The 112,149-nt window shown below is 40.2% G+C and overlaps 2 protein-coding genes across 2 annotated transcripts; one reads left to right on the forward strand and one right to left on the reverse strand.

The window, feature by feature from the left end:
- Positions 1–20,277: 20,277 nt before the first annotated feature.
- On the forward strand, positions 20,278–35,688 carry LOC128686934 (V-type proton ATPase 16 kDa proteolipid subunit c). The gene is made up of 4 exons (XM_053774223.2): positions 20,278–20,460; positions 27,784–27,973; positions 33,245–33,398; positions 34,185–35,688. Exons 1-4 carry the CDS (start codon positions 20,385–20,387, stop codon positions 34,242–34,244), a joined length of 480 nt encoding a protein of 159 aa, XP_053630198.1. The 5' UTR covers positions 20,278–20,384; the 3' UTR covers positions 34,245–35,688.
- An 8,118-nt stretch (positions 35,689–43,806) lies between these two features.
- On the reverse strand, positions 43,807–95,934 carry LOC128687059 (signal-induced proliferation-associated 1-like protein 1). The gene is made up of 23 exons (XM_070082115.1): positions 95,785–95,934; positions 92,323–94,150; positions 86,420–86,688; positions 84,183–84,322; positions 82,647–82,850; positions 82,049–82,205; positions 76,831–77,092; positions 76,191–76,297; positions 74,227–74,361; positions 73,081–73,205; positions 72,189–72,310; positions 71,806–71,941; positions 70,276–70,407; positions 68,383–68,498; positions 66,916–67,032; positions 66,103–66,317; positions 64,399–64,502; positions 60,635–61,057; positions 58,891–59,001; positions 57,615–57,756; positions 50,586–51,369; positions 49,315–49,533; positions 43,807–47,966 (listed from the first exon to the last, which is right to left on the reverse strand). The coding sequence occupies exons 2-23, from the start codon at positions 93,504–93,506 to the stop codon at positions 47,741–47,743; spliced, it is 5,430 nt and encodes a 1,809-aa protein (XP_069938216.1). The 5' UTR covers positions 93,507–94,150; positions 95,785–95,934; the 3' UTR covers positions 43,807–47,740.
- Positions 95,935–112,149: the final 16,215 nt, after the last annotated feature.

Here is a 112,149-nt window from a genome sequence, read left to right on the forward strand (position 1 = left end):
CTACTGTTATCTCTCCCACCTCAGGCTATAATTTATTGTATTCTTCAGATCCTTTTCCTGATGGGACCTTTAATGAAAGTGCCATTCTTCTACGCACTGATATTCCGTACCATCAGCTATTTGTACTTCACTGCATTACACAGCAGCCTGTATCCACTTGCATAGGTGGTATACACTCTGTTCTTTATATCTCTCTTCTTCTCGGGCATTATCTATTCCGGATATTGCCTTTCTTGTTTCGTCATTACCACCACCGATTCTGTTACTTGGCGATTTTAATGCCCATCATTTCCTCTGGGGGGGAGGATCTCACTGTGATTCCCGTGGCATTCAGTTAGAGGCTTTTCTTGCCACCCACCCCCTCCATGTTTTAAATACAGGTACTCACACCCATTTTGATCCTCGGACTCACACTCTCTCTTGCATCGATCTCTCAGTCTGCTCTTCCTCTGCAGCATTAGACTTCACCTGGTCTGTTCTCCCGGATTTACATGACAGCGATCATTTCCCAATCATTCTTACTTCCCCTTCATATTCACCACCTCTTCGTATCCCACGCTGGCAATTTGATCAGGCAAATTGGAACCTTTACTCACAACTAACTGTTTTTAGTGAGGTTCTTTCTTCGTCCTCCATTGATGAGCTTTTACACCTCTTCTCATCTTCCGTTTTAACCGCAGCTTCTCATTCTATACCCCAAACTTCGGGCAGGCATTCTCAGAAATGCATGCCTTGGTGGTTTCCTGCTTGTGCTCGTGCAGTACGTTTGAAACGCGCTGCATGGGGCAGGTACCGGTACAATAGAACCACGGAGAGACTTCTTGATTTTAAGCAGAAGTGTGCGATCGCTCGCCGTGTCATCCGTGATGCTAAACGCACTTTCTGGCGAGATTATGTCTCCACCATCACCTCTGCTTCCTCTATGAGTGCAGTCTGGAAAAAAGTACGAAAACTGAGTGGTAAATATTCTCCTGACCCGGCTCCTGTTCTGCGGGTTGCAGGTGTTGATATAGCAAACCCACTAGATGTTGCCAATGATATTGGCAATCATCTGGTTCGTATTTCTCAGGGGCTCCATCTGTGCCCCTCGTTTCTTTCCTCAAAGTCTGCCAGAGAATTAGCACCCTTGGACTTTTCTTCTCTCAGAGAAGAACAGTATAATGTGCCTTTTACACTTCAAGAACTGGAGGCAACACTCTCAGCTTGCCGATCATCGGCAGCTGGGCCCGACGACATTCATATTCGTATGCTACAACATTTACATCAGTCAGCCCTTGCAGTCCTATTACGCCTTTTCAATCTTATTTAGTCACAAGGAGTTCTTCCACAGCTGTGGAAATCTGCCATTGTTCTCCCTTTCCGTAAACCAGGCACTACAGGACATGAAGCCTCCCACTATCGTCCCATTGCTCTTACCAGTGCAGTTTGCAAAGTGATGGAACGCCTGGTAAATAGGGGTTTAGTGTGGTATTTAGAGACACACAACAGTCTCTCCACTCGTCAATATGGCTTTCGTAAGGGACGTTCTACCATAGACCCCTTACTACGCTTGGATACGTATGTTCATAATGCCTTTGCGAATAACCACTCAGTTATTGCCATATTTTTTGACCTTGAGAAGGCATATGACACAACTTGGAGGTATAATATTTTAGCCCAAGCCCACTCCTTAGGCCTCCGAGGCAATCTACCATCCTTCCTTAAGAACTTTTTAACTGATAGACATTTCCGTGTTTGGGTTAATAATGTGCTCTCCCCGGACTTTATCCAAGCTGAAGGTGTCCCCCAGGGATGTGTTCTGAGCACAACACTTTTTCTCCTTGCTATTAATGATTTGGCCTCTAGCCTTCCATCAAATATTTGGTCATCACTCTATGTTGATGACTTCGCTATTGCCTGTGCAGGCGCTGACTGTCACCTCATTACAGTTTCTCTCCAGCATGCGGTCGACCGTGTTTCCAATTAGGCCACCACACATGGGTTTAAATTTTCCAGCACTAAAACCCACCAAATTACTTTCACTAGACGCTCTGTCATCTCCGGTCATCCTTTGTACCTCTATGGCTCCCGTATCCCTGAATGTGATACAGTCAAGTTTCTGGGCCTCCTCTTTGACCGTAGGTTATCCTGGAAACCTCACATTATCTCTCTGAAGGCAACTTGTCACAGCTGGCTGAACCTTCTTAAAACCCTTGCTCATCTTTCATGGGGAGCTGATCGTCGAACCCTCCTTCGCCTACATTCCACCCTCATTTTATCGAAACTTGATTATGGTGACCAGATCTATTCAGCGGCATCTCCTGCTACTCTCTCTAGCCTTAACCCCATTCATCACCAAGGATTATGTTTATGCCTTGGTGCTTTTTGCTCTTCCCCTGTTGAGAACCTCTATGCAGAAGTGAACGTTCCATCCTTATCCGATCGCCGTGATGCCCATTGCCTTCACTGCTATGTACGCTCTCATGATCTCCACAATCCTTCCATTTATAGAATGGTCACTGATATTAGTAGACATTCTTTATTTGTTCGCCGCCCCTGTTTACTCCATTCCTTCTCTCTTCGCCTTCACTCGCTCTTGTCTTCTCTTCAATTACCACCTTTCTATGTTCATGTAGCATCTCACTTTTCCCTGCCCCCCTGGGAAGTTCCAGCTGTTCGAGTCTGTTCTTTCTCTCTCCCTTGCTCGAAAGCCCAACTGTCTATGGTCGCTTCCCGCTCTCTTTTTCTTGACCACTTCCACTCTCATTCTCATGCCATTGCTGTGTACACAGATGGCTCTAAGTCTTCTGACGGCGTAGGATTCGCAGCAGTGTTTCCGGACAGCATCGTACGAGGGCATTTACTATCTTCGGCTAGTATTTTTACTGCTGAATTGTATGCCATCCTTGCAGCACTTATCCATATTGCATCTATGCCTGTGTCATCATTTGTGGTTGTCTCAGACTCCCTTAGCGCTTTACAGGCTGTGCAGAAATTTGATACACCTCACCCCTTAGTCCTCCATATCCAACTTTGGCTACGCCGCATCTTTACCAAGCATAAAGATATTGTTTTTTGTTGGGTCCATGGTCATGTTGACATACAGGGCAATGAACAGGCAGACACTGCTGCGCGGTCAGCAGTACATGACCTACCAGTTTCATATAGAGGTATTCCATTTATGGACTATTTTGCTGCAATATCTTCCCACCTTCACACCCGTTGGCAACAACGTTGGTCTACTATGCTCGGTAACAAACTTCAATCTATTAAACCGAGAATAGGTTACTGGCCGTCTTCTTATCACCAGTGTCGAGGTTGGGAGACTACTCTCTCCCATCTTCGCATTGGCCATACTCGTCTTACTCATGGATATCTCATGGAGAGGCGCCCTGCTCCTCTCTGTGAGAATTGCCAGGCTCCATTATCAGTCAGCCACATTCTATTGGACTGCGCACTTTATCAACGAGCAAGCAGAATTTACCTCCGTCGTCGTCTTCGCTCCACTGCTCTCTCTTTACCTTCCCTTCTCGCTGATGGACCCACCTTTCATCCAGACTCTCTCATTGACTTTTTGACAACAACTGACTTACTTCACAAATTCTGATACCTTCAGCCCTTTCTACCTCAATCTCTTGCTACCCTCTACCCCCGTACTATCCCCTGCCCCGCTGTTTTCTGTAACCTACTGATCATCCCTCCTCCCTTCTGCCGCCCAATCCCCTCGCTTCCTTCCCTACCCTGCAGCGCTGTATAGCCCTTGTGGTTTAGCGCTTCTTTTTGATTATAATAATAATAATTACTGCTACTACGGTCCACCCACAAGTCCACTCTCTCAGGTACCTACTTACTGCTGCTACGATCCACCCACAAGTCCACTCTCCCAGGTACCTACTTACTGCTACTAGGATCCACCAACAAGTCCACTCTCTCAGGTACCTACTTACTGCTACTAGGATCCACCCACAAGTCCACTCTCTCAGGTACCTACTTACTGCTACGAGGATCCACCCACAAGTCCACTCTCTCAGGCACCTACTTACTGCTACGAGGATCCACCCACAAGTCCACTCTCTCAGGTACCTACTTACTGCTACGAGGATCCACCTACAAGTCTACTCTCCCAGGTACCTACTTACTGCTACTAGGATCCACCAACAAGTCCACTCTCTCAGGTACCTACTTAATGCTACGAGGATCCACCCACAACAGTACACTCTCCCAGGTACCTACTTACTGCTTCTAGGATTCACCCACAAGTCCACTCTCCCAGGTACCTACTTACTGCTACTAGGATCCACCCACAAGTCCACTCTCCCAGGTACCTACTTACTGCTACTAGGATCCACCAAGTCCACTCTCTCAGGTACCTACTTAATGCTACCAGGATCCACTCACAAGTCCACTCTCCCAGGTACCTACTTACTGCTACTAGGATCCACCCACAAGTTCACTCTCCCAGGTACCTACTTACTGCTACTAGGATCCACTCACAACAGTCCACTCTCCCAGGTACCTACTTACTGCTACTACGATCCACCCACAAATCCACTCTCTCAGGTACCTACTTACTGCTACGAGGATCCACCTACAAGTCCACTCTCCCAGGTACCTACTTACTGCTACTAGGATCCACCAAGTCCACTCTCTCAGGTACCTACTTAATGCTACCAGGATCCACCCACAAGTCCACTCTCCCAGGTACCTACTTACTGCTACTAGGATCCACCCACAAGTCCACTCTCCCAGGTACCTACTTACTGCTACTAGGATCCACCCACAACAGTCCACTCTCCCAGGTACCTACTTACTCCTACTAGGATCTACCACAAGTCCACTCTCTCAGATGCCTACTTATGCTACCAGGATCCACCCACAAGTCCACTCTCCCAGGTACCTACTTACTGCTGCTACGATCCACCCACAACAGTCCACTCTCCCAGGTACCTACTTACTGCTACTAGGATCCACCCACAACAGTCCACTCTCCCAGATACCTACTTGCTGCTACTAGGATCCACCCACAACAGTCCACTCTCCCAGGTACCTACTTACTGCTACTAGGATCCACCCACAAGTCCACCCTCCCAAATACCTACTTACTGCTACTAGGATCCACCCACAACAGTCCACTCTCCCAGGTACCTACTTACTGCTACTAGGATCCACCCACAAGTCCACTCTCCCAGGTACCTACTTACTGCTACTAGGATCTACCCACAAGTCCACTCTCTCGGGTACCTACTTACTGCTACTACGATCCACCCACAACAGTCCACTCTCCCAGGTACCTACTTACTGCTACTAGGATCAACCCACAAGTTCACTCTCCCAGGTACCTACTTACTGCTACTAGGATCTACCCACAAGTCCACTCTCTCAGGTACCTACTTACTGCTACTACGATCCACCCACAAGTCCACTCTCCAAGGTACCTACTTACTGCTACTAGGATCTACCCACAAGTCCGCTCTCTCAGGCACCTACTTATTGCTACCAGGATCCACCCACAACAGTCCACTCTCCCAGGTATCTACTTACTGCTACTAGGATCCACCCACAAGTCCACTCTCCCAGGTACCTACTTACTGCTACTAGGATCTTCCCAAAAATTAGTATTATGTACAGGCAGGATTGGCGCTTATATAAATGGCACCATATAGGGGAGGTTTACCTGGAGTTTACCTGGAGAGAGTTTCGGGGGTCAACGCCCCCGCGGCCCGGTCTGTGACCAGGCCTCCTGGTGGATCAGCGCCTGATCAACCAGGCTGTTGCTGCTGGCTGCACGCAAACCAACGTACGAGCCACAGCCCGGCTGATCAGGAACTGACTTTAGGTGCTTGTCCAGTGCCAGCTTGAAGACTGCCAGGGGTCTGTTGGTAATCCCCCTTATGTGTGCTGGGAGGCAGTTGAACAGTCTCGGGCCCCTGACACTTATTGTATGGTCTCTTAACGTGCTAGTGACACCCCTGCTTTTCATTGGGGGGATGGTGCATCGTCTGCCAAGTCTTTTGCTTTCGTAGTGAGTGATTTTCGTGTGCAAGTTCGGTACTAGTCCCTCTAGGATTTTCCAGGTGTATGGTGCTGCACCTACCTATATTAGGTTTAGTCTGCCCGAAATGCCCTGCATGAGTGGCTTTCTTTGAACTTAGATTAATATCATTATTTTTGCACCCATACCCATAAGATAAGATAAGGTTTTCATCGGATTTTTAACCCCGGAGGGTTAGCCACCCAGGATAATACAAAAAAGTCAGTGTCATCGAGGACTGTCTGTCTGATTTCAATTGTGGTCCTCAGTCTTGTCCCCCAGGATGCGACCCACACCAGTCGACTAACACCCAGGTACCTATTTGCTACTAGGTGAACATGACAACAAGTGTAAGTAGTCATAGGACTACACAGGTATATAATAGGTCCAGGAACTGGGCACCAAAGTTTTGATAGCTGAACAAGGTACAAAGGTAATGAACTTAACATATCAAATCTGTAATTACACATTGTAATTATTATTATAATAAAAAAGAAGCGCTAAACCACAAGGGCTATACAGCGCTGCATACACATTGTAAACCATGCAAAGAAATAAAATCATTAATATGTCTAATTCTCCTTCAGTTCAACAGAGTCAACGGGAGATATTCTGCCTTGTGCCAAGGTTACACCTCTCTAAGCATTGACGTATTTTTTTTAATATGCTGTTAACGAGTCACTGTGCGAGCCATATAATTAAGACCCACGTCAGGTGATTTCCACCTGACAAATATATTAACCCACCAACTAATGTGTTTTTATCCATTTCATGTTTGACTGACATTAATGCCAAGAGAAGGAGACTCACAGAGTTTACAAGATTTGTAACTCAGAGTTTGTAAAAAAATGCCAGATTACTATAGAGATTTTTTTTCTAAATTCCATCTCGTGGAGTATACCTGGAGAGGGTTTTGGGGGTCAACGCCCCCGCGGCCCGGTCTGTGACCAGACTTCATGGTAGATCAGGGCCTGATCAACCAGGCTGTTTGAAACTACATAAATAAGGCGCGATGGAGATAAATGGTATAAAATACCGATTCGGTGGAAAAATAGTCACAAATGCAGATCTATTTGTAATTTGATAAACCCACTGTGTGGGCGAAACTGAGGTGTATTTAGGCACAGTTACGCAAAGTATAATTATCATACAAAGTGTGATGTTGGTGAGGGGCTCTTGATTTAGGGAATTGGATCTCTGCTCCGGTTCCCCGAATTAAGCCTGAATGCTTTCCACATCCCCCCTAGGCGCTGTATAAGCCTACGGGTTTAGCGCTCCCCCTTTGATTATAATAATACTAATAATCATACATAGTGTAAATTACCTAGGATTGCCTGATTAGCAAAGTTCTCACTTCACACACGGAGGGCCCGGGTTCGATTCCCGACGGGGTAGAAACATTTCGACGGGTTTCCTTACACCTGTTGTCCTGTTCACCTACCAGCAAGTAGGTACCTGGGTGTTAGTCGACTGGTGTGGGTCGCATCCTGGGGGACAAGACTGAAGGTCACAATGGAAATAAGACAGACAGTCCTCACTGACTTTCTTGGGTTATCTTGAGTGGCTAACCCCCCGGGGTTAAAAATCCGAACGAAATCTTATTTCCATAGTCAATAAAGAAGCGAAGATTATGGACTCTCCCAGAAGTGAGAAAACTGCTACGGATTCACTATTTTCCCTACATGAAGTCTTATAAATACTTCGTGATTGTTAAACAACAGCAACGTTATTGTTCTTAGGTACATACACACAAGTGCAACTAAATGTGCTATTTTATTGTGCCAACGTCTCGCTCTCCAAGAGCTTTGTCAAGTTCTAACTGCTTGACAAAGCTCATGGAGAGCGAAACGTTGCCATAATAAAATTTCTCATTAGTTACACTTATAATAATAATAATAATAATAATAATAATAATAATAATAATAATAATAATAATAATAATAATAATAATATCTTTATTTCTACAAGTAAAAGGACCATAGTTGGCATCAATGACACACTACTATGTAGTAGTTATACCTGGAGTTTACCTGGAGAGAGTTCCGGGGGTCAAAGCCCCCGCTGCCCGGTCTGTGACCAGGCCTCCTGGTGGATCAGAGCCTGATCAAGCAGGCTGTTACCGCTGGCTGCACGCAAACCAACGTACGAGCCACAGCCCGGCTGATCAGGAACCGACTTTAGGTGCTTGTCCAGTGCCAGCTTGAAGACTGCCAGGGGTCTGTTGGTAATCCCCCTTATGTATGCTGGGAGGCAGTTGAACAGTCTCAGGCCCCTGACACTTATTGTATGGTCTCTTAACGTGCTAGTGACACCACTGTTTTTCATTGGGGAGATGTTGCATCGTCTGCCAAGTCTTTTGCTTTCGTAGTGAGTGATTTTCGTGTGCAAGTTCGGTACTAGTCCCACTAGGATTTTCCAGGTGTATATAATCATGTATCTCTCCCGCCTGCGTTCCAGGGAATACAGGTTCAGGAACCTCAAGCGCTCCCAGTAATTGAGGTGTTTTATCTCCGTTATGCGTGCCGTGAAGGTTCTCTGTACATTTTCTAGGTCAGCAATTTCACCTGCATTGAAAGGTGATGTTAGTGTGCAGCAATATTCCAGCCTAGATAGAACAAGTGACCTGAAGAGTGTCATCATGGGCTTGGCATCCCTCGTTTTGAAGGTTCTCATTATCCATCCTGTCATTTTTCTAGCAGATGCGATCGATACAATGTTATGGTCCTTGAAGGTGAGATCCTCCGACATGATCACTCAGGTCTTTGACGTTGGTGTTTCGCTCTATTTTGTGGCCAGAATTTGTTTTGTACTCTGATGAAGATTTAATTTCCTCGTGTTTACCATATCTGAGTAATTGAAATTTCTCATCGATGAACTTCATATTGTTTTCTGCAGCCCACTGAAAGATTTGGTTGATGTCCGCCTGGAACCTTGCAGTGTCTGCAATGGAAGACACTGTCATGCAGATTCGGGTGTCATCTGCAAAGGAAGACACGGTGCTGTGGCTGACATCCTTGTCTATGTTGGATATGAGGATGAGGAACAAGATGGGAGCAAGTACTGTGCCTTGTGGAACAGAGCTTTTCACCGTGCCTGCCTCGGACTTTACTCTGTTGACTACTACTCTCTGTGTTCTGTTAGTGAGGAAATTATAGATCCATCGACCGACTTTTCCTGTTATTCCTTTAGCACGCATTTTGTGCGCTATTATGCCATGGTCACACTTGTCGAAGGCTTTTGCAAAGTCTGTATATATTACATCTGCATTCTTTTTGTCTTCTAGTGCATCTAGGACCTTGTCGTAGTGATCCAATAGTTGAGACAGACAGGAGCGACCTGTTCTAAACCCATGTTGTCCTGGGTTGTGTAACTGATGGGTTTCTAGATGGGTGGTGATCTTGCTTCTTAGGACTCTTTCAAAGATTTTTATGATATGGGATGTTAGTGCTATCGGTCTGTAGTTCTTTGCTGTTGCTTTACTGACCCCTTTGTGGAGTGGGGCTATGTCTGTTGTTTTTAGTAACTGTGGGACGACCCCCGTGTCCATGCTCCCTCTCCATAGGATGGTAAAGGCTCGTGATAGGGGCTTCTTGCAGTTCTTGATGAACACGGAGTTCCATGAGTCTGGCCCTGGGGCAGAGTGCATGGGCATGTCATTTATCGCCTGTTAGAAGTCATTTGGCATCAGGATAACATCAGATAGGCTTGTGTTAACCAAATTCTGTGGCTCTCTCATAAAAAATTAATTTTGATCTTCGACTCTCAGTCTGGTTAGTGGCTTGCTAAAAACTGAGTCATATTGGGACTTGAGTAGCTCACTCATTTCCTTGCTGTCATCTGTGTAGGACTCATCTTGTTTAAGTAAGGGCCCAATACTGGACGTTGTTCTCGACTTTGATTTGGCATAGGAGAAGAAATACTTTGGGTTTCTTTCGATTTCATTTATGGCTTTTAGTTCTTCCCGCGATTCCTGACTCCTATAAGATTCCTTTAGCTTAAGTTCGATGTTTGCTATTTCTCTGACCAGTGTCTCCCTACGCATTTCAGATAGATTGACCTCTTTTAGCCGCTCTGTTATTCTTTTCCGTCGCCTGTAAAGAGAGCGCCTGTCTCTTTCTATTTTACAACTACTCCTCCTTTTTCTTAGAGGAATAAGTCTTGTGCATACATCGAGTGCTACCAAGTTAATCTGTTCTAGGCATAAGTTGGGGTCTGTGTTGCTTAGTATATCTTCCCAGCTTATATCGGTTAGGACTTGGTTTACTTGGTCCCACTTTATGTTTTTGTTATTGAAGTTGAATTTGGTGAATGCTCCCTCGTGACTAATCTCATTTTGTCGGTCTGGGGCTCTGCGCATACATGTCTGAACCTCAATTATGTTGTGATCTGAGTATATTGTTTTTGATATGGTGACATTTCTTATCAGATCATCATTGTTAGTGAAGATGAGGTCTAGTGTATTCTCCATTCTAGTAGGCTCTATTATTTGCTGGTTTAAATTGAATTTTGTGCAGAGATTTAAAAGCTCATGTTAGTTAGTTTAATATGTTTATTATGCACCCCATACCCATCCTGTGGGCGGTAGTCAAAAGATTACAGAGGTACATAATGGGTCCAGGGACTGGGCCTCAAAGTTTTGATAGCTGAGCAAGTTACAGAGGCAATGAATTCACAATTTACAAAGGTAATGAACACACAATTTACAAAGGTAATGAACTCCAGGTAGGTCTAGTCACAATCATGACAAGTTACAAAGGTATTTACAGATTACAGAGATACACAATGGGTCCAGGGACCGGGCTCCAAAGTTTTGATGGCTGAACTAGGTACAAGGTAATGAACTCACAAGTTACAAAGGTAATGAATACTGTAAGAATGGTTACTTACGTTTATACATGGCTGCAATCATGAACAAATTTTAGAGTAATGAGCATTCACACTTCCACACCCGGTCACAACTGTAGTGAGTTATTGGTGCAAATGTTGATTGCTGAGTCTCTCTCTCTCACACACACACACACACACACATACAAATTCATACACACACACACATAAACACACACACACACACACACACACACACACACACACACACACACACACACACACACACACACACACACACACACACACACACACACACACACACACACACACACTTTCATCAGAGCTGCCTCCTGGTGTTATTACTGCAACAATATTATTTGCTATATTCCTCCATTTTAGGTGCCTTAAGTTGAAATCCCCCAGGAGCAAGATGTTGGGTGCAGGAGCTGGAAGATTTTCCAGACAGTGGTCAATTTTTAACAGCTGTTCCTGGAATTGCTGGGATGTTGCATCCGGAGGCTTGTAGACTACCACAATGACTAGGTTTTGGTTCTCGACCTTTACTGCTAAAACTTCCACTACATCATTTGAGGCATTGAGCAGTTCTGTGCAAACAAGTGACTCTGCAATGTACAGGCCAACCTCCCCCTTTTGCCTGTTCACTCTGTCACATCTGTATAGGTTGTAACCTGGGATCCATATTTCGTTGTCTAAGTGATTCTTTATGTGGGTCTCAGTGAAAGCCGCAAACATTGCCTTTGCCTCTGCAAGCAGTCCACGGATGAAAGGTATTTTGTTGTTTGTTGCTGGCTTTAGACCCTGTATATTTGCAAAGAAGAATGTCATCGGACTGGTGGTATTGTTGGTACTGGGGGGGGGGGATTTTTTTTCCGGCATTAGTATCTGTATCTGTTGGTTTGGAGTGGAGGCCATCGACTGTGGTTCCACTCCAGGAATGACTGGATTTGGTGTACAATTTCTGCCATTTCCTGCCAGTTTTTTTTCCTTCCTGGCACTAAAAAACCTCTCCCTCTTGAGTGGCTGTGGCTACCCAGGTTTTCCCATGGCCTGGATGTTTTGTATCTTTTTGTCCCCCTTAGATGGTGTGCCTGGCAATTTAAGTTATAGCACAGTCTTTCCTGTACTGAAGAGGTACACATTTCAGGGTGAAAAAGCTTACAGGAAGGGAGTTTGCATTTTCCTGTTGTCATATGGGCACGGCATTTTCTAGGGTGGTCATAGTTGCACGTCCCATCTGTTTTTCCAGATTTCCCATGTCTGCAGATACCAAGTGCATAGTATGTGCACAGGCTTGGTAGTGAGTGATTTTCGTGTGCAAGTTCGGTACTAGTCCCTCTAGGATTTTCCAGGTGTATATAATCATGTATCTCTCCCGCCTGTGTTCCAGGGAATACAGGTTCAGGAACCTCAAGCGCTCCCAGTAACTGAGGTGTTTTATCTCCGCTATCCGCGCCATGAAGGTTCTCTGTACATTTTCTAGGTCAGCAATTTCACCTGCCTTGAAAGGTGCTGTTAGTGTGCAGCAATATTCCAGCCTAGATAGAACAAGTGACCTGAAGAGTGTCATCATGGGCTTGGCATTCCTAGTTTTGAAGGTTCTCATTATCCATCCTGTCATTTTTCTAGCAGATGCGATTGATACAATGTTATGGTCCTTGAAGGTGAGATCCTCCGACATGATCACTCCCAGGTCTTTGACGTTGGTGTTTCGCTCTATTTTGTGGCCAGAATTTGTTTTGTACTCTGATGAAGATTTAATTTCCTCGTGTTTACCATATCTGAGTAATTGAAATTTCTCATCGATGAACTTCATATTGTTTTCTGCAGCCCACTGAAAGATTTGGTTGATGTCCGCCTGGAGCCTTGCAGTGTCTGCAATGGAAGACACTGTCATGCAGATTCGGGTGTCATCTGCAAAGGAAGACACGGTGCTGTGGCTGACATCCTTGTCTATGTTGGATATGAGGATGAGGAACAAGATGGGAGCAAGTACTGTGCCTTGTGGAACAGAGCTTTTCACCGTGCCTGCCTCGGACTTTACTCTGTTGACTACTACTCTCTGTGTTCTGTTAGTGAGGAAATTATAGATCCATCGACCGACTTTTCCTGTTATTCCTTTAGCACGCATTTTGTGCGCTATTACGCCATGGTCACACTTGTCGAAGGCTTTTGCAAAGTCTGTATATATTACATCTGCATTCTTTTTGTCTTCTAGTGCATCTAGGACCTTGTCGTAGTTATGCTGAGTATTTCCCGCAAATTAGGTCAGTTTTGTCCCAGGATGCGACCCACACCAGTCCACTAACACCCAGGTACCCATTTTACTGATGGGTGAACATAGACAACCGATGTAAAGAAACACGCCCAATGTTTCTACCCTGGCTGGGAATCGAACCCAGACCTCGCCACGGTGCACCTTATTGTCTGTAGTTCTACCAAACAAAAATTCAACACAGAAGTTAGAAAATTAGTGATTTTATTAAGGATTCCAATGGAAATAAGTCACTTTTGGCCTTTTTTGAGGGGTTATTCTAGGTTTTCTACATATATGCTGCTGTGTATGATAATCTATAATTGTATTTGTGTATACCTGAATACACTTACTTATTGTATTTTTGGATCAAATTTCCGTGGAAGAAACATCATGGGACACGTGAATAAGATAATGGTAAACATTACCAGGTTAATACGTGAGATATATGTGCAACAGTTATGTCTCTTTATTCCTAACTGTCGTTAGACTCTCTGATAAGATAAGATAAGATAAGATTTCGTTCGGATTTTTAACCCCGGAGGGTTAGCCACCCAGGATAACCCAAGAAAGTCAGTGCGTCATCGAGGACTGTCTAACTTATTTCCATTGGGGTCCTTAATCTTGTCCCCCAGGATGCGACCCACACAAGTCGACTAACACCCAGGTACCTATTTGCTGCTAGGTGAACAGGACAACAGGTGTAAGGAAACGTGTCGAATGTTTCCACCCGCCGGGAATTGAACCCGGGCCCTCCGTGTGTGAAGCGGGAGCTTTAGCCACCAGGCCACCGGGTTGTTAGATCATTTAGGCACAAGTACACAAAAGTACAACTATCATACACAATGTAAACTACACATGTGTCTTCCTTATCACGGGACCGGGACACACCCATCAGGGGGACATACTCATGCACGTCACATATCAACAGTGCATGTGTTGAGGTTAATTATCAAGAAGGGGGACAAATTGGTAAGACACATGTGCAACGGTTAGGTATCTTTGTGGTGCCCTGTAGCCTGGTGGCTAAGGCTCTCGCTTCACACGGCTAGCGTCTGGGTTCGATTCCCAGCGAGGGTAGAAATATTGGATGTGTTTCCTTACGCCTGTTATCTATGTTCACCCATCAGTAAAATGGGTCCCTGGGTGTTAGTTGACTGGTGTGGGTCGCATCCTGGGACAAAACTGACCTAGTTTGCTGCTTTCTATGTAGTAGTATGTCATTGATGTCAACTATGACCTGCACTTGTAGTAAATAAAGATATTATTATTATATTATTATTTATTCCGAAAGGTTTCGTCTACACAGTAGGATTCTTCAGTCTGCTCCATAGTCTAGAACAATGTGTTCCAGACTGTGAAGCAGAAGTCTTCTCCAGGCTGAGGGACTGACCACCTCAAAATTTCGATTTCGAGGGTGATGGACTATAAGCACAGAAATACGTATCTTAATCTTAAAATAATGATTCCTAACTAGTCATAAGTTTGCCTGTGATACTCCAATATAGAAACTATGTATTGTGCCAAAACAAAAGCATTCACATTGCTAAACTCACAAACTAGTATTTAGTCACTTAGTATTTAGTCAACATACTCCATAATTTGTAATAATTTAGGGTTAAGAATTAATCTAAGTTTGCCCGAAATGCCTAGCCATGCCAGGTGTTCTAGTGGCCCCCTCTGTAATTAGTATTTTATTACATGTAAGCCACACAATAACCAAAATCTGTAAACCCTGCATTGTAATCCTTATAGAGAATAAACTTGATTGATTTGATTTGATTACATCGTCTTCACTCCTCTACTGCTGTACAAGCTCATGTTATGGTGTGAAGTGTGGCAGTTGCAGTTCACTGTAGACAAATACAGTCCTGAAGCTCTGGGATGTAAATAACCATAGCACTTATAAACTAAATAGTATAGAACTTGCACATACAGAATGCGAAAAAGACTTAGGAATTATGGTAAGTAAGAACCTGAAGGCGACAGTAATTCCTAAGCGTACGTAATAGGGTAGAGAGATTGCAGAGGCCTGGTCACAGACCGGGCACGGGGGCGTTGACCCCCCGAAACCATCTCCAGATATACCCCAGGATTTATATCAAGAAGTATAAGTAACAGGAGTCCAGAGGTTATACTACAACTCTACACATCACTAATAAGGCCTCACTTATATTATGCAGCTCACTTCTGGTCTCCATATTACAGACAGGGTATAAATTACTTAAAAAATATTCGGATAAGAATGACAGAATTAATCCATTGCATAAGAAATCTTTCATGTGGAGAAAGATTAAAATCCCTTAACTTACATTTTCTTGAATGAGGAAAGACATTATTCAAGTGTACGAGTGGAAGATGGACAATAACAAAGACGTAAATAATTCCTGGGGAAATCCCTCCAAGAAAGAACTCGAAATAATGGATATAATTTGGATAAATGTAGATTTAAAAAGAATATAGAAAAGCCATGAGATGGTTCAGACTGATGGAGCTCTTTTATTTTTTTTTCCACGGGCCATAAGAAGGAATACTGCGTCAGGCCTACTGGCCTATAATATAATAATAATTCATAATATCTTTATTTCTAAAAGTACAAGGTATACAGACCATAGCTGACATCAATGACATACTACTATATAGAGAGCCGCTTGTTGTGCTGAGCATTTCTCGCAAATTAGGTCAATTTTGTCCCAGGATGCGACCCACACCAGTTCACTAACACCCAGGTACCTACTTGCTGGGTGAGCAGAACAACAGGTACAAGGAAACACGCCGTGTTCCCACCCTTGCCGGAAATCGAACCCGGACCCTCAGCGTGTGGAGCGAGAGTTTACCAGCCCGGCCACGGGGCCCCGTGGATTTAGACAATTTACAGTATTTAGACGATTTAGAGAAGCTAAGACGATTTAGTGCAGTTTAGACTATTTAGAGTAGCTCAGATTATTCAATGTTCTTTAGATATTATTGAGCAGTTTAGATGATCTAATTCAGATGATTCAAAGTCTTAATCACAGAACAGATTAGACGATTGAAAGAAATTTAGACAAGATAAATGAATTTAAACATGGAAACAGTCTAGAATATGTGGAGAAATGTGTTTACCTGTATTTTAATCACGCTTATCTATCTGATATGAGATAATAATCAGCCTACTGCAGGCCACTTGAAGCATGATTCTATCTATCATGAGAACAAATGAACACTCCTGAAATGTAGTGACCTATTTAATGGGGATTTTGAACCATGGGATCACTCCCATGGTTCTGTTATTTTGTATTGTTTTGTGTTTTATTTATGCCTGACAGGGCTCTTTCTTCATATATTAGGTAATGTTTGTCAGGACACAGGACAAGTGTTTCCTGACGCGGGTCTTAGTCATATGATGACCTACAGCTGGAGCTTTTGGTCATCTGACCGAGGCCTTCCACTGGCTTACCCCTCCACGACTTATTATAATTTCAACCATTAGATCCTTAGATGTTGCTTTCTTAATAGTATTTTTAAGAAGTTTTTGTAAATATAATATTTTTAAGTAAGACCTTTGTAAATCTAATGTACTTATTTTCACTGTTATTATTATTATTATTATTATTATTATTATTATTATTATTATTATTATTATTATTATTATTATTATTATTATTATTAATTATTATTATTATTATTATTATTATTATTATTATTATTATTATTATTATTATTATTATTATTATTATTATTATTATTATTATTGTTATTATTATTATTATTATTATTATTATTATTATTATTATTATTATTATTAATTATTATTATTATTATTATTGTTATTATTATTATTATTATTATTATTATTATTATTATTATTATTATTATTATTATTATTGTTGTTATTATTATTATTATTATTAATATTATTATTATTATTATTATTATTATTATTATTAATTATTATTATTATTATTATTATTATTATTATTATTATTATTATTGTTATTATTATTATTATTATTATTATTATTATTATTATTATTATTATTAATTATTATTAATTATTATTATTATTATTATTATTATTATTATTATTATTATTATTAATTATTATTATTATTATTATTATTATTATTATTAATTATTATTATTATTATTATTAATTATTATTATTATTATTATTATTATTAATTATTATTATTATTATTATTATTATTATTATTATTATTATTATTATTATCATTAATTATTTTTATTATTATTATTATTATTATCATTAATTATTATTATTATTATTATTATTATTATTATTATTATTATTAATTATTATTATTATTATTATTATTATTATTATTATTATTATTATTAATATTATTATTATTAATATTATTATTATTATTATTATTATTATTAATTATTATTATTATTATTATTATTATTATTATTATTATTATTATTATTATTAATTATTATTATTAATTATTATTATTATTAATATTATTATTATTATTATTATTATTATTAATTATTATTATTATTATTATTATTATTATTATTATTATTATTATTATTATTAATTATTATTATTATTATTATTATTATTATTATTATTATTATTAATTATTATTATTATTATTATTATTATTATTATTATTAATTATTATTATTATTATTATTATTATTATTATTATTATTATTATTATTATTAATTATTATTATTATTATTATTATTATTATTATTATTATTATTATTATTATTATTAATTATTATTATTATTATTATTATTATTATTATTATTATTATTATTATTATTATTATTATCATTATTATTAATATTATTATTAATATTATTATTATTATTATTATTATTATTATTATTATTATTATTATTATTATTATTATTATTATTATTATTATTATTATTATTATTAATTATTATTATTATTATTATTATTATTATTATTAATATTATTTATTATTATTGTTATCATTATTATTATTATTATTACTATTTTTAATTATTATTATTATTATTATTATTATTATTATTATTATTATTATTAATATTATTATTATTATTATTATTATTATTATTATTATTATTATTATTATTATTATTATTATTATTGATCTAGAGGTACTAGAAAAAAGTATTTATAATAGGAATTACGTGATCTATAGACAATAACAATATATACATATCTGTATGTGACTAGATAATGGTTTGAGTTATGCAAGATACATATGTAACAGTTAGGTGGTCAGTCCCTCAGTGAGGTGGTCAGTCCCTCAGTGAGGTGGTCAGTCTCTCAGTGAGGTGGTCAGTCCCTCAGTGAGGTGGTCAGTCCCTCAGTGAGGTGGTCAGTCCCTCAGTGAGGTGGTCAGTCTCTCAGTGAGGTGGTCAGTCCCTCAGTGAGGTGGTCAGTCCCTCAGTGAGGTGGTCAGTCCCTCAGTGAGGTGGTCAGTCCCTCAGTGAGGTGGTCAGTCCCTCAGTGAGGTGGTCAGTCTCTCAGTGAGGTGGTCAGTCTCTCAGTGAGGTGGTCAGTCCCTCAGTGAGGTGGTCAGTCTCTCAGTGAGGTGGTCAGTCCCTCAGTGAGGTGGTCAGTCCCTCAGTGAGGTGGTCAGTCACTCAGTGAGGTGGTCAGTCTCTCAGTCAGTGAGGTGGTCAGTCCCAGTCAGTGAGGTGGTCAGTCCCTCAGTGAGGTGGTCAGTCCCTCAGTGAGGTGGTCAGTCCCTCAGTGAGGTGGTCAGTCCCTCAGTGAGGTGGTCAGTCTCTCAGTGAGGTGGTCAGTCTCTCAGTGAGGTGGTCAGTCCCTCAGTGAGGTGGTCAGTCCCTCAGTGAGGTGGTCAGTCCCTCAGTGAGGTGGTCAGTCTCTCAGTGAGGTGGTCAGTCTCTCAGTGAGGTGGTCAGTCTCTCAGTGAGGTGGTCAGTCCCTCAGTGAGGTGGTCAGTCTCTCAGTGAGGTGGTCAGTCCCTCAGTGAGGTGGTCAGTCCCTCAGTGAGGTGGTCAGTCCCTCAGTGAGGTGGTCAGTCCCTCAGTGAGGTGGTCAGTCCCTCAGTGAGGTGGTCAGTCCCTCAGTGAGGTGGTCAGTCCCTCAGTGAGGTGGTCAGTCCCTCAGTGAGGTGGTCAGTCCCTCAGTGAGGTGGTCAGTCTCTCAGTGAGGTGGTCAGTCCCTCAGTGAGGTGGTCAGTCCCTCAGTGAGGTGGTCAGTCTCTCAGTGAGGTGGTCAGTCCCTCAGTGAGGTGGTCAGTCTCTCAGTGAGGTGGTCAGTCCCTCAGTGAGGTGGTCAGTCTCTCAGTGAGGTGGTCAGTCCCTCAGTGAGGTGGTCAGTCCCTCAGTGAGGTGGTCAGTCTCTCAGTGAGGTGGTCAGTCTCTCAGTGAGGTGGTCAGTCCCTCAGTGAGGTGGTCAGTCTCTCAGTGAGGTGGTCAGTCCCTCAGTGAGGTGGTCAGTCCCTCAGTGAGGTGGTCAGTCCCTCAGTGAGGTGGTCAGTCCCTCAGTGAGGTGGTCAGTCCCTCAGTGAGGTGGTCAGTCTCTCAGTGAGGTGGTCAGTCCCTCAGTGAGGTGGTCAGTCCCTCAGTGAGGTGGTCAGTCTCTCAGTGAGGTGGTCAGTCCCTCAGTGAGGTGGTCAGTCCCTCAGTGAGGTGGTCAGTCTCTCAGTGAGAGACTGACCACCTCTAGAAGCCACTGTATTGCAGAAGTGTACATAAGAGTGGAGGAACACTGCAGCAGACCTACTGACCCATACAACGCAATACTTTGATGTAAAAATACAATAACGATGAATATTAATACCAACTGGGAAAAATATCTTACTGGAACATTTAAATTTGGCGGGCATTAGCTTCTACACAAACATGGCTGAAGGTGATGTTATTGACTGTATTTTTCCTATTATACCTCGATGTATTTAGTTACTCAATACTTTATTGCATTTTTACGAATTATAGGGAGCTTATAATTATTGCTTTATTTCTATTTGTTTATGAATATATTGTGTACGACTTACAAAATCGATCATATGATTCTGAGGTGGGGTTTGTGTCCTGGTCTGTGGTTGGGTGAGACTAGCTAATGGCAGAGGAGGTTACAAATTGTCATTCATATGATGCTAAGCGTTACGTAAGAGCGGCTGCAATTGGTGAGCTGGGGAGAAATGTCAAGAAGTGTGCCAATCACGAGACTGAAGACAAGGTGACCATCACGGGACACAGCTGCTGCTGCACTTGCGCCAGAGACGTCGAGCAGAGAGGAAGTGTAACTCAGTATTCTAGCCTCCTTGTGCTATTATAACTCTACAAGATGTCTGACGGAGAGTCTCCCATGTATTCCCCATTCTTCGGCGTTATGGGCGCTACTTCTGCCATGGTGTTTAGCGGTGAGTTGATGAAAATGTGGTTTAGCAGAGAAATGGAGTCTGGCTATTGATTGTGGGCTAATGTGGTCCAGCATCTCTTTTAAAGTATCTTATTTCACAACTCTCAGAGATGCTCTAACAGTCGGTAGGTCTAAATTTCTCTAATAAAGCTACATTTCTCATCCATATCTGTAGGGACACGTGTTGATTTTAACCCTAAGTCCTAAGGTCCAGTCTGGTGGGTGTGTCGCTGTTAATAGGGACTGACCATTATTTTTATGATTTTCTTGGTAAAAGATGATTTTGGTAAATATTATTTACGTTGGTCGCTGTGAGACTGTTCTGTAGGGCTGTGGTGGCCTCTGAGGCTCTCGTCTTGTGGTCCAAAACCCTCCTTGACGCTGGTGAGGGGCTCTTGATCTAGGGAAGTGGATCTGTGCTACGGTTCTCTGAATTGAGCCTGAATACCTTCCATTTCCCCCCCGCACATGCGCTGTATAATCCTGCGTGTTTAGCGCTCTCCATGATTATTCTGTGGTCCAAATGATACCACCTCTAGCTCCTAAGGGTCTTAGGTTATAGGAATTAACTTCAAATGGCTTGTGTTTCCATTGGGGGTGCTTGTTTCCATTGAGGTTAAATCTCGGCACTGGTGGCAAAGTTTGGCATGCTTCTTCGCACATGTTACTTGTGTTCACCTAGCAGTAAATACCTGAGTGTTAATCATGTCCTGTGGAAAGAGGACCATGGGACTATAGTGGAAGTAAGATATGGTGGTTTTATTGGGTTATCCTGGGTTACTACTCTTGGAGTTATTAATCTCGATAATATACAACTTTTTGCATCTGTTTGTAATTTGTTTCTTTAAATATTAATTTTGCTGATAGGCAGGATAAAAATGGAGAGATCAGAATGTGTATTTTACTAATAGGCAGAATCAGAATGAGGTCTGGTCACAAGTGGCATTTCACAGGAGTCAGTTTTGCTTTTCATTTTGCTCATAATTGCTTTAATTACTTAGTTGTTAGGAAAAGAAAATACCTGCATGATTAAACTATGTAAAATTAGACCACAAGACAGTTCAACTGCTTCCCAGCATACGTAAGGGGGATTACCATAGGCCCCTGCCTGTCTTCAAGAAGGCACTGGATAGGCACTTTAAAGTTCGTACCTGACCACCCGGGCTGTGGCTCTTATGTTGGTATACATGCAGCCAGCAGTAACAGTCTGTTTGATGAGGCCTTGAGCCACCACAAGGCCTGGTCATGGACCAGGCCACGGGGGTGCTGACCACCTAAACTCTCTCCAGGTATACATTGGTTGTGAAAGAGGATTTTGTCCTGGTTACCATAAATCTGAAGCCAAGACTGAAGTACTAGACTACTATGATTAGTTTAGTTTAATATGTTTATTATGCACCCCATACCCATCCTATGATTAGTAAATTTTTATTTAGGTTTTATTACACATGATACGAAAATTTTTTTTTACAGTAGTCTTGAGGGGACAGGTGTTACGGGGGAAAGAAGCTATGTAGGTTTCACCCAAGACAAGATTTGTTTGGATTTTTAACCCAGAGGGTTAGCTACCCAGGATAACCCAAGAAAATCAGTGTGTAATTCAGGACTATTTTTTTTTTTTTTTTTTTTTTTTTTTTTTTTATGTATCTTGTCCCCCAGGATGCAACCTACACCAGTAAACTAACACCCAGGTACCTATTTACTGCTAGGTGAACAGGGACAGCAGGAGTAAGGTGGGAATAGATATGTGCAAGGAGAACTGCTTAGCATAGTCTAGTAATGCTTTACTAAGCTGTCATGATAAGTAGGATGTATGCAGCTGTAACACTAGTCAGTTATTTATTTATTTATTAATTTGAACATGATACAGTGAAGTACAAAAGAATACAGTTAAATGCAGCATGCCAAAGCCACTTGAATGCATAGCATTATGGGCAGGCTAAAAATTAACTTAAGATTAACTAAGCAATTAAGTATTCAGTGGTAAAACATTATTGTGAACAAATAACAAGCACAAATGAGTATTACAAAAACAATAATGATACAATAATGAGATACAATTTATGAGATACAATTATTCAGTATTTATTTAGTTGTGGGTGAGTAAGTGATTTTTGAGAAGACTTGAATTTATAAATAGACAGTTAAAGCATTACTCGAGATATATCCTCATTACTGTACTTGTTAGGTTAAATCTTGATGAATGCTAGTAATCTTGCCTGTGTTCCCAAACCACTAATTTATCAGAAGGCTCATACTATAACCTAGCCTAAAAGACATCAAAATTGTTGGGTAACTCGTGATTATATTTTAACACGTCATGTAACTTGCCACCTGATGTTGAGAGGCTTAAAAACTGATTTTGCTGGTTACCATCTTTACACACACCCATATGCACAGTAGCTGGTTCTACTGCCACAACTGTGGGTGATTAATGACACTTTTATTCATTTGTAGTATAAGAACCACATTTAACCCTTTGACTGTCGCAGGCCCTTTCTGAAACTCATTGTGTCGATAAATTTTGAAAAAAAAAAAAAATTTTTTCTTATGAAATGATAGAGAATCTTTTCCCAATGGTAATGACACCAAAAGTATGAAATTTGGTCAAACTCACGGAATTACGCTCCCGTGAAGTTAGCGGTCTCGGCGACATATACGTATCGGCGATTTCGCCGACTTTGAGCCCTGTTTATGGCCAATTCTGTTCCAGTCAACCAAACTCATAGCTATTTCTTTAGATCTTCATTTTATCTATCAGTTGAGTACAAGAAACTGCCCATTTACCGATTTGAACTACCCAATAAAGTGGTCAGAAATTGGCAATTTGGCCAATTTCACACAAATTAAAAAAAGATGCCAATTTCAAAATAGGGTCCAGAATAAACAATGTAGACGTTCTTGGCACTAAAATAACATATCCTCTGTTCATTAGTTATGTCTCTAGGCCTCTCTTATGTCACTATTGCTTTCTATTTTGATTTTTTATTCATACAAAAAAAAATAAAAAATTTACTGGTATGCAGACTACTGCATTATTGTAAAAATGGTATAAATAATATCAGTGCACTAGTGAAAGAATATTAGACTCCCCAGTTGACGTGTATTGGACTTGTGGTGTGATTTGTTTACTCCTGAACATTGGTAAAAATCTAAAATTTCCGCTACTGTGAGCTCAATTTCAAGGTCGTTTTCATCGTGAAAGTAATCAAAATCATCTCTATTTCTGTAATATGTTTTTCATTTTATCACTTGAGACCATGAAAACGAGAATACAACAATAAATACTATACGAAAATACACCTCAAAGTCGGCGTTTTAATCCAAAAAAAACGGTCATTTTTTTTTTCTCATTACACAGTGTGCTGCAGGATTTTTTTTTGTGGTGCACACTGACCACACAGACCCATTCTCTCACATGTGGGCCTACCAGCTTTCTCCCACTAGATTTGAAGCCGCTAGAATTTACGCATATTAATACGTCAGAAACAGTAGCGCGTAAGACGTATATATACGGCGTAAACAGTCAAAGGGTTAATATGGCATTGACTAGATACACATAGCAAAAGGCTTACCAGACCTTTAACTTTCTTGCTAGTCAGACTTTACCTTTTTTTTTTTCTCTCTCTCTCTCGTGTCCGGGTCACTTGTAGCTCAATGATAGCTTTCATATCACCTCAATGAGGAGTCCAAACTTTATTCCCTGATTGGGCGAGATGTATTTGCTGCCTTGAATGTTAGTAGATTTTTGAACATTATCCTAGAGAAGGATCCTAGTAGTAATTTTTTGGGGGGTTATCCTGGGTTTATATCCTAAAAACATGTCATTGGATATACAGTGGAACCTCGATTTTCGTGATTAATTCGTTTTACATACAGAAAACAATGAGAAATAAATATAAATGACTAATGAAATGAACATTTAACATCACTTTTACCTTTATTGAAGACTCTCGTTGGCGTATTGAAGACGGAGGGGAGAGGGAGGAATCCCCTTCCATAAGGACTTCAAGTATCATGACCCTATCTGGGGTTACTTCCCTTTGTCTTTTACTGGCACTAGGACCAGCTTGAGTCACTGTAACCCTGTTGCACAAAAAAAATGTCCAGAGAGGTCTGTTTCTGGCATCTTTTTAAGACTTGTCTAAAATGGGACAAGGCATTGTCATTGAGCATGTTGCAGACACAGCTTGCAACAGCTTTGTTAGGGTGATATTTCTCCACAATACTTTGCAACTCGCTCCACTTTGCACACATCCTTAATCACTGAAGAAGGCATATTCTCCCATCTCTTCCTCCTCCTCCTCTGAAGCAATTTCCTCAGCTGCAATCTGTTGCAGCGCTTCAGTGGTTAGTTCTTCCCTGTGGTCGTCCACCAACTCTTCCACATCCTGGCCTCTCTCATCCAACCCCATGGCCTTCCCCAAAGACACAATAGATTCCACAACAGGCATAGGGTTGTCAGGGTCAGTCTCAAACTCTTCAAAATCCTTCTCTTGTACACATTCTGGCCACAATTTTCTCCAAGCAGAGTGCATCGTCCTGGAACTCACTTCCTGCCAAGCCTCATCTATAAGGCTTATGCAATTGAGGATATTGAAGTGATTCCTCCAGAACTCGTCTTAGGGTTAATTCAGTGTCTGAGGTCACTTCAAAGCACCTTGGAACATTGCTTTGGTGTAGAGTTTCTTGAAGTTTGAAATGACCTGTTGGTCCTTGGGCTGGATGAGAGGGGTGGTATTAGGGGGCAAGAACTTCACTGTGATGCAACTAGACTCCTCCAACAATTGGTCCTCCAAGTCTGGAGGATGAGCAGGATCATTGTCCATTACCAGGAGGCACTTGAGTGGCAATTTATTTTCCAGGAGGTATTTATTCACACTTGGGCCAAACACTTCATTGACCCACTCGATGAAAATTTGCCTCGTGACCCATGCCTTATTTTTAGCCTTCCTCATCACACACAATTTACTCTTGATATTGTTTTTCTTGAACACTTGGATTTTCAGAGTGGTACACCAGCAAAGGCTTCACTTTGAAATCCCCACTAGCATTACCACACAACAAGAGTTAGCCTGTCCTTCATAGGCTTGTGTCCTGGTAATGCCTTTTCCTCCTGCATGATGTAGGCCCTCTGGCATTTTCTTCCAAAAGAGGCCTGTTTTGTCACAATTGAAGACTTGTTGGGGGAGGAATCCTTCAGCCTCTAAGTACTCCTTGAATTCATCAATGAATTCTTCGGCATCACGTTGGTCCGAAATTGCAGCCTCGCCATGCCTTTACACACTGTGTATGCCAGATCGCTTCTTGAATTTGTCAAACCAGCTTCTGCTGGCCCTAAATTCACTAACAGCAGAACTCATTCCAGGCATTTTCTTTACAAGATCCGTGTGCAACTGACTTGCCTTTTCGCAAATTATAGACTCCAAAACACTATCTCCCGCTAACTGTTTTTCATTGATCCACACCAACTACTGCTACTAAACATCTTCAATTGTTTGCAATCTGGTTCATTAGCACATTTACCCCTTTAGCAACATCAGCTTCCTTGTTTCTTTTTTCTTCGCCGGGATGGAACTAATCGTTGATGTGGATTTCCCATACATCCTTGTGAGATCGGCCACCTATACACCACTTTCGTACTTAGCTACGACTTCATTTTTTAATTCTATTGTGTTTCTCACCCTCTTTATCAAAGTGCTGGCACTTGGAACTTTCTTTGGCCCCATGGTGACTTATTTAGCAGTTGTACTCAATAAACAAGTACAAAAAACAATAGATTATTGTGAAATGTTTTGGCTGAACACGCGGGGTGATGCTCACTCCACGATAAACAAAGGCAGACTGAGTCACTCGGCACCTGAGTGGCCGAGTGACGCGGGCAGGCGGATGCGCTCGGTACGGGCCAGTGTCAACTCTATGAAAACCGAGGTGACATGAAAACTGGGACAAAATTTAGACTGAAAAAATCATCAAAAACCACATTCTACGAAAACTGGGGCATACGAAAACAGAGGTTCCACTGTATTCACACTTGCAAAAAAAAAAATTAGTCAAAAATATGTATGGTAATTCTTTAGTGTTGTAGGTAGTAGGTTGGTAGACAACAACCACTCTGGGTGGTACTACTGTCCTGCCAAGTGAGTGTAAAATGGAAACCTATAATTGTTTTACATGATGGTAGGATTGCTGGTGTCTTTTCTCTCATAAACATGCAAGATTTCAGGATGTCTTGCTACTTCTGCTTACACTTAGGTTATAATACACATGCATGTACAAGCATATATATACACACCCCTCTTGGTTTTCTTCTATTTTCTTACTATTTCTTGTTCTTGTTTATTCCCTCTCATCTCCACGGGGAAGTGGGACAGAATTCTTCCTCCGTAAGCCATGCATGTCCTAAGAGGCAACTAAAATACTGGGAGCAAGGGGCTAGTAACCCCTTCTCCTGTATACATTACTAATTTCAAAAAGAGAAACTTTTGTTTTTCTTCTTAGGTCACCCTGCCTCGGTGGGATATGGCCGGTTTGTTAAAAAAAAAAAATCTTTGGTGTCTGATAACGATGATCATGTGCTGGTGGACACGAGTGGTGAGGAAAGGAAGTTGGGAATTCAGTATGTAGATGACATCATTAATCAGTTATTTGTGGTTCTCATTTTGGCTGTCCTAATTTAACAAATTGCATTGGTCATTGTCATGCTGAAAGGCCTCTCTCAACATTCTTTCCTTTATTTCTGATTTATAAGTCTTAATGACCTTGCCTTTTGTATATTTTCATCACACTGATATTTTTAAGCAATCTGCTTCATAGTTTTCCTGCCACCAACATAGCTGTTTACTTCCTTCTTCAGTAGCATGGGTTGAAACTGGCCATTTCCATCTGACATACCATACTAGAATACAAAAGCGTTTGTCTTGCCAACACTAAGTATTCTTGTTATGTAGGAGCTGTAAGACACTCTGGGTTTGATGCTGTTCCATGGATAATGTCAGTTGTATTAGGGACCATAACCATCCCTTAAGTTGGTCATTTTCCAAAATTTATTCCTTATAGCCTTCACAGTCTTGGTCATTCAGTCCTTATGCACAGCCCTAACATTAAATTTGTTTCTGTACTGTGTCGTTGAATTATTTCATGATCTTTGTTGGTCCGGCAAAATCAATGTAGTACTACCAGGAAAGCCTAGGAACCAAGGGTGCCGGAAAATTGGTGGTGTACCTGTATGTATTTGTAACAAATATACTGTGCAAGTTGTTTTTTATACAGTAGTATTATATGGCATGCTTATATTAACTAATGATTTTACTGTATTCAACAGCCCTGGGTGCTGCATATGGCACCGCCAAGTCTGGAGTGGGCATATCAGCCATGTCGGTAATGCGACCAGAGCTGATCATGAAGTGCATCATTCCTGTGGTCATGGCTGGTATCATTGCTATCTATGGCCTTGTAGTGGCTGTACTAATTGCTGGTAAACTAAACTCAGCAGAAAGTTACTCCCTTTATCAGTGAGTTCTTGATACAGTATTTAGCTTGTGTATCTATGTATAACAACTGTGATAGATGAAATGTATGCTATAAATTTTATTAAATTTTGGAAAAAAAGCAGCTTAGGTAGGTTACTGTTGAACTAACGAATTAAAAATAGTTTTTCAACACATCAGCCGTATCCCACTGAGGCAGGGTGACCTAAAATGAAAAACCACAAGTTTTTTCTTTTTAAATATAGTAATTTATACAGGAAAGGGGGTTACTAGCCCCTTGTTCCCGACATTTTAGTCGCCTCTTTACAACACACCCATGGCTTACAGAGGAACATTTATTTTGCACTTCCCCATGCAGTATTTTATCATGAGTATTTAAAGTGTAAGCCTCTAAAGAGGTTTTTGAAGGATAAGTTAGGGAAGAACTGAATTTATTACTTTGAAGTGTTAAGTGGTATATCCACTTGTGTGAAATGTTAACTCTGTGTAGATAAGCAGGTTGTCAGGAGAGAGAGAGATGCATATGTAGTATTCAAGTAGCTGGGTACCTGCCAGTTATAAAATTGTCCTTAGGAAAGTGTGCATTAGAGAGAAATAGCTGATGCATTAGAAGAAAATGGTAATTCAGCTTGAAAATAAACAAGATAGTAATTGAGCAAGAAAAGAAAAGAGTAAATAGTGTATGAATAACTTACGTTAGTAGAGCATGAGTATTTTACTGTTATATTAATGGGAATGACTAAGATTTGGGACAGTAATAGGTAAAAGTTGCTAACTAGATAGGATTAATTGAAGTTCCCTTCTGGGGAGATGCCTAGGATCAAATCTCTTCCATTCTTCACTGCCCAGGCATCTATGACTATGCATTTAACACTTCTTAAATATAATCATAATTGAAATACTGTTGTATAATGTGACGTGTTTGTATCCTTTTTGCCAGTACACTAGATTTTATGGAATTTTCTCTTTACGTACCGTTATAAATGTATAAATGTTTTCTACATCTTTATATTAAGGAAGATTTACATCTTCCTTAACCCTTAAACGGTCCAAACAGATCGACGTACAAATTCGTAGTGCTCCAAAAGTAGATCTACTTTTTTTACATATTTTCAAATATAACAAACAAAAAATGTAGTTAAAAGTTTTTTTTACACGTTTTCAAATGTAAAACAAAAAAGATCTACATTTTTTTACATTCAGATGTTGAAAAAACGTATATATACGTTTGGACCATTTAAGGGTTAATATTGAGTTATACTGTTTTCTTAAAAAAAAAAAAAAAAAAAAAAAAAAATTCTGTGCAGCAGAAGTGTGTAGATATAGGAAGGTGGCTGCAGGAGAGAAGAGGAGAAACTGGTGGAATGATGAAGTAAAGAGTGGTAAGGGAGAAAAGGTTAGCATATGCAAGGCTTTTACAAAGCAGAAATGATATAAGGAGGGTGGAGCATAAGGAGAGCAAGAGAATGGTTAAGAATGTGTGGAAAGAGAAAATGAATGGGGGAGGTTTTGTTAACTATTTTTGCTGAAAATAAGAGTATTAGAATGAGATTAATAAATTGAGAAGCCTAGGGAACAAATAATTTAACATTTTAAAACCCATGAAGGGAGTTATTAGAGAGGTGGAAGAATTGTGAAGATGGAGGGAATATTTTGAGGAGCTCCTAAGTGTAGGGAGGCAGTGCTTTCATGTATTGGTCAAGGAGGCATAACATCTTTTAGGAGTAAGGAAGAGCCAGATGTGAGTGATGGGAAGGTGCCTTGAGGCAGTGGATACAATGAAAGAGGGTAAAGCAACTAGGTTTGATGGGATAAAGACAAATGTTAAAAGCAGGTGGGGATATAGTTTGGAGCAATTGGTGCATTTGGTCAGTATATACATGTATATGAAAAGGGAAGGTACCTAGGGATTGGCAGAGCATGTATGATTCATTTTTATAAAGAAAGAGTACAGGGGTACTCTGAGTTTCAAACTTAATCCATTCCAGGAGCTAGTTCTAAAGTTGAAACACGAAGCAATATTTCCCATAAGAAATAATGCAAATCCAATTAATCCATTCCAGACCCATAATTTTTTTTTTAACACATTGGCCAATTCCCACCAAGGCAGGGTGGCCTGAAAAAGAAAAACTTTCATCATTATTCACTCCATCACTGTCTTGTCAGAGGGGTGCTTTACACTATAGTTTATAAAACTGCAACATTAACACCCTTCCTTCAGAGTGCAGACACTGTACTAACCATCTCCAGGACTCGAGTCCGGCCTGCCGGTTTCCCTGAATCCCTTCATGAATGTTACTTTGCTTACTCTAACAGCACGTCAAGTATTAAAAACCATTTGTCTCCATTCACTACTATCAAATACTCACGCATGCTTGCTGAAAGTCCAAGCCCCTCGCACACAAAACCTCTTTTACCCCTTCCCTCCAACCTTTCTTAGGCTTATAAGGTTTTTCTTCTCTTTTTTTTTAGTAAATATTTGCAGGAGAAGGGGTTACTAGCCCATTGCTCCTGGCATTTTAGTCGCCTCATACGACATGCATGGCTTACAGAGGAAAGATTCTTTTCTACTTCCCCATGGACAAGAGAGGAAATAAAGTAGAGCTATTTAGAAAAAAAGAAGAAAATCTAGATGTGTGTATGTATATACGTATATGCATGTGCGTGCCTGTGTCGTGTGTCCTAAGTATAAAGTAGCAAGATACAGTGTATACCTGTTACCCAGCGTGTTTGAGACAACAAGACACCAGCAGTATTCACAAAAAATTAATTTTTTTAAGAATATAGTTTTACATACACGAAACATATAAATACACACACAGTGGAACCTCAAATTTCAAACTTAATCCATTCCAGGAGCTAGTTCTAAATTCGAAAAGTGAAGCAATATTTCCCATAAGAAATAATGGAAATAGTTATTCTGTTCCAGAAACCCAAAAATATTCGCCAAAAAAATACATTTTGAGATTAATTATAGTTTTACATACAACAAATAGTGTACAATTATGTATTAATAAATTTAAATAAACGTATAAAATAACATTTTTACTTACCTTTATTGAAGATTGGTGATGGCATCTGGAAGATAAGGAGGAGGAGAGAGGGAGTTGGGGTTAGTGTTTGGAAGGAGAATCCCCCTCCATAAGGACTTCAGGTATCAAAGCCCTCTCTAGGGTTACTTCTCTTACCTTTTAATGCCACTACGACCAGCTTGAGTCACTGGACCTGTCTTGCATAACTGTCCAGAGTCCTCTGTTTCTGGCATCTCTCTAAGATTTCCCTAAAATGGGACATGGTTCTGTCACTGAACTTGTTGCAAAGATGGCTTGTTTCAGCTTGCTCAGGGTGGTACTTCTCCACAAACATTTGGACATCATTCCACTTGGCACAAATCTCCTTAATCTTTGAAAAAGGCACCTCATCCACTCTCTCTTCCTCCTCCTCTGAAGCAAGTTCCTGAGCTGTGGTCTGATACTGTTCCAGATGAAGCTCTTCCACTCTCATACTTCCGTATTATTCTTCACATATGTGGTGTTTCTCACTTTTTTTTTACCACTGGGGTACCACTAGCAAGTTTCTTTGGGCCCATGGTAGCTTATTTCACAGTCCCACAAGCACTAAACACAATGAATTAATCGTAAAATGTTTGAATGAGGCCGCAGGTTAGTGTTCACTCCAGCATCAACAAAGCCAGACTGGCTTACGGCGCCTGCGTGGGGACACGGGCTGGCGGACAGGTCCAGTACCCAGCCGTTTGAAAATAGGGGCGAGTTCGATAATAGGGACAAAGTTGGTTAAAAAAAAAGCGGTCGATTTTCGAAGAGTTCGACAAGCGATACATTTGAAATTTGAGGTTCCACTGTAGTATTTAAATGAGTAACAAAATAGATAAAATTTAAAATCACATTTATGTACCTTTATTGAAGACTTGTTGGCATATGGAAGATAGGAGGAGAGGGGGAGGACTTATTATTGCCTCAACCAATGCGGCGCACTGCCTTGTGTTTTTGTATAATTTCTTTCTTCACTTCTATTGTTTCTCGTGTTCTTTACCAAAGGGGTGCCACTAGGAAGTTTCTTTGGGCCCATGGTGGCTTATTGTGCAGTCACAATCAATAAACAAGCACTAAACACAATGAATATATTGTGAAATGTTTGGATGAGCACGCAGGATAATGTTCACTCAAGGATAAACAAAGCTAGACTGGCTCACAATGCCTGCGCGGGCAGGCGGACGGGTCTGGTATGTGGTTCATAACACGGGGCACGTTCGATACTTGAGACAAAATTGGTGCGAAAAGGTGGTCGAAACTCGAAGCGTTTGATGCTTTCGAAACTCAGGGTTCCACTGTATAATAGTCTAAGAATTACAGGGGAATAAACTTGAGTATACCTGTTAAGTTGTGTGGTAGTTATTATTGAAAGAATTAAGGGTAAGAGTAGGATTGCAGGATCCTGAGGGAGGTTGGAGGAATGGGGTAAAGGTGGTTTTGAGTGCTAGGATGTCCAACAGGCTTGTGTGTACATGTTCGATAGGAGCATGTTGAGGCCAGGAGCTTTTATGATTTAGTGTGCTGTTGGAGTGTGAGCAAGTTAACATTTATGAAAGAATTAAGGGAAACTGGTCAGCTGGGCTCAAGTCCAGGAAGTGGGAAGTAGTGCCTGCATGCTGCAGGAGGGGTGGGGAAGTTGTGGTGGGAGATGGCCAGTGTTAAAAAAAAAAAAAAGCTATTTTTGTTCTCGGTAATAAAATTATCAAATCTGATGACCTTTGGCAAGTATTAGTAAGGAACAGCCAATAAACTGTCACATACATGTACCACTATGCACCTCATTGAATTCACTTGTACAGAGCAGGGTCAGTGTGACCTTATTATACACCCCTTTTTTTTCTCAGTGAACAAAAAAACTTATCAGTTTAAAAAATGCACATTACTGTATTTATTAAAAAAAAAAATCATACCATATATGCAGTTATCTGGTCAGTAATAGAAAAAATTAAATCTTTTGCTACCTCATTATGCTATCACCAGTTATCTGAAAGCAAAATATATGGAGCTTTTCAATACTCCCCTCCATTATGTCATTCATTTTTATTTCTCTAATTAGCAAATACATAGATTATTTGTCCTACCTCTTTTAACTCTTGCATCATTGCTAATTGAATTGCATTTCGAATAATAAGAAAGGCAACATGGAGTTCTTAAAGGGAACAAAGAAGTGTAGAATTCGAGACTGTTTAAAGTTTTGTAAAATGAACATTCATGTCCTTCAGTTGAATTTTTTTCCTTGCAGAGGCTTTGTGCACATGGGAGCTGGTTTATCTGTGGGCCTCTCTGGCTTAGCTGCAGGTTTTGCCATTGGAATTGTTGGAGATGCTGGTGTGAGGGGAACTGCACAACAACCTCGTCTATTTGTCGGCATGATCCTTATTCTTATTTTTGCTGAGGTAAGTTTTTTGGTTCCTCATTAGCCATTTTCTGTGTGTTCTAAAGGGAAACAGTCAATAATTGGCCACTAATAGCAAAAGCTTGAAATATAATTCACATATCTTTAAAGTCTTCTTTCTTTCATTGTACCAGCCATATCCCACTGAGGTGGGGTGGCCCAAAAGGAAAGACGAAAGTTTTGCCTTTTAAATTTAGTAATGTATACAGAAGGGGTTACTAGCCCCTTGCATTTTAGTTGCCTCTTACGACACGCATGGCTTATGGAGGAAGAATTCTGTTCCACTTCCCCATGGAGATAAGAGGAAATAAAGAAGAACTAGAAAGAAAATAGAAGAAAACCCAGAGGGGTATGTATATATATGCTTGTACATGTATGTGCAGTGTGACCTAAGTGTAAGTAGAAGTAGCAAGACGTACCTGAAATCTTGCATGTTTATGAAACAGAAAAAAAGGACACCAGCAATCCTACCATCATGTAAAACAATTACAGGCTTTCGTTTTACACTCACTTGGCAGGACGGTAGTACCTCCCTGGGCAGTTGCTGTCTACCAACCTACTACCTATGATCTTTAAAGTGTGTGAATAATATTTAGCTGGTTTAAACTTTTCGGCCAAGAAGTCTAGTAACAAATCGGATAGTGTGCAGTAAGCTTGACTCATGGGGCTTAGACTACTGGCATTTTTTTTTTCTCTCTCCAGAAAATAAGCTTTTCTGCTTGGACCAGAATGTGCTAAATAATAGGTTGGGAGTAATGTGATATTGTTAACAAGTACTCTTCTTCAGGTACTTGGTCTGTATGGTCTGATTGTTGCCATTTACCTGTACACCAAGACCTCTTCATAAGCAAGCAAGCAAGCAAGAGATTGTCAAATGTGGAGCCCTCACCAGCATCCCAGATATTAGTCCTCCAGTAATCCAACCTTCAGTGCAAGACTACACCATATATATCAAGGGCCCACTTTTAGTCTGTTGGATATTTTTATTGAGAAATCAAAGTATTTTAAGTTAATTACACATATCCTGTGATAAAATATTACTTTAGATTTCATATTGGATTTCAGTTTTGTGCATGATGGAAAATTAAAAGAACAATTGAGGCATTTTATTAAGAAAGGATGCTTTTAAAAGATATAAGGGTGTGTGTAAAAATTTGTGTATAGCAGTCCTGTGACAATTTTTGTATTAATGTAACTCGTGTGTCCTTGTCTTTACTCTTCCAGACAGCTTCATACCATTAGTGTTCTACATAAATCTCTTCCCATGAGTCATTAGTAGATCAGGTACATAAGAGTGGTATTTATTTTCTGGTTTTGGACAAAACTCCTTTAAAAGGCAACCTTTATTGCTAATGTATGGATCTGATGAAAGTTATCTTAGGTTGGTCTCAAGTGGTGTGGCGAGTGCTAGGGGAGGGAGTGGTGGCGGCCATTGCAGGGCGAGTTAAACGTTTGATATCTTTGGGTAGGCAAAGGTTGTACTCCAGTATTAAGACATACTGTTTTGAGATTGATTTATGGTTACTTCTAAAACTATTATAATAAATTACTGTACTTAAAGGAATAATTTAATATACCTGTAATGAAGTTACAAAAGGGTTATAAAGTGACTTGCTCACCCCTGGATAGCCACCCATTATTTAAGCTTAACATGGATGAGATGGTAGCACTGATGAGGGTATCATTCTTTCACCCTTTTTCATGTTTCCCAGTCATAGTCGCAAGGCACTGAGGCAAGATGGACGTACTCTGAGGGCACAATTTTTGTGGCTCAATTCTTTGCAGGTAATATTGTTAGTCTGCACTAGTGATTGGCTAGTGAGTGACTGGGAACAGTGCTGTCTGTGAGTAGTAGCCATCATCAACCTGTCGCCTGGCAGCCATTTGCAGTTGGAGCACAAGTGTTCCTCACTTCCCAGACTTGGGGATGAGGCTACTTAGTTTAGAATTTGTTGTACAGAGTATTTATAGTTTGTTAGTGTTGTGTTTGCTATGGGTTTTAAGTTATAGAAAACAGGGAAAGCTAAATAACACACTATTAATAGTCAACATAGCCTTTATTATTAGATGTAGAACAAAAATTTTTTATATTGGGAAATGAGATACCCTATGGCAAGACACTGACTGATGTATTGAAATCAACATTCCAAATAAGGATGAGTTGCTAGTATTTTGTGCTTTCCATCTTAAAATATTTCTGGATAGCTCTGGTTGTCATTGTTAAAAGGTGTATGCATTGTATAAATGGAATTAAATATGTAATGGTATATTGTTAATAAATAAAACTTAGTTTTAATGTTCTCATTGTCATTACTCATGTACAAAAAGGACAGGAGCTCTGAATGATCATTATGGATTTTATATTTTGTTGCAGGAGGTTCTCATGCATCATAGAACAGCTTGTCTAGACTATACCATGAGGGTCAGGTTGCAGATTTTCCATAGGTGACTTCTTCAAGGAGGGACTCCTTGATGTGGCAAAGAGGCTCTTGGTCTCAAGAATCAAATTCTTTGGTCTCCTTCCTTAGTCTAAATACCCCCAATCCTCCCTTCCCTATCCTATCCCATTATCCCCCTCCCCCCCTTCTTGGGGGTGGTGTGGTTTGCTGTAGAATCTGAAATATCTGAAAGTGCCCTGCTCCCTTCCCTGGATTCCAGGGAAGTGGGCAGGGTGCCCTTTGGGTAATGGGTGTATCTCCGGAAGCTGCCTGTCGGTTCTGGGTGGCAGCAGCCGAAGGGGGTATGCTTTGTGGTTGGTTTCCGACCGCCCCTTCTTTTGTCTGCCGAGGTAGCTCGGTAGATGTGAGGCTGCTATCCTGGAGCGCTGGTTTACTGGCGTTAGGGGTAGGGTATGGTACGGGTTCCACGCTGCATCTTTACCACCGGTGGGCTTGAGGCCCTCTCAGATGAGGGAGCAGCTTTCAGCTCCTCCATGCTTTCTAGCAACTGTTCCTCTTTTTTTTTCTTTCCTTTCTTTTTTCTTAAAATAACAAAAAAGGAGATATCACAGTAGAAGCACCGTTATTATGGAGTCTTCGCCCAGTGAAACCCTTCCTCCTCCCAGACCCCTTTCTGATCCCACGCCCTGTTCTGACCCGGCTTCGTTATTGGTTCATTCTCTGGACTTCTCATACCCCTGTACCTTCTGCCAGTGACACTTCGTCACCTGTTTCAGGTGCTGCAATGTCACCAGTTTATGTTCATGATACTACATGCACGCCTTTCACAATGCATCCAGCTTCCCGGAATATGATGCGATGGTTTTCGGATTGTCCACCTCCCTTGGGTCAGACCGCCCACGGTACTCCTAAACGTCCAAGAACCTAATGAAGACAGTTCATCGATGATCGCTCAAAAACTACCTACGTGACACTTGCTACCTTTGCATACTGGGTTAATGAGTATGCAATGGACAAAATTCTCTTCTTTACAAACAACATCTCAAACTGATTATCTTTCTGATCTTTCTGATTGTGGAATTGTCAAAACTCTCTTATAGCATGTTGGCCAAAATATATCCTTCTATGTTCTTCGAAGTGGTGTGCGTGTTGTAACAGTACAGAATTCAGAAAAAGCTCGTGCTCTCTCCTGCATCACTTCCATAGATAAAATGCCAGTCACTGTTCGTAAGCACGTTACTCTTAATTCTTGCAGTGGTACTGTGGCCTTACCACGTACCATAGTACAGTGATTTTTTTTTGTCTTGCGGCGATGATATTTTAGAGCAATTAACCCTGCAGAACCTCCTTATTCTTAAGGTAGGTACATCCTGCCCGCTTGTGGGTGGAGGCGCTTTCCTAATAACATTGCTCGTTTAATCTTTGACTGCCATGAACTTCCGTCCTCTGTCTATATTGCAGGCCATTGCTTAGAGGTCTGTCAAGTAGTTCCCACTCCTGAACAATCATAACTGCTGGCATTTTGGGCACCCCGCTAAATGCTGAAGATCTGCGACAGAATGCCCGGTCTGCGGTGCAGCAAATCATTCCAATACATCTTGCAGTCTCCCCTCTTGTCTCAACTGTAAAACACCTCATCCTTCCTTTTCACGCTGTTGCCAGGTCTATTTTAATGAATGAGAGATCCGTTATCTTAAGGAACGTGAGGGCCTTACACAATGGCTCTCTCTCGGCTCCGCCTTCAAGGAAAATTTCCTAGAGTCCTATATGCTCGGGTAGCCCAAAGACCTCCAACCTCGACAGTCCTCTGGCCTCCCAATCCCTCTGTCAGTGTCTTCCCAGGTCATCCCAGTTTCTAATTCTTTTGCAGTTTTATCCTCTGACACTCCTACCTCCGCACCACTTCCTACTTTTTCATCTCGCTCGCTTGCTTCTCACTCTGAGACCTCGCAGACCTACACTTCCTTTGTGTCCATCACCTGTACAGAATCAATCTATCTACTTCAGAGCCTAGTTCTCACCTCCTTTTCCAGCTCTCGCATGAAGGTGGAAGTTCACCCCCCCCTCCCCCCGTCTTCCTCCAGAGTTACCCTCCAACCTCCCTTCTTTCCTGTTAAACTGCTGGACTCTTCTACCTCAGCCACTGCATCTATCCAGGTTCATACTCCTTCTCCCACCCCCACCCCAGACCTCTTTGGTTGCCTCCATAGTTACTCTTACCTTTAACCCTTTGACTGACACAACCCCAAATCCTGAAGTGTCTCCTGGTGTCACAAAATATTTGAAATAAAAAAAAAAATCTTGTGAAATGATAGAGAATCTTTTCCCAATGATAATGACACCAAAAGTAAAACTCGTGAAGTTAGCGACCTCGGCGACATTTACGAATTGGCGATTTCGCCCACTTTCAGCCCTATTTTCGGCCAATTCCATTGTTCCAGTCCACCAAACTCATAGCTATTTCTTTAGAACTCCATTTGTTCTATCGATTGAGTACAAGACACTGCCCATTTAATGATTTCAACTACCCAATAAAGTGGTCAAACTGGCAATTTGGCCAGTTTCATGCAAATTAAAAAATGTCAGTTTCAAAATAGGGTCCACAATGAACAATGCCGACATTCCTGGCACTAAAATAACATTTTCTGTGTTCATCAGTCACATCTCCAGGCCCGTTATAACACTTGATTACTATTTTGAATTTTTATTCACACAAAAAATAGAAGATTTACTGTTATGCAGACTACTGCAATATTGTAATAATTGTATAAATAACGTCAACCCATTCTTGACTACATATTAGAATGGCTAGTTGGACATTTATTGGACAATGACATCATTTGTTTACTTTTGATCATCGGCAAAAATCGAACATATTTGCCACTTTGAGCTCCTTTTCATAGTAAAACCAATCAAAACCACTTCTATTTCTACAATATGTTTACCCTTCTATCAAGCGAGACCAAGAATACAACCATAAATACTATACGAAAATACACCTCAAAGTCGGTGTTTTAATCCAAAAAGTTTTCTCATTATGTACTGCTTGCTGCAGGATTTATTTTTATACTGCCGGAACTCTCTCCAGATAAACTCCAGATAAACAGACCCATTCTCTCACATGTGGCCCAACCAGCTTTCTCCTGCTTGATTTGAAGCTGCTAGAATTTTTGAGTATATGTACATCAAACACATTGGCTTGTAAGACGTATATGTACGACCAAAACAGCCAAAGGGTTAATTGCAATTCCTCTCCTGTCTCTGATATCATGGTATCATCAGCTTCCTTAACCGAGACATTATCTCCAGCTATATTGCGGAGACTACACCCCCCGATGGACACCAGTGCGCCGCCTCCTACCCCTTCTATTGCATGACCCTCACACCAATCTATTCCTCCGCAATATTCTAATTATTCCTTCTTACCAGCTTACCGTTGCCCCCACACGCTGATTTTATTGATCCTAAAAGCCCATGGGTTTTATCGTTTCTTTTTGTTACCTTTTTTTTTTCTGTACGTGTCTTTTTTACAGTGGAATATTCGTGGCCTTAGGGGCAATTGAGGCGAACTCCAAGTGTTGCTCTCCCAGTTGTCCCCAATACGTATGTGTTGGGTTGCAAGAGCCCAAAATTCGTTCTACTGTCATTTGCCCCATTTCAAGCTACATTCTTCCAATCATTTACCTTACGAATCATTTAATGAAAGCGTGCTTCTTGTGCATGTTGATATACCGTATCAACAAATTTTTGTTCGTTCCCTGCTGCATTATACTGCAGCTCGTATTTATTTACACAGAGGATTTACAGTTTGCTCTCTCTCTCCCTCCCGTGCATTCTGTATCTCAGATATCGTGCTTTTAATTTCTTCTCTACTGCCACCCAGCTGTATAGCCCTTGTGGCTTAGCGCTTCTTTTTGATTATAATAATAATAATAATAATACTGCCACCCATCTTGTTGGGTAATTTTAACGCTCACCATCACCTGTGGGGAGGGTTGCACTGCGACTCTCATGGTGATCAGTTGGAGAGACTTCTTGCTTCTCATCCTCTTCATGCTTTAAATACGGGTGCTCCTACCCATTTTGACTATTGCACTCTCTTGCATTGATCTTTCTATTTGTTCCTCGCCCATTGCACTTGATTTCGAGTGGTCTGTTCTTCCAGATTGACATGATAGTGATCACTTTCCTATCCTTCCTTCTACACATACCCAACCGTTTCGTAGCCATTGTTGGCAATTTGCTCGAGCTTGTACTCCCATCTTAACACCTGTAGCAAGGGTTCCCTTTCATCTTCTATTGATGAACTGGCACACCAATTATCGACCTTAGTTCTAACTGTGGTGACGCGTTCTATCCTTCAAACCTTAGGTAGGCATTCTCAGACATGTATACCTTGGTGGTCTCCTACATGCGCCCATGCAGTGCGTGGGGCCGTTATCGATATAATCATGCAGCGGAGCGTCTGTTGGATTTTATGCAGGCAAGGGCAGTTGCTCGCTGCGTCATCTGCGACGCTAAACGCACTTGTTGGCGAGAATACGTGTCTACCATTACCTCTTCTTCCCCTAAGTGCACGATTTGGAAAAGGGTGCGGAAATTGTGTGGTACATACACTCTGGACCCACCTCCCATTCTGCGGGTTGCTGGAGTTGATGTCGCAGAACCTCTAGAAGTTGCCACAGAAATCGGGAACTATCTTGTCTGTATCTCCCGAGGGCTTCACCTGTCTCATTTCTTGCGTCTAAACCTACCAAAGAGCAATTGCCCTTAGATTTCTCCTCCGATGGATTGGAGCCGTATAACGTTCCTTTTACTCTTCTAGAATTGGAGTCCACACTTTCCATTTGCTGGCCGTCAGCAACCGGACCTGATAATATCCACATCATCTCCATTCTACGGCCCTTCCTGTTCTTTTACATCTTTTCAGTCTAATTTGGGAGCGAGGGGTTCTCCCTCCATACGAAATCGGCTATTGTATTAGTTTCACAAACTGGGCACCTCAGGGCTTGACACCTCTTAGTATCATCCCATTGCTGTGACTAGCGTGACTTGGCTTTCGCCAAGGCCGCTCTACTTTAGACCCCTTGCTTCGCTTAGATACATATATTCGAAATGCCTTTGCTAACAACCACTCTGTCCTAGTGGTCTTTTTTGATCTAGAGAAGGCATTTGACACAACTTGGAGGTATAATATTCTAGCCCACTCCTTAGGCCTCCGCAGTTATCTACCAGACTTTATTGCTACTTTCTTGTCTGATAGACATTTTCGGGTCCGTATTGGCGCCTCGCTTTCCTCGGACTTTGTTCAAGCCGAGGGGGGTCCCACAAGGTTGTGTCCTCAGCACTACTATTTTTCTCTTAGCTGTAAATGACCTACCTTCTGTTCTTCTCTCGCATATATGGTCGTCACTTTGTAATAGTTTACTCGGGCGCTGACTGTCAACTAGTAGCAGCCTCTCTTCAGGTTGTGATAGACCAAGTCTCCCATTGGACCACTTCTTATGGCTTTAAATTATCCAGTACGAAAACCTGATTCGTTAGCTTCACTAGACGTCCGCTTATTCCAGATACTCCCTTGTACTTACATGGTTCACGTATTCTGACAAGTGATAACGGTCAAGTTTCTGGGCCTGCTCTTTGATTGCTGGCTGATGTGGTGACCTCACATTTCTTCTTTAAAGACAACTTGACATGGTCGGCTAATCTCCTTAAGGTTCTTGCACATTGTTCATGGGGAACAGATCATTGCACACTCCTCTGTTTGCATTCCACCCTAGTCTTGTCCAAGCTAGATTATGGTGACCAAATCTATTCTGCGGCCTCTCCTGAAACACTAAGTTAGATCTCATTTATCAAGGTCTCTGTCTGTGCCTTTTGTTCATCCTCTGTTGATAGCCTCTATGCAGAAGCGAATATTCCATCCTTGTCCAATCGCCGTGATGCTGATTGCCTTCGTGTTTGATCTCATGACCTCCACAATCCTTCTGTATATAGGATAGTCACTGATGTTAGTAGACATTCTTTATTTGTTCGTCACCCCTGTCTACTCCGTCCCTTTTCTCTCCGCCTATGTTCACTCGTCTTCTCTTCATTTACCCCCTTTCTATGTTCATGTAGCATCTCACTTTTCCCTGCCCCCTTGGGAAGTTTCAGCTGCTCATGTCTGTTCTTCCCCACTGCCATGCGCGAAAACCCAACTACCTATCGAGGCTTCCCGCTTTCTTTTTCCTGACCACTTCCGCTCTCATTCTCATGCCATCACAGTGTACACTGATGGTTCAAAGTCTTCTGACGGCGTTGGATTCGCAGCAGTGTTTCCGGACAGTGTCGTGCGAGGGCATTTATTATGCTCAGCTAGCATTTTCACAGCTGAATTGTGTGCCATTCTTCTAGCACTTATCTGTATTGCACATATGCCTGTGTCACCATTTGTGGTTGTTTCAGACTCGGTGCTTTACAGACTATGTGAAAATTTGATACACCTGACCCCCTAGTTCTTCGTATCCAACTTTGGTTACGCCATATTTCTAGCAAACGCATTGTTTTTTGTTGGGTCCCTGGTCATGTTGACGTACAGGCAGACAAAGCTGCGTGGTCAGCAGTACATGACCTCAGTTTCACATAGAGGTGTTCCATTCAGACTATTTTGCTGTGATTGATACCCACCTTCGCACCCGTTGGCATGATCTGCTCCATAACAAATTTCATTCTATTAAACCGAGTATAGGTTTCTAGCCGTCGTCTTGTCATCAGTGTCAATGTTGGGAGACTACTCTCTCCTGTCTTCGTATCGGCCACACTCGTCTTACTCATGGAGAGGTGCCCTGTTCCTCTCTGTGAGAACTGTCAAGTTCCATTATCTGTTAGCCACATTCTGTTGGACTGCCCACTCCATCAACGAACACGCAGAATTTACCTCCAATGTCGTTTCCGCTCTGCTGCCCTTTCTTTACCTTCCCTTCTTGCTGATGGACCCTCTAATCCAGACTCTCATTGAGTTTTTGACCGCAATTGATGTATTACAAACTCTGATGATGGTGTCTCTAGCACTCTCCCCTCAGTCCTTTCTACCTTCCCTCACACTCCATAGCCTAACAATTATCCCTCTCCCTCTTGCTACCCATTCCTGCAGTTTAGCGCTTCTTTCTGATTATAATATAATCCATAGGTGACATATGGGTCTGGTCTTATTCTTGGACTATCAAGTTTGCAGGTTACTTAAAGTGCTAAACCCAAAAGGGTCATATAACACTACATGTGCAAAGGTGATCAGGCAGAGTGCAAGAGGAAAATTAAAATCCCAGTTATTGCAATTAGTTTGCTAAAACATTCAAACTTACACATTAAAATAAATCTCTTCCCCCATCCCTAGTCACCTAATGTCTGGAAATTAGTTTATATTCAAAAACTTGTGAACCTGTGGGAGAGAGTTTATTAGTAAAGACAGGTGAATATACACCCATGTGGGAAGGTCTCTTGATCCAGGCAATTATAGAAACTATAAGAGGGGGGGGGGCAACAGTCATTTCCCCCATGCACTGAGTAATAAAATCCACCCAAGGGAGGTTATGTTAATGAGGATCCTTTGATATAAGAAATCTGGTCTAATCTTCCTTTGGATCAAACCTGATTGCCTCCCTTTTCTTCATGTGCTGTCTGACTGATACAGGTTTATCACTTACCATGAATTTGATCAAGCAGTTAAAATATGGTATTATTATTAATCGTAGCACTAAACCCACAAGGGTCATACAGCACTGACATGGTATAAAATACTAAAGTGAAATTCCTCATATTACCTTGATGTTAGGCTCTTGATCTGTATAGCCCTTGTGGCTTAGCGCTTCTTTTTGATTATAATAATAATAGGCTCTTGATCTAGAATATCTACCCTCCCTTGGATCAAACATGATTGCCTTCCACTCCATGACTACCTCTTTCTTCCCAACCCCATCCTTTCCATTATTAGGGTTTCAGAACAGAGGGGGATAAATAAAAAAAAAAAAGTTTAATACAGTAATCTTTCTATTTGTTACAATACAGAGAAAAATAAACTGATACAAAAGAAGTAATCAATTTTCAGATTCTACTGGTGACAAATGTTGCAGCAAATTCCGATATAAAATGCTATATGTATATGAAACAAAATTATGTACCTTACTTAGTTTCCTCACTTCATACATATATGTACAGTGGTTCAGCAATATGCACATTGCCATTCATACATTTACTTGCATGCACACAGACAGTTTTAAAGACCATATATTACTGTTTCAAGATATATCCTATACATACAAGTTGAACATTGTTACAGCTGCAACATTTCCCACATAACTGGTCCAGATTTACACTGGTTTATAATCATTTTTTTTTATACATTGTACATATGGTTAATAAATTTTCTCACACCCCCAAAGGGGCAAAAAAAAATTCTTTGGCTTTAAATTAACAAGTATAGATGAGGCACTTTGAGTTCCACTTCCAGAATAAAAATTCTTTCTGAACACTGTGGCAGTCCTAGCTCTTCCACAAACTTCCTTATAATTTTAAGGTACTGATACATTATCACAAACTGAACTCTACTCGAGGTTTAGTTGAGAAAGGGCAACAGGACACCACCATTTTGGTAACACAAGGCACAATCATTCAGCTTTAAGTAGACTTGCAAAGTCAAATAAACGGACGGCAAAAAGAAAAGTGCTTTATCATACCACTATGAAAGCTAAAGTTTTGTTGATAGTGCAGTTTAAGAGTACCAGCTCTACATAAACAATGCACAACATGCCTGCTGTAACAATCTCAAATAGGGTAACTTTATTCACTTAAATGTGCTAATGCTTCATGAAGGGCTAGTCATTTCATTTATTTACTAGGCTACTTTTATATGCAGCAAAAGGCAAATATTCCAACATTAATTAATGCCATTACAATGATGGCTAAATGAAAATTGCCCAAATCAGGACAGAATGGCCCCCACATCTCTCAAAATCTATTTAAAATCAAATCTCATTTAACCTACACTTAGGAAAGGAAATTCATGACAATGTTTTGATCAGTCCTAGACCATTGAGAAGACATATCGGGAGGAGGGAAGGAAATGGTAGTTAGTAGTACATAAAGGAGCACTAGTGAGTCGGTCAACAGTGCTCCTTTGTTGTATTACTACATTCACTAATTTGTCTACCACCACCTATTTCTGGACAGATCAAAACAGTCATGTTTCCTCTCCCAAATTTGGGTTATTTGTGAACTGTTCCAGCCACAGTATTGTGATTTTAAAAATTCAAGTGTATTATTGAAGCAAAAGTAAATCTATCTTTAATGTTCATACAGTTTGGTGATAAATAACATACACTTTCAAGAAGTGCTTTACTGCAAACTCAGTACTTTGAACAGCCCTCAAGGGAGATTTTTCGATACTGCGACAAAATTTTTGATCCAAGAACTTGGACCTGCCTTACTTTTCCTTAGATCAAACCTCATTGCCTCCCATTCCCCCAGGTACTGCATGACCCTTATGGGTTAATACCACTACTAATGTGAACAGGTACCAGCAAATCACTTATAAAATACAGAAACTTTATGGCATCAATTTAAGAGTGTCAGGTAGTAGGTTATATCACCTAACACCCTGTATTCACAAATTCATGCAGAAAGTTTATCAAGGGAGTCTGGATGGAAAAGTTATATTGATGCATGCAAAAATTTCTCTAAAGAATATATACATTTTTTATTGTATACTGACCAGATATTTCTAATCACCACCACCACTATGATCACACTAATCATCAGTCTTTTGAAATTAAACTTCAAACATAAAATTGAAATCCTGGCAAAATATTAAAAAAAAAAAAAAAAAAAAAAAACAGTATGAGACGACTGATACACATGATGTCATCCGCTAGGAAATGAGAGCTACCATAACTTTTTGTCAATGAAAGGCAATTCAAATTTGGAAGAAAATTAAAAACATGGTTATCTCAAGACAAGGTAGTATATATTATATATCAATAGGCCTTGAACATATAAATTTAATTAAAATTTTGATTATTTGACTCACTGGCATTCAGTGAAGGGCAATCCATTATATCAAAACCTGAAGTTAGTAGCTGTAATATGATTAGATTCATCATAGTTTATTAGGTCTATTGTATTTATTTAAAAGACTATGGCTTAACATTAGTTTGAACAACAGTGTGTTTGTTCAATGTGAATCTTTGCAAAATGTAAAGGCTAAATTTCATTTTTTTTTTTTTTGCTAGTCATCAATTATGAAAAAAAAAATATGTTGCACAATTAGCACTCTTCCAGTAACCCTGACTACATAATCTGTAATGAGACTGGTAGTTATATTATTGGGTATGCAGGTAGAGGAATAATGCCAAAGCATAGCAGTCAGACTGCTGTAGTTTTTATTTCTGTAACTGTAATCATTATTTAAAGCTTATTTAATTGAAAGGAACTCAAGAAACTTTAAAATCAAAGGGAATATAGAAACAGCAATTTATCTAATATTGCACAAATCAGATGAGACCGAAAATGTAGAGATGTAGAACACATCGAGTCTGACAATCAGTTGCCAAGTTTACATATGCAGCTGATATTCTTTTCAATTACCTTTACTGGCCAAGATCCTTTTGTGTTTAGCACTTAATCTGATATTATTCTACTGGCCAAGCATTACTGAGTGTACAACATTGCCTCTGCTGTGGCCTTATGACCCCTCAAAAGGAGGTTCCTTGATCCAAGAAAATGGATTGTCTCCCATTTCCCCAGGCTCCTCCCTCATATAAATGTAATAAAGTAATAATAATAATTTGGCCTTTATTCTCTATCTGAAGAGAAAAATGTGTAATACTGAAGTCTATAATGAATGCTTATGCTCTAAAACTTTTAAGAGTTGCCACATTCAATGCAACACAATGCTTGATCACCAAATTATTAAGCAGCAATAATTCACAGTTGTCAACAAGAGGCTCACTAAGGAATCTTTGTAATTTTGATCTGCCAATTTAAAACTTAAGATGCTTATGTAAGGGCAATTTTGTCATTATTACCACTGCAACTAATTTCCTTATAATTTTTCAGTATTATATTACCATTCTTCCAAATGATAAATACGGAGAATTCAACAATGAGCTGAGAATAGTATTGATACATATACATACTTATAAGCTATTTTTTTTAAATACTGAAAGTCACTGCTCAAGACTAAAATCCCTTTGCCATATCCTAGAACTGTAATGGTAAACATTTTTGAAGTTAATATATTGCATAAACAATGAACCCATCTCACCACAATGATCAACACATTATAAATTAAACTAAGAGCAATGTATAAATGACTGAAAAAATCTAATGCACAAACAATATATGACTGAAAGTTGAAATCAGCACACCTTTGAACATAGGTTAATGGTACAAAGTGAGATTTTCAATATCAACTTGCAGATGCAAAAGTTACAATATCATGCATTAGTCCGCCTTGCTTCTCTACTTGATCCAAATGTAGAGAAACTGGTTTGTCTGGAAATAAATATAAGTTACTGGCCCGTAATTGCTCTGGCTTGTAATATCTGGGTCATGTGGCATCATTAAATATGGGCTGGTGCAGAAACGGAAATAAAAATAAGTTAAGAAGCATAAACCATCACATTTCATGGTTTTTACCTTGCATTACCTTAGACTATGTCAGATTTGGTGCAACTAATGTATCTACCTTGTATTCTGTGGTTAATCAACTTTGGTCTCAGGGTCTATTACCCATACAAATGAGGCACTAACCTCACGTAGAATCTTAATTAAACTGGGCATTTTAAACCCTACTTGTTGAACTGTGTCCAATTCAAATTCATAGTGTACTAGGGTAAGTAATAATGATCAGCAACTATACTACATGATACTGGATATGACTACTAAAGAAAATACGTCTTTCAATGCCTCAAGTTTTGTCTATAGTATTAAAAAACCACTCTGTAAATTGATGCAGTTGTTGTGCTGCAGCTCGACTGTCCTCCTGTAGTTTTCGGTTCTCTGTGCGTAGCTGGGTAACTTCATCCTCCAGTTGTTCCGAACGCTCTTGTTCAGCTGCTAGCCGGCGTTCCAGCTGAGCCACACGGTCATGAAGGAGAGATGCATCTGTACTAGCACTTACATTTTCACCCATCCTGCAAGTCAAAAGAAACTTCCTATTCCTATAATCCAAAATCTTGTTTATATCTAAGTAAAATATTTTTTCCTCAATTATACATAGTACATTAAAAATATCCTTCAGCTGACCTCAGGAAAATAATAATAATAATGCACTAAGTATATGCCCAGTTATAAAACCAGAATATCTTGCCCCCACTATTTCTTGTTTTATTCCTTCAGGAAAAGGGAGACTATTTCAGTACTTTTAACCCTTTCAGTGTTTCCGACATACTAGTACAGCTTACGCTCCAGGGCTTTTGATGTACAAGTACGCGTAAATTCTAGCGCCCTCAAATCTAGCAAGAGAAAGCTGGTAGGCCTACATATGAAAGAATGGGTCTATGTGGTCAGTGTGCGCGGTATATAAAAAAAAAATCCTGCAGCACACAGTGCATAATGAGAAAAAAAACTTGGACCGTGTTTTTGGTTTAAAACAGCGACTTTGCACTGTATTTTCGTATGGTATTTATGGTTGTATTCTAGTTTTCCTGGTCTTATTTTATAGAATGGAAGACATATTACAGAAATTGAGATGATTTTGATTGGTTTCACAATGAAAAGTACTTTGAAATTGAGCTCAAAGTAGCAGAAATGTTTGATTTTTGCCAAAGTTCAAAAGTAAAAAAATCATGCCACGCGTCCAATACACGTCAACTGGTGAATCTAATATTCTTTCACAAGTGTGCTGATATTATTTATACCATTTCTACACTAATATAGTAGTCTGCATAACAGTAAATCTTCTATTTTTTGTGAGAATAAAAATTCAGAGTGGAAAGCAAAAGAAATGTAAGAGGGGCCTGGGGATGTGACTAATGAACAGAGAAAATGTGATTTTAGTGCCAGGAATGTCTTTCTTGTTTATTCTGGCATCTTTTGAAATTTGTGTGAAATTGGCAAAATTGCTAAATTCTGACCACTTTATTTGATAGTTTAAATTAGTAAATGGGTGGTTTCTTGTACTCATTCAATAGAAAAAATGGAGTTCTAGCGAAATAGTTATGATTTTGGTCAACTAGTACACTGGAATTGGCCGAAAATAGGGCTCAAAGTGGGCAAAATCGCAGATGCGTAAACACCGTCGAGACTGCTAACTTCGTGAGAGCATAATTCCATAAGTTTTCCTTCAAATTTCATACTTTTGTTGTCATTATGATTGGAAAAAGATTCTCTATCTTTTCATTAGAAAAAAAATATATATATATATTTTTTTTTTTGAAAATTTGGCAACCCTGAGAACAAGTCTGGGAGAGGGCCTGTCGACCCTGAGAGGGTTAATAAAAAAAAAAGTTGATTAGGATCAGAGAAAAATTACAAACATACCGAGTGGTTGTCTGATGGGAAGGCCAACTCTTGGTGGTTGGCTGAAGAGGGCGGCTCTGCAATCCCATCATTTCGCCACTCTTTTGGATAGCCTGTGTTGCTGTATTTACCAGACTTGTCCATTCTTGGTCCACATCTAGTCCTCCACTCTGTTCTCGAACCGAGCCCTCTGCTGTTGTCTTGTCTTCCCCAGCAGGATCCAACCACTGGTGGTTTTTGCTACATGTAATTGTAAAATATTTAGAAACCTTAAAACAGTGGTTTGAATATTTTTTTTATAATGAAAGATTTAAAACTTGTGATTTTTTCTCTAGACGAACAGGTTATACTACAGTAAAACCTGTCGTTACCAGATTCCTCATTAATGAATTTTGGCAACTTTGGACAAAAAAATTGGCTGGGCAAACATTGCGAGTATCAGACAAAATGGTCAAAAGTCTATAATTCTGGATTTTGTCTGTAGTGATAATGTTCGGTTGTCTTCTGACGTATTGGACCAAGCCTGATGACTCTGACATTTCTCTGGTATGAGCCAGAGCGGCCAAGTCCAGAACCTATCTGCTTTCGTTGTTGCACGAGCTGTAGGCCACCCACACAAGTTCATCGTTTGTGCTCACTCATGCACACAATTGTCATTCAGTCGCTAATTTTTCCCTGGATTTAGAACACTTTGTGTGACTTTATTAACATATTAAGTAAAGTGCAATTAACTACAGGTTCTAAAGCGAGTGGTGGTGCCAAGAGGAAACGTATGGTTCTCTGTTAGGCAAAAACCTGAATTAATAAAAAAAAAGTTGAATCTGGCATCTCAGTGGCACAGGTATGTGAAGAATATAGTGTTAAGAACCAAACTGTCTCTGTTATCTGTAGAAGCAAGGACAAGCGGACTATGTCTTAAGTTTAGTGGAGATACTAGTGAAGCTTTACAGCTCCTCTGATTCTGAGTCACCAATATTGATCAATGTAGTTTGCACCATGAAAAAATATGTAAAGTTACTGTAAAGTACATACAGTACTATAAAATTACCATACAGTACTGTACAGTAGCACTATGGGTTACAATAACCGTATTCTTTAGTGTCCGGTTGTCTTCTGTATCAGAGGACCAAGTTCGCTAGTTCCGAACACAACTGGATGATCACATTCATTTCATAATTCAGAGGTTTCAGACAACCAGCAATACTGTACACCCTGTCTCCCCTATTAGTCTGTTAATTAGAGAGCTCACTGTACTGCATAACCATTTCCTTCCAAACACATTTGGCACTCACCTCTCTCGGACAGAGGCACCTGTGGTTTGATCTGGAGGATGCGACTGTGCCTCAATATTTATATCCGGACATGGCACTGGTATTTGCTCAGCTCGTTGGTCACTAGTTGTGGCCGGACTGGATGTGGATGAATTTGAAATGACGGTTGCTGGTCGTGCAGTCAAAACCACAACTTCTGCCACTTCAGTTTGTGATGGGATATTCTGGTTACCATCTGGGGAATTCTGCCCATGAGCTGATACTGAGGTCCCAGATGAATGTTGGTGACTTGAAGCAACAGGAAAGGTGCGATAATTGATCCCTGACCCCTGAGATAAGGCTGTTCCTGGGGAATGAGTAGAAGATGGTTTGGCAGGATTACTCGATACAACCTGGGATGAGTTGACCCTTTCTCCGTTAGCACTGCCTCCACCAGGCTTGACCGTAGAACAGTCCAGAGAACTATTATTACTCCGGGTACCCTGAGATACAGGTACAATGCCTGCAGAAATCCCTAGACTATAAGCTCTAGGACGCTCAGTATTTTCCCGAGGCGCTATTGATTCTATATCAGAAATATAATCCGGATTGATGAGCCTGAATAACTCTTCTTGCAAACTAGATGAGCCGAGGTTAGCTGAGTTCCGCTGGCTGTTTTTCCTTGGTGTGGCAGCTTGCCGCAAGCGAGCTTCAGCTGCTACAGTTCGAGGTGACTGATTTCTGGAAGATGTTGATGAAGGTGTTGTATTTCCGCCTTTAACCTGTCGCTTGGTGTGAGGAGAGCCACTGCTGCCAGACAACTCATCTGAGAAAAAAAAAAAAAAAAAAAAACTGTAGAACACTTCAGTCACTCAAGACAGATTCTTCGAAAATTCAATATATTAGCTTGTTCTACAAAATAAAGTACAGGAAAGGTGTGGAGGTTACTTTAATATATGTACAGAATATGGAAATAGAAAAGTGAGGAAAAAAGAAACAAAATAAAGCAGTAAAAACAGAATTGGAAAAATCATGTTAACTGAGATTACATTGAGTAGTAGTATAAACTAAATGGTTTAGTCATGGAAATGTGTGCAGAAAATGCATAAAACAAATTTCCATATTTGGCTGGCTCACAATGGATTAAGATGCAGCCACAGCAAGAATCTACAACACTGCCATTTTCACATGATACCATACTTACCTCACCTACCACAGGGTCCATAACATTCACATTAAGATATTGTATGTATAAAATTACATGTTAGCTGCAAAAGCATCTAAGGTAATGAAAGATTCCCTTTACATCTGCACACACACATACAGGTCAGAGTTGTATTTTTGAGCCAGAATTTTGCATACAATGCAGCAATAGTATGCCAGCAAAGTACTAGGTTTTACAAAATTATACCATTACTACCCAGGCAATGACAAATACACGAGTGCACAGAATCTTTTAAATGGGAGCCCAGTGAAAATGTGAGATTGATAAGTAAGACATGAGCAAGGTGTAGTGTTACACACATGTCTCACTCATTAACTTGTCAGTATAGAACATCATTTATAATGCAATACAATGTGATTGTGAGGCCGCATCATCTTTTGATTAGATTGTCCAGTTCATCACAACACTTTCTTCTTACTTGGTCAGCCCTCTAATTTTTTTATTGAACTAAAACTGATTTATTAAGCTGACTGTGACACACTCCATTCAATTTGTTCTCACCTTTAACATTTCTACCAGGGGTTACCGAAGTGAAAATTCAGAGGGCTGAGGAGGGGCTGCTGAAGTAGTGTGTGGCATTTAGAGGATGGAACAGAATAGGATGACCATACGCGTATAAAAATCTGGGGTGGAAGGAAGGAGGGGAAGGGGTCATCCTAGGAAGGGTGTGGAGATTTTAAGTGGTAGGGGCATCTAGCAAGCATGTTAAAATGGAATGAGCAGTGAAAAGTAGTTTTAGGGATAAGCCATGCTGTCATTGAAGTAACAAAGGAATTCAGGAAAATTGGTCAGCCAGACTTGAGTCCTGGAGGTGGAAGTACAGTGCCTGTAATCTGAAGTACAGTTGTATATGTTGAAGTTTGAAGGGTCATTTAAATCTTAATGTCTGCACTTCTGACGAGATAGCTATTGAATGACTAGTGGCAAATATTTTTTTAAGGCAAATATTTTTTTAAATGGCCAATGTGGTGGTACAAAAATAGTGAAAATAATAAAGAGTAATAGCTACCGACCATCTCCCACCATTAAGGTAAAGTGACCAAAAATAGGAAACACATTCACCATCATTCATTCAGTAGCTGTCATTCCAGGAGCATACACATATCACAATTCAAATAAAAATAATAACAATAATAAAATTAGGAGGTGTGGAGTTAATAAAAATATTAGTTAGAGGGCTGAAGAGGGGTTGTTGAGGTGGTTTGGTCATTTAGAGAGAATGGATCAAAGTAGAATGACATGGAGAGCGTATAAATCTGTAGGGGAAGGAAGGCGGGGTAGGGGTCATCCTCGAAAAGGTTGGAAGGAAGGGGTAAAGAAAGTTTTGTGGGCGAGGGGCTTGGACTTCCAGCAGGCGTGCATGAGCATGTTCGATAGGAGTGAATGGAGATGAATAGTATTTGGGACCTGACGATCTGTTGGAGTGTAAGCAGGGTAATACTTAGTGAAGGGATTCAGGGAAACCGGTTATTTTTTATAGCCAGACGTAAGTCCTGGAAATGGGAAGTACAATGCCTGCACTCTAAAGGAGGGGTTCGGGATATTAGCAGTTTGGAAGGATATGTTGTGTATCTTTATACGTACAGTGGACCCCCGGTTAACGATTTTAATCCGTGCAAGAGGGCTCATCGTTATGCGAAATAATCGTTATGCGAATGAATTTTCCCCATAAGAAATAATGGAAATAAAATTAATCCGTGCAAGACGCCCAAAAGTATGAAAAAAAATTTTTTTTACCACATGAAATGTTAATTTTAATACACACAAACTGAAAAAGGCATGCACAATTACATGACACTTACTTTTATTGAAGATCTGGTGATGATTGATGGGATGGGAGGAGGGGAGAGCATTATCTTCTTACTGTTTAGAAGGGGAATCCCCTTCCATTACGACTTGAGGTAGCAAGTCCTTTTCCGGGGTTACTTCCCTTCTTCTTTTAATGCCACTAGGACCAGCTTGAGAGTCACTGGACCTCTGTCGCACAACAAATCTGTCCATAGAGCTCTGTACCTCCCGTTCCTTTACAATTTGTCTAAAATGGGCCACAACATTGTCATTGAAATAGTCACCAGCACGGCTTGCAACAGCTGTGTCAGGGTGATTTTCATCTATAAAAGTTTGCAGTTCAACCCACTGTGCACACATTTCCTTAATCTTTGAAGTAGGCACAATGGATTCCACAACTGGCATAGGCTTCTCAGGGTTAGCCCCAAACCCTTCAAAATCTTTCTTAATTTCCATACTAATTCTCACCCTTTTTACCACAGGGTTGGCACTAGAAGCTTTCTTGGGGCCCATGGTCACTTATTTTCCAGAAACAGCACCGAAAGCACTGTAATAATACGAAATATTCCGAGTGTATGCTTGGATGTTACCGCGGAGGCTGGCTGGTAAACAATGGGACGGCCGGCACATGTGAGGCTGGCTGAGGGCACATTGGACGCGTCTCGGACGAAAATCGGTAAGCGGGTTTTTAATCGGTATGCGCGGCAAAAATTTTGCGATAAAAGTAATCGGTATGCGGAAAAATCGCTATGTGATGCCATCGTTATGCGGGGGTCCACTGTATATGCTTCTAAACTATTGTGTTCTGAGCACCTCTGCAAAAACAGTGATTATTTATGTGTGAGTGAGGTGAAAGTGTTGAATGATGATGAAAGTATTTTCTTTTTGGGGATTTTCTTTCTTTTTTGGGTCACCCTGCCTCGGTGGGAGACGGCCGACTTTAAAAAAAAAAATAATAATAAATTCACCTATATTTTCTATCACATTTAATTCTTCATTACGGTTATATTTTAATACTGGTTATCTAGACTTGTGTTCTGGAGGTGGGAAATACAGTGTCTGCACTTTAAAGGAGGGATTTGGGATATATGTCGTTTAGAGTGACATGTTAACTGTCGTGCCGGCATGCCTCTGGCAAGACAGTGATAGTCCCAATTATGTGAAAGTATTTCTTTTTCAGGCCACCCTGCCTCAGGGAGAGAGAGCCAGCATGTTAAAAAGTCATGCTTGAATATTCCAAGCCCTATAATTTTGAAATTATAAGTAAAATTCCCTGTGCCATGACACAGGGAATTGTGCTGAACTTTAATCATTAGATGACCACTCCAGTTTATACAGGGTAAAAACTTACTATTCTAGACTGCATGGAAATGAATTTAAGAGAGATTAATGACATTTATTAAGCTCTGCCTTTGATAACACCTTCCACGTTAAGCATCATCATAAGAGATCATTGGCATCACACTAGCAAACAATGAACAGCATAATAAAACTTTCACATGTAGCAAGACATCAGGAAATCATTACCATCACACTAGCAAACAAAGAGCAACACAATACAACTTTCTTATACAATAAGACACCAGTAATTCAGAATGGTCTGGAGCATCACCACTAATATACAGCACATGTAAGAGCATTATAGAAAGGTACTGTAAAGTACAAAGAGCAGTACTCAAGCAATGCATGAATGATTGATAATTATAATGTACAGCATATGTAAAAGCATTCCCCCTTCTCCTGTATATGTTAAAAAATTTAAAAAAAGAAACTTTCGTTTTTATTTTTAGGTCACCCTGCCTCGGTGGGATACAGCTGGTTCGTTGGAAAAAGAAAATGTTAAGTGCATTATAGTAAAGTACTGAAAAAGTACACAAAACTGTATTCAAGTAACACATAGATGGTTGATTACAGGTACCGTAACCCTGCTTGTCACTACTTGAAAAATACTAAGGAATTACAAGTACCGTAACCCTGCTTGTCACTACTTGAAAGATACTAAGGAATTACAGGTACCGTAGCCCTGCTTGTCACCACTTGGAAGATACTAAGGAATTACAGGTACCGTAACCCTGCTTGTCACCACTTGGAAGATACTAAGGAATTACAGGTACCGTAACCCTGCTTGTCACCACTTGGAAGATACTAAGGAATTACAGGTGCCGTAACCCTGCTTGTCACTACTTGAAAGATACTAAGGAATTACAGGTACCGTAACCCTGCTTGTCACCACTTGGAAGATACTAAGGAATTACAGGTGCCGTAACCCTGCTTGTCACTACTTGAAAGATACTAAGGAATTACAGGTGCCGTAACCCTGCTTGTCACTACTGGAAAGATACCAAGGAATTACAGGTACCGTAACCCTGCTTGTCACCACTTGGAAGATACTAAGGAATTACAGGTGCCGTAACCCTGCTTGTCACTACTTGAAAGATACTAAGGAATTACAGGTACCATAACCCTGCTTGTCACCAATTGAAAGATAGTAAGGAATTACAGGTACCGTAACCCTGCTTGTCACCACTTGGAAGATACTAAGGAATTACAGGTACCATAACCCTGCTTGTCACTACTTGAAAGATACTAAGGAATTACAGGTACCGTAGCCCTGCTTGTCACCACTTGGAAGATACTAAGGAATTACAGGTACCGTAACCCTGCTTGTCACTACTTGGAAGATACTAAGGAATTACAGGTACTATAACCCTGCTTGTCACTACTTGAAAGATACTAAGGAATTACAGGTACCGTAACCCTGCTTGTCACTACTTGAAAGATACTAAGGAATTACAGGTACCATAACCCTGCTTGTCACTACTTGAAAGATACTAAGGAATTACAGGTACCGTAACCCTGCTTGTCACTACTTGAAAGATACTAAGGAATTACAGGTACCGTAACCCTGCTTGTCACCACTTGCAAGATACTAAGGAATTACAGGTACCGTAACCCTGCTTGTCACCACTTGGAAGATACTAAGGAATTACAGGTACCGTAACCCTGCTTGTCACCACTTGGAAGATACTAAGGAATTACAGGTGCCGTAACCCTGCTTGTCACTACTTGAAAGATACTAAGGAATTACAGGTACCGTAACCCTGCTTGTCACCACTTGGAAGATACTAAGGAATTACAGGTACCGTAACCCTGCTTGTCACTACTTGAAAGATACTAAGGAATTACAGGTGCCGTAACCCTGCTTGTCACTACTGGAAAGATACCAAGGAATTACAGGTACCGTAACCCTGCTTGTCACCACTTGGAAGATACTAAGGAATTACAGGTGCCGTAACCCTGCTTGTCACTACTTGAAAGATACTAAGGAATTACAGGTACCATAACCCTGCTTGTCACCAATTGAAAGATACTAAGGAATTACAGGTACCGTAACCCTGCTTGTCACCACTTGGAAGATACTAAGGAATTACAGGTACCATAACCCTGCTTGTCACTACTTGAAAGATACTAAGGAATTACAGGTACCGTAGCCCTGCTTGTCACCACTTGGAAGATACTAAGGAATTACAGGTACCGTAACCCTGCTTGTCACTACTTGGAAGATACTAAGGAATTACAGGTACTATAACCCTGCTTGTCACTACTTGAAAGATACTAAGGAATTACAGGTACCGTAACCCTGCTTGTCACTACTTGAAAGATACTAAGGAATTACAGGTACCATAACCCTGCTTGTCACTACTTGAAAGATACTAAGGAATTACAGGTACCGTAACCCTGCTTGTCACTACTTGAAAGATACTAAGGAATTACAGGTACCGTAACCCTGCTTGTCACCACTTGCAAGATACTAAGGAATTACAGGTACCGTAACCCTGCTTGTCACCACTTGGAAGATACTAAGGAATTACAGGTACCGTAACCCTGCTTGTCACCACTTGGAAGATACTAAGGAAAACAAGATTACAGATAAATGATAATACTATTTTTTTGTCAAGTAGTGTTTTAACAACTAATTTAGACGATGATCTATTGTATACCCCCTTATTTTGTATATAAACTGGAATGTAAGGAAATGTTAATGAGACAGGTCTTGCCTTCACTGCGGGTGGGATGCAAACGCTCTGTGGGAAATACACCATCCTCTTGACCAGGAAGACGGCTTGACTGACCAGGCAAGCTGCTGGACCGCACATTACCATTAAGCCGTTCTGTCCTCCAGGCAATATACTCGCTTATCTACAAAAATATCAAAAAGGAATATTAATTTTCAAGCATCCAAAAAAGTTAAGAAAAATTTAATTTACACAACTACATTATAATAGCTATGTCCGAAGATGTTCATATCTGGGTGAAGCCTATTCCTAAGTGATTTAGCCATAACTTGATAAAGCCAATCAACAGGCTTGCATGCACATGTTAGACAAGAGTGAGTGGAGGCAAATGGTGTTTTTGATTTGATGTGTTGGAGTTTGGGCAAGGTAACATTTATAATGGGATTCAGGGAAACCAGTTACCCAGACTCCAGTCCTGAAGGCGAGAAGTACAGTGCCTGCATTCTGAAGGAGAGGTGGGAATGTTATAGTTTGGAAGGCTATCTTAGGCGTGATGTTGGCGTGCTGCTGGTAAGACAGTAATTAAATCAACAATGGTGAGATTGTCGCCTCTATTGAAAGAGTTAGGAACAAGAGAGAAAATAGGATTGCAGATGAATGAGGAGGATATAGTAAGGGAAGATGATGTGTAGGCCAATTGTTTACCCTGAAGTATTAAAAAGAATAACACTTAGATAAGAGAAAGAAACTATTTGTTGTATTTATGGATTTAGAAAAGTCATGAGAAAATGAATAGGGAAGCAATGTGGCAAATATTATCAATGTATGTAATAGATAGTAAGTTACTAAAAGTGGAGACAGACAAGTTGGGGTATGCAGGATAGAGATTGGGGCTATTTTCTAGTAAAAGTAGTTGTTAGACAAGAATGTACGATGTCACCACAGTTATTTAACATATTTATTGATGGGGTTATAAGAGAAGTGAATGCTAAGGTGTTGGGCAGAGGTTTGAGATTAAAAATAATGAATCTGATACAAAGTATGAGCTGTCACAGTTGTTCTTTGCCAATGACAAGTCTTATGGAATATTTTCAAGAGAGGCTGTAAAGGATAGTGGACAAAATTGGGAAGGTGTACCTTTCAATGACCTTTGTGTTTGAAGGGTGTTTAGAGTTTTCTTACTCCCACAGCCCAGCCCTGGAAATTAATAACAGAGAAAAGAGCAAGGTGACAAGAGTAACATAAGAATCTAGCCAATGAAGAATGGATATCAGGTTGGAGAGTAAGAATTTTTTGTGTTATCACATATAAAACTCACCTGTGCCTGGGTGTTGGCATTGGTAGCAGGTGTCTGATCGACGCTTTGTCTCACACGCTGGCTCTCTGGTGGCTTCAAGGGTGCATTGTCATAGTCACCACATCCTGAAAGCTAAAGATTAAACACAATTAATATTTTTTTTTTTAACATGTCGGCCATTTCCCAGAGGCAGGGCGACCCAAAAAGAAAGAAAAACTAAAAAAAGAACATAAGAATAGAGGAACACTGCAGAAGGCCTACTGGCCCATACAAGGCAGGTCCTTATCAAAATGACCTCTACCCAAAGCTACCCAAGAATTTACTCCCATACCCAATGACAAGTCAAACCCAGCCCCTCCCACTCATATATTTGTCCAATCTATTTTTAAAACTGCCCAAAGTCCTAGCCTTAATCACCCTACTGTGAAGACTGTTCCACTTTCATCATCATCATTCAACACTTTCACCATCACTCATATAATAACTGTCTTTGCAGAGGCGCTCAGATATGACAGCTCAGATGTTCCTCCAAATTGCCAATATCTCAAACCCCTCCTTTAAAGTGCAGGCATTGTACTTCACACTTCTAGGACTCAAGTCCTTCACTATATTTCTTAAACTCAATACATCATCTTAACCTACAAGTGTAGTATGTCTTCACCTTACCTTGGCAGATGGTCATAGAGTTAAAAAAAAATCCACATTAGATATTGTGCTACTCTATTATTATTTTACCCCCTCCACACACACACACATACACACTGGGACACAACTAAAGGTTAAAGATGTACAAGTCACAGGGATGTTAGAAAGTATTTCTTCAGTTTCAGAGTAGTCAGGAAGTGGAATGATCTTGGTACGATGAGGTCCAAGAGGCTGCAAAGGAGTGACTCTAGAAAGTGGTACATTGAGGGGCAAGGCCAGGAGCTGAGAATTGCTCCCTGCAACAATGAGTGAGAATACAGTTATATTCCCGATGAAGTGCTAAACCCATAGGGGCCATATATCACTTTGAGAATGGAAGGTAATCATATTTGATTCAAGGAAGGGTAATAGTATTTTCATACATTTCTGTTGCATTCTCACAAAAGTTCCAATATTTTCTCATAGTATCTTCATTCTTTCCAAATATCTTGCTTCATACGGAAACAATGTTGAATGATACACAAACAACCTTACATGCCAGTTTATTTGTTCCAGTCATGATCTTGTACCTTTTTGTCCTTATGTTCAATGGTTCACACACATACACCAGTACGATCCTTCATACAATATTTCAAGGAGTACTGCAGCTCTTAAAACTTGCGTAAAAAGCCATGAAGAAATGGGCAAATATATATAAATTTAGCTCTAAGGCTCTCCCTTTTTACTGGACTTTAGAAGGTACATACTACAAGTAGAATTTTTAATATAAACAGCCTTTAAACATTATTTAACTTTTATAGCAAATTCACTTTAAACCTGTAATTTGGAGAGGAAACTTTAGGTGACATTTCAGTTTATCCTGAACCACTATCAGATAGTGAACTGATAATGTCCAGGACGGACCAAAACGTCTACATTATCCCCTCCAAAACTGTGGATTATTGGTGAATCTTTTCAGCCATGATATTACTTCTCCTTAAAAGCAAATTATTTCTCAGGAATTACTGCCTGAAAAAATACAATAAAATGTGTCAATAGCTATAAAGGTATAGTGACATTCATGCTTCAACAATTTTACTACTACAAAATAAAACTCAAAAAACTACAAGACAATTCTTACATGAAGTGAGTCCTCTGGGCTGACGTGCAGTGGACGGGGGTGAGGGGGGGGGACAGCGTAGTTTGCGTTGTCGCTCATGGCGTCCGAGTTGTGATCTAATCTGTGGTGAGGCCAGTGGTGTAGGGGAACATAGGTCTGTATGTGAGATGTTGGAGATGAGGAAGATTCTGCCACAGGTGTTGGTGTAGTAGAATTTGAATAGTCAGGCTGCAAGCTTGGGTGTGAGTAACCAGTGTGTGTGAAGGATGTTGGTGATGAAGATACTGTCAGTGTTGTTGAGGTGACAGAACTGGGGCTGGGGTGCAAGTACCCTACTTGTGGGCCTGAAGGCAAATGACCAGTGTGAGAAATGGGAGGGTTGCTGTTGCTGCCTCGGTTATGGAACGAGGATTGGAAGAGGTCGCCGCGTCGCTTGGCGCTCTGCTGGTTAGATAAAGCCCATGATAACTCCAGGGAAGGTCTCAAGCTTTATCAAACTAACATATAATACACAAAAACACTTTTCCATGCAGATACAATACTTACATTCACTTCCATGAGACCTTCCCGAGAATTTGCCATCAACAGTGTTAATTGTAAGAAAGTTATCATTACACCAATGGAATACTACAGTACATACCATCAAGTTTTCTAGTGTTAACACCCAATCATGTCACTTCCCTTCCTTCATTGTTAAACTCTGATATTGTAATTTAAACTTAAATAAAACAAAAGTTAAGCATCAATTAGGAGATGCTATTTTTATGCTAGCTACTTCCCACCAAAATAAAAAAATCTGAGTTAAATAAATGAAAAATTTGGGTAACAAAAAAGTATGGCAAGTTTTTATCCTGTTTCCAAGGACTGTAAATACAAAAACATTTAAATCTTGCAGCAAAATTATTTCGTGCATGAAACATTGAACTAATCAAGATTTAGTTAAAAACTGGGCTTAAAAGCAATTCCTTGCAAATCTCCACCCATCCTTCCCCTTCAGCACCTTTGTTACCTGTGTAAATAGAGCCCATCTGAAAGACTGTTGGGCTTACCAAATATTCTTTACTTAAATGCCAACTATATACACATTAGTGTTAGTGATTAGTTCTTCATTATGGCATTATCAATATAAAGCACAGAACATACAACTGACAAACTAATGAATAGTCAGAGATAAAATAAAAAACTAAAGCAAATGTCTATAATTCAACAACTCTCTTGAGTTACAGTGTGCATAATCAGCTTTGTAATAAATAAATATGTATAGTGTGTTCTCCATGGGGAAGTGGAACAGAATTCTTCCTCCGTAAGCCATGCATGTCGTAAGAGGCGACTGAAATGCCGGGAGCAAGGGCTAGTAACCCCTTCTCCTGTATGTATTACTAAATTTGAAAGGAGAAACTTTCGTTTTTCCTTTTGGGCCACCCCACCTCGGTGGGATACGGCTGGTACGTTGAAAGAAGAAAGTATAGTGCGTGTGTGCCTAATAGTAGAGACTAAGTGCCAGGGTATTTGCTGGTGAAAAGTAATATACTGCACAGTATCAATTTCTGTTATCTAAAGTAACTTTCATACATGTTTTCAACACAATAAATGTGTGAGAGAGAGAGAGAGAGAGAGAGAGAGAGAGAGAGAGAGAGAGAGAGAGAGAGAGAGAAAGAGAGAGAAAGAGAGAGAAAGAGAGAGAGAGAGAGAGAGAGAGAAAGAGAGAGAAAGAGAGAGAAAGAGAGAGAAAGAGAGAGAAAGAGAGAAAGAGAGAAAGAGAGAAAGAGAGAAAGAGAGAGAGAGAGAGGGGGAGAGAGAGAGGGGAAAGAGAGAGGGGGTGGGGAAAGAGAGAGGGGGTGGGGAAAGAGAGAGGGGTGGGGAAAGAGAGAGGGGGTGGGGGAAAGAGAGAGGGGGGGGGAAAGAGAGAGGGGTGGGGAAAGAGAGAGAGAGAGGGGGGTGGGGAAAGAGAGAGGGGGTGGGGAAAGAGAGAGAGGGGGGTGGGGAAAGAGAGAGGGAGGTGGGGAGAGAGTGTGTGTGTGAGAGTGAGAGTGTGAGAGAGAGAGAGAGAGAGTGTGAGAGAGTAAGAGAGTGATAGACAGAGATAGATATATATAGAGAAAAAGAGAGAAAAAGAAAGCAAGAAAGTGAGAAAGATGGGAGTAGAATGCAAACTCTTCTTGAAACATGCACATGTGGTCTAACAAAGTGTCTACACTGACAATGACGCACTTCTATTATGTAACTGAAGATCCATGGCCAAAAGATACTACGGTAACTTCTAATGAAAGCCAGTTAGGCATCTATGTACAAATTATTGCCCCCCCCCCCCTTCCCTGGCAGAAATAGCACTTTAAAAACATGGAAATTTTCAAACCAGCATTGAAAGAGAAATAGAGAATGACACTAGAGGTTAATGTTGGAGTACAAAGAAAATCAATCAAGAAGGAAAAAGCAGATCTGCATCAATGAGAAAGGTAGAGAGAACAGCTCAACATATTTATTGCTAAGTGCAGAGACATGAAACTAACTAATGGAGAACATAATGCTGAATAGTTGTAAGCTGTAAAATAGGATGAGGAAATGGCCCAAGTAAATGCTGTTGACATGAACAGATACTGAGTTATGGTCAGCAGACTTCAGGAAGCACAGAACACAAGGTAGAATGTAATTCAACTTTTAAACACTTTATATACAAAATGCCACACATGAATGAAGCAATAGTGCATGTGTGGGTATGTGTGTCTGTGTGGGCAAAAATAAAGGCGGGAAGACTTGATACGAAAACACAAATTCTAACGTTTGTTGGTTTTACAAGAAGATTTCCTTCTTAGCAGATGGAAAATGCTAAATGACATGCCATTTTGTCTGGCAGTGAAGCAGCTCTAGATGAAGATCTTTTAAAAAGTATGATGATGTAAATATATGTTTGAAACAAAAAAGGGTACATAATAATATACCAGTTATTGAATACTACTTTCCAGAGATTTTACCAATCAATTAACTGCAAACTTCTAGGGAAATTCTTGTAAGCAGAGTTGCCTGGGGCTACCAGATATGTGAGGCTTCAGACCTCGTAGTATACAATTATTATCATTGGGAAGAGCTAAACAAGGAATGATCATACAGTTCCTGAGGAATGGAAGGCAATCAGATTTAATCTAAGAGAAGGCAGCTCAAATTTCCTGGATCAAGAAATTACAATGTCACTTATTAGAAACCCTCTGCTAATTTTACTAATAAAAATGGGAAATGGTGCCTCACAGGCACCATTAAAAATAATAATTAACAATCATATACTGCAAAATAGTTACAATATTCTGAACTGGCTTAAATGGACACTAAAAACTTGAGATAATGGTCTACCTGAGCTTACAAAAAAATCAATTCAAAATACATGTTCATTACCTATTGTTTACCTGCTGGGTTTTTCCACTCACTGACCCCAAACACACACAATGAACATGAAATAGACACAAGAGTATGAAGGGCAGGTACAAAACCTGTACGGACATAGTGTCAAGGCGGTTAATAACAGTGACCAAGGAGAGACATACACAGAATTCCAAGTTACTTTCTTGCAACTATATACACAAGCCACAATGAACCCTTTCATGCACACTAACTTCAAACTTTCCAATTCCTTATAATAAAGTGGACATAAAATATATATGTAGTATTATATGAATTTAGTGCAAGCCAAAAATTACCATTTCAGTGCAGCATGCAGACACAGAAACACTATGCAGCATCATCACAGCATATACATCTTCAAACATTTAAGCAAGCTTTTGGGTCCAACCTACTTGTGCTGAGCGTGCAGGTAATGGTGGTGGGGAAGAGTCTGCCTGCTCCTCCAGTGGCTCAGTCCAGCGATCACTGGAGCGATAGTACACCCATGTAGTCAGTGCTCACTTGAGTTGTTGTTGTTATTCTAGTACTGAATAAGAGATAGTAAGTTCCCATCCTCCTTTCATTAGGCAGGCAGACACTAGTCAGGAAAATGTACGTACTCAAAATACAGCCATCAGCAATACCATACCATATGTGTAGAAGTGATGCTATATGGAGAAAAAGAGAGAGGTTAAGAGAGTGGTGAAGCAATGTATTCACCAAATTATAAGAAAAAGTTTTGGAGTTGTTGTAGAGAACAAATGGATTTGTCAGTTAAAAATAGGAGAGGAGAGTCTGTGATTTCGGAAAATAAATCTTTAAAAAGAGCCAGTACCCTGAATAAGATAAAAAAAAGTATAGTAAGTTGTCATCAGAGAGCATGCATAGTTCCTTTGTATAAAGGCAAAGGGGATAAAAGAGAGTGCAAAAATTATAGGGGGATAAGTCTGTTGAGTGTACCTGGTAAAGTGTATGGTAGAGTTATAATTGAAAGAATTAAGAGTAAGACGGAGAATAGGATAGCAGATGAACAAGGAGGCTTTAGGAAAGGTAGGGGGTGTGTGGACCAGGTGTTTACAGTGAAACATATAAGTGAACAGTATTTAGATAAGGCTAAAGAGGTCTTTGTGGCATTTATGGATTTGGAAAAGGCGTATGACAGGGTGGATAGGGGGGGCAATGTGGCAGATGTTGCAAGTGTATGGTAGGGAGGTAGGTTACTGAAAGCAGTGAAGAGTTTTTACTAGTGAGGCTCAAGTTAGAGTATGTAGAAAAGAGGGAAATTTTTTCCCAGTAAAAGTAGGCCTTAGACAAGGATGTGTGATGTCACCGTGGTTGTTTAATATATTTATAGATGGGGTTGTACGAGGGTCTTGGCAAGAGGCGTGGAGTTAAAAGATAAAGAATCACACACTGGGTGGGAGTTGTCACTTCTGCTCTTTGCTGATGACACTGTGCTCTTGGTAGATTCTGAAGAGAAGCTGCAGAGATTGGTGGATGAATTTGGTAGGGTGTGCAAAAGAAGAAAATTAAAGGTGAATACAGGAAAGAGTAAGGTTATGAGGGATAACAAAAAGATTAGGTGATGAAGATTGAATATCAGATTGGAGGGAGAGAGTATGGAGGAGGTGAACAATACCATAACTGGAACAATACACAAATAACCTGCACATAAGAGACTGAAACCAAAAACTAGTCACACTGTTGCTACTTAATGATTAAAGTAAAACATAAATGTCATCATAAGTTTGTTTTCTATGTGTGGGTTATTTGTGAATATAGCATTTAGAAATTATAGCTAAGAAGCAAGGTAAATTATAAAATAATACAAGTGAGCTGCAATCCAAGTTAGTACCTATCTTTTTCTGGTATAACTGCAACCACATCAATGTACTGATTTACATGGTAAATCAGTACATAATATACAGCACAAGTTATACAAGTCACTAGCCAACAGCCTGTTGGTTAGTGACTTGCATAACTCAACCGATTTGTTTAAATATATGTTTTGCTTGATGTGGGGCTCCTTCCTGGTGTTGCAGAGTTGTTTGCAGTGTCCTGCCTTCAGTTTTAAGTCTCACTTGCCATGAGTTCAAACCCCACTTGTTCTGTGGTTTATGTAATCCCCTCTTTATTACCGTACTTTTTTTTATGCCTCCATTCTGTTACCTGATATTCTTGTCGGTCCACTTGGTAGTCGCTGTGATGTGATCTAGACGGCTCATGGTAGTCGTGTGAAGTGCGCTGGTCGACTGTGAAGGACCGTGAAGAATTTCCAGTGCCATACCCAGAGCTGTTACTGGAACGTGGAGGTGACAAGCTCCGATCATACCTGAACACGAATCAATGAGACGATATTCCAAATTCTATGAAAATCACTGAATCCCTTGTTTACAGCTGAGTAAGCACTACAATGCTTCAAAACTAAAACTTTCCACAGTTTTAAATCAATATTTAATTCCATAAATTTTAATCTCTCCAGACCAGAGAAAAGGCCTATATTTTCATGTCTTCACGGGAGACAGCTGTCAAGTTTAAAACCTCTTTAAATACTTTATCTTATAGAATGAAAGAAATTTTTTAGGACTGTAACCTCACCTTGCTATGAATTAATATTATATGCAGTAAAACGTGCAATTTAATCCTGCCTAATATACCTAGGCTTAGCCTAAATTTTGTTACTTAACATTAATTAATATTTTAAATTTGTGATATTCAGATTTATTTAAGCTGACCAAGTTGTAAAAAATATTAATAAAATCAGTGTTTACTTGGTAAAGCATAGATTGCTGCCAGGATGATATTACCAATTATCATTTTTATGTGCTTGAAATCAGTGTTCCATACCTTATTCCTTGGAATGAATAAATAATGCTAAGAAATCAATATACTCAGAGTGCACAACATCACTATTATAAAATATAACCAACCTGTGATTATGGCGAGATTTTTGGTGTTTACGAGAGAGCTGCTCAGGAGTGGTGAGATTCTCGTAATCTCCCTCACTGCCTCCCAACAGGAAGCCACAAGTAGGCACATTACATCCTCTGTTAAGATGAAAACAACTTATAATACTAATACAATATATGTGAATTTATAACAGTACATTTTTCTTTTACTTCAAATTTTCATATTACAAAAAAAAAAAAATACACTGCAATATGTACATTCCAAAATGGTCTCTAAAAATTCAGAATTTTGCAAATTAGATCACAAACACAGAATTTTAATTTGAAAAATCTCCAGTTTATCTACAAGTCAACAAAATGACACTTTTTCAGCTATTATAAGAGATACAAAATGAGGTCACAAAACTGACTCAGGTGTGGTAAGGTCGTGGGTTAGATTATGGTGGTTCTGAAATGGTCTTATATTCTTCCCCAGTTTTAAAACTAGTTCTTTAGAACATGGTAAAACACTACTAAATGATAAAAAGTGAAACATTATGAAACATGTCTATGACTGCATCAAGCTCCTATTTTTTTTAAACATGGTGTTAATGGCTTAATTGTAAATTCCTACTATTTTTTGGTTTAAACTGGCCAATATTGCTAAATTTCCTAAGTGTATTAGTGGTAATGTGGTTTTCCTTTATAAATATAAAGCTTAATTCTGACTAGTGGTATTGATAGTTCGTATTTTTTTTTTTTTTTTTTTGTAAAAATTGAATATTTTCTAAATAGTAGATGTGTAGCTCACGTACATACATGTACTGCCACATCTCCAATATGGACGGGGTTCAAAATTCACATGTGATTAAAACATGAATAAGAAAATATTAAATTGCTGTATATTTCTTATTTCTTTAAAGATATGAATGTTATTACTCTCGATAATTTCATAATTTATCTTGTGTATTCAGAGTAAATAGTTTATCTTGGTGGTTCTGCTTTGTGCAACTTGACATTATGTGCTTTATGTGACTCACTAGCATACAAGGTTTTAATGTTATGCAGTGACAGAATAGTGACATGAAGCTCAGAACTGAAATCTAGAGGATAAGTGGGATTAACTAGGATCTGGAGAGATTGTAGGCCTGGGTGCTTACTACTTTCACACATCCAGCCTAAAACAATCAGAACAAGAGTCACTAGGTTCCAGCTGAGCTGTGTAAGATGCTGATGATCCAATACACTTTATACCTGATTACCTTGCAGTATACTCCAATCTATTCCAATCACTATTCTTGCCCATTACTGAAGTTTACAATAACAAGAAACTAAGAAATGAAATCTAGAATACTGACCCGATTCACATGTTAATCTGGAGCGACAAAGATTTGCTAAAGAAAAAGCAACACATGATCCTGGCTTTGCAAGATGTGTGATGAAGTTTGTGACAAGCTTGTTATGGAGTTGAGAAAAAATATTAAAAGATGAGGAGGAGGAAAAACAAACCTGCGTGGCGTTCCATCGGGATGTGGTGGGACAATGGTGACAGTGACAGTCATGGAAGTTTTGAGCAAGTCCACCATCTGCTCTTGTGATAAGGTTGCTAAAGTTACTGTGCAAATCTGTGAAAAATACTCTTTCAGTGACTTATTAATTACAGTGTCAAGTATATTTATATAGAAAAGACTTAGCATATAAAAGGATTCTCCGTAAAAATACACGAGCATGAATCCACTATAAATATGGTAATGAACCTTTTTCCTGTCTCCTACGTTGATTTACGTCAATGATGCCAGTGTCACTACATACATCTATGTTTCAAGCAGAGCTATTTCACCTATGCTGTGAGCAGTAAATATGGCCTAGACATGAGAGAATGGATTTGTTTGGTGAATGCACAGAGTATAAAAAAAATAATTCCTGCCCTACACAGTGCATGATGGAAAAAGCAACTCTGATGGTTGTTTTTATGATTTTAATGATATTTCTTGGTATCAATTAACAGAACTGAAGACATAGTGAAATACAGATGATTTTGGTCAGTTTCAGACCAGAAGCAGCTTGAAGTAGGGCTCAAAGTAGCTGCAATATTCAATTTTTGGCAGTTTTCCAGTGGAAGAATAGGTGGCCTTCCCCCCCCCCCCCTCCCAGTCTAGTTTATGGATTTTTGCTAAGTCTCCCTCAATTACTGGGATGGCCTAAACCACTGGTTATATTTTATTATGCATGAAACAAAGTAAAACTTTGATTCACCAAAAACCCGAACTTAGGAGAGGATTGTCAGGATGACATTCTGATCTATCTTGGACCATTAACAAATCATAACTGAGAAAGTAAAAAGAATTGAAGCCCAGAAGACAGAATGGAGTGAGGGCAGTGGTGGCAGTAGCAGAAGTGGCATCAACAATAGCAGCAGTGGTAGTAATAATGAGGTAGTAGTAGAGGTAATGGTAAAAACAAACAGTAGAAATAATAAATCATAGTAGTGTGGTAGTCAGATGGTCTCTAAAATTGAGAACAATCTCTTATGGGCGTAAACCCAGTGGTAATGAAACGTATCTAATATGGCCTAACTCCTCAACTTAACACAGGTCTAATTTTCATTTAGCACATCAACTGTTTCTCACAATAATTTTCTCATCAATTGTTTCTCATACAGGCAGTGTGACCCAGAAAGAGAGAAGACATTCACCAAACATACTTTGCTCTCTAGCTGTCCTTCCAGAAAGGCATGGAGATCCAGGGCCAATGGTCACCTATTGAAAAACCCAACCCACCTTCACTGTGAAGACATCCATCCCAAATAATAAATTCCCATAGCTAGCTGGTTTCTTAAGATCCCTTTGTAGGTTCCGTCATTTTATTTTTTTTAACAAGTTGGCCATCTCCCACTGAGGCAGGGTGACCCAAAAAGAAAATACTTTCATCATCATTCAACACTTTCACCTCACTCAAACATAATCACTGTTTTTGCAGAGGTGCCCAGAACACAGCAGTTTAGAAGCATATATGAATAAAGATACACAACATATCCCTCCAAACTGCCAATATCCCAAACCCCTCCTTTAAAGTGCAAGCATTGTACTTCCCATAATACCAACAACTACTCACCTTTATTCATTGTGATCTACCAAATTCTTGCATGTCTGCTCAATGCTGAAATCTTGAAGTCTCAACACATCATTTAAATTGTTCTCTCAAGCCTTTCTAGGACATCCTTTTTATCCTTCCATCCATCCTAGATTTATACACACCTGATTAACCTATCTCACTTCATTTTAAGTTTCTACATTGCCACACCCTAACTCAGATAAGGCATTTCCCTTTTCTCTAACCTACTCACTGTAAATCTGAATATAAAGCTTTATATTGTCCACAATGTAATAAACACTTTCTCACCTCCACAAGTCTTGCTCCTTGACGCAGGCCAGACTGGGATGCCAGACCATAAGGCTCAACCTCGGTAATGACTCCATCTTGTTGCACATTAAATCCAAGTAATCCTGCCTGGTTTCGTCGCAGTTCCAGTTCCTTGGGAAAAATATTTAATTAAAAATATGATCTGATAGGCTTACTACTAACCTGAGACCAATTTTGAAGGTTCATCCACTCTTGCAGCTTGGCCTATGGCCAGGCTTCATGACATAAAAAAGTCATCATAACATTTAAAAAAAAGAGTCAAGAATAAAAAGCCACAATACTATGACTGGAACAATACACAGATAACCAGCACATACGAGAATGCAACTTATGATGACATTTCGGTCAGGCTTGGACCATTAAGTAGTCAGACTGAAACATCATCATGAGTTTCATTGTCTTATGTGTGGGTTATTTGTTTATTAACCCATAAACTATCCAAATATAGATCTACGTTTGTGCACGTAGCGCTCCGACCTTGATTTTCTCCATAAGAAAGAATGTAAAAAAAAAATAAAGATCTACATTCTGAGCGCTATGCGAGCGAACGTAGATCTACGTTTGGACAGTTTAAGGGTTAAAGAGTAATATACATTTAGAAAAAAAAAAAAGAGAGAGAGGAAAAACTGGAAGGAACAAAATGTAAAAAGAAAAAGAGCAAGGAAATTAGTAAACAGATAAATGAAAAGAATATGCAGAGGTCATAACAATTTACTATAATAAGTCAACTGTGTATTATTATTGATTATATCATCTTTTTTTCAACATATCGGCTGTCTCCCACTGATGTAAAGTGACCCAAGAAAGAGGATACATTTTCATTGTCACTCATTCAATTATTATCTTGCCAGAAGCATGCTGACATCACAGTTCTGATGGCCCTCTAAACTGTAACATCACCACTCCTCCTTCAGAGTGCAGGCACTATACTTCCCACCTCCAAGAGTCAAGTCTGGCTAACCAGTTTCCCCTACAGCCCTTCAAAAATGTCACTCTGCTATCACTCCAACAGGACATCAAGACATAAAAAAGCCACTTGTCTCCATTCACTAATGCAGTAACACAAGCCAGGTGGATATCCAGGCCCCCAGCACCTTCCTGGGATGACCTCCACCCTAGATCATCTAGCCATCCTATTTTGCTCCATTCTCTTTAAATCTCAAAACTACAAAACTACCCTTCTTGAAAAAGAGTCCAGTCACTGGATCCATTATGTACCTCTGTAATTTTTTGACTACCGCCTGCAGCAAAGGGATGGGGTGCATAATAAAGATATTAAACTTGCCACGGTACACGCAGGGATTGAACCTGTGGTGAGCGAGTCGTAAAACTCCAGACCGACCGCGAGTTCAATCCCTACCTGTAACGTGGTTTGTTTGCAATCGTGTCATTACCGTTTCTAGAGTCATATTAAACTTGAAGAAACGTATGGAGGGCAATAATTTTTTTTAGCTTTATAAGGTATCAATAAAATAGTGTATTACAAATGATAGAGCAGGTGAGTCTTACCAGAGTCTCTGCCCCCTGTGTGACCGCTGAGAGTCTGGTCACTATCTCAGACAGTATCTCTTCACCGTCTGCTTCTGGTGTTCCTGCTCGCAGGTTCACAAGTAGACATTCACCTTGGTGGTAAAATATACACAGCCTGATGGAAAAGGTAAAAAGATTATAAAGAAGCATCACAACAAATAATACTGCATTTACAGGATACACTTCTGTGTCATGAAGAGTTATTATACAAGAAGAGGCAAATAAGCTTTAAGATACTGGAAAATCAACCAATTTTCTCAAGCATTATACTCTAATACCTTGTGTATTATCACGGCATTACAGGTCCACAGCATAAAAAGTGGCTTTTCATGAAGAAAAAAAAGAGGCCTAAATAAGCTTACCCTTGATGTGGTTTTATGGTCCAACCAATGACACTCTTGCATGGGGCAGCGAAAATGACTGCAGCTGACGACTCCTCAACCACCACTAAGGAATCTACTGAGATACCCAATACACACTCCACCTGAGATCAAAAAAAGGCACAAACTGTGAAGACATAGGGGCTTGGTCATCCAACAGGCTTGTGTGAACATGTTAGATATGAGTGAGTGGAGGCAAGTGGTTTTTATGATTTGATGTGCTGTTGGAGAAACTAAACTGTAACATGAATGCACTTCTGACAAGACAGTGATTGACTGAGTGACTGTGAGAGCATTTTCTATTTTGTCGGGTCACCCTTCCTTGGTAAGACATGGCTGGAGTTTTAAAAGAAGATTAATAATAATAGTCCTTCATATCCTATCCAACTCTTCGATGACCATCCCCTACACTCTCCATCCATCCCAGAGCTAAACACATACTCTCTTTACTGATCTTACTAAATTCTTTCTATATGACCAAACCATCTTGACAACTCTTTCTCCTAATCCCAAAATTACTCTGTATCTTACATGTTGCAAAACTGTCTTCTAGTTTCTTTACGCCTTGATCTGTGTGTAACATTTACACCACACAACTGTCTCAGACAACACACCTCCACAGCCTCCATCCATGTCCTAAAAACTAATATAAGCAGATTCATTGTCCATTAAGTCCATACCCATTTCCTTATTTCCAAGATAACACAAATATGATACAGAAGGAAAAAAAAATCTTATACCAATCAATAATATATATTTTAAACCTTGTCCATAACACAAATATGATAAAAAAAAAAAAAGACCTACAAATGAGACGTCTCAAACTTTGCCCTGATACAGACAGTAGGATCAAACTAAATGAGCCACATCTTACGTTGTGTTGCAGTGCTGCATCGTTGACAGTCAGAGGCCATGACAGAGCACCACGCACCGTTGCATCGGGAATGTATTTCACTCCTTTCTTTTCTTTCTTGCCACCTCGAGAAAAGCCCATTAATGCTGAAAATATTTAATCTGTTAATGAAACCATATTTAGATAAAGAATATCAATTACTCTACATCTCAAAATTTTTTTTTAACAAGGCAATATTTTTTTTAACACACCAGCTGTATCCCACTGAAGCAGGGTGACCTAATAAGAAAAAACAAGATTTTCTTTTTACATTTAATAATTTATACAGGAGAAGGGGTTACTAGCCCCTTACTTCCGGCATTTTAGTTGCTTCTTATGCCACGCGTGGCTTACAGAGGAAGAATTCTTTTCCACTTCCCACTTATTAAGTGTAGATAGTGAAGATGTTAACATCAATTTGAGCTGAGAGAGCTTGAACTACTATACAAATAAAGAATGTGAGCTGGGAAGTACAGTGCCTGCACTCTAAATGAGAGGTTTGGGATATTTGCTGTTTGGAGGGACATTTGAACTATCCTTCCAAACATGAGGGACATGACAGTCATAGTGTGAATGATGGTGAAAGTGTTTCTTTTTCAGATCACCCTGCCTCAGTGGGAGACAGTCAGTGTGTTAAAAGGAAAAAATGAAGTAATAAATACAGTGGACCCCCGCATACTGATCACCTCCGAATGCGACCAATTATGTAAGTGTATTTATGTAAGTGCGTTTGTACGTGTATGTTTGGGGGTCTGAAATGGACTAATCTACTTCACAATATTCCTTATGGGAACAAATTCGGTCAGTACTGGCACCTGAACATACTTCTGGAGTGAAAAAATATCGTTAACTGGGGGTCCACTGTACATAGAAGCTAACTAGACAGTGGATGTGCAAGGCAATAATACGACAGAAGCAGACTTCACCTAGGGGTTCAAGCCAAAACTGCCAAAAATTAATTCACTTTAGTAAAGATGGGCAGGGCCAAGAGCTAGAGCATCCTCCCTTTTTACCATCCTGCAAACTCAAACAGGTTAATTACAAATACATCATCAAGATTCTTAATAAAAATCTGAAGTGAGAAGAAAACGAGCAGTGAAATGTGACTTATTGCCTTCTAGTACTTACAAAATTTAGTGGAGGTGTCCAGGGTAGTGGAAGACGAATGATTGAGAGCCAAGTCCTTCAGATACTCATGTCTTGTACGGGTTGCCATTGCTACAAATTTCTCCGATCGTAATGCTGCTATTTCTCCGTTGATAGCTGCAATAGTAAGAGAAGATAAATGACAGCTTCGTTATCACTTCAAAGTTTTAAGAGATGGCTTATAAATGAAATTACATACTTATTTATATACAGTACTACAGTACACTTACTTCAAGGTTCTTTATTTTCAATATCATTTCATATAGCTTTTGCTATATGAAATGTACACATTTCTTAACACATTCCTCTCTTGCAATCTCACATTTCTTAATAATTCATTCAAATTCCTTCATATCAAGAAGTGTTGTAAAGTACTTAAAAAAATTTACTTCATGTATATAAGTTTATGAACATAACAGCATCATCTGTCATACACACAAGTATAAGCTCTTAACTGTTTAAATACAACACAGCACTGCATATGTGTTTAAAGCGTTAAATGCTGATGGAATGTGTGCAGGATAACTTTCATGAAGGGATTCAGGGGACAATGGTTAGACAGAATAGAGTCCTGGAGGTGGGAAGGGCAGTGTCTGCACTCTGAAAGTAGGGATGGGATGGGTAAAGATGTTGCAGTCTGAGGGGTAATCTGGCTGTGATGTCAACACACTTCCAGAAAGATGGCATCTGAGTGAATACTGATGAATATTTTCTTAAGTGTGTAAAGGTAGAAAGTTGAAAGTGAACATTGATAACAGTAAGATGATGAGGGTCTCAAACAATTCTGCTGAAGAAAAATTGGATATCATATGGGAAGGAGGGAGAATAGAATAAGTGAATGTCTTCAGATATTTGGGAGTTGACTTGTCAGCGGATGGGTTTATGAAGGATGAAGTTAACCACAGAATTGATGAAGGAAAAAAGGTGAGTGGTGCCTTGAGATATCTGTGGAGACAAAGAATGTTATCCATGGAGGCAAAGAAGGGAATGTACGAGAGTATAGTGGTACCAACACTCTTATATGGGTGTGAAACACGGGTTGTAAATGCTGCAGCGAGGAGGCGGCTGGAGGCAGTGGAGATATACTGTCTAAGGGCAATGTGTGATGTAAATATTATGCAGAGAATTCGTAGTGTGGAAATTAGGTGGAGGTGTGAAATTACTAAAAGTATTAGTCATAGGGCTGAAGAGGGGCTGTTGAGGTGGTTTGGTCATTTAGAGAGAATGGAACAAAGTAGAATGACTTGGAGAGCGTGAAAATCTGTTGGAAAAGGAAAGAGGGGTAGGGGTCGTCCCCAAAAAGGTTGGAGGGAGGGGGGGTAAAGGAGGTATTGTGGGTGAAGGGCTTGGACTTTCAGCAAGTGTGCATGTGCTTGTTAGATAGGAGTGAATGGAGACGAACGGTTTTTGGGACTTGACGAGCTGTTGGAGTGTGAGCACGGTAATATCTTGTGAATTGATTCAGGGAAACCAGTTAGCTGGACTTGAGTCCTGGAAATAGGAAGTACAATGCCTGCACTTTAAAGGAGGGGTTTGGGATATTGGCAGTTTGGATGGACATCTAACCTGTCATATCTGAGCCCCTCTGCAAAGACAGTGTTTATGTATGAATGATGGTTAAAATGTTGAATGATGATGAAAGTTTTTCTTTCTTTTCTGGGGTTTTCTGTCTTTTTGGATCACCCTGCCTTGGTGGGAAATGGCCGACATGTTAAAAAAAATAAAATCTTTGGGTCACCCTTCCTTGACAGGAGATGGCCTTTAAAGGATGGATTTAGGATATTTGTTGTTTGGATGGATATCTAGACTGTCACATTTGTGCGCCTCTGGCAAGACAATGATAGTGTGAATGATGGTGAGTGTTTCTTTTTCGGGTCACCCTGCCTTGGTGGGAGACGGCCAGTGTGTTAAAAAAAAAAAATAAATAAGTAATGTCAGAACTTAACCTTTAGCTAGGAGAAAGTCAGTAAAAGCTTTAGACTTGGGGAAGGTTGCTCCTTCAGCCATCATGGGACCAAAGAGAGGTACATCTCGGAATCTGCTTACAGTTACCCTGAAAATCAAATTTTATCATTTATAATAAATGTAGATCAGATCAATATTTACACTTAATTTTAACTATGTGGTTGATTGCAGGTCACATATTTAGGCAATGAAAAGAAAGATATAACTTATGTATCAGATTCAATCCTTGACACTAGCTACAAGCCAGAAATGGTTAACTTTTCAAAATAAATGCCAAGTCTTGTTTAGGACTAGTGAATCTGCTGACTACTGCTTGCATTTACAGTGCTCATGTTGGACAAGCTGCCAGCATGAATAGCCTGAGTGATCAAGCAATCTGCCAGACTTAGTTTGGAGACCTGGCTGTGTGGGTATTAACCACCAAAACCAACAGTTTACCAGCAATATCATTTATTTTCTTACACTCCTATCAACTCAATAATACCACCATCAATTATCATTTATCTGTCCTATGCTTTAAGCCCTTCTAATATACACATCACTCACTCTGCCCCTCTCAACTTACTACAACTCTTATGCAAATTTCATGATAAAATTAAGGTACTATTTCCTAAAACATACCTGTACTGGGTATTTTCTGTGCAAGGATTGACAGCCTGTACTACAATGAAGACATGCTGGAAGTGACTGCGAATGTGCTTTGGGCTGAATGGAGGTGCTCCTGGCTCTTGGAAAATGATGGTCACAATATCATTGCCAATGTGTCGCTTCCTCAGAAGCTGCTTTCGATTATTTGAAGTAAAAGGAAGCAACGTAGATACATGAAACATTATTTCTGCATCACGATACTGGTTGTACACACTATATAAGCCAGTTGAGTCAGCTGAAAGGGAAAAAAATAAAATACTAAACTAAAAATACAAAAATTCAGTGATATTCAAAACAGAAATGTGTACTGTACTGGATATAAAATACATCAACCTCAGCCACAGTACAGGCAAAAGGTTATGTTTACAATTATTTGTAAGTGAAAGCATTTCTTCTTTTTTTTTTTTGGGTCACCCTGCCTTGGTAGGAGATGGCTGATGTACTTGGGAAAAGAAAAAAAAATGTAAGCAAGGTAATATTTTGTGAAGGAATTCAGGGAAACCGGTTAGCTGGACTTGATTCCTGGAGGTGAGAAGTACAATGCCGGCACTCTAAAGGAGGGGGCTGAGATACTTGCTTTTTGGAGGGACATCTGAAATGTCATATCTGTGTGCCTCTAGCAAGACTGATAGTATAAATGATGGTGAAAGTTTTTCTTTTTTCAGGTCACCTTGTCTCGGTGGGAGACGGTCAATGTGTTAAAAAAAAAAAAGTCATTACACAAGTGTATATATATGTATTTACCTGAGATAAAGAAACCATAATTGAGAGAGATAAATAAAGTGAGATCTAGGTAGTAGGTTGGTAGACAGCAACCGCCCAGGGAGGTACTACCGTCCTGCCAAGTGAGTGTAAAACTGAAGCCTGTAATTGTTTTACACGACGGTAAGATTGCTGGTGTCTCTTTTTTATCTGTCTCATACACATGCAAGATTTCAGGTATGTCTTGCTACTTCTGCTTACACTTAGGTCACACTACACATACATGTACAAGCATATATATACACACCCCTTTGGGTTTTCTTCTATTTTCTTTCTAGTTCTTGTTCTTGTTTATTTCCTCTTACCTCCATGGGGAAGTGGAACAGAATTCTTCCTCCGTAAGCCATGCGTGTTGTAAGAGGCGACTAAAATGCCGGGAGCAAGGAGCTAGTAACCCCTTCTCCTGTATATATTACTAAATGTAAAAGGAGAAACTTTCGTTTTTCCTTTTGGGCCACCCCGCCTCGGTGGGATACGGCCGGTGTGTTGAAAGAAGAAAGAAGAAATAAAGTGAGAATACCTGGGAGGTGCGTTGACTTGTCAGCTAAGAGTAACAGTGGCAAGATACTGAACAAGAAGGCAGAGATATTGAGAGATGGAGAATATTTTGAGTTTTTAAGGTTAAATGATAAAAAAGAAAGTGGAGATTTATACAAGCAGGGAGGAATAAGATTTGTTAAAAAAGAAGAGCCAGAAATGAGTATGGAGAAAGTTGGTAACTATAAGTTGGCTGAAAAGCAGTTGAGTGGATAGGATTAAAACCAAGGCAGTGACTTCAATACCGAATACAGTTTTGGAATGGTTGATACATTTGCAAAACGTATAATAAAAAGAATAAGAAGAAGAAGAAAATTATCAAAGTGGGAAGTCTGAATGTGCGTGGATGTTGTGCAGATGATAAGAAAGAGATGATTGTGGATGTTATGAATGAGAAGAAGCTGGATGTCCTGGCTTTAAGTGAAACAAAGCTGAAGGGAGTGGGAGAGTTTCAGTGGAGAGGAATAAATGGGATTAGGTCAGGGGTTTCAAATAGAGTTAGAGCTAAAGAAGGAGTAGCAATAATGTTGAAGGATAAGCTATGGCAGGAAAAGAGGGACTATAAATGTATTAATTCAAGGATTATGTAGAGTAAAATAAAGATTGGATGTGAAAAGTGGGTTATAATAAGCGTGTATGCACCTGGAGAAGAGAGAAGTGTAGAGGAGAGAGAGAGATTTTGGGAAATGTTGAGTGAATGCGTGGGGAGTTTTGAATCAAGTGTGAGAGTAATGGTGGTTGGGGATTTCAATGCTAAAGTGGGTAAAAATGTTATGGAGGGAGTAGTAGGTAAATTTGGGGTGCCAGGGGTAAATGTAAATGGGGAGCCTTTAATTGAGCTATGTGTAGAAAGAGATTTGGTAATAAGTAATACATATTTTATGAAAAAGAGGATAAATAAATATACAAGGTATGATGTAGCACGTAATGAAAGTAGTTTATTAGATTATGTATTGGTGGATAAAAGGTTGATGGGTAGGCTCCAGGATGTACATGTTTATAGAGGGGCAATTGATATATCGGATCATTATTTAGTTGTAGCTACAGTTAGAGTAAGAGGTAGATGGGAAAAGAGGAAGGTGGCAACAACAAGTAAGGGAGGAGGAAGTTCGGGTGAGATATAAGCGACTATTGGCAGAAAGGTGGGCTAGTGGAAAGATGAGTAGTGGGGGGGTTGAAGAGGGTTGGAATAGTTTTAAAAATGCAGTATTAGAATGTGGGGCAGAAGTTTGTGGTTATACTAGGGTGGGGGCAGGAGGAAAGAGGAGTGATTGGTGGAATGATGAAGTAAAGGGTGTGATAAAAGAGAAAAAGGTAGCTTATGAGAGGTTTTTACAAAGCAGAAGTGTTATAAGAAGAGCAGAGTATATGGAGAGTAAAAGAAAGGTAAAGAGAGTGGTGAGAGAGTGCAAAAGGAGAGCAGATGATAGAGTGGGAGAGGCACTGTCAAGAAATTTTAATGAAAATAAGAAAAATTTTTGGAGTGAGTTAAAAAAGTAAAGAAAGCCTAGGGAAAGTATGGATTTGTCAGTTAAAAACAGAGTAGGGGAGTTAGTAGATGGGGAGATGGAGGTATTAGGTAGATGCGAGAATATTTTGAGGAACTTTTAAATGTTAAGGAAGAAACAGAGGCAGTAATTTCATGCACTGGTCAGGGAGGTATACCATCTTTTAGGAGTGAAGAAGAGCAGAATGTAAGTGTGGGGGAGGTACGTGAGGCATTACGTAAAATGAAAGGGGGTAAAGCAGCTGGAATTGATGGGATCATGACAGAAATGTTAAAAGCAGGGGGGGATATAGTGTTGGAGTGGTTGGTACTTTTGTTTAATAAATGTATGAAAGAGGGGAAGGTACCTAGGGATTGGCAGAGAGCATGTATAGTCCCTTTATATAAAGGGAAAGGGGACAAAAGAGACTGTAAAAATTATAGAGGAATAAGTTTACTGAGTATACCAGGAAAAGTGTACGGTAGGGTTATAATTGAAAGAATTAGAGGTAAGACAGAATGTAGGATTGCGGATGAGCAAGGAGGTTTCAGAGTGGGTAGGGGATGTGTAGATCAAGTGTTTTCATTGAAGCATATATGTGAACAGTATTTAGATAAAGGTAGGGAAGTTTTTATTGCATTTATGGATTTAGAAAAGGCATATGATAGAGTGGATAGAGGAGCAATGTGGCAGATGTTGCAAGTATATGGAATAGGTGGTAAGTTATTAAATGCTGTAAAGAGTTTTTATGAGGATAGTGAGGCTCAGGTTAGGGTGTGTAGAAGAGAGGGAGACTACTTCCCGGTAAAAGTAGGTCTTAGACAGGGATGTGTAATGTCACCATGGTTGTTTAATATATTTATAGATGGGGTTGTAAAGGAAGTAAATGCTAGGGTGTTCGGGAGAGGGGTGGGATTAAATTTTGCGGAATCAAATTCAAAATGGGAAGTGACACAGTTACTTTTTGCTGATGATACTGTGCTTATGGGAGATTCTAAAGAAAAATTGCAAAGGTTAGTGGATGAGTTTGGGAATGTGTGTAAAGGTAGAAAGTTGAAAGTGAACATAGAAAAGAGTAAGGTGATGAGGGTGTCAAATGATATAGGTAAAGAAAAATTGGATATCAAATTGGGGAGGAGGAGTATGGAAGAAGTGAATGTTTTCAGATACTTGGGAGTTGACGTGTCGGCGGATGGATTTATGAAGGATGAGGTTAATCATAGAATTGATGAGGGAAAAAAGGTGAGTGGTGCGTTGAGGTATATGTGGAGTCAAAAAACATTTATCTATGGAGGCAAAGAAGGGTAATGTATGAAAGTATCTAGTAGTACCAACACTCTTATATGGGTGTGAAGCTTGGGTGGTAAATGCAGCAGCGAGGAGACGGTTGGAGGCAGTGGAGATGTCCTGTTTAAGGGCAATGTGTGGTGTAAATATTATGCAGAAAATTCGGAGTGTGGAAATTAGGAAAAGGTGTGGAGTTAATAAAAGTATTAGTCAGAGGGCAGAAGAGGGGTTGTTGAGGTGGTTTGGTCATTTGGAGAGAATGGATCAAAGTAGAATGACATGGAAAGCATATAAATCTATAGGAGAAGGAAGGCGGGGTAGGGGTCATCCTCGAAAGGGTTGGAGAGAGGGGGTAAAGGAGGTTTTGTGGGCAAGGGGCTTGGACATCCAGCAAGCGTGCGTGAGTGTGTTAGATAGGAGTGAATGGAGACGAATGGTATTTGGGACCTGACGATCTGTTGGAGTGTGAGCAGGGTAATATTTAGTGAAGGGATTCAGGGAAACCGGTTATTTTCATATAGTCGGACTTGAGTCCTGGAAATGGGAAGTACAATGCCTGCACTTTTAAGGGAGGGGTTTGGGATATTGGCAGTTTGGAGGGATATGTTGTGTATCTTTATATGTGTATGCTTCTAAACTGTTGTATTCTGAGCACCTCTGCAAAAACAGTGATAATGTGCGAGTGTGGTGAAAGTGTTGAATGATGATTAAAGTATTTTCTTTTTGGGGATTTTCTTTCTTTTTTTGGGTCACCCTGCCTCGGTGGGAGATGGCCGACTTGTTGAAAAAAAAAAAATAATAAAAAGAAGGGAAAATATAATACCAAAGAATTGGCAGATACTGTAGCATAAAAAATTTATTGGAAAAGTAGACAAGAGTGTGTAAAGATCACAAAATTACAGGGGTACAAGTCTTTTGAGTATCCTGGCACTCATCTTCCTACACTCTCATACAAGTAATTATAATATAAATTTATATACCGGTATGCATGATAAATTAATTAATGAATAGGTAACAGCAAATACTATTGGTAATAAAGAACATTCAAAAACAGCATACACAATATAAAAAAAAATCATATCTCACTCAAAATTTAGTATGCCAAAAATACAACTTACTCTTCTTATCAAGTCCTCCTCGATATTTATCAAAGTCCTTCAATCTAACACGCTGGCCCAGCACTTCTAAAAACTCAGAGAAGGCAGGACCAGCAGTCTCGTTATTATACATTTCCTCTTCAGTGGTCTGGCCAGCCCGGCAGTACAGCACTCCAACCTTAGTGAAGAATATTTAAACATATACATTATCAATAATTATTTCAAAGCATCTTTCACAAAATTCAATTTTACAATTTAACACTTCTGTCATATTTTGATTTTGTCTTTATGATGATGGATTAAAATAAAGTGTGGTGCTGAGACAACACATACTGTACTGTATATGCAAAATATTTATACTTAAAAATTCTCACCTCATACTACGTAATAACCTGGGAATATCTTGGATATGTAACAATTGTTATAATACACAAATAACCCCCACATAGGAGAATGAAACTTGCGTGTGACTAGTTAATGGTCTAAGTCGGAGCAAAACATTGTCGTAAGTTTTATTCTCCTACGTGTGGGTTATTTGTGTATCGTTCCAGTCATGGTATTGTGCCTTTTTATTAATTATTATAATGCATAATATAAATTCAACTATAAAGAACAATACCTTAAATTTGTTATGAACCCCAAGGTCATCTAATCGGATTAAGGCTTCCTCTGTCTGTGTGCCTGGTTGCCCAAGTCGCAAACACCCAACCGAGAGTTGAGGACATGTATATTCTAAGGCTTCCCGCACTCCAGGACTTCGACCCTTCTCTCCACTGGGGCGGCCAAGGCTCTCCTCAAGAACAGTTCCTTGGCAACTAAATAACTGTGAGAAAGAAAACGGAATACTGAAATAATAATGAAGTGCAAGGAAACCCCAAAAATAACATCTTAACAGATATATCAAGTTCCTGAGTACCATTGTGTATCATGTCAGAATATCAACAAGGTTAAGACTATTAGTTCTTCTTAGTAAATATATAAGTTGGACGACTATTATACATTAACTTAACTACTTACTAATTTTCACACATATTTTAAGGTATATGGTCAGTCACTGACAAGACGTAAAGAAAAAATTTACAAACTATAGTGAAAATAAAACTGCAATAAGGCCCTTTTCATGTACATGCCACAGCAAATATTTCATACAATTTGAAAGATGGTATAATCCCAACTGTTATACAATTACAATGTATAGTACTATGTCACAAAACCACTCCACAAGAAACTCCCCCTTGTTTTTATCAATGTCTAGTATTTGATATTTAAATAGTATATGCCTTAGTTACATCAACTATTCCAAATGTGAATCTTCTGCAGTGATGATCATGCCTCATACTGTACAGGGACACTATATAACATATATACAGACACATCCTGTGAGCATGCAGGCATTATGTTCCAGCTCCAGTACTAGTCCAGCTAGTTCCATGATTCTCGCATTTTTATAGGCCTTATCTTCATGTGAAGTTAAGACTTTCCAAAGGTGGTCAAATCTGCACGTTTTCAAATTTGCCAATTTACCCAATTAATTTTTTCAAATGGTTTAGACATTTAGAAAGTTAGGGGCCAGTTAGACTGACCAAGAGAGTAGTATAGCATATGTTTAAGGAAAGGGTGAAAGGAGAGTATGAGGAAGATTTTAAGAAGTAAAGGCTTGACCAACCAGATGGCATGTGCTGCAGTTTGGTGGGACATTGCAAAATGAGTTTTTGTATTTCTGTTAACATAACTAGGGAGTTACATACAGCACAGTCTTTTTTTTTTTTTAACAAGTCGGCCATCTCCCACCAAGGCAGGGTGACCCAAAAAGAAAGAAAATCCCCAAAGAGAAAATACTTTCATCATCATTCAACACTTTCACCTCACTCACACATAATCACTGTTTTTGCAGAGGTGCTCAGAACACAACAGTTTAGAAGCATATACATATAAAGACACACAAAATATCCCTCCAAACTGCTAATATCCCAAACCCCTCCTTTAGAGTGCAGGCATTGTACTTCCCATTTCCAGGACTCAAGTCCGACTATATACATAAACAGTTACACAGATGAACATTGCAGTACATTATTAAGATTATACAAACTGATAAAGCATTTTCATAATTAAAAGTATCCAAAAAAATCATAGTCCCAAAACTTAAAAGACTTACCTCAGAAGTTCTCACAATAATACGATACTGATATGTTGGTAAGCTGTGGGCACTATCTGAAGCATCCTCAACTTTTTCCCTGCGTACGCTGATGGCTACTGGACCCAGCGTATCATCCACGCCAAACCAATTTTGGTGTTCTGTTGAAAATGTTAATGTAATTCAGCACTCTTCTCCGTTTTCTCTCTCTTACTACACACCGTGAGTGTCCACATGTAACCCTCTTCTAAATATCTTAGTGACAGCATAGTTTCACATCCGTATATGCCATACCTCTTTTGTGTTCCATTAGTAATCTCCTGGCTTCCTCTCTACTTATTTTAATAATTAATAATTCCAAACAGTTCACTCCTCCTTCCTGCTACTAGAATTAGCCACTCACTGCACTATGGGTTCAAACCCATGGCAAGCCAGTCCTAAAACTAGAAGGCCTATGCATTTTCTACTGGATCATGCTGGCCTGATAAGATTCATCCAACTAAGTAAATTTCTATCTGCCATAGGAAAGTTAGCATGGGTCCCACTGTGACCACAGTGCAGGTTTTTACAAACTAATCTCATACCAACATGGGTGTGGCATGCTCTAGTTCAAGTTCCGACAAAGCTGTTATAAATGACTTTATAAATTGTAATGACACTGTAAACATGTCACCACACAGAGGACTCAAACCCACGGCAAGCCAGTCCTGAAAGTAGCAGTACAATGCACTATCCACAGGACTATGCAGGCCTAATAAGATTCATCAAACTAGGAATGTTTCTATACCTAGTGAAACCCATTCTAATCATCTTATGTTGTATAGAAATACTGTATACCTAGTTGGATGAATCTTAATAGGCTAACAGGGCCCAGTAGATAATGCACAAGCCTGCTAGTTTCAAGACTGGTTTGCTATGGGTTCAAGCCTTCAATACACTGAGCTGTTCACAATGGTGTTATTACAATTTATAGCCAGTTATAAAGGCTCTAATGGGACTGGAGCCAGAGCACACCACAGTCATGATGGTGTGAGATTCATCTGTAAAAACCTGAATTGTGGTCACAAGTGAGGCCCATACTAACCATTCTATGACTTATAAAAATAAACCTAGCCAGTTATTTCATAAAGATTCTGTCAGTTCTTATGCTGAGCTAGTGCATCTACCACTATCCCTGGCTATGAATAATCCCCAGGCTTTTCTCAGTATTGACTGTAGTTTTCCTCCTAATATGGCTGTAAAGTGGTCATGGTTGTGCATTTAATTTTTAATTTCCCCCCATACTTTGAAATAACTGTGGCTAGCTGCTTTGCCTTACTTCACACATGATTTCCCTCATTTCCCCCACTACCCATTTCCCTTTCTCTCTCTCTCTCTATTAGGTGTGGGCCAACATGCTGTTGTTCTGGTAGTCCTATACATGTATATAGATTCTCAGGAAGGCCAAATTTAAAAGATTCTCAAGATATATTCCAAAATAATGTGTGCCTCAGATATATTTTAAAGCACATGAACATATCAGGGGTAACATTATTGTCTTTCCTACAGCAGCAATCACTGGTAGCAATTTTGGGTAACCAATGGAAATTTCAGTGGCTCTCATTAATAACTATTATAGGACAGGCATCCTGTACAGACAAGTCACCACCAGCCATCCTACATATAAAGTATTGTATGTAAAAGTTGTGGAGTTACAGCACTTGTTCAGGTAAAGTGAATAATTAATCATGAAAAGAACTGAAAATGTCAATGACATTACAGTTGGGCCCCACTTTACAGCACTTTGCATTACAGCATTTTGCTAATGCAGCAGTTTTCAATTATATCCATTCTTAATTTATTCAGACTTCCTACAATAAATATATTCACCACTCACTATAAACTAAGGACAAAAATATTTTAAGGCACATAATGTGTGTACTGTTGATACATTTGTTAGGCCTAGCTCTACTGTTCATTTAATATATGATAGTGTAAACATGTTATTATGCTTTCACATGCATTTGAAATGAAAAAAGGCTATGTTTCATTTTACAGCAGTAGCCCAGAACCTGCTGTGTAAGTAGGGCCCACCTGTATGTAAAACACAACTAACCCATAAATCTAAAATGGAACTAAACAACATTTCAGTCTGTCCCAAACAATTATCCTGACTAAAATTTATACTGTAGTTTTCATTTCTAATTTACGAATTAGGTATGATTTGTTCCAGCCGTGGTGCTATGACTTATTCATACAATGATCAACTTTTGACAAACCTTGCCCACAGAAATAGCCTTGATAATAAGCTGCCCCCTGGTCAACAGCTTCAACAGTAAAGGGACTTCTAACATAAGGACACAGTGTCAACCTCCAGTGCGACTGCCCCACGGGAGGTTCCAAAAGGCCGATTGTAGTTGCTGCTACTGGTCGGTGAAGACCGGTGGCAAGGGAGGGAGAATTGGATTTTGCCCCACATCCCCAGTCTCTGCTGAGGCTGACGACGCGTTCCCCTTCACCACCAAGCTCATTACGAAAGAATGGGCAACTGGAACACAACATTAAGACCTTGGTTACTAACATAATATTGTTGAATGTTTATAATTTTTTCTTGTACAGTATTTACCATATATCATCATTTAAGATTCACTGGATGCCAAAGGGCATCTAATGAATCTTAATCACATCAGGCAAAAACTAATGGTAAATAATTTAAATAATTAGACTGAAGAAAATGGGCCAGAAATCACAAAGGATATGGAAACACAAGAGAAAATCAATAAAACATTGTAAGAATGTGAGTGAAACAGGATAAATACCAGAAATAAAAAAGAAGCCTTGCCTTACAATCCTAAACCACATATTTGTGACAAGATATAAATAAAACATCTGAAGTATCTGAACAATACCAAGGCAACAAGGCCTGATAAAATAATTAAATTTGAGGACAAGATGTCAGCATGATGGAGTAAGAAATTTAACACATCTGCAAAGCATACATCTCTTTAACTCCAGATTAAATCCCACCATGGATACTGAAGGAAAAAACAGATAGTACTGATAGTACAGATAGTAGGTTGGTAGACAGCAACCACCCAGGGAGGTACTACCGTCCTGCCAAGTGAATGTAAAACGAAAGCCTGTGATTGTTTTACATGACGGTAGGATTGCTGATGTCTTTTGTCTGTCTCATAAATATGCAAGATTACAGGTATGTCTTGCTACTTCTACTTACACTTAGGTCACACTACACATACATGTACACATTTATTTATACACACTCATCTGAGTTTTCTTTGATTTTATCTTAATAGTTCTTGGTCTTATTACTTTTCCTTTTATATCCATGGGGAAGTGGAATAAGAATCTTTCCTCCGTAAGCCATGTGTGTTATAAAAGTCAACTAAAATGCCGGGAACAATGGGCTAGTAACCCCTTTTCCTGTAGATTACTAAAAAGAATAAGAAGAAGAAAATTGTCAAAGTGGGAAGTCTGAATGTGCGTGGATGTTGTGCAGATGATAAGAAAGAGATGATTGTGGATGTTATGAATGAGAAGAAGCTGGATGTCCTGGCTTTAAGTGAAACAAAGCTGAAGGGGGTGGGAGAGTTTAAGTGGAGAGGAATAAATGGGATTAGGTCAGGGGTTTCAAACAGAGTTAGAGCTAAAGAAGGAGTAGCAATAATGTTGAAGGATAAGCTATGGCAGGAAAAGAGGGACTATTAATGTATTAATTCAAGGATTATGTGGAGTAAAATAAAGACTGGATGTGAAAAGTGGGTTATAATAAGCGTGTATGCACCTGGAGAAGAGAGAAGTGTAGAGGAGAGAGAGAGATTTTGGGAAATGTTGAGTGAATGCATGGGGAGTTTTGAATCAAGTGTGAGAGTAATGGTGATTGGGGATTTCAATGCTAAAGTGGGTAAAAATGTTATGGAGGGAGTAGTAGGTAAATTTGGGGTGCCAGGGGTAAATGTAAATGGGGAGCCTTTAATTGAACTATGTGTAGAAAGAGATTTGGTAATGAGTAATACATATTTTATGAAAAAGAGGATAAATAAATATACAAGGTATGATGTAGCACGTAATGAAAGTAGTTTATCAGATTATGTATTGGTGGATAAAAGGTTGATGGGTAGGCTCCAGGATGTACATGTTTATAGAGGGGCAACTGATATATCGGATCATTATTTAGTTGTAGCTACAGTTAGAGTAAGAGGTAGATGGGAAAAGAGGAAGGTGGCAACAACAAGTAAGAGGGAGGTGAAAGTGAATAAACTAAGGGAGGAGGAAGTTCGGGTGAGATATAAGCGACTATTGGCAGAAAGGTGGGCTAGTGCAAAGATGAGTAGTGGGGGGGTTGAAGAGGGTTGGAATAGTTTTAAAAATACAGTATTAGAATGTGGGGCAGAAGTTTGTGGTTATAGGAGGGTGGGGGCAGGAGGAAAGAGGAGTGATTGGTGGAATGATGAAGTAAAGGGCGTGATAAAAGAGAAAAAGGTAGCTTATGAGAGGTTTTTACAAAGCAGAAGTGTTATAAGAAGAGCAGAGTATATGGAGAGTAAAAGAAAGGTAAAGAGAGTGGTGAGAGAGTGCAAAAGGAGAGCAGATGATAGAGTGGGAGAGGCACTGTTAAGAAATTTTAATGAAAATAAGAAAAAATGTTGGAGTGAGTTAAACAAGTTAAGAAAGCCTAGGGAAAGTATGGATTTGTCAGTTAAAAACAGAGTAGGGGAGTTAGTAGATGGGGAGATGGAGGTATTAGGTAGATGGCGAGAATATTTTGAGGAACTTTTAAATGTTAAGGAAGAAACAGAGGCAGTAATTTCATGCACTGGTCAGGGAGGTATACCATCTTTTAGGAATGAAGAAGAGCAGAATGTAAGTGTGGGGGAGGTACGTGAGGCATTACGTAAAATGAAAGGGGGTAAAGCAGCTGGAACTGATGGGATCATGACAGAAATGTTAAAAGCAGGGGGGGATATAGTGTTGGAGTGGTTGGTACTTTTGTTTAATAAATGTATGAAAGAGGGGAAGGTATCTAGGGATTGGCGGAGAGCATGTATAGTCCCTTTATATAAAGGGAAAGGGGACAAAAGAGACTGTAAAAATTATAGAGGAATAAGTTTACTGAGTATACCAGGAAAAGTGTACGGTAGGGTTATAATTGAAAGAATTAGAGGTAAGACAGAATGTAGGATTGCGGATGAGCAAGGAGGTTTCAGAGTGGGTAGGGGATGTGTAGATCAAGTGTTTACATTGAAGCATATATGTGAACAGTATTTAGATAAAGGTAGGGAAGTTTTTATTGCATTTATGGATTTAGAAAAGGCATATGATAGAGTGGATAGAGGAGCAATGTGGCAGATGTTGCAAGTATATGGAATAGGTGGTAAGTTATTAAATGCTATAAAGAGTTTTTATGAGGATAGTGAGGCTCAGGTTAGGGTGTGTAGAAGAGAGGGAGACTACTTCCCGGTAAAAGTAGGTCTTAGGGATGTGTAATGTCACCATGGTTGTTTAATATATTTATAGATGGGGTTGTAAAGGAAGTAAATGCTAGGGTGTTCGGGAGAGGGGTGGGATTAAATTTTGGGGAATCAAATTCAAAATGGGAATTGACACAGTTACTTTTTGCTGATGATACTGTGCTTATGGGAGATTCTAAAGAAAAATTGCAAAGGTTAGTGGATGAGTTTGGGAATGTGTGTAAAGGTAGAAAGTTGAAAGTGAACATAGAAAAGAGTAAGGTGATGAGGGTGTCAAATGATTTAGATAAAGAAAAATTGGATATCAAACTGGGGAGGGGGAGTATGGAAGAAGTAAATATTTTCAGATACTTGGGAGTTGACGCGTCGGTGAATGGATTTATGAAGGATGAGGTTAATCATAGAATTGATGAGGGAAAAAAGGTGAGTGGTGCATTGAGGTATATGTGGAGTCAAAAAACGTTATCTATGGAGGCAAAGAAGGGAATGTATGAAAGTATAGTAGTACCAACACTCTTATATGGGTGTGAAGCTTGGGTGGTAAATGCAGCAGCGAGGAGACGGTTGGAAGCAGTAGAGATGTCCTGTTTAAGGGCAATGTGTGGTGTAAATATTATGCAGAAAATTCGGAGTGTGGAAATTAGGAAAAGGTGTGGAGTTAATAAAAGTATTAGTCAGAGGGCAGAAGAGGGGCATTTGAGGTGGTTTGGTCATTTAGAGAGAATGGATCAAAGTAGAATGACATGGAAAGCATATAAATCTATAGGGGAAGGAAGGCGGGGTAGGGGTCGTCCTCGAAAGAGTTGGAGAGAGGGGGTAAAGGAGGTTTTGTGGGCAAGGGGCTTGGACTTCCAGCAAGCGTGCATGAGCGTGTTAGATAGGAGTGAATGGAGACGAATGATACCTGGGACCTGACGATCTGTTGGAGTGTGAGCAGGGTAATATTTAGTGAAGGGATTCAGGGAAACAGGTTATTTTCATATAGTCGGACTTGAGTCCTGGAAATGGGAAGTACAATGCCTGCACTTTAAAGGAGGGGTTTAGGATATTGGCAGTTTGGAGGGATATGTTGTGTATCTTTATATGTGTATGCTTCTAAACTGTTGTATTCTGAGCACCTCTGCAAAAACAGTGATAATGTGCGAGTGTGGTGAAAGTGTTGAATGATGATGAAAGTATTTTCTTTCTTTTTTGGGTCACCCTGCCTCGGTGGGAGACGGCTGACTTGTTGAAAAAAAAAAAAAAATGCCACTAACAAGAATCTACAACAAATCACTGAAAAGGAGAGCTGTCAAACACTGAAAAACTGCTAATATAACTCTGTATATACTGCACTGCTCTGAGCTTCAAAAAGAGGAAACATACAAGTGACACTAAACAACAAGCAATAATTGCTAACAAGTTTAAATAAGCCAAAGGATCATAAGAATTCATTCACTGCAATGACAGTTAACAAATAAAATACATTTAGAGGAAGCACACTCAATACATAGCACAAAGAACAGAGAATAAGCCACACCCATTAATCAAAGTGTGAAAGTGAGACCCAAGAGTTACAACTCATCCATTCACAAACATAACTGGGAGAGTAAATAATACAAGAAGAAGTAACTGTACAGGTTACAAGCTGCAGACCTCACTGGTGCAAAGTGAGCATATTATCACTGCACCACCAGCATTAAAATAATTCTAACCTGAACTTTTGCTGCATCTAAGGTTGTGATAGGTTCCACTGTTGCCCAATATGATTATGAAATCACCAGTAGCTAACATTTATTACCCTAATTCTACATTTGCATCAATACATAGAAAAATAAACTCACATTATTGTGGATGCTAAGGCAGATAAATGGTTCAAATAGCCAACAAGTTGATAAATTAAACACGTGTGCAACACTTGGGTATCTTTACTATGGAAACGTTTTGCCACACAGCAGCTTCATCAGTCCAATACAAAGAAGAATGGTGAAGATCAGGAGATTGAGGTAATCAGTCCCTCAGCCTGGGGTTAATGTAATCAGGCCATCAATCTTGACAAGAATACACAGTATATACAAAACATTTTCACAATAAAGATACCCAAGTGTTGTAAATGTGTCTAATTTATCAATTCTGAATAAGGGAGGAATCCTATGGGGTGTAAACTGCCAACTCCTCTAGCAAGAACGCTCTACAATTCTTTCCTCGATATGAAAATTAAAGACAAGATGTTTAAGTACCTCTTGTAGACAAATTCTGATATGTACCAAAGTGCATCGCTGCCTGTGTTCCAACATGTTAACACAAAATGCTTCGAAGAATTCCAAATTCTGAAAATTGTTCCTCAAAAAATGGAAACAATAAATCTCTCTTTTTAAATAGTTACAAATATTCTTATCTGGAGATTCTTTTGACTTTTAAAAGGTATTTAATCACTGTAGACATTTTACAATCTTCCAGTTGAGTAGAACAACTGCACTGAAATTATAAATATACTGTACCATCCAAAACTACCCTATAATTAACCTTATGTAAATAAATATTTACGTATGACAGTATGTACTTTACTATGGTTTGTGTATTATAATGCAGAATTTGTATATTGCTGTGGTCAATACAATACATATAATGAATACATCATTATTCTTTCAAATGACTGCACAATATAATTTTTTATCCAGTCTAATTGCAGCATAAACTAGAAAAGATCTTACCTATTAATAAGTTGATTACTTCGTCCATCTCCTGGGTCATGTTCATCATGCTGCAGGTCTTCTGTGCTATCATGATGAAGTCCACTGGGTACAGATCCCGCCATAGCTGCTGCCGAGGCTCCTGTGGTGGTATTTGCTCTTTCGGTCAGCAATGATCGCATATGTCCAATATTGAACTGAGTGGCCAAAGATCGACAGTCATAGTGAGCAAAAGCAGATCTTCTAGTGGGCACAGAAACTGGCAATTCCTCACTCCGACTATCAGAGTCTCCATTTGTTTCACCTGATTTACACGATTTGGTCACATTACTTGAAACACTCGATTCAGAATTAATATCTGACTTGCTATCAGCTTTACTTTCAGTGCTTTTGCTTGATCGTAACTTTTTAAATATGGAAGGTTTATCCTTATCCCACAATTTTTGAAATTTTGATCGAACTTTAGGAGAGGTGGCTTCTGCCTCACTGACCAGGGATCCTGCCACATTATCTGTCGAAGTGGAGGCACATTTAATAGGTTCATTTGGCTTGAGTTCACGCAATATAGAATAAAGTGTCTCAGGTGGGGCAGAGGCAACATTGATGGAGCCGTGAGAGCCATACTCCCTCCTAAGAGGGGATGCTGGTGGCTGTTCCTCAGTATCATGATCTAAATCTAAAGAAGAATTACTTCTGTACAGTCCTCCACTCCCCCTTATAAACACAAATCCTCCCCCCACATCTTGCCCTGCCCGTATTCCAGTAGCTCTAAGAGGCTGTAGACTGGCTGGCCCAGATCTCTGCCTCTCATTGTAGGATGCCCGCAGGTCTGCTGGACCAAATCTGTGTGTACTGTGTGTCTTGGGCCGATTACTGACACTTAGTGCACGAACTCTCTCACTGACATAACCCACCGAGCCTTGTTCTCTGTTTTTTATATCAGTGCTCTTCTTTCTAATGTTATTTCTGTCATTGTTAGTAATATTATTATTGCTAATAACTGCCCCATTAGCAAGACCATTGACTTCAACATTATTGTTCAATACATTCACATTGTGGGAAACACTAGTTAATGGAGAAGTTAAAAATTCAGGATTGTGGTCTTGTGATGCCACATGCCCACCACTTCCAGTCTGGGACCTACCAACAGAGCCCCGACCAATGCAGGCAGCAGGGCTCACACTCATCACCTCCGCCTTCTTCATTACCACACTTTAAATGTTTTGACTAATTTTTGCCTCACATTATTACATTACACTACTATACAGAAAATAAAATTTCTTTAATTTCAGTCACCAATTTGACAACTTAAAGCTTCATTTTTCAATACTTCATTTACAATAGGAATCATATGATTGACAGTTTCACTTGGATTGACTACTTGATTTCTATAAACAATTGTCCCCCACTTTCATGGAAGCAAAAAAATCCATGGATCTACATTGTGTCACCACAAGCACGGCATCACCAGTGTCAGATTTAAGTCCCATTGTGCCTCAAAGCACAATGCATCACATCATCACATTAAATTATACTTAACATCTAACATTATCCAGAATTCCCCTCATCTTCTTGCAATTCCTGAACGAAAATGTCCAAAATTAATTCTGAACAAACGACTGGTGTACACAAAATTCCTCAATGCCAAGGGCTGGATGCCACTTGCTGTAGGAAGAATGACACTCCAAGCTGCCAAGATGCGAGCCAAACTGCTGCAAACGAACTTTAGGAGTTGCTGGGGAGGAACAATACTAGTTGCCGGGGAGAAGCAGCCGACTCGTCTGATGACCAGTAACTCTTGGAGTTGCCTGAAGTTTATGTTACTGCTGCCCACGAACATCTCCATCACCTGAAGAAAGATTAGTATTGTAATTCATGAAGTGCTAAACCTGTAGGAGATCATTCAGTGCTAGGAGTGGTAGAGGCTCAATCTTCCATCTGCCAATCATTGCCAGGCCCAGAACCAGCCAAGCTGCTGGTGACTGCTCTGAAAGGTATACAGTGCTGACACATCATCATAATACATACAAGACAACCCATACACACAACACAACCCATACACAATACATAAGAACATAAGAAAGGAGTACTGCAGCAGGCCTACTAGCATGGGACAACCTGTACAACACAACTCATACACACAATACATATAACACAACCCATGTAATTTTGGTGTCTTTTGCTTATTTTGCAGAGGACACCAAAACTGTAAGGTTAATTACCGAGATACTGACACAAACTTATTCCAAACATTTGTTGGCAGTCTCCTCAAAAGTGACATTTAATGAGGTCATCAGCTTCCTTCATATTGCAAAAGCTTATTTGTGATTCTCACAAAAGTTACATTTGGCAAGTTCACCTCATATGGTTCTACAGTGGAGACAATTCTGTAGTGCACATGGTAAAAAAAAAAAAAGTAACGTATTCTAACATAACCCACCTAACGTCAATTAGCCTATCGTAACTTAACCTTACTCCTCCATTGGTATTAGCATGCCTTTATTTACACCCGGCCTGGAGCACAGAGTGACTAAATACTAAGCAATGACTGGCTCAGACCTTCTGTGCAACCAAAATAAATAACCTACTTTTGTTATCTTCAAAAATACCCTCAAATACAGATCCTGAAGACACTATAACAAATACACATTAGTAAGATTGCAAGAAAGACATAATGGCTGACAAAGACACAGAGATAAGCCAAGGACAGTGAATGAACTTGCAAAGACACTCAAGGGACTTACATTATTATTACAATCATGGGGGAGCACTAAACCTATACGAGTCATACAGTGCCTCGGGGAATGGAAGGCATTCTGGCTTGATTCAAGGAACTGGAGCATTGGTCAAATTCCTTAGATCAAGAGCCCCTAACCAGCATCACGGAACCTTCTTTGAGGAGTCAAGGGATTTGTAAAGACACACTCAGGGAGACAATGTCACTAGAGGTACTTTGGGGAGGGGGGTCACACTTAAGCATGTTAGCTATGAGGTCACAGTCAAGGTCACCAAGAAACTGAAGACACTTACAAGGACAAATTTAAGGGACTCGCAAAGACATGCTTAGAGAGAAATAATAAGCCTTAAGGCACTTGCGAGAACACACTCAATAAGACACATACTCTATACACCACTTGAGACACATATATGGACACACTTAAGAAACTTGCAAGAACACACTCAAGGTGACTTAATGGACTTACGAGGATACACTAAACTTGCTACTTAGGGAACCTTCAACAAAGCTGTTTACACAGCACCTCCACAGACTACTCCCAGGCTCACAGCCGTGTTCACAGGCTGACAGAGAGGCCTGAGAGTAACATCCTGTGGGATGGAGCACCAGGTCACTCACAAAGACTGAGAGAAGACTAACAACACTGACTCAGCCACAGCCACGCGGACCTAAACACTTCCAACACCCTCATAACTGACTCATTTCCTCGCCTTGGAGCTCATTTCTGGCCACTTTGACACCCTCACCTTAAGCTGGGACTCTACTAGTGAGTGTGGGGAGTGGTGGCATTCCCTGGGACGTCCAACAGGGCTTCAAATTGACAAAATAGTAGGGACATCCTCCCCCGAGCAACACAATGAATGGGTGCGAAGTTGTGTACTGCTGAGATACTGTTGCCCATTGTCCTTTAAATCCCACTATTTACCCTTATTTAAGTGTCCAAATATAGAATAAATCGATATCTTCTTATTAACTTAAGTCGTAGGTAAATGACAAATGAGTTCCCGAGTCCTAGAGTGCATAATGAGAGTTAGAAAATAGTTATATTATTATTATTGTGTGGTTGGTACCCCACTGAGGGGGAGGGGAAAGTATGAAAGATCTCAGGCTTTATATTACGTTAATTAAGGCTTCAGGCTTCCTTCTCGCTACTGGAGAGGCTTCACATCGATGTGGGGATATTTTCTGCTCAACTTCTAAGTGAGAGTAAGGGAATTTTTTAGTGAAAATAAGGAATTTATCCCAACAGGAAGAGGTAAGTGGTGGGGGAGAGAATGGGAGAGCCTCGGTTTACAATGAAAATATATGACTTTTTAATAATTAAAATATCTCTTTAAGGCTATTATCGTGGCAGTGCCGGCGATTACTAAACCGTCAAGTACAAGAAAATAGTTGTACCACTGTGAGGTAACTGTTGTGGAGGTGAATAATTAAGAGGAACAATAAGGTAGTTGTAAACTACCTAAGTTCTCCCTCCAACCCCCCATAGCAAGAGGGGCAGGCAGGAAGGGGGAACAACACTACCAATTTCTCAACACTTGCCTATAAACTTTCCATTTCTCACTCACTCACTGACACTTACACACGTGCCACTACATGAAGCCACCACTCAGGGCTTAATGTTGCACTTCACGGCCAAGTTATGGAGAAATGACGGGTTGTTGTAGGTTGGTGGGCGGGACACCATGCTACAGAGGTCCTCCTATGAACCTATACCCACGCTGTCAAACACACACACACACACACACACTCACTACCGCGGGGCCAGAAGCTGTGACTCGACCCCTGCAATCACAATTAGGCGAGTATAAATACACACATACAAAGGTACGATAAAGCTCATGGAGCAGGGACAGTGGACCTAATAAAGACTAGCGAAGAGGCGGAGCCAGGAGCTGTGAATCGACTCCTGCAACCATAAATAGGTGAGTACACAGATGAGCTATGAATCGACCCCTGCAACCACATATAGGTGAGCACAAGTGTGAAACTAATGAAAATATGATCAGGAGAGGACAATTTATTTATTTATTTATTTAGTAATTTTAGCATACATACAGAGGTACAAAAAATACAGGTAAGAGCAGCATGCCAAAGCCACTTATATGCATAGCATTACGGGCTGGCTTAAATTAACTTAAGATTAACTAAGCAATGATGAAATCAGTGATAAGACATTATTGTAAACAGATAACTATAAAATACAAATGAGTATTACAAAGACAGGTCATATGGTTGCATGCATTGCTGTTCATTCAGTAACACCCCTCAAGGAAGGTTCCTTGATGTTGGTGAGGGGCTCTTGATTTAGGGAATTGGATCTGTGCTCCAGTTCCCCGAATTAAGCCTGAATGCCTTCCACATCCCCCCCTCCCCTGGGCGCTGTATAATCCTACGGGTTTAGCGCTTCCCCCTTGATTATAATAATAATAATAATAATGTTCATTCAGTAGAATGGAGTATTCTGTTAGGTAGTGTATTTAAAAAATAACAAAGTTAGATTGGGTCCTAGGTTTAACATTTATGTGATATAATTGTGAGTAACATTTAGGATATACAATTTATAAGGTTCAGTTATTCAGTATTTATTTGGTTTTGAGTGAGTAAGTGATCTTTGAGAAGAGACTTGAATTTATAAACAGGTAGTGTTTCTTTTATATTTACAGGTAATGAATTCCAGATTTTAGGGCCTTTTATGTGCATTGAGTTTTTGCATAGCGTGAGATGGACACGAGGAACATCAAAGAGTGATCTGTGCCTTGTGTTATGGTCATGTGTTCTGTTGAGGTTGGCAAGGAGATGTTTGAGGGGAGGGTTAATATCAGAGTTAAGCTTACCAATTAACCTGAATAAGCTACAGGATTAATTTGACAAATGACTATTGTAGATCAACCTCATCAAGTGCAGGATTATGAAAATTGAGGTAAGCAAAAAAAAAAAAAAAGTTCGGTAACGGAGTACAGGCTTGGGAGACGAAGACTGCAAAACTCACTCAAAGAAGAGGGCCTTGGGGTGCACATTATGCCGAGCATATTCTGTAAGATTTTGTTCTGATTTTTAACCCCGGAGGGTTAGCCACCCAGGATAACCCAAAGAAGGCAGTGCGTCATCGAGGGACTGTCTTATTTCCATGGGGGTCCTCAGTCTTGTCTCCCAGGATGTCACCTACACCTGTCAACTCACACCTAGGTACCTACTTGCTGGGTAAGTGAACGGGACAACAGGTGCAAGGAAACACACCCAATGTTTCCACCCTTGCCGGGGATCGAACCACGGAAATTCAGCATGTGAAATGAGAACGTTGCCTACCAGGACACGGGCCATGATTTAGCAAGCACAAGACTGGAAACCCTAAGAGAAGCTTTCAAGAAACTCGATAGTCATTTACGATAGATGAGGACAAGGAAAGGCTCCAAGTGAATCTGGGCAAATTGCAGGATTGGTGAGATATATGGTTGCTTGAATTCAACCACAGTAAATGCAAAGTAATGAAGACTGGGGAAGGAATAGCAAGACTGGAAACAGGGTATACTCACTGGCCAGAGGCTGCAGACCTTACTTAAAGAGAAAGACCCAGGAGTGAGAACTGCGTCTGCGTTGTATAGGAGTGAGGCTGATTCATTACCTTTGTAACTTGCCATGATTGTGACCAGATCTACCTGGAGTTCATTACCTTTGTAACTAGTTCAGCTATCATAACTTTGGGGTCCAGTCCCTGGACCCATTATGTACCTCTGTAATCTTTTGACTACCGCCTACAGGATGGGTATGGGGTGCATAATAAAGATATTAAACTAAGTTGTCGCCATATTGTAACTTGATCATGATTGTGACCAGATCTACCTGGAGTTCATTACCTTTGTACCTTATTCAGTTAACAAAACTTTGGTGCCCAGTCCCTGGACCCATTGTGTACCACTGTAATCCTTTGACTACCGCCCACATGATGGGTATGGGGTTCAGAATAAAGATGTTAAACTATATCGGTGGGGGCTCACATCAGCCGTATAACCACTGCAGCCAATGCTTGTCTGGCAACTCTAAGAGTAGCCTTCAGGAATCTCAACAGAGAGTTATTCCGGGCCCTTTATACGATATACATCAGGCATTCACAACATATCGCTGAAGTTAACATCAATCACACATCTGCAACATTTGTTCATGCAAGGTTATCTAATCTTATAATTGCTTTCAAAAATCTTAACAGGGATTATTTTTTTGATGCGGTACGCCATGAATGTCAGACTTATCAATGACGTAATGAATATATTATTATAATCAAGGGGAAGCGCTAAACCCGGAGGATTATACAGCGCCTGGGGGGGGGGATGTGGAAGGCATTCAGGCTTAATTCGGGGAACTGGAGCACAGATCCAATTCCCTAAATCAAGAGCCCCTCACCAACATCAAGGAACCTTCTTTGAGGGGCGTAATGAATATAGTATTAGCATAGTGTCCATACCTGGTCTAGCATGCATGAATACTCATGATGACCTAGAGATTTGCAACAAGACTAGTTTTAGAGATGCAGGAGACTCGACCCCTCACAAACGCAACTTGGCAAGTAGACACACACACAGGAGCTATGAATCGACCCCTGCAACCACAATTAGTGTAGTACACACACACACATGAACCAACACAAGCAGTATCCTAAGACAGAAATGTTCCTGAAAGTCACGCGAAGCCACAGTTGTCTATTCCTGGATAGGGACAGGATAACAACAAAGAAGGAACAACTGAGGGAATATGTGCAAACCTATCAAGCACAAAGAAGAGTAGCAGATGAGGAACCAGGAGAGAGCACTTAGGCACTCAGTCTTAAGAATTCCTCAAGGCGCACCCCAGCCGCCCCTTTCCAGGTATTTACACCATGTCCGACATACGTGAAAATAATAATAATAGTCATTATTTCTATAAGTACATGATACAACTTATACAGACAGGTGAAACAGAATATGAGTCCCCCTAGGCACTAGCATCCAAACAGTAATTGATCTTCGAATATTTTGTGGAACTCAAAATCAAGGGATAATTGGAAGGTGGAGGCAGTGAGAACCCAGACTTTACGAAAGGGAACTTTAAAGGGATGAAGGATTTCCTGAACGCACTGCCGTGAGAAAGGAAACTAAACAGGTCAGTGGATGAGATGATAAAATACCTAGTTGGAAAGTACCGAGAGAAGAGAACTTCTTACCTAGAAGAAGGGGAAATAGCAGAGATAAATCGAACCCTTGATTGAACCAGAGATGCAGAAAGGAAGAAAGGCATAGAGCATGGAAAATCTCTAGGAAAGTGAAGGATATATGAGAACAGATTAGCCAGAAATGAATATGCTAGAGTAAAGAGAGGGGCTGAGCTACAGTCTGAGAAGGAATAGTAGTGAAGGCCAGATCTGAACCAAACTGCTTCACAGACCACATCAGGAAAACGACAGTAAACGACTAGGTAATTCGACTGAAGGAAGGAGAAGAGCAGACGAAAAATCACAAGGAAGTCTGTGAAATGTTGATCAAATTATCTGAATAGGTCTTCTCAGTGGATTATTACAATCATGGGGAGCGCTAAACCCGTAGGATTATACAGCGCGTGTGGGGGGGGGTGGAAGGTATTCAGACTCAATTCAGGGAACCGGAGCACAGATCCAACTCCCTAGATCAAGAGTCCCCCACCAGCATCAAGGAACCTCCCTTTAGGGGATTCTCAGTTGAAACACAATACCAGAAAACCTAGGGTATAGGGTATACCAACAAGTACTAGACATGTACACAACAAAGGGAGAGCTAAAGTAACATCTGTTAGGCCTGGATGCATCAGAGGCAATGGGATCTGACAAGGTCTTATTAACCCTGAGAGGTGTATTTTTCTCAGTGTATACTAATGGTTATAATTATAACTAAGTTTTAAAGGGGTAGACGGGTAAGCCAGCGGAAGGCCTTGGTCAGATGACCATAAGCTTCAACTGTGGGTCATCATATGACTAAAACCCACGTCAGGAAACACTTCTGCTGTTACCTAACAAACCTTACCTAGCCTAACCTGACAAGGCGTCACCATGGATTCTGAGAGAGAGAGAGAGAGAGAGAGAGAGAGAGAGAGAGAGAGAGAGAGAGAGAGAGAGAGAGAGAGAGAGAGAGAGAGAGAGAGAGAGAGAGAGAGCGAGCGAGCTCAGAAGCACTGTCTGAACCACTAGCTAGGGTCTATAACTAGTTAATGAATGTGGGACAGTTGCCATAGATCTAGAAGACAGCAAAAATGTAGTCCCCATATTTAAGAAAGGAGAGAGACGGACAGAAAGCATTGATCTGCTGACTAGTGTCTCTGACATGCGTACCATGTAAGGTAACCGGGAAGATTATCAAAGAATGGTAGAGCACATGGAGAGAAGCGGTTTCAAAATTAATACCCAGAACGGGTTCACAGGTGGCAAATCTTGTCTTACAACCGGTTGAATTCTGTGTTGAAGAAACAGATGTGAAACAGGAGGGGGATGATGATGATAATAATAATCTTTATTTCTTCAAATACATGATACATCTTATACAGACCATAGCTGACATCAATGGTATACTATATAGAAAGTCCCTCGCTATGCAGAGCATTTCGGGCAAGGTTAATTTTGTATCCAGGATGCGACCCACACCGGTCGGCTAACACCCAGGTACCTACTTTCTTGATAGGTGAGCGGGACAACATGTGTAAGGAAACACTCCCAATCTTTCCACCCTTACCGAGGATAGAACCACGGTTAAGGAAACACGCCCAATGTTTCCAAACCGTACCGGGGATCGAATCACGGACACTCAGTGTGTGAGCTGAGTGCGCTACCAACCGAGCTACGGGTGGATTACATATTCTTAGACTGTGAAGAGGCATTTATTAGTGTATCCCAAAAGAGACTGGAGCAAAAACTCGGTGTAGACAGGAATAAAAGGAAACATACTCTGGTGGATCATAGAGTACTTTAGGGAATGGAAATAAAGTGTGATTGCGAGGGAAGAGAGACTAGCGGGGTTCCGCAAGTGTCGGTATTAGGACCAGTACTGCTTTTGGCTTATGTGAATAACACTTCAGATGGAACTGAATCAGATGCATCCCTGTTTGCTAGTGATGTAAAGACTAATGAGAAAAAGACAGGTGAGGACAGGGAAAGGCAATAAATAGATCTCGATAAATTAGGAATAGGTTGTATCAGTAGCAGCTTTCATTCAACCACACCAAATGAAGGGTTATGAAGATTGCGGAAGGGGCTACAAGACAGAGGCTGCATATGCTACTCAAAAAGAAAGAACTAGGGGCGAGTATAGTGATTAGCATATTGCCAAAGACTCACGTTAGCCAAATTACCTCTGCAGCTAATCCTCGTATGGCACATCTTAGAGTAGCCTTCAGAAATCTCAACAAAGCGTCATTCTGGGTCATTTATGCAACATATGTCAGGCATCTTGGAGTATGCAGCACCAGAGTGGAGCCCACATCTGAAAAAAACACGTTTGGATGTTGGAGAAAGTGTAGAAGTATGCAACGAGACTTGTTCCAGAGGTAAGGGGCATGAGTTGCGGGGAATCTGAAGGGATTTAATAAAACGACTTGAGAGGGTAGTAACAAAGGTGACATGAAAACAGCATAGAAAATACTCGGAGAAATCGAGGGTGAACAGTGACAGGCTGTTTAAGAGGTGAGAAACAGGTACTTGGGGACACAACTGGAAGTTAAAGACACAGATGAGCCACAGGGATGAGAGTGGGCGGGAAGTGGAGACAGGCTCCATACACAGTTTAAAGAGGAGGTAAGATGAAGTTCACGAGACTCAGGAGGGAGTGTATCTGGCTAACAGCTAGTTGAAAGGCATGGCCAGGAGCTAGGACTCCACCCCAGCAACCACATGCAAGTACACACAGATGAGAGTACACACACACCACTGGAGAACACAAGAGTAACACACACACCTCAAGGAGAGAGTTACAGACAACAAAGACAATGGGTCAAGATTAGATCAAGTGCTGCAAGGAGCTAAAGTTGCAAGACATTTGTGTGGACATACAATATTTTTTTAGGATTATAATAACTTGAAGGGTTAGTAACCCAGGGGACCAGGATAACATAACATAATCAAAACTAAACGCTAAACCCACAAGGGTAGCTTGACTGCTAGGGCACTCAGCTCACACACTGAGGTCCGGGGGTTGACCCCCGGTACGGATGGAAACATTACGACGTGTTTCCTTAAGATACCTGCAGTCACTGTTCACCTAACAGTAAAACAGGTACCTGGGTGTTAGTAGACTGGTGTGGGTCGCATCCTGGGGACAAAATTGATCTAACTCGTGGGAAATGCTCAGCATAACAAGCGGCTTTGTATATAGTAATATGTCACTGATGTGAGCTATGGTCTGTATACCTTGTACATGTACTCGTAGAAATAAAGATCATTAAACAACAAAAAGGCATAATATTGTGACTGGATTATTATTATTATTATTATAATCAAGGGGGAAGCGCTAAACCCGGAGGATTATACAGCGCCTGGGGGGGGGGGATGTGGAAGGCATTCAGGCTTAATTCGGGGAACTGGAGCACAGATCCAATTCCCTAAATCAAGAGCCCCTCACCAACATCAAGGAACCTTCCTTGAGGGGCATTGTGACTGGAACAATTATTATTATAAGGGTCACATAGGTGATCTTAGTGAAAGACTCGAGAAACAGATCATACCATCGTAAAAGATATAATAACTAATCTAAATTCGGCTTAATATTTAAGATTTATTGGTTTTAGATGAAATTTAACAACTCCTCAATACGTAAAGGAAATTGTGTGAAAATTGACAAGGCAAAGGTTTCGAAATTATTTACCTTGATAGGCTAATTTAGCGAGTCAGGTTGGTTTATTACACATTCTTTAATAAGAAAATTAACAAATTAGAGGGTATTAGGCTCATTAAAATAAGTAAAACACACTTAAGTATTCTACCCAGGCTTTAAATATGAAATATTTAGTACATATCTGTGAGAGCGAGAGGTGAGGGTGAGCAAGAGGTGAGGGTGAGCAAGAGGTGAGGGTGAGCGAGAGGTGAGGGTGAGCAAGAGGCGAGGGTGAGCAAGAGGTGAGGGTGAGCGAGAGGTGAGGGTGAGCGAGAGGTGAGGGTGAGCAAGAGGTGAGGGTGAGCGAGAGGTGAGGGTGAGCAAGAGGTGAGGGTGAGCGAGAGGTGAGGGTGAGCAAGAGGTGAGGGTGAGCGAGAGGTGAGGGTGAGCGAGAGGTGAGGGTGAACGAGAGGTGAGGGTGAGCGAGAGGTGAGGGTGAGCGAGAGGTTAGGGTGAGCAAGAGGTGAGGGTGAGCAAGAGGTGAGGGTGAGCAAGAGGTGAGGGTGAGCAAGAGGTGAGGGTGAGCGAGAGGTGAGGGTGAGCGAGAGGTGAGGGTGAGCGAGAGGTGAGGGTGAGCGAGAGGTGAGGGTGAGCGAGGTGAGGGGTGAGCAAGAGGTGAGGGTGAGCGAGAGGTCAGAGAGAGCTAGAGTGGGTAAGGGAGAGCTAGAGTGGGTAAGGGAGAGCTAGAGTGGGTAAGGGAGAGCTAGAGTGGGTAAGGGAGAGCTAGAATGGGTGAGGGAGAGCTAGAGTGGGTGAGGGAGAACGAGAGGTGAGTGGGTGAGGGAGACTCTTGTAAAGTGAAACATATTAATTCCCCCCTGCCTCCCCCTCCCTGCCCCTGCACTAGCAGGGTCGCCTCAGGCTCTACACCGTCTCTCAACACACAACAAAGAGCGGATGTAGTGCCTTCAAGTACGAGTTGCAGCAGCAGGAGGGAGGGAGAGAAGGGAAGGTGGTGAGGGGGAAGGAAGGGGTGAAAGGGGAGGAGAGGGGAAGTGGTGGTGAGGGGAAGGAGAGAAAGGAAGAGGTGGTGAAGGAAAAGGTGAAGGGAAAAGGAAGGGGTATAGGGGGAGGAGAGGAGATGGGCCGTGGGATAAGAATGGGTAAGAATGGGTAGGAAAGGTGGGGTGGGGAAGAGGGGAGAGGGTCGAAGGTGGGGTGGGGGAAGATGGGAGAGGGTCAAAGGTGGGGTGGGGAAGAGAGGAGGGGGACAGAGAAAGGTGGGGAAGAGGGGAGGGGGTCAGAGAAAGGTGGGGTGGGGAAGATGGGAGGGGGTCAAAGGGGAAGGGGGTCTGAGGAAGATGGGGTGGGGGATGAGGGGAGGGGGGTCACAGGAAGGTGGGGTGGGGGGTCAGAGGGGCAAAGAGGAAGATGGGGGAAGGGGAGAGGGTCAAAGAGGATGGTGGGGTGGGGGAAGAGGAGGAAGGGGTCAAAGAGGAAAGTGGGAGAGGGAGCAACAAACAAGTTATTATATTTAGGCAAAGGCGCTAAATCGGTAGGAGTTATACAACACCTGGGGAATGGGAGGCATTCAGGTTTGATCCAAAGAGACAATAGACAAGTCCAATGCCTTGATTCAAGAGCCTTCACTAGCATCAAGGAACTTCCCTTGAGGGGAGAAAGAAACAAGGAGGGGGATATGCTAGCGAGGAGGGAGGTAGAGGAATGTGGTGGTAAAGAGGGAGGTGAGGGGGAGGCAGGAGGGGGGAAGGGGGATGTGGGGAGGGAGAGAACAATCATTAGATCACAGATATAGTAATATCAAGATGGTAAATAAGCCACATACAACACCCATTTGTTTTTTTTTTTATTTTAAGCACTTTGCCCACAAGTGGATTTATCAATCTAATACATGAAAAACAGACATCCAAGGAAACCATAAAAAAAAAAAATGAAGAAAAAGAAAGGATGTAGCAGTAATATAATAGTAGTAGTAGTAGTCATAATCATGGGTGGGGCTTGCTAGGGGAGATGTAATTTGGTGACCATGGAAGCAGTGGTCAGGTTTGTGCCGTGTAGTAGTATTATAGGTGGGGTGGTGGTGATGTAAGTGGGTGGGGCGTCTGAGTGGAGAGGCAATTTGATGACTGTCTTGGCATTTTAAAATTAATCGAGCCAGAACCTCGGAGATGTTGAAACCCCCCAATGCAGGGTCAATACACTAATTTAGCAACAGTGCCTATTATTAGATTTGCTACGAAGCACTGAAGGAAAAGAATTTCAAAAGGACAGAAATACATTAAAAAAAAAAACAGCAGCACTGCATATCAAATAAATACATTTTTAGCAAGTACAGTGGACCCCCGCTTAACGATCACCTCCAAATGCGACCAATTATGTAAGTGCGTTTGTACGTGTATGTTTAGGGGTCTGAAATGGACTAATCTACTTCACAATATTCCTTATGGGGAAAAATTCGGTCAGTACTGGCACCTGAACATACTACTGGAATGAAAAAAGTTCGTTAAGCGGGGGTCCACTGTACTGGGAACTTCAACCTGCACAAATTAAACATGAAATTAAAGGGAAAGGAAATAACTAAAAATACAAGCAAAGATTTTATTTGAATGATACATTATTTAAAGATGTATACACATAAGTATGCACATATGTACAGTAAGTCATATTGTTTAGTCAAACAAGCCAAACTGCTCTAAATATACTCTTAAAAAGAAATTATGCTATGCCTTTATTTATACAGTGTACAATACTGTGTATATATATTTCTGTAAATTAACAGTATAAATTTTTGTTTTAGGTTTTGTTAAAACTGATTAGCAACCTCACCTAATCTTACTGAAATTAATATACATAATATAATTTAAGCTAATCCTAACAAACCTATCTTAGCTTGGCCTAAATTTAACAAAAACAAAATACAGTATATTAATTTTGTGATGCTCATATCGATTTTTTTGCATTTACTGTAACAAAAAATTAACGCAGTTTGGCAAAACAAATCTTACATAATAAGCCAAGTCTGCACATTCTGGCTAAAAAGCACAATATATATATACTATAAACACATTATATATATTTTATTACCTTGTGTAGCAAATAGATATAAATCAAATGGTTAGTACAATAAACCCTCTCATAATACTGGGAGATGCATTACAGAAAATTGGCACTTTAGGGAAATGACCAGTAAGGGGTAACAAGGGTAAAAATTACCAACAATGATAGGTGAAATGACACATGCAACTGGCATTCTATTGTGGCAACATTTTGCTTTGTCAAGCAGCTTGACAAAGTTCCTGGAGAGCAAAACATTGCCACAGTAATATGCTACATTAGTTGTGCATGTTTCCTTATACGTACCTATCAAATTAGCAGTATGTAAAGAACATATGGGAAAAATAGGGTTATTTTCCAGAAACCTCCAAATTTGACAAACTTTTTAAATATTCTACTACAGTTGTATAAATTACTGTACTACAGTTTATCTTACCTTATATTCTAGTTATTACTGCTTCTTAACATGAAAGTGTGGAGAGGGTTGGTGTGTTAAGATGGCTATGGTTCTTGTTGATATACATGCAGAGTTGTCAGTAATTAATGGTTATTTTGAAGTGTTCATGTATTCTGTAATGCATCTCTGGCTTGTTTTCCCTGGCAATACTTTATACAATTGATAAGGCATGATCAACTGCTGTAGACTACTGCAGAACAGTTCTTCTAGAAGTAAAAAACAAAAAAAATAAAGTAACTTTACCAATAACATGGAACTGTTTTGTTGAAATTGTATAAAATACTGACAGGTTGATGTGAAATGAAGATGTAATCAGTCAATCAACCTTCTAGAATTATTATTATTATAATAAAAAAAGAAGCGCTAAGCCACAAGGACTGGCAACCTTCTAGAAGAATCTTGCTCCATGATCTGGAATATGAAGCTGAAGCATGAGAATGTTTAAGCTTCATATCATTCAAGACCATGGAAATGAACTCTTTTCCAGGCTGAGGGACTGACATCAAATGCTATTTCTCCAAGCTTGATGGACTGATTACATCATCCTCATTTCACTACTTCACCTGCTGCTTCTGTATTCAACTGATGAAGCCTACTGTGTAAGCAAAACATTTCAACAATAAAGATACCCAACTGTTGCACGTGTCTTGATTAATCATCATGAAATTGTTTATGTGACTGTTGCAGTGTTGCCTGTTATCTACAGGTTCTTTTACCTCATTCTTTTCTTATAATCTCTTGTGCTCGCTCGCTCGCTCGCTCGCTCTCTCTCTCTCTCTCTCTCTCTCTCTCTCTCTCTCTCTATTTCTCCTTACTGGAAAATGAGCTCCTCCAACATTTCTTCTGCAGTTTGATTCTTTGTTATCCTCTTCTAACAGTTCCTTTGTCTTATTCATACATATCTTCAAAACCTATCCATCTCCCAGTTCTTCCCAGAGCCACAACTTCCTGTACACCTACTGAGGGGTAAAACCAAAGAAAGCATCCAAAATAATTTGACAAACAAAGGTAAACGATGCTCTCATCAAGAAGCTGTAGACAGCGTGGGCAGCTTTTATGCTTAGGCTTTTACCAGGCATGCAATTTTAGATGCACTTTCTCTATTGTATCAACACCAACTCTTACTATGCAGTGTCACTTTAAAAGAGGGTTTATTGTAATTATAAGTTTGAGTAATTAATAGTTTCAAGACATGATAGGTGGCACATTAGAAAGAGAAGATAATTGCAAGAAGAAATAACAGCCAGTGAAATAAGCAAATTGCATATCATTGAACAGTCCAATTATTAAATTCATGGTGAAGTGCTAAACCTGTAGAAGGTCATACAGCACCTGGGGAATTGGAGATAATCATACTTGATCCAGGGAAAGGAAGGGTAACTAATTCCTTGGAGCAAGAGTCTTTCACCAGCATCAAGGCATCACCCTTAAAGGTATTCAGTAACAAAATCAGTAAGCATCATCATATTGTAAACAAAGATTATTATTATTATAATCAAAAAAGAAGCGCTAAGCCACAAGGACTACACAGTGCTGCAGGGCAGGAAGGAAGCGAGGGCATCAGGTGGCAAAAGGGAGATGGATGAGTAATAGGTTACGGATAACAGCCGGGTAGTGGATGGTGAAAGGGTAAAGGGCAGCAAGAGACTGAACTAGAAAGGGCTGAGGGGAGTGCGAAAAGTATCATCAGAGTTTGTGGAGTAAATCAGTCGTTGTCAAGAAGTCAATGAGAGAGTCAGGATTAAAGGAGGGTCCATCAGCAAGAAGGGAAGGTAAAGAGAGAGTAGTAGAACGAAGACGACGTTGGAGGTAAATTCTGCGTGCTCGTTGATAGAGAGGGCAGTCTAACAGAATGTGGCTAATCGATACTGGAACTTGACACTGCTCACAGAGAGGAACAGGGTGCCTCTCCATGAGATACCCATGAGTAAGACGAGTGTGACCAATGCGAAGGCGGGAGAGAGTGGTCTCCCAACCTCGGCACTCATGACAAGAAGACGGCCAGTAACCTATGCTCGGTTTAATAGAATGAAGTTTGTTACCGAGCAGAGTTGACCAACGTTGTTGCCAACGGGTGCGAAGGTGGGTAGTTATTGCAGCAAAATAGTCCAGAAATGGAACACCTTGATAGGAAATTGGTAGGTCATGTACTGCTGACCGCGCAGCAGTGTCTGCCTGTTCATTGCCCTGTACGGCGTAGCCAAAGTTGGATACGGAGAACTAGGGGATGAGATGTATCAAATTTTCGTATAGCCTGTAGAGCACTAAGGGAGTCTGAGACTACTACAAATGATGACACAGGCATAGATGCGATACGAATAAGTGCTGCAAGAATGGCATACAGTTCAGCAGTAAAAATGCTAGCTGAAGATAGTAAATGCCCCCGCACGACGCTGTCCGGAAACACTGCTGCGAATCCGACGCCGTCTGAAGACTTAGAGCCATCTGTGTACACAGCGGTGGCATGAGAATGGGAGTGGAAGTGATCAAGAAAAAGAGAGCGGGAAGCCACCGTAGGCAGTTGAGCTTTCGAGCAAGGGAGTGAGAAAGAACAGACCCGAACAGCTGGAACTTCCCAGGGGGGTAGGGAAAAGTGAGATGCTACATGAACATAAAAAGGTGGTAACTGAAGGGAAGACAAGAGTGAATGTAGGCGAAGAGAAAAGGGACGGAGCAAACAGGGGCGGCGAACGAATAAAGAATGTCTACTAATATCGGTGACCATTCTATAAATGGAAGGATTGTGTAGATCGTGAGAGCGTACATAGTAGCGAAGGCAATGGGCATCACGGCGATCAGACAAGGATGGAACATTCGCTTCTGTATAGAGGCTCTCAACAGGGGAAGAGCGAAAAGCACCAAGGCACAAACGTAATCCTTGGTGATGGATAGAGTTAAGGCTAGAGAGAGTAGTAGGAGAGGCCGCGGAATAAATCTGGTCACCATAATCGAGTTTCGATAAAACGAGGGCTGAATGTAGGCGAAGCAGAGTTCGACGATCAGCTCCCCAGAAAGATGAGCAAGGGTTTTAAGAAGGTTTAGCCGGCTGTGACAAGTTGCCTTCAGAGAGGTAATGTGAGGTTTCCAGGATAACCGACGGTCAAAGAGAAGGCCTAGAAACCTGACTGTATCACGTTCGGGGATACGGGAGCCATAGAGATACAAAGGATGATCGGAGATAACAGAGCGTCTAGTGAAAGTAATTTGGTGAGTTTTGGTACTTGAGAATTTAAACCCATGCGTGGTGGCCCAAGTGGAAACACGGTCGACCATATGCTGGAGAGAAACTGCAATAAGATGACAGTCAGCGCCTGCACAAGCAATAGCGAAGTCATCAACATAGAGTGATGACCAAATATTGGGTGGAAGAATAGAGGCCAAATCATTTATAGCAAGGAGAAAAAGTGTTGTGCTTAGAACACATCCCTGAGGGACACCTTTAGCTTGGACGAAGTCCGGGGAAAGAACATTATTGACTCGAACACGGAAATGTCTGTCAGTTAAAAAGTTCTTAAGGAAGGATGGTAGATTGCCTCGGAGGCCTAAGGAATGGGCCTGGGCCAAAATATTATACCTCCAAGTTGTGTCGTATGCCTTCTCAAGGTCAAAAAATATGGCAATAACCGAGTGATTATTCGCAAAGGCATTACGAACATATGTATCCAAGCGTAGTAAGGGGTCTATGGTAGAACGACCCTTACGAAAGCCATATTGACTAGCGGAGAGACTGTTGTGTGTCTCTAAATACCACATTAAACGTCGATTTACGAGACGTTCCATCACTTTGCAAACTGCACTAGTAAGAGCGATGGGGCGATAGTGGGAGGCATCATGTCCTGTAGTACCCGGTTTGCGGAAAGGGAGAACAATGGCAGATTTCCACAGCTGGGGAAGAACTCCTTGTGCCCAAATAAGATTGAAGAGGTGTAAGAGGACTACAAGGGCTGACCGATGTAAATGTTGCAACATACGAATATGAATGTCTTCAGGCCCAGCTGCCGATGATCGGCAAGCTGAGAGCGTTGCCTCCAGTTCTTGAAGTGTAAAAGGCACATTATACTGTTCTTCTCTGAGAGAAGAAAAGTCCAAGGGTACTAACTCTCTGGCAGACTTTGAGGAAAGAAACGAGGGGCACAGATGGAGCCCTCGGGAAATACAGACCAGATGTGTGCCAAGTTCAATGGCAACGTCGAGAGGGTTTGCTACATCAACACCAGCGACCCGTAGAACAGGAGCCGGGTCAGGAGAGTATTTACCACTCAATTTCCTCACTTTTTTCCAGACTGCACTCATAGAAGAAGCAGAGGTGATGGTGGAAACATAGTCTCGCCAACAAGTGCGTTTAGCTTCACGGATGACACGGCGAGCGATCGCACGCTTCTGCTTAAAATCAAGAAGTCTCTCAGCGGTTCTATTGTACCGGTACCTGCCCCATGCAGCACGTTTCAAACGTACTGCACGAGCACAAGCAGGAGACCACCAAGGCACGCACTTCTGAGAATGCCTGCCTGAGGTTTGGGGAATAGAATGAGAAGCTGCGGTATAAACTGACGTCGAGAAGATGTGTAGGAGCTCATCAATGGAGGATGAAGAAGGAACCTCACTAAAAGCAGTGAGGTGTGAGTAAAGATCCCAATTTACCCGATCAAATTGCCAGCGAGGGCTACGGAAAGGTGGTGAATAGGAAGGAGAAGTAAGAATGATCAGAAAATGATCGCTGTCATGTAAGTCCGGTAGAACAGACCAGGTGAAGTCTAGTGCAGTGGAGGAAGAGC

The sequence above is a fragment of the Cherax quadricarinatus genome, chromosome 7 (assembly GCF_038502225.1).
Source record: "Cherax quadricarinatus isolate ZL_2023a chromosome 7, ASM3850222v1, whole genome shotgun sequence".
NCBI lineage: Eukaryota > Metazoa > Arthropoda > Malacostraca > Decapoda > Parastacidae > Cherax > Cherax quadricarinatus.

Coding starts and splice junctions, on each gene's coding strand:
- LOC128686934 (XM_053774223.2), top strand. CDS start 20,385: ATGTCTGACGGAGAGTCTCCCATGTATTCCCCATTCTTCGGCGTTATG. Junction 20,461..27,783: donor TTCTGCCATGGTGTTTAGCG/GTGAGTTGATGA, acceptor TGTATTCAACAG/CCCTGGGTGCTGCATATGGC. Junction 27,974..33,244: donor GAAAGTTACTCCCTTTATCA/GTGAGTTCTTGA, acceptor TTTTCCTTGCAG/AGGCTTTGTGCACATGGGAG.
- LOC128687059 (XM_070082115.1), bottom strand. CDS start 93,506: ATGAAGAAGGCGGAGGTGATGAGTGTGAGCCCTGCTGCCTGCATTGGT. Junction 82,851..84,182: donor TTATTGTGAGAACTTCTGAG/GTAAGTCTTTTA, acceptor TCTTTCTCACAG/TTATTTAGTTGCCAAGGAAC. Junction 72,311..73,080: donor ATGCAGCACTGCAACACAAC/GTAAGATGTGGC, acceptor TTTTGATCTCAG/GTGGAGTGTGTATTGGGTAT.